Raw genomic sequence first — 144179 nt, 5'->3', positions numbered from 1 at the left:
AGAAATCTCAACATTAAAAAATGAAATAACTCGTTTAAATAACGAAATGCGGGGTCTTCTAGACCAGGGGTTCCCAAACTGTGGTACGCGTACCCCTGGTGGTACGCGAGACGTAGCCAGGGAGTACGTGAGCAGACCAGGCCAGTTTGGTATTATGTTCCGGCTGATGCGAGGGAAATTTCGGTTACGTGAAAAGCGAGGGAAGTTTTGTTTGTTTGCGCGAATGTGGCTACATCACTGACGCTCTCCACCTTCTAGTTTCTTTTTCAGTCTTTCTATCGTCTGCAAAGTGAGTGGTTTTTTTTTAAGCGTGTGTCATACTACCACATTATTCGTGTTATTTTATTAATTAATTTCATAGACAATGTTTGTTATAGCGATATGGATAAGTGGTTAAGCAAGTCTTCAAACGTTAAGAAAAAGCAAAGAGTTTCATCATCACTTGAAGAAGGTAATTTTTACTCCTATACCTAGTACGCCTTCATCAAAAGATCTAAGTTCTTCTGTGTGTTCTGTTCTTGCGAAGCCATTAGGTAAACAAACGTGCGTACAAAAAAGGCGTAAATATGATACCAGTTACATGTCTTCATGGATGTACTTTTAATGAGGTCCATGACAATGAAATTAGGCCACAATGTGTAATTTGTTTGGAAACATTTTCTAATCATGCAATGAAACCTTCTCTTTAATAATAAGCCCTCTAATTATAAAAGGCAGCAAGACAAATATTAATTCTATTACCAGTTTGAATATAAAAGCGTCTTAGAATTGCTCAAGAGGGCAAAAACACATACCATTGGGGAAACATTAATACTGCCAGCAACTAAAGACATTGTGTCAACCATGTTAGGCCAAAATGAGGCTAAACAGATTGATTCACTTTCGCTTTCTAATAATACAGTTTTCAAGAAGAATAAGTGACATGGCTGCTAATGTAAAGTAAACATTACTAATGAAAATAGAAAAGCAAATATTTTGCTACTAAAATTGATGAAACAACTGACGTAACTAACATGGCTCAGCTAGTATGTTTATGATAGGTACGAAGATGAAAATTACTGTCAGAGAACATGTTTAAGAAACTCATTGCTATTTTGCCAAAAAACTTGCCTTCACACACACCAATGCAGATGAAATATTTGGAAAATTAGACACATCTATTCGAGAAAACGAGTTTAACTGGAAAAAATATGTAGGCATTTGCACAGATGGGCAAATGCAATGGCTGGAGTTTCATATGGGATTTGTTACTCAAGTGCAGCAAGTAAGCTCAAAGGCTAAGTTTATTCATTGTAGTCTTCACCGAGAAGCCTTGGTTACAAAGAGATGTCCAGCAGAGCTGAAAAATGTAGGCCTACTGAATGAAGCAGTAAAGACAGTAAATTTTCATTAAAGCCAGAGCACAAGTGACAAATTTTCCATAATTTATGTGATGAAATGGATAGTATTCACAAACAATTACTTCTGTACAAGGAAGTAAGGTGGTTGTCGAGAGGAAGAGTGATATCTCGAGTGTTGCAGACTTTCAGTATCGTGACCGTTTTTCAGATGAATTATGGTTGAAACCGATTGGCTTAATTAGCAGACATATTCATTATGTTAAATTATGTTAACAGGAAACTACAAGGAAGCTATAACACTCCATTCCAAGTTATGGACAAAATTAATAGCGTGAAACTAAAACTAAGATTTGCAGAAGGGAATCAAAGAAAAGCCAATTGTCATTGTTCCCATCTCTTGAATCTTTTATTAAAAAAGAACGAACTTCTCCTGAGGCCAAAAAATTTTGAATGGCATATCAGATCATTGTAGCTCCCTTCAAGCTAGCTTCACAAAAATACTTTAAGAAGATCCGAGTTCATACTCCGGTGGATTGAAAACCCCTTTGCTGAAATTGAGAAGATTGTTCCAAACAGCTTTTCTCTGAAACTCCCAAGAGGAACTTTTGGAGTTAAACTGCGATTCGTATCTGAAAGAAGTATTTAACAAAACCACTCTTATTGATTTTTGGATCAAATGACGTTCAGAGTATGGTGAAATTGCTGACAAAGCAGTTTAGTTTCTACTCAACCATTCCAAAACTTCCTATCTATGTGAAACGGGATTCTCACATCTGCTGTACATAAAAAATAATACAGGAACCGAATGCAAACAGTGGAATGTGGATCTCAGACTCAAGTTAAGCCCAATTATGCCAGACATCAGCAGTTTAAGCCGTTCCACTCAAGGTCATCCCATTGAATAACTGATAATAACTATACGAACATTTTTCATTGCGCGACATCCACAATTCTGAATTTTGTATTTTGTAATTTGAATTATAATTAGATATATGTATTAATACAATTCCTTGCATTTTATTATTCCAACCTAACAAGTTTTAAATCACAGATAACTAAAAACTAAAATATATAACATTTGTATTTTAATGCATTACGGATCTTGTTATTCTTATTGCATTTTATCTTTGAAATTCAGATTTTATAACATACGAGTGATTATAATTGCATATAAAACGAAAATAAGAAAAGGCAAACTAATAATGCATGTACAATTTTAAAATATATGTGTTATGGCCAAGGGGTACGCCATAATACATAGTACAAACTTAGGGGTACTTCACCAAAAAAGATTGGGAACCGCTGTTCTAGACCACGCCATCGAGTCAGATATGCGCTTGCTAAAATTTACTGACCAAATCTTTGTATCAGACGCATCAATCTCCGATAATAAGGAAAATAGGCCAGCGACTCAAGACTGCAGTATACAGTGTGATCTTCCTGTGAACGAAAGCTCGTCTGAACCTATTGCAACACGTACATACACAGACGTGTCTGCGCAATGTGACCTAACAGACCAGTGAGCAGCGTGGATGGAATTGGAAGAGTCGGTGCGTAGTTTAAGAGGAGCAGTGGAAGTTTTGGAAGCAGAAAACCATTGTTTAAAGCTCCAACTAAAGTCCTGCAAGTGTGCTGAACAGTCTCGTCAACCATGGACTGTGATTCTCAGCAAAGCAGATACATCTCCTCCAGTAACAACTCAAAATAAATCTGAATTATTGCAAACAAAAAATACAAAAACACCGACTACAACTTGACATCAAACAGCAGACAAAATAAAAAGTATAAAGCTCAAAAGCAAAGGCTGCCGCTCGCAAAACATATTCTCAACCTGCAATCTATTTTAATAAGAGGCGATAGTTACACTCGGCACATCGCAGGTCTTACAAGAGGACTGGTCGACTCCTCTACTTCGGTCACCGGTGTTTGCAAACCCGGCGCCCGCCTACTAGACATTGTCAGCCTGCCTCTGCTCACACCTCCACCTGCGAGCACTGTCGGCCTGGACCAGCCCGCGTCTCCACCTGGACCTAGGCTTCATTGCGAGGTGCCGATTGCCGGAACAAACGACCTGGCTACCGGCGCCCAGCACACGATCTACCAGCATCTGGAGCAGTACATCACCAACAGACCGGCCGACACTCAACTAGTAGTCGCCACTATGCCACATCGCCACGACCTGCAAGATCCTGACAATCCCATCCATGACGAGACCATGCTCGTGAATGCTTTCATTGAAGAATTGGCTGCCAGACACGACATTCAAGTGCTTCGTCTTGACACCATGAGCCGGAAGTATTTCACGAGACATGGTCTACACATGTCGATGCGTGGCAAAAGACTGCTGGCCGAGATGTTGGTGAGGTGCTTGACTACGCCCAAAACTCGCCCCGTTTGCATAGATAGCAGACTGTCAGCTATCGCTCCTACGCCTCAACCGTGCACCAGCAGAGCGGTTCCTCCGGTAGCGCCACCACCGGTACCGACGTCCCCTCCATTACCCTCATCTCCAACGCCTTCTCTGACACTTTTAGAGCCAGCGTCTTCACCGTCGTCTCCATCAACGTCCGCTCCTCTCACTCTGCCGCATATCACCTTTGCTGAAGTTGTCGCTGGGACATATAAGTCCAATTCAATTTCAGAAACAACCAGCACTCAGTATTTTTTAGTAGAAGCTCCACCTCTGATCCCCATAAAAATTTTACTGACAAAAAAAAATAAAAAATTCCAATTTAAAGAAACACATTTCTAAAACAGTGTCATTTGTGCATCAAAATAAACAAATGGCTACGATTAAGGTGGATGAGCTTACTCTCATGTAGCGAGGAGCTCAATCCAGACTAGTTAGTTGTGAACGAACACGGTTTTAACAACAACAATATCGAACACTTTAAAATTCCAAATTACCAATTGGCAAATTTTTACTGCCGCAACTCCTTCAAAGGAGGAGTTGTAGCAATATTTCTGAAAAATGAGCTCTCCTTTACCCCTCTCACTCTTTTCAAACCTACATACAAACACTGTGAACATACAGGGGTAAAACTCAAAACCAAACACTCTCTTATTGATGTGATTGGTCTATATAGGTCTCCCAACGGAAACGAGGAATTGTTTTTTTCAAAATCGATCAAATCTTGACTGACGTTGCAAATAAAACTCGCGGTTTCATAGTCATGGGAGACTTCAACATTGACGTCTTAGATGTCGATAGTCCCATGACAAGGAGATTAGCTGACTTGCTGGGGTCGTTTGGCCTGAACTGGTCGGTTAACTCTCCAACAAGAGTGACGGCCAACTCAGCGACCGCGATTGACAATGTCATCACAGATTTGACAGACGTTGAGGTCTTGGTGGTCGACACAGCCATTTCAGACCACTATGGCCAACGGGCCATCATCAATGGTCACGAGGCACCAAGGGGTTCCATCTCAGAGAAAACATTCAGAGATACAAGGCCCACAAACATAGCATTGCTCAACTTTCAGCTGGCAAAAGAAAGTTGGAACTTTCTGAATTCTAGGGATCCTCTTGAGTTGCAATTTCAAAAATTTGAACAAGCATTCAATTTCCATCTAGACGTGAGCTGTCCTCTAAGGAAAACCAAACAAAGACCTAAGAAACGAAAGTGCACATGGATTACCAAAGGTATCCTGGTTTCTAGAGAAAAATTTTTATTTTTCTCGGAAATAAACAAGCACACAGTTAACGAAGAGTTCAAAAGATTTTTTCAAAAGTACAAACAAATTTATAGAAAAGTCATCAAAGCTGCGAAAGCCTATGATGTAAACAAAGCGTTGCTCACGTCCAAAAACGTATCAAAAACTGCATGGGCCTTCATCAACAATAACAATTTATTAATTGATAAACCGATAAACCGATTGAACTACAGATCAAAGATAAACTCGTCAATGATCCTTTGAGGGTAGCTGAGGAGTTCAATAAATTCTTTTCCTCGGTTGGATCTGAACTAGGAAATCGTCCTCCATATAGCCAGCCGGTTCACATGTCAGTGCCGAGTCCAATAGCTTCATTGGCTCTGGTCCCGGTATCAGAGGAGGAAATTGCTAGAGTGATACGAGGCTTCCCATCAAAACGGTCTAATGACTCAAATTATGTGTCTACGTGGCTCCTAAAGCAATGCTCTAAGCATTTATTGGGCCCGCTCGAACACCTTATCAACCTCTCTTTTCACTCGGGAGCGTTTCCTTCCTCTCTCAAAATCGCTAAAGTTACTCCAATTTTTAAGAAGGGTGACCCTCTTTCAACTCAAAATTACCGCCCCATATCGATATTGCCGGTCTTCAGCAAAATCTTTGAGAAGCTCTTTCTTTCCCGTTGTGTGAATTTTCTGGACAAACACCATCTGCTGTCTGTAAACCAGTTCGGATTCCGAAGTGGTAGTTCGACGGTAGACGCAGTCGTGCGTCTAGTCGATGCGATAGTAGAGGGAATTGAAGGTCGAGGAGATACTTTGAGAATTTTCCTTGACTTATCAAAAGCGTTTGACTGTGTCGACCATCAAATCCTCGTTCGCAAACTGGAGTATTACGGGATGCGAGGAGTGTCGCTCAAGTGGCTCAAATTGTATCTCAGTGATCGAACACAATTTGTAGGCATTTCAGGCGTCAAATCGGGAGAGAAGGGTCTGAGCTATGGTGTTCCTCAGGGCTCCATACTTAGCCCTTTACTCTTCTTGATCTACGTAAATGATGTTGGTTCATCGGTACAACAAGGGCGACTCGTCCAGTACGCAGATGACACGACTCTCTGTCTCAACTCAAAATCACAAGAACTTGAAAAAATTACATTCATTGAGCTCAACAGTGCAGTTCAACATTTCAATGAGCTCAATCTCAAAATTCGTAAGCGTAATATATATTACTATTTTCTTTTTACATTCTTTTTATATTAGACTTACCTGCAGTACAAACTGCAATATTTAAACATGACCTTGGTTTGAAACTACCTGACTAACTAAGAGACTACATTCTATTCCCAGTTCCCAAAAATTGCTATCATAGTAAGACCAAGTAGATTGGTTGTAATGGTTAAATAATTTATAAAACTGTAGGTTAGTAAAATAAAAAAATGTAACCATAATAATATTTTAGAGATAAACAAATATTTTTGCTTTTCTAAAAGTAAGTGCAATAATAACGTAGTAACAGTTGTGTTAGCAACGTCATTACCAACAATAATAGCGCACGCCGACAACATTAATTAAACAAAATGTCGTTTATAACAGGGCAGCCAACACAACAAATGTAACTCCCGTCTCTCCTGAGTTATTTGATAGTGCGGGGATTAATAGATTCCTGTCTGTAGTAGAGTTAGAGTTGTGTCACGACTCCTATTTCCACTGTATGGTACATAAAACTAGCTAAAATACACACGAGCTTTAAGAGATGTCTTTGAATTTTTGAAAGTCTGAAACTGAAGCTAAAACGGACTGTCAGTAATTACTGTCAAAATATTTTGTTATAACATTAAATATTTTGTTATAAATGCATGGAAAGTACTGAAATGTGAATTTTAATGCTAAGGAGAAGGCCAAAATGATAGAACATAAACTATTTGGCTTGATTGTAGACTTACTGAGAAATAATTTTTTGAGAAATTAAGCTTAGAATCTATATGCATTTAATGGACGAGAGGATACTGATTCGTTTACTTTGAATCTCATGTTGAATTATGTTTACTTTAAGCACGTTCAGATCATTCTAAAGGAATAAAGCTTCTAGATGACACGTGCATATAAACAGCGAGTGTTTATATAGTTGGTAAAGTCCTTTAAGCATATAAATTAAAAAAAAGTGTCTATGAACTTTCTCTACCACTGATGTTAAACACTGTGTCACCAAATATATTTACAAGTGCTGCAGCTGTTAGAAATGAACAAAAGTGTATTAAGTAGCATGCATATGTTATAATTAAAATACTATTTATTTTACTTTTTGTATAGTTTTATCTTATATTAATATAAATTTTTTGCATTAATGAAAAGAAGTTTAATTTTATCTTTGGATAATTTAAAATGTTCTTTTAGGCTTTCAGATGAAACCAAATATACTACTGACCTTATTTTTATTTACTTTGTTATATACTTACTTTTTACTATACAAAAATAGATCTGTAGTCAAATTAAATTTGCTTGTCATAATTCATTGAATAAGGTGACTGTTTTACCAGAATAATCTACGGAAAATTCAGTCAGTTTCTTGGATTTGATGCACGGATGAACATTAATAAAATTTTCTTGGAAGATGTTTGTTTCATTCCAAACTAAGGAACTTAAGATTATATAACTCTCAAAATCAAAACCTATATATATATATACATTCTTATGAGGCTAATCATTTTATTTTGGTGTGTGTTTATGCATAATCGTGAAAAATACAGGTTGATGGTTTTACAGAGGCCTCAATATTACATTGCTCCATGAGTATAATCAAAATAAAGTAACAAAGACCAAGAGTTCAATTTGGTACACTTGACGAAGTAAAATGTGCGTCTACAATAATTAATGCATCACATTTGTTTATTTTAAAACGCCAGTTGGGATTTTATATAAATAAATATAATATATATATATATATATATATATATATATATATATAAATAAAAAATAAATATGTGTATATTCACCCCATAGGCTCAAATATTGCAAGGTATCTGTTACTGATATTTTACCGGTTGACATTAAAGTATGGTCAAGGTAATAATACAATAATAATAATTAATTGGTTGCTGTTACAGTAATTAATTACAGCACTAAAAGTTTCTTCATTGTGTTGCAAAGCTGATGTAAACAATACCGGCTGGTCAACCGAGATTAGCGTTTTAATTAACCGTTTAAAACAATAACTTCATTGTAGACTGGAACTGCATTCGAGGGCGAGCTATTTTTTATGAAAATTTTGTTCATAGTAATAGTTGAAATTTTTTATAGTAGTTGTATAATTGCATTGCACGGTTGAATTATGGGCTACTGCGAAGTAGAATAGCAATTTGAGATATGACAAAAATGTATTAATGCTATTTTTAATAATGTGAGAAAGTCACAATTTTAATAACTTTCAAGTAAACAAATAGAATTCCTTTAATAATAAACACGCTGTTACGCGTAACTACGCATGCATTTTTTTATATCAAAGTATTTTGCCTACATTAATAAAGTCTTATGATATTGTATGATGGTGCCTTATAATATTTTTAAACGTAAGTAAGCACACATGAGGTAAGTATTATTTCAGTGCTCAAGGTTAAGATGATCAGATGCTAAAGGACTGACCCTTAAATCAGGCTTTGGGCGTATAGGAGCATTTCCGGTTCAGCTTTATTGTATTACCACAGCTTCATTTGTCTTCTCCCGATCAAGACAATATCATCATAGGTCTCATAAACCCTACATGGTAAAAAGAAACATTTATTTCTAACCCTTGTAATCGTCTATTTCTCTAAGATATTGTAACAACTATACTAGAGTTTGCTTTTTAACTCTAAAATATCTTGAGACAATATTTGTAAATAGTTAGAACTAAGAAGCCAACTTTGGTCAAAAAGTGTCAACTTGAAGCAGTTTTAATTCACTTCTAGTCAATGTTAATACATTTTAAAATTTGAGTTTGCGCTATTGTGCCGATCAAGGCAATACATTCATATGTAAATCTCATATGTAAACCTACTTTCGGCTCTTGTCTAGGATAATCTTTCGGTCAGATATATTTCCAATGAGATAGTTGAGTTTGATAGTTGTGCTGATGAAGAAAATATACATACATAATTAGGACTTAGAAGCCTTTTATGGTTATAAACATCTCTTCCAGATGTAAAGGGAAAATCCTTACTAAGTTGATAAAGAATTTCATAATAATCGTACAGTATATATAATAGGTTTTGAGGTATAGAAGTATTACTGTTTTTCAGACACACAGTTCTGGGGAAGAATGGACTGTGGAAGCATGGGCATGTTAGCCTAGTATTCATTCCGATGTTTTTTGTTAAGCCACTCTAAAATGGCATATCACAATGTCAAGGAAGCCAAGAATTTTTGATTACCGTATATGCAAAGATTCACACCTATGTTAATTAAGGTGGGTTAATAGTATTTCCAAAAATAAACTACAAGCAAATTGTTTCATAAGCACTAGATGTTTTTTGAACGTCATTGGTGCAATTTTGAAAAACATGTAGAGGATAATTTTCTATTATATGCATTCCACTCCTGATCAAGCACTGTGTACGTACTTAGTAATTTATTCAATTTTAATGTTATAAAGTGTTTTTAGCATGTGTGATGAACTTCTGTTGAAATATATAAGAAGGCTAAAAATTGTTAACATCTGTATCTCGGGTAAATTTGTATTGCGAAATATAAATACATTATTCTACCATATTTTCATGTGTTCCGAATAATTTTTCGAACCTTACATAAACATTACGTGTACTTCAATGAATATTAAAAAATATTTTGCCAAATTGGTCCAGCCGTTCTCGAGATTACACCTTATTAACACTTTTAGCGATTCATTTTTATTTATAAGATTAACATTGACTTCGAAAAAAAAACATTAGATTCATTTAAGTAATATCACTTGAAAATTGCTTACATGTTTTATGTTGTGAAAGGAACTGAGTAAATCTTTTTGTAGCATATCACTGGCCAAAGTCCAGAAAATTTAATTATTCTGCATTACTACGATTATTATTTGACATCAAAACATTACCCTTATTATCAAAATGAAGTGCAAATTTGAAATTTATTGATAGTAAAAAGAATTATCCACACGTTCAAAATAAAATTAAACTTTATATTTATTTTTACTCACCCTTTAATTTTAAATTTCTACAATTTTTCGTTGTAGGTTTCAGTTTTCATCGCATATTTTGTATGTTCAAACCTTTTTATGTATTTCTATGGAAACCTGAATATTTTCAATATTTTGAAATTGTAAAAAGAAATTATGTTGTAGGAATACTCAACCGGATAAGTTAAATATAATAAAAGTTCATTAATTTCAAAGATAAATAATGGATATAAGAAACAGGTAGTTTAGCTTCAATATAACATTTCTAAGTATATTAGGGTTTTTGAAATTTGCCATCGTTATATGTTACAAAATTTATATAGCAAAACACTTCGAGGATTTAATATGTCATTTACCACAGGTGAGGATATAATTGTTATCCATACCATACCATACCATTGATAAATACAATCATACACAATCAATACAATTGATGATATAATTATATTGTAACCTTACCAAGAGGATAGATTTCAATCCTCGAAACATTATATACATTTTGTAATAGATAACGATGTTAAATGTCTGAATCCAGTTATCCTTTCAAAATTTCCATCATCAACTACAAAATTTAAACAAACAATATTCTACATGTCGTTCTTTTAGTCACCACCTCTTAAAAATACAAATAATATTTGGTATTTGTTATATTGCCCGATTCTAAAATTGTTTATTACCTTTAATATAAATTGCATTTTCTTCAATTTGGTGTTTTACAATAAATGTACCCACATCTGAATGTTAATAATTAATTCTAACATAAATTAGTGACAACTATATTTACTACTTATCTTCTGCTACTAGATTTCTACATGCCAAGTTTTTAATTGAGTGCAATGGTGTGGTTACTCTAGCAAAACGATGCTGGTTTTACTAATAAATGGGTTATATAAAACTTATTAAAAGTATAAATATGCAAGTAACTGTATATATTTGTTTAAACATTATTTGATATACATATTTATATATGCTTATGATGCACATTATTTTTATGAGTAAGTAGAAAAACCTTCATTGTGGTCGTTTCGGAACCTGACTTCCACTAAATAATAAAAAAAACCATATATTCTTCCTTTAAATTGTCAAAAGGAATCAACAATAATAATTAATAATTGATGATGAAATCTGAATTGATGATAATATTTTAACTCTTCATCAATCTGAGTGTCATGATATTATTCACGAGACTGGATAGTTTGATTTAAGTCTTTCTGTCCGTAATATATCTCAAAACGAACTGACCTGCAGACTTCTTCATAAATCTTCACATATATTTCTACTGCGTTCGATGTCGATACATAAAAGAATATTTTTTTCAACAGGATGACAAATTTCATTTCCGTCTTCTCGCGAACCCTAAAAATGTATTTCCTTCCTAACTTAATGCCTATAGCACATCTCAAGAATGAAATGAGTTATTTACTTTAAATTTTACATACAAACTCAGTAGGCTCAGCGTAGAGTAATAACTTTAAAACGCTGGGATTTAATGACATCATTTTTTAGTATTACAGACGCGTCGTACTTAATTTATAGATACATCTTGAACTATAGCAAAGTTCACAAATAAAAATATAACAACCAAACATAATGGGAATATTTATATTAAATTAGTTCCTTTGGAATGTAAGCTATAGAATAGACCAATTTGCAAAAGTCTATGAGTTTATTTATTTATTTATTCACGGTAAGCCCATTACGTACAAAAATTGTACAAATTGGTAGAAAAATCTGAATAGAATAATGAAAATAAGAAGTTCAAAATAATTGTGATTATAGTACAATAATAATAATACCATAGTAAAAATAATTAAATGCAGACAACGTAATAATATTAGTATATCAACAACGTATTAAAAATAAATAATATAAAGCAACAATATATAACAATAAATAATATACAACAACAATATAATAATAAATAATATAATAACAAGGATATAAAATAAATAATGTAAATAGCAATAACAGCAGTAAATAATTATAACATTTTTAACTTAATAATAAATAATTTGATTACAATAACGTAACAATAGTTTAAAAATGAAGCAATACCATAAAAATATTAAAAAAATTAATATCTATAATAATAAATGTTTTACAAAATAAATTAATAAATAACAGCATGCTGTGTTACGAAAATGCTCGCAACACAGCATATATTATGTAAGTTAATAAAATTGAAAGTTAATAATATATATGGAAAACTTTACCACATTTTTCACCTTAAGCTCTCTTTCTATTGGTCGTAGTATTAGGTCGTAGTACTGCAAAAACTTTAAATTATTAAGATAATAATATGTAGAAACTGTTTAAATTCTTTAATATTTTGAAATCATTAACCAATATTTTTTACAAACGCTTTAATTTCTGAATATTGCCGTATATGGATGGATCTCTTCGGGTTATACAAAAGTGATCTATACGTTTGATTTGAATATAAGAAAATGTTAAATTGGCTTGTTATAATATTTTATTTATAAATTATTTGTTTGGAATATTGCGTATTTCTGAGAACTAAATAAACAGGAGCAAACGTTCATGAAAACAAAACAAAACTGCGTATACATCCGAGTAGAGACTTGATAATAAACATATGCATTGTGGCTGGTCCCTGACGTGTACAAAACAATTGGAAACAATATTGAGGATTAGCATTTAAATTGAAAATTGTTATCTCTGGAGTATCGCTCTTTGTTCCTTCTAAAAGAATCATAATTAAATTCTGTTATCTAATTATATACCTTAGTATCAAAAACATTACGCCTTCATTAAACTTTTTACAAGTTAAAATTTTTGAATGGAACTTCTCTATCCAGTAACATCTCATAACATTTATATTATGTTATATTGAAAATTAAAAATCTTTTACTTAAAAATGATTTCTTGTTTGCATACAGAAATAAAAATATGAATACGTTAAAATATTCATTTGGAAAGGTTTAATTTAGGATATCAGATTAAAAGAAAAATTGAAACCGTGATCGTTTAGCAGCGTATCAAATACAGTCTTGAGACAGACGGCTTATTCGTCTTAAGAATAAGGAAATTGCTGTGATAAAAATATCATAATATATAGTATTACGGGCCCAGAAAACTAATCCCTAGTAGTTTTAGGTCATTTATGTCTGGATGTTATCCTGTCATTATGAACTGCTCTATACTACAGTTGTCCAAGCCACTGGATTGTCATAAGTCTAGAACTAAAACATAAAAACATAACCTCAAAATAATTTAAATTGTCTTATGGACTATTTTACAGAATCAAATGAGAAAGTCAGTGATAATAGTGCACTTAAACGCATTATTTGTCTCGTTTGAAATATATTACAATCTCATTGCTATAATCTGAGTTCATTTTCCAGTGTCCTCTTTCACAGTTCTCATGAAAAAGTTTTCGAGGAGCAATAAGGTACGGTAATATACATACGTCGTGGATGTACGACTTTCTAAGTTTACGTTATATATATTGTAATATAAAAGCTCATTAAACACATTTTTGTATTAAATAGTAAATTAAACTTAAAATGTTCTGTTAATGTGTAAAAATTTCAGCGAGAGATAACGAGGGTAAAAACACTCGGGGTGAGAATAGTATTGAGTGTTACAGCTATGTTTTGTACTGTAATTTAAACAATATACAAACGCTATTTATGTTTTATTCCAATAACAAGTAATGTACGATCCGTCGAACTGGAATGTACATGTGGAGCATTTTACTTTAACACGTTTTGTATTTTCATAACTGAATAAACTGTACAATATATTTTCCTTTAATGTTTAACTTTGATTCAATGTGTTTTATCTCGTAGTTTTAAACAGGTATGAAACTTTTCCAAATTAGTGTGGTCAAATATTTCTATCCATATATAGACAGAAATTAATATCAACACTGTCTTTATTATTGCATTTTTATAAATAAATGATTGTGCATTTATATGTACAAAAGTCCATTCAATGCTGATCATATTTCGATATGGTGCTTCCAAATTTTCAAAACAATTGTGTGTTATTTAAAAATGTTAATGCTAAATATTTAAATTATGAATCGCGATAAACATTTAGATGAGATATGGCAATGATATTTGAAAGTTTTGAAGAATGCATCATTTTTGGAACGCTTCCTTTCTAACCCTCCACGACTTCCTCCACCACCCTCAAAGACTTTCTGTAATACAAATTGCATATAGTTTATATGATTGTGATTCAATTTGCTACTTTCACAGGGCATTGAGTCCATTTTTTCTAAAACTTTTACCACAGAACGAATGATTCGTTGAAGCATGTTAGTCCTTAAGCTGCTGCTGTAAATATTCCCCCCAAAACGCCCAAAAAACCAATTTCTTATACGTTGCATGTCAGATTCTCAATTTTCTAGATTAATTGGTCAAAATAATTGGCTGTCTGAGTTCTGTGAATCATTTACTCATTACTTAAAGTGTGATTCCCTTATATGTATCTGACTCCCTGGAGAAAGGTTCACTACAATTTGGTTTATACCTTCCAATGCAGTTAAACTTGCCACATATACGAGGTCAACCTTAAGGATGTCTAGGAGCAGCACTTCACTACCCGAACATGCTGATATATTGGTGTTATAGGATGAATCCAGCTCTAGAGCCTATTAGGGAAGATGAGTGTAGGAGTGGCTGGAGCTATCTTAGTGTCAAATTGTATAGATAGTCTGCATGAGTGGATGTGCTGTCCCCTGTCCACTTTAAGTGGAGACTTTGGAACAGAGCTGCCATCCCCTTCTTTTAAGGTGACATGACTGGTATAGTGTGCCTGCCATTTCTCCTTATAGGATCTCGGCTGAAGGAAGCAGCTATCTCCAGACCTTACCAATCCAGGATCTAACACAAATTATAAGTTCTAGTACATTCACTGCTGACAACGTCATTTGACGTCGCCGACTTTTACAGTAATAAAAATGCTTTTAAACGTATTTAAAGTTCGGCATTCATAGTCATTTGCTATTTCTATGTTTTTATTTTCTGTTTTCTTCTCTTTATTGTCAGCTCTTATGGTTAGGCCCCCAAACTACAAACATATTTAAACATAAGTGGATTTTAGCTTTGTAGTAATATAAAAATACTGAATATAGCAAATAATAATGAGAAATATATTGATGTTATAGACTAGTACAAGGTAATGGTAATGGTTTTTTGTCAAATATTTATTTTTTACAGAAAAACTCTTTCAGACTTTTTGTTTGAAAATATTTATGCATGCGCATTTGTGAAGAAAGAGAAAGAACTCAGCTTTACAATAAATGCAATACCCATGGGTTTTCTTATAATTGGTTACGAATTTATTTATTTAACACTCTTTAAAACGGACGGCAGAGGAAGAAAGTTGTGAAAATTAGGAGGTGGCTGTGAAGTGCTCTCCGCAAATCCTTCATTAATTGTTTATGAGAATATATAATATATATTAATGAGAAACTTCAACTCGAGTTAAAAAGTTGGAATAATTCCCACTAAGGCTCTTACATTGGTGGTGATACTCGAATACTTAATACGAATTATAGTATATTAGTGCCGCTATTGTTGAACGAAGATAAATCTACTGTACAATGCATTTCAGTGGCATGATGTCAAAAAATGTAAATTTCCTATATCAGTCAAGATAAGTTTAACAATACCAGAACATTGTCATATATCAGGCTTGCCATCGTCACGCAAACAAATAACTCATCCCGCCCCGAGGTGTGGAATGTATTAGAGAGTTGGCTGCCTGATATTAACATTTGTTTCTCTCAGTTGGGTCTAAATAACATGATTTATTGTTATTGCCTTGGATGAATATTGGCGTAATCAGTTTGGCCCTCGAGTGTGCTTTAGGTAATTTATCTGCTATTGCCTGGTAGGTAGTGTATTTTAAAGTTTTCAATTTATAATATTCCTTTAGACAAAGGTTAAGATAAACATGTTCCTCGAACGTTTTGAATAGATGTAGGTATTCTTATACGTACGTATTTAAAAATTTTCACTTAAATATCAGTCTTAAAAAGAAAATGAAACTACACATTGTACTTAATAGTATACCAGCTAAATAAGCTGTTGGGCTATAGAAAATCTTACTATATTTTACTATATATATATATTTATATTCATTTGTTAGATATTTCGACGTAATTACAATACTGGAAAATGGCTGCATGTACCTACAATATACTACGACTCAATCTTGCGTAATAACAAATTACATTTATGGAAAAGTTTTGGGTCATTAATTTTGGAACATAGCTGTGATAAATAACAATGGGATGAAATAAGTAATGTTCCGATGAGCTAGGGAGGATACTGTAAGGTAAGAGAACGCTGAAATTACATCCTGTTACTTAATGCAACTTTCAATGTTTATTTATATTCTAAATAAAATTCTTCCCACAAAACCATCCAAAGGGTGTTGATGATCTATATAGTAAAATATCATAGTACTGTGCTCTGTAAATTTGCAAATTTACTTATTCTGCTATTTTCTCGTTGCCATCGAGATCATTCAAAAGGATTTATTCGTAGAAATATTCGCTAACGCTCAGCCAAATCCCATGAAGTGGTACGTACCCTTAGTGTTGCTTATATAGAAATGAAGCTCCTTGGTAAATTATAAATTTCTGGTAAACATCTAAAGGTCAGTTCTTTTTCAAGATAACAGGCGGACAGTCAGACCGACAGAAACGAATTTTTCCAGACTCTCGAATTATAAAATTTGCTAACACTCAACAAAATATAGGCAGTTGTCGGTAAACCGATTTTAATTTCAGAAATAATGTTGTTTATTTAATGTTTTGTTAGTAAATATAAAAACACCATGGCGAGATGTTATGTCCCGAGTATTCTACCCTTGGATATACAAAATCAAAAGCTAATACACACATACTTCACAAGTTTTCCTCACACGAAGGATGAGCATAAATGAATACTTCTGCCAACCGCAACTTGTGTTGATTGAAGTGGGAACATTAGTCGTCAGATTACAGTCGCCGGAGTTTACACAGCTCTCTTGATGTTTCATTTCCTTATTTACTCACAAAATGTTACTTTTTCTCGTTTAAAACCAACTTTTAGTGCTGGATTTCAATAAAGTTTCATATTGAAAACTTAAAGAAAAAAACTGTATTTTCTGGGCGATGTACACTTATCACAGTTAATTTTAACACCAAATGTCAATATTTTAATATTTTAAAAGCCGTGACGACGTATTTACCTTACTATAGAATGCTGAATAAAAACCTTTGATGCTATTCTGCAGATTAATGTGCTATATCATATCCTTATATTTTTGTTACATATTATAACTTGGGAATATGTACAAAATTATATATATATATATATAAATATATATGTTTATAATATTGTCAAAATTAATATTTCTAACTCATTATTGAAAGAATTACATACACGTGTATAAGCCTATGTAGATTTCAGGCATACTGAACGTGGCAAAAACAGCCAATAATGATTAGGATTAAACATTTAATTGACTTATTGTATCTTAATATTTTAAACATCAATATGATATAGAAATACAACTCCTCTTGGGCACTGCTCTGTATTATTTTGTATTGACAATGGTCCAGAAACAGGATAATTTCATGGAACGTCTTTTGATTTTCCGGTTTGTTTAAATAAGACTTTGGGTCTGTGGATGGGTTTGGTTTAAGATCTTTGCTAAATGTGTGTTGTTAAAGTACACGAGTTGCGCTTTATTTTTATCTATAATTTAAAAATTAAAAGAAAAGGGAATTACATCAAAGAAGGTATAATATGGGGCGTCCAAAATGTATCTAACCATTTCCGCCAAAGAATAATTTTTTATATGAAACCATTTAAAAATTAGCAGGGGGGACATCTTAAAACTACGCAGTATACCATAATCAAGGACTTAAGTGAGTAAAGTAATTGAGTTTTACAATAAACAAGTTTGTGCCTATATTAACACACCTCATTCTTACAATTATTTTTGCACTGGCTGAGAACTAGCGAAGCTCTTGTTCGATGTCATTTTGGTCCGACTGTCTGTCTGCCTATCAGCACGATATCTCGAGAATAAACTGAGGTAATGTCGAGTTCGAGGAAGGTGCTTGTCACTTTATGGGATGAGGCTGAAAATTAGCAAAAGTTTTGCAATTTGTCTTGTGGATAATCATAATAACAACGAGGATATCGCAGTATAAATTTGTAATGAGCACTTATTTAATTACTTGGTATTTTTCAATTACAAGACATCTTAACATGCGACACAGTAAGAAAAATATTGCCAAGACATTTCGGAAAAGATATAATATATAGAATTTAAATATTACATTTGACAACTTTAAAGGTAGGTATAGATCTATTTGAGCACTGTAATTTTTAACAAACATTTTTTAAGTAAATTAAATTAAATGTTACGTTATGTGTGGAAAACTCGGTTGCTCCACAGTGTCTTAGGATTGTGACAAATTCTCTAGTTTTTTCAGTTGTGCGAGTGGTAAGACAATGAAAACATTTCTTGATCTATACTGCACTGGACATCTTCTGGGTAACCAGATTGAGCCCCTGTGTAGCCTTTGTGTCTCTGATGTCAAATTATGCAAAGAGATAGTTTTGAATGTCTTCGTCACCGAGATGTAATGGAACTCTTCAATCAGTATAAGACTTGAGAACATGAACTAAGCAGCAGTCGTAATTGATACTAACTGAATATTCTCATTGGATTATATTCTAATTTACTAAAAAATGTGATACATTCCGTAATGAATCGCTGTTAGGAATTAAATTCAATGTGATTTTTATCATATAAATTATCCGCTCGTTTGCTACTATTATGTAATTAAAATTAGCTTATAATTCAATAAAAATAATATGTAAACTTTTAACTAATTACATTTACTAATATTTTTCTCATTTTCTCAGTTTCAGAAATAAATATTGTGGACAGTTATAAATGGCTTAAAAATAAATAGAAATAGTTTTAAATGCATTTCATATTCTAAAAAAGTCAATGTTTGAAAATTGTTAAACGCTGTAAAATATGTACTTATAATTTGGAGACGAAAAAAATATACAAATATTTATTGAAAAATTATTTTACATTTTAATTTGTGCTAAGATTTACCACTTTGGTAAACTCGATTCGACAGGGGCGGATTGTTGACAGACGAAGTCATATAAAACTTCATTTAGTTAATGGACGCCCTCGTTGTATAATGGTGTGGATAACTTTCTCTAAAGCCAATTTCATTCATAACAGTTCTTGAACTTCAAAAACAGATTCTAATTAACAATATTATTTTGATTTTTAAAGAATTCAGAAGCGAATCCATAGCAATTTTTTATATATACAGTTCTGCAAATAGGAATAAATATAAACATTCTTACGAATAACTAAGGTATTGCATGCTGTTATTGATAACGAAAAACAACGGGTGTAGTAATATTTCATCTTTATCATAACCATGTAGTCGGAATTAAACTTAAAACCCAAAATTCAAAATTAATTGTCATTGGCATCTACAGGTCTCCCAGTGGAAACAAAAACATGTTTTTTACAAAATTAGAATCCTTACTAACGGACCTGACGAATCATCACCTTGACTACATCCTGATGGGCGATTTTAATATAAACGTCTTGGACAATAACCAGCAAACCACAAAACGATTAGCAGATTTATTAAGGTCATTTGACCTCGAGTTGCTCGTCAAGACCCCAACAAGAGTGACAGCAACGACAAAATCGGCTATTGACAATGTTATCTCCAACCTTCCTAAGGTCGCAGTGTCTGTGGTGAATACAGCGATTTCTGACCACTATGGCCAAGAGGCCGTAATTAGTGGAACAAAATTCATAAGGGAGCCCAAAATTTCCAAAACCGTAAGAGACAAAAGGCCAGAAAATCTCGTTCTCCTCAACTCTTTCCTTTCGAAAGAAAAGTGGGACTTTCTAAATTTATCCAAACCAGTTGAGCAACAGTTTGAAACTTTTAACAGTTATTTAAACTTGTATTTAGATCTATGTTGTCCAAAAAGAACCATCAAAATTGGTCAAAAAATGACAAAAAATAAGTGGATCACTAAAGTAATTCTGATCTCGAGAGAAAAACTTAAGTTTTACTCCGAAATTTATAAACAAACACAAGATGACAATTTTAAAACATTTTTCCGGAAATATAAAACGATTTATATAAAGGTGATCCATGCAGCAAAAGCATATGATGTCTCAAAATCGATTATATCTTCAAAAAACATTTCTAAAACTATTTGGGGCATCATTAACAATAAATAAAAAAAAATCCTTCCAAAAATAGCCCATATCAAAATTGGGGATCGGCTTTTGGATGATGAAACTGAGGTGGCTAACGAGTTTAACAAGTTTTTTGCAACTGTGGCTTGTGACCAAGGCCCTCGGCCATCGGCTCCTCTAGCAAACTCCACGAGAAGACAAATTCCATCAGCCTCTATGGGCTTGGCACCGGTCGACGAGAAAGAGCTCGTCAGTATTATTCAGCAGCTCCCAGCCAAAAAATCGAATGATCTTAATTCAAACTCAATGTGGCTCATTAAAAAAATACTCGAAGCATATTGTGAGGCCTCTGACCGCCTTGATAAATTCCTCATTTCAATTGGGAGTTTTTCCCTCACTCCTGAAGATGTCAAAAGTAACCCCTATCTTTAAAAAAGACGACCCTACACTCATGAATAACTATCGGCCTGTCTCTATTTTGCCTATTTTAAGCAAAATATTTGAAAAGTCGTTTTTAGTTCGAATGCTTCAATTTCTGAATAAACACAATCAGCTCTCAAATGACCAATTTGGCTTCAGAAAGGGCAAATCGACAATAGATGCAATTGTGGGTCTTGTCGATATGATTGTAGAGGGATTGGAAAGTCGAAATCAGACTTTAAGTGTGTTTCTCGATTTATCTAAAGCTTTCGATTGTGTTGACCATATTACACTGCTTGACAGACTGGAATCGCATGGCATTCGAGGCGTGCCTCTCACATGGTTTAGTTCATTCCTAAGTCATAGAACTCAAGTTGTCCAAATTTCTAATCATATTTCAAATTCTGTGAATATGAGTTATGGAGTTCCTCAAGGATCCATTCTCAGTCCAATTCTCTTCCTGCTTTATGTTAATGACATAAAATCATCACTGCCACACGGGGAAATCGTGCAGTATGCTGATGATACGACTCTTTGTTTCAACGAATCTTCGAAATCAGATTTGGAACAAAACGCATTTGTTGGAATAAACAATTGTGTCCAAAATTTTCATAGCCTCAATCTAAATACAAATTCATCTAAATCTAACGTTTTAAGTTTCACTTTAAACCCAGTAGACTTTGAGTATGGACCTAGCTTTATGTTAGCGGATACAATACTAGAAGATACAATACGGATACAATACTGCAATACTCAAAATTCCTTGAAATTTACCTTGATCAAGGTTTGACATGAAATGTTCACATCGATCACGTTTGCTCAAAATTAGCCTCAGGCATTTATGTGCTGAGGTCTCTAGCCAAATACTTCCCAAGTCAAGTTCTGATAACGGCGTATTATGGCTTGATTTATCCACACCTCACTTACGGATTGGTACTGTGGGGTGCCTGTGCAAGTAACCAATTTTCAAGAGTGTTTAAGTTACAGAAGCGAGCGATCCGCACCATTGCAAAATTGAAGTTTAGAGAGTCGTGCAGGTCAACTTTCAAAAGGTTGCAACTGTTAACTCTGCCTAACCTCTAAATTTTAGAAACAACGTTATATTGTATATCTAAATGTGCCTTGATTACGGGCCGAGACATTCATTCGTACGGGACTAGAGGCAGAGACAACTACCGAACTGGGAGACACAGTACGGGGTTTATGAACGCTTGCCTTCACAGGCAGGGGTTCATTTTATTAACAGATTGCCTAATGAATTAAGAAAAGCCTCTACGCTCAAGGCGTTAAAAACTCGTTTAAAACGCTGTTTAGCGTCAAATGCATTTTACAATGTAAAAGAGTTTCTGGAATATGACTGGGAGACCACACAGTAACAAGACTGACTCTCGAACGAAGTGGGAATTATTGATGATGGATGAACGTGGAATGAGTGATCAAATGTATGTCTGAATGAGAGCTCGATGTGGTATGTATGTCCAAATTTTAACATATTTTACGTTTGCTATACAAATGTATTTTGTCTCCGCAATAAAAAATTGACTATTGACTATTGACTTTATACCTAATTATTGAAATCACTCGAATTTACTGTTACAATTACCTCATATTGGTTGTAATAACCTTAAAGTTTATAAAACGTTAATAGATTATATAGCATTTTGTGGTTTTTATCCAATTATCAGTATAAACATTGTTTTTGTAATGATGAAAAATAAAATCATTTTTGTATTGGGAAACCATTAAAATTTTAATTAGACTTAGATCGCAGAACGTATTTTTCTCAGATCAAATGCAACTTTTTTAATGTACTATAAAATGTATGTAAAGTTTAATTTATATTACACATCAAAATATTTGATGAAATTATGAACGCTATTAAAATGTTACAGCAGTTTGTACAGTGAACGAATTCGATACGTGTAGTAATAAATTAGTAGGCTTTTACATGACGTCTAAAGTTTCAATTAAATCTAAGCTAACATTACCTGAAATCTGTATTTTCAATTTTGTGGTGGGTATTTCAATGCTAGGTTTGGTACATATAGATCAGTTGTACTATTAGATTGAATTGAACATTTAAAATTTAATGAATGAATGAATTATTTATTTAAATTATATTTTGAGCATTAACAAATATTTTGATTACGTATAATGTATTTAAGGTTAATTGTAATAGAAAAAAACTATGAAGTCCTAACCTCTCCTTGTAAAATATACAGTTCTTTATGTCCATCGTGATTACTTTAAACATGACATTTCTAGTATAATATTTTTATTTCTAAAAGAAGCAGCTGCAATAAACATGTAGTAACAATCGTGTTAGCAACGTCACCGCCAACAACAATAACACACGCAGAGCACATTAATTAAACAAACTGCCGTTTATAACAGGGCAGCCAACATAACAAATGTATCCTCCCGGCTATCCTGAAATGTTTGTTTGTGCGAGAATTAACAGACCCGTGTTAATTATGGTCTGTAGTGAAGTTTTGTCATGACTCTTAGTTTGACTTTATGATACACCAGCTGTTACCCGCGGCTTCGCACACAATCTTTAGAAAAGTCCTTATATTACTTAGTAAAAGCAATTATGCGCGATTAGCCGCTAGTTCGTCAATACATTTGTAGTATTTTATAACGAAAACTCTTGATTTTCAATAAAATACCAATTACAAACCAGATACCCAGTTACCCACGCTATTTCCTGCAGAAAAATTGGGACATAGGAGGCATATTTCTTTTGAACGTCCTTATTACCCTTCTGAGAAAAATAGTAACTGAAAGATACTCCAAGCTCATGAACTATTTAAGATTTAAATTTTAAAACAGTCTCAATATGCACTTGTGAAATAACTGGAATTTTTCTCTAATATTCTATGATTTTTGTATACAATTGAACTATATTAGCCCAGCGTGGACAGGAGTCAAAAGTCGAATTCATTTGCACACACACAATGTAATAAATGATGGCGCTCAATGTAATTTTAAAACGAAAATAGGCATATATTAGGTACATATTATTACAGTCTAATGATTATGAGCTCCAGATGTTAAACGAAATTGCGTATGGTTTTTATTTTAGGCTTTGCACGTGTATCACTTCTGGATCGAATTATTTATACTCATATATCCGATGCCATTATTGAGCTTGCTTTGTTGTCTCGATCGAGAGAATATGTATGCACGGAATTCTGAGAACCATACTTCTGTAAACAAAACAAAACAAAAAAAAAAACTAAGGTAGGTTTTATAACATTCTTTATATTTGTAGCCAACGTAAGATAGTAATTTTGATATCTGCATTGCTCTCTGATCAAGCATGAGCATGGTTTATATTAGAAAAATATTGCAGTTAAAGGTGAATTTTTACGTAAGATTTGAATTGTATTATCTGGATAGTAAAGTCTATGCTTAACATTGATTGCAGAAACAGTTGAAACAAAATTTGCTAATTCTCTTAAGCTTACTTTATGCTTTCAAACTATAAATGTAAAGAAATTTAAAATCGTAATTAAATTATATAAACATATTGATGTTTATAAAGAACAGCTGATTAAATTTGAACAGGCTCTTTCACTTAACATATGTTTGCTGCAATGCATTTCTTACAGGTATTTCCGTAACTTTTAGAGAGCAGTGGGGCGGAATCCTGAATCGGTAACGGGATAAATAGTATCCTATGTCCTTCTCCCAGTCCTTAGCTACCTCCCTACCAATTTTCAGCCAAATCGGTTCAGCCGTTCTTGAGTTATAAATAGTGTAACTAACACGACTTTCTTTTATATATATAGATAAAGCAAAAGAACTTAGTTTGTTATTCTATAGTAACAGTAATATATTAAAGAATAAGCTTGAGTAATTTATCTTATTATGTAATAAAATTTGAGTAGTTTATCGAAATATCTCAGATATTACATAAGGTTTAATAAGGTGGTAATTTAAATTATTTAAGCAGCGGGGTTTTAATTCAGTATAGTGATTTTAAGATATCAATGGTAAATATATTACGTGAAGGAAGGGTATTAAACATCTTAGAAATATTACAACAATCATTTTAGATTACACAATTCTTATAAACCCTTCGCTAACATATTATTTTGTTCTGTTTACTTGAATTTAAATTAGATTTTTTAAAACTATTTTTCATTATAATACTGTTTGAGGACGAACTATACTTCAATTCCAGACAGAAATAATAGCTTTTTAAATTTTATAACTTTATTCTAACCTAGTACTTAAGTGAAAACTTATGCAATTGTATTATTTTTTATCCTTCTTAATTATTATTAAATGAATTACGTGGATACACTGACTGACGTAAAATATAATATTTGTTTTCTGTCACGTTTTTCGCATGTACAAGACATTCATCATAAAAGTTATTAAACATGATTTCTAGGATAAAAATAACCTCTAGCAAATAACTCTAAGGAGAAAACTATATTGTGCAGTTCATAATACATCTTACCTAAATATCACCCTAAATATATCTTAACCAACTGAGAGTCATCCAAAAGTCTGTAGCTACCCCTCTCATTTCTAGACGGCTTTATCAATTAAACAAATTGGTGATTGTTAGGATAATGAGAATACGTTTGGTGTCTCTAAGCGTGTTAAGGGGCGCATCTAATTTAAAATTAAAGCATTAAACAAACTGAAAGTATCTGCTAACGAAAATTTCTAAATAATCATAAGTTTCTGGATGTAACATGATCATTAACAAAAGACGGTATTTCACCTCAATAAGCTGTGCCAACGAGACATGCTTGTAGAAAAAAATATGCTGCCCAGGGGAACCATCCCCGAATATGTTTTTATGCGCCAAAAAGTAGATCTCATTAACCTACAAAGGTCCCTAAATTTTTGTTTAAATTCATCAAACCGTCAAGGAATTACAAGTTTAGCTACTGACTTTTGGATGACTGTCCAGAGAACTTTTATACTCGCAATTAACTAAACACACTGCTTGTATTAATACCATTATTAACCATCTTTCACATAGAAACAGTGTATTTAAATCAAACAATCCATTAAGCTGTAAATTACGGTAATGGCTGGTGTAAATCAAATACGTGTAGTAATGTTTCCACTAATAAATCGGTTATATTTGATGTTAGATTTGTAGATGAAACGCAAAGAGATTTATTATCAAGAGTTGGGCCCTTAAAGGCGGTAGAGTATTGGATGTTCATGTTTCTTTATCAGTGTATTTTTATTTTTTGATTTAGATTATACTTGATTTAAATTATTTAAAAGATGCTTAAGTTTTTAAAACATTTACTGTCTTTTGGTTGGGTTCCAAACCTTCCCTAATAGAAATATAAACATTCTGTACTTCTATCAAATATATGAATATCATTTCTGCATTGCAATTTATTTGATTGTAAATAATGTGAGAGTAAAATGTAGGATATTTATAATTGAATGTCAGTGCTCGTGCGTATACAAATTATTTTAAACCTTGAGAGGTAAAATAAGTGACTTTAATTTCAAAATTAATGTAGTCAGTTTTTATCAGTATCCTATAAATTCCTTATTTTTGTGTTGACATCTGTTTATGGATTGTTGTGGAAGGCATTACCTTTTTGTCCTGCTGAAGGCATTACTTGTACAATCTCCTGCTGTGTATGGTTGTATGTATGGCAAATGTATAATCAATAAACTCTAGTTCCTCCAGAAGAAAGGTCAATTCTGACTGGTTTGTACCATCCAGTTAAAACTACACAGGTTGCAGCGAAGTCCGATGTGTCACTTAAAATCTGGGCGAAACCCCTGAATATTCAGAAGTGGCACATAATTAACCACAAATGTCGAAATTTCGTGGTTAAAGTGAGAAGCTTCCATAGATAAATGCTCCTGCTGACCTGTATTTGAGGGGATGCTGTCTCCCTGCTCTCTTTGGCGGCAGAGGTTTGAACATAGTAGGCTTTCCTCCTAGGAGTGGTTCCTTTCAAGGTGTAGTGACTGAGGCGTAGTGTTTACCATCTCTCGTCAAGGGATGTCGTCCCCCAAACTTACCTATCCTGAATTCCTATCGCTCCTAAAGTGAGTACAACGGTGCTTATAGGAGTAAAGTGTTATGCTTACTGTTCTAGGTGATAAAATCATCACATATCTCGAAAAACTTCACACATTATATACGAAATTACAGTACAATTGTTTTAAAGATCAGTGGTTATTGCGTTAATGTCCATGTGATAGTGATTTACGCACCTAGCCATTAAATTCACGTAGGAGCGGAAATAAAGAGGAGCATAAAAGGCGTTTTTGCCCTGATGTAATTATGGGGTGGTGAGAGTCTTTCCATTAAGGAGATAACTTCTTTATTGACCTGTACTTACCGTGTCACCGTTACTTGTTTCTTAGATAGTTCTTCGTAATATATATATACAATTAAATTATATTTATATATTTATTAACTTTGTATAAACATCAATAGCAGAATTTACTTTCAACAAAAATTCAATTTGTGTGCCAAGCAACTATTAATAACTAACCTACTTCTAATACTTTTACCCTTTTCTCCTATTTAGGTATGGGTAATGGATTTCATCCTTATGGATCACCTTAAGTCATTTTTTTGGAGAGTGATGAAGAGGGGAGACGTGAGCTGTTATGGGTAGTTTTCTAGCGTTTCTAACCAGAACACTAGGATTAGGATGATAGATGACGTTTTAAAATGTTTTAAGGCTCAAAAATAACATTACACACATATTTCAATATTAGCCTACATTTACGTAACTTATTTTAACCAAGACAACATTATGAATAGTTACACAAATAGCAAGTGATTTGAAAACAGATTTAAGGGATTATTAAACTATCATAGTTACTAACACCTCTCCTAATCGTCGAGGTACAGAGGTACACTAGTGCAACAGTGTTAGCTTCTTTGGGCTAATATTAAACATGATTACCTTCACTCATTGTGCAGAAGATACAATGTTTTAAGTGAGTCATTGTTTGATTTTATAACCTAAATTCTAAGATATTGGTATTGATTTAAATTCTTTAAAGATAGTCATAGCCAATATATTATTCTTAACGATGAACAGTTTCTTTCTAATTTCACCAAGTTCTCCGAAATTTCAAAATGAACACACTTCCCTTTAGAGGATTGGTTTCAGTCGTTCCCATAGATGACTGGGTTTCGTATGGTGTGCCTCGTCCTACACAAGAATAAACCAAATGTGAGAAATGTTTCCACGAAATATTGATAACACATTTATAACTATACCAAACTAATTAGCATTAAGCAAAGGCATTAATACATTAAAAAATGTGGTCATCTAGAATGCTCTTGAATTTGTAGTTTAGTTTATATAATGTAGGGATGATGCAAAGAGTTCTTTTTGAGCTACTTTGACGTCAACGGTGTTCTTTTATCCTGTGGTCAAGTGTGTGACAACGTCAGGTTTCAGACGTTGAAATAAGTGAAATAACTTCCCAATAGTTACCTATGTGGGGAAAACTTGGTTGCTCCGCCGTGCTTTGGGATCTGGTCTTAAAAACGTAGGGCGCTCATTTGTACACTTGATGTAACAATGATCACAGAACGATGCTAATAGTTCGTTTGGAGCTTTTTCATCGTACGATTTTTGCACCTCTTCATATGATCGTGGATTATATCCAGGAATAGTCTGATATCGTCAGACCTCCGTTACTGTACTAAGCTATGAGTTGTACTTGAAGTACGAAATTCCCCTCATCAGAATCAACTCCCGTCATAATATTTGAACACCTTAATTTATTAGTCCTTGTAACTCTTATCAGGTATCTTGATCTGAAATGAAGGCAGAAAGTCCAGTGGACTGAAAAATTTTAATATAATTTGTACATAGGCGTGATAAATAAATAATTACCTTACGAATTTAAAGTTAAACTTTCAAAAATTTCTTTCCGCATTCCTTCCTTAATTCTAAAATTAAATTATTTCAATATATAATTTATATCTCCGTAATAAATATGTGAAACTGTAATTTAAAGGTTACTTCAATGTGGTTTATTTCAGTTTTCAGTTATTTCGTTAAGGTTCTCAACGTATTGCCATCCTTATCATCTATATTACATTATGATATTAAAAAATATATAATAGCCTAGTAAATGAGAATGACAATGATTATATTTTTTATTGTCACCAAACCTCCGCTCGTGCTCTTGAGGTACCGCATAAATTGTGCAATAGGTTATGTTACATTGACCCAACAAAACAGAATATTCTTGTTGATTAAATGTTTTGATCTGATATTGAAATACGATGTTATATGATGCTTGCTTTAAATTAAATCTGTAATTGATAATGTATCTAGCAATAGTATGGTGAAGTTAAATACAGAAACCCCATCCTGAATATCTAAGGCCCGTAGTTTCATGTTTATATGTAATGACAAAACTAAAAAATAATAATTACAGAGTTTATCTTCCATGTGAAATAAATTAGAAAATATCATAAAGTCATTACATTCAAGTAAGTAGCAATTTAATTAATTGAAAATATTCATGAAGAGTTTAGGTTCAGGAAGCAATTTAAGCGGGAATTTGCAGATATTTATACAATGAACTAAGGGAATGTTAACGCATTGATGCGATGATTTGCGGCCTATTCATACATGCGGACTAATCCTCTTGTATGCGAAGGATTTAACCCTACTCAGCAATTTGCAGCTGTATCTCACATGTGAAATACGTTAATTTGGTGTTTATCTCTTTACATAAAAGGCAAAGCCCTCACTCACACACTTATCATTAATTCTCGAATTTCTCGACATTACGTACAGATGAAAATCGGCACACACATGCCTCATCGTTTAAGTGTAACAAATCAACCATTTTCATAAAGATAAGACTCCCCAATGGGGTTGGAATAGGGTAAAATCCCTAGAGGAAATTTATTTTATTCTTAAACTTCTTGATTTTCTAGAACGATAAAATTTGGCACACTCACCCTTTATACGCTCAACAGACAAATAAAATAATTTTCATGAAGATCAAAGACACATCAGGTTTAATATACATTTAGATCCCTAAAAATAACTATATTTTAATTTTCCAACTCTCCATGTCCTGAGAGATTAAAGTATAAACATACGTACCTCATGATTTACAAACAAATAAAAAGGTTTTTATAATAATAAACTACTCTTATGGTCTCAAAAATAGTTGGAAACCCTAAATAACCATATTTTTGTGTTAAGGTACTCGATGATCTAAAATTATCACTGGCCCTAAACTCTACATAGACAAGATCAACTCTCAAAGGAGCTGAAATAGGGTTTAAACCCTTAGAAGATTTATTTTGTTTCTAATGTTCCTGCAGTCCTAGAATGGATAAATATAATACATTGTGTTTATAGCGCAGTTAGTTGGTGATTATAACAAGGTAATAATAAATGAATACAGGAGACACTAAATGCAATTTTGATGACAAAAAATGATCGAGGGGACATTTCACCCATTTCACACTGATGAGGTATACGATATTAATTAGATATATAAATATAGGAAAAGCATGATTAGGAAATGGTATGATATAGCAAACCTTGATTGGTAAGAAAGAACTTTACTGCATCTTTGTATCATATTTTCGTATGGATTATATATTGAATTGAGTAAATATTATTTTTATTTAGTTTTTAATTATTAACAACAATATATCGATAAAATAAAAAAAATCTGTAATTTTTAGAATCCATCTAACCTCATTACAAAATGAAAATAAAATCTATATATATATATATATATATATATATATATATATATATATATATATCGTTTCTTATGGAAAAATAGTGAATTAAAATTTTCGTTACAGATATAATTAATTAGAATTAGAAGTTTAAAATTTTATAGGAACCTATCGTATTACATCACAAGTGCTTTCATTTAGAAATCAATGAACTTAGATATTAGAGTTCCTCTTGATACGTCCAAAATGGTTCATGTGTTACTGAAATCGTGGGATCTATTCAATTAAATACATGGAATGTTGCATAGAAATTGAGGGGAAGCCGTGGGTGTATGCTAGTACAATATAAATCTCAACTGGCGTCACAAATATTCCAAGAACACTAATTGGTTTTGATAGGTTTGAAATGAATTTATCAATTTTAGCTACCAGGTACATACACAGGATTATTGTTTTCAAACGCTTTAATTGAAACGTCAGTTGCTGAAGCTCTGAAATTCTGCTGGTTTGTCAGCAGCAATAACGTTTTATCAGTTTTAAAGTATTAAACAAGATTATTTTAACAATAAAAACAAATTGACTTCATGTTGTGATATTAAACGTGACAGTTAAAATCTACTTTAAAGACATCTTTTTTTATAAAGTGTTCTTCCAATAACATAATATATTGTAAGTTATAAATATTTGTTCTAAAATATTCGCAGTCAAAAGTATAATTAAAAAAATCATGACCGTATAAGTGTGTGTGCGCGCGCGCGCGCGCGCGTGTGTGTGTGTATGCTCTTGTGTCAGTTTGAACATTAGCATTAACATTAAAGAATAGTATGACATTCAAATGTATGTTACAAACTCAAAATGTTTAGCTTTTTATTGGAAAATACATTTTTTAAAGTTTTTATGACATAATTTTTAAACCGTGATAGAATCTAGTGAAAGTGTAGCTAGCAGATAGAACCCGTTCACAGAACTAACGTTATTAGTAATTCTCTCTACAGATTTACAATGTATACCGGTTTTTCACTCCCTGGGTACTTCCCCTATGAAGTTGTTTTCCTAGAATTCAAACATACGTTATTACTTTGAGATCATGAAAAGAAATTTAAGACCAAATGTGGCTGAGTGTAATTACTGTAGGAGCTAGTCAGCGCGAAACGTAGATAACGCACGGGCATAAGCAAATGTTTTCCCACCATCACTCCATGCGAGTTTTTTCACCGTCTACCCAACCTTTGCATCAAGTCCCCATTATGCTTCACATGACAGACCGTGCTGCCAAAAAAGCCCAAATTGAATTTTTCTCAGTCTTTCGTAGTTTTGGATGGTTTGCGTGTTGTCCTGCGTGATTGTCAACTGTAGTGATGTAGTTGGTACCTGCTCTGTTACCTTATTAGCCATGACTTCGGCTAGTTCATTGCCAAGACTTACTTAATCAGTTTTTATGCATGATTTATACCGTAAGGTTTTATTGTTGCTGATGAAGGAAGTAGATCACAGTCCTTGAAACAAAGTATTCAACTTTTGTAATATTAACGATGACAATGAAAGGAATAACATACTTATATTCTTATTAACATTAAAATATTTAGCAAATATAATTTATATATATATATATATATATATATATATACATACACATTAAATTTGTATAAATGGCAATAGCCTTATTTAATTTCAATAAACATTGAATCGCAAAAAGTACTTTTTCCGGTGGGACTCGAACCCGGATCTCTCACTTTCCGGGTGAATGTGCTACCTTAATGGCGGAGCAAGGACTTTTTGCTATTCAATGCTTATTGAAATTAAATAAGGCTATTGCTATTTATACAAATTTAATGTAAATAAAAGTCATTTGACAGGTATTTGGTCTTCCGATCATATGTTAGTTTGGTTATTTAAACGCATACAGGATACAAAGTAATTGAATCCTAAAAAGTAAGCGCTCTGTGGTGTAATGGTAGCTCATTCACCCGGCAAGTGAGAGATCCGTGTTCGAGTCTCGGCGGAGCAAGTACTTTTTGCGATTCAATGTTTATTGAAATTATATATATATATATATATATATATATATATATATATATATATATATATATATATATATATATAACTTCATATGTACAAACAGCCATAGGTTGAATAGATTTCACCCTAAAGGGATTCGAAAGAGGAATTGTGGTACTCATTTCCCACACACTGAAGTTACAGAGAAAATATAAGGGGAGATAAAAGCGATAGTTCTCAGGCGGAGTTGTATTTCCTACCTAACAGATGTCCGCTTTAAATCTAACCCTCCGGACGTGGTCTTACAAACAGTTTCTTGAATTTTAAGAATAAAACTTCCTCAACTCCAGTTTTATATTCAAACAAAGAAGAGAACTTTTCTGCTAAATAATATTATTTCTTATTCCCTATTTACATAATTATTTTTTAAATATAATGAATCGTATTTCAAGTTTCATAGCTTAAAAGACTTGCAGGCAAAAATGTAAGTATACTATTTTTTACATAACCATAACTGTAATACAATTTTAACTATTCAATTTAGTTAAACCATAAAATAATACTCATCATTTGGTTTTCACTTAAAAAGACAAATAAAAAAGTTATAGTTTGTTCCGTTATTCGATTGAGATATTAAAAAATTATATTAATAAATTATTTATAAATCTAGCTCCTTTCTAAGTTTAAAACTGAAAATAATTTAATTGTATATTAACAAATTTGGACCTGTACTCGTAATTTATTCTCACCTGTTAGCTTACAATTAAAAATGGTTCATGTATGACCTTCAGGGTTTTTCCTAGTTACTATAATGTTACGCTATATATACGATATTTAGTAGTTAATAATTTAGATAGCAATAAAAAGTAATTTTCACCTACTTGCATGTATTTAATGTAATTTGAGATACCATTCCTCACCTCATTCCCCAAACTATTCTAATCTACTTTTTGTAATTATAAATATATTATAAAATCTCATCAAGATAGAGTAAAAAAATAATGGTGTAGTGTATATTTTGTTAAAAAATTAGCACTTTTCAGCAAAGTAAAGAACTTTAAAACTAGAAAGTATTGTAACATATATACAGTAATCCTCTGACTAAATATTTATAGTTGTATAATAACACATTGGAAGCAAGTAAAAATTTTTGAAAAGCATGTAGTTTATTAATATTATGAATGATTTTGTTGAAATGGTTCCACAAGATTTAAGTTTTAGTGTAGTCTATAGTTAGTTGTTTGTCTAAGGTGAGCTATATTTGTGATTTTCAAAAAAGTTTTTATATTCCTAGAATTATAAATTTTTTACCATTTTTGTTATTTAGATAATTTATTACACATTTATACCTTTTAATCCTAAAGTAGGGTTTCTAAAATTTGCTTTTAATGATAATTTGTTAAAAGTGGTTTATATTTTGAAGAGCTGTAATTCGGGCACAGGTTTTTATCTATAAAACCTTACAGTGCAGTATGTGGCCAGGCAATATATCAAAGAACAAACAAAGCTGAGCCAGATCAGAGCTGCCAACCCAGCAAACAAATTTGTTCACGGCTCGACTCATCTGTTTGCGTACGGTTGGCCACGATCATGTAGCGGCGTGGCGTGTTCATTTTGTTATGTGTTTAGTCTGTTTTTATGGAAGTTATTCACAGAAATATATAAAGGGTTATTAATGTATCATATTAGAGTATAATTAATCTTGTGCCTATACACAAAGATACCGCGACAATTGGTTTTTAAGTTAAATGATAGTCTCTGACTTCTAACGCAACGATAATAATTAAACAAAAAAAAAAAAAAAAAAAAAAAAAAATAGTGAAATCCAATACTTTTTCTATTTTTTTAAATTGGCTTGGTTCACATTTTCGAACATCTTTAAAGTGAAATAAAACTATTACCTCATTATTAGAATAAACTTTGGACTTACTGACGTACGATTAGGTAATATATTTAAGAAAAACAATATGAATCTGCTTTCCTTAAAATAATATAAAATAATCTATCTAATAGTAGTACTTGTCTTTTAAGTACAGTCACTTCTGCTGTGCATTACCCATTTATAGGGAACACTAATTCTTTCTGCTCATAGGGATTTTTGAAACATTCTGGAAGTTAACGTGCTATGAGAGTTTTAGACCTAAAAGTTTGTCCTGAATTTAGGAATCTCTGGCCCATAGAAGAGTCCAGCCATCAAAACCTCCTGAAATGTCATAGTCATGAACTTATTATTTAATCAAATTTTAGCTTCTTATAGAGACAGAAAGACTCTAATCCTTAAACGTTCCCAAGTTGTAGGATGGTACAACCTTCAATACCTTTCGATCATTCAAAGTTTCTCTCTGTCTTTGGTGAACCTGACTTTTGGATGGTTCATTTTCAACTATCATTTCAAACCCTTAAATTTTTTGGGCTCTGTGAGTTTTTAACTCTGCTATTTTATAACCTCTGTAATATCACTGCTTCAATTTTCTGATTTTCGGAGTTCCCTGGCGTCTTTAAGTTTACCAATCTCTGGCATGTACGATTGTAGTCATTAAAAAGTTTACGCTTCAAAGGTCACTCATCTAGAACCACACATCTCAGGAGTTTTGGCATCTTTAAGTCTACTTGAGATCTCGTTCTAAGGAATATTTCTTTCGATTTTTGAGTGATTTTTCATTGGGAATTCTCAGATATTTGGAGTATATATCCCAACAACATTTACAACATCAATATCAAAAGTATAACAATAAATATTAACAAGAAAATAATTTTTACTCCATTTAGTTTTTAGTGCTTCTGTGCTAAGTTCTTTGTGGACTAAATACAATGAGGGTTTCCTCAGCATCTTTCCTAAATAAATAAAGGACCGGAGTGATCATTATAAATATGCCGTACCTAAAAATCTATCTACTAATTGGTTAATCGTTTTGTTGATTGTTGACTGATGACAGATACAGTGAATGTTTTTCTAGTGAATGTTAATAATGTACCCAAGTCAAGTAGACTAAAAGCTATTGCTTAGCTCTTTGCATAGTTTGTATATCATACGGAACTGTCTGCATAACCGACAATAACCATTATTTAAGAGCATTCCTGGACTAACCTAATTACTTAACTGCAGCACAAAAATGGTATTTTCATTTCGTTGCATTTATGAAATTTAAAGTTTATATAGGATTAGCGAGATTTTCTAAAGACGGACCTGCAATAACTTCAAATACGATATATATATATATATATATATATATATATATATATAAAGCTTTAATTTATTTGGAGTTACATCTTCTTATGAGAAAAAAAATCATATCAAGTTTAATTTCGTTACCTGCTAATCCATTTTCATTAGTTATTAGTAGGCTTCTTGCTCTTACAAAAGCAATTCAATAAAGCCTTGCAAGAAACTCTTCTCTTTCTCAATAATAATTTCGGTAGCAACTCCGTACAGTCTGCCCTAGTATTTACCTTTGAAGAAACCTCAAATTTTGGACAAACAATTATAGGTTATATAATAAAATACATTTTAGAGTAATAATAAAATATGAAACAAATAAATATCCATATAAACAAAAATGTGTCTGAAAAGCTATGTATTGAAGTAAGGCTAATCTTTGGGGAAAATAATCTTCATTTGAACCAAATGACCTATTAATTATCATTTTATAATTACGAAGACTATTAAAATTGCCTACTTGAAAACTGGACATTCCTATATTCTCATCAGAATTTCCTGTTCATTACAAAAATACTCAAAATACATGTTACGTACCAATTTTGAATGGCCTGTATTCAATACAAATAACAACAGTTTTTACTGTTTTAAATGCAGTTTTAATTTAAGTGACTACTTCTTTTGACGACCTATGGATGTATGTTTTGCTCGAGGGAAAACTTTCCTTCATGGGACATAATGTTTTCCATGCTTTCAAAGTAGAATGACAGCTTTACCGAAACGTAAAAAACCGTTATATAAACATCTGATCTGATCCAAAAAAAGTTTACGTTAGTAAATTTTCACGTTATTTTCATTGGATTTTTCTAAAGATGACTTAAAGAATAATAATTTCTACTTGTTACAAATATTAATGCATACGCGTAATTCTTATTGACAGGCATACAGTAAGCATTGCACTTTATATTACTTCTGAACATCGTGTTTTTATTTTATTCCGTAGATGTTTGGTTCTATTATCTTAAACCACATAAAGTTAACCGTACTTCCAAAACCATTTAGTATATTTCTTCTTTTAATTTAATCATTTTTGAGACATTTTAACATCTACGTCACGGTATTGCAACAGATTAACACGTATCAGCTGAGGTAAAGAAGTGAGAGTAACATATTTACGTTTACATTTTTACATCTACGACACGGTATTGCAACAGATTAACACGTATCTGCTGAGGTAATGAAGTTAGAGTCACACATTTACGTGTAAATGTTGTGCATACTACTTTGGCCATACGATTACACTGGGGTTGTAATAGGTTAAAATGTTTTTGTCTGTCCATAGCTTAAAGAATAATTTTCTAATTTGATTAGAACACTGCTAACTGTAAATAGAAACTGTGTCTTTGTAAAATCCGAAATGAGGTTTTGGAAAAACATTTATTGTGGATAGCCATAAAAAAGAAAACCGGTCATAAAATCCATGTCGTATTATATTTGAATTTTTGTGTCCATAAGCTGATTCTAAATCACATAATTTGTTTATTGGGTTACAATTGCTTTAAAATAAAACTTTTAAATCTTTAATAAATCGAAAATGCTGTAAAGATGTAATATAATGATACAATATAATAATTAATGTAATTAATTGTATGTAATGTAATTTTATAAAAGATAAGTATATTCCCAAAATTTGAGGTTAAAGTATTACACCATACACTGGAATATTTTTTTATTATATCTCTTAAAATAACTTTACAATGTGAGATTAATTAATCCTACTGTGTTGATAGACATTCTCAATTTCACAGCTTGTTAGTTTAGTATGTCTTTACTATTGAGGATACTGTATAATTAACGGCTTAATGTTTCAAACCATACATTCAAAAAATTATAATTAGTTAATTCAGATAAATTAGCATGTAGGCAGTTGAAGAACTGCCTCTACTGAATATGCAACGTGGGTAATACGCACATCAATGTCACGTGACAGGCTTCACTGTAGTTGCTTGTAATCAGAGTTCCAAATCTATAGTCTTGTAGAAATGTTTACATAAACCCCCCCTCCCTCCGCTAGACAAAAGAGACATTGTGCCAACATGTTGCGTAATAGGCTTCCAGGACGCTCATGCGAATTGGAAATGCAGCATCAGAGAACAAATTGTTTTAAATGTATAAATAAAGTTTGTTTGCTAAATTTTAAGCCTAGATATGAAATATTTCTTGAAATGCTTTGCAAATTTATAAACTTTTTTGTTCATTAAAAGAGGTTTTATAGACTGTAAAAACAACTAAGGTTTTAGTGAGTTAAGGAGGATACTATAACTCAAGAGTGCTCTGTAATTGAGTCTCGTCTCCGACTTTGAACTTATATTTCCGCTGTATAATTTTTTTTCTTAGTATATAAATATAAATTTAACATGTTAATATCTCAGTTGTTTGTAACAGTTTCTTTACAGAAATATTCAGTCTGCTGTTTTCACGTTCCAATAATGGTCACCCAAAATAGGTACCAATATAAAACTATTACCTAACGCTCAGCCAATTCCCTTAGGTGACTTATACCACAATCCAGTAAACTATTATTTTTATAAAAATACAGCTTTATGCTAACTTTTAAGTCTATAAAGTAAGTTCAGACTAAAAAAACATACATACTAAAATCAAACTTTTCCAGCCTCATGAGTGATAAGCTTCGCTGACGCTCAGCGAATTATGTAGTGTGTTTGTGTCTTTCTATTATTAAAAATTAGTTTTAAATGCTTACAATTTACACCGAGATTAAATTATGTTTTAGAAAGAAGAGAATAAAATTTGATGGTGGAAAATTAATTTTTTTAAAGTATAAAATATTTTCAATTTTTCTTCTAAGTTTATATTCAGAGTTGAATTCTTTCTTCAAACTACAAAATTGGTAAACAAAGACACTTGGGAAAAAAGACAAGCAATTATCTAGTAAACCCCCGTAATATTCCCATTACATTATAACATTGGTCTAATATATGGCTTTGGTCAGTGTTAGTTCCTCAAGTTGGTAATTGGTAAAGTTAGTACTAAACTTGACACGTATTACACCTGCATAATTAGTGCCACCGCCCTCACCCTACCCTCGTAGGGTAGGTAAACAGACTTTAATCTACTAAACAATGCTGAAAATCGGAAACTATGCTCTATGAACAAGTTAGAAACATTTCAATAAAGGAAGAAATTTTCTTCTTTGAAAAAATTAAATTTATTTTACAATGGTGTATTTTCTTTCTGCAGCAACAAGGCAAACAAGTTAAGAATTAAGGTCAAATTTTACGACACAATTCTTATAAATAACAAAACAATTTTATTCAGTACTTTGCAGGAAGTTATAATCGAATTCGCATGAGAATTTGACTGATAATATGGTTTTTAATATTAAAAAAAGAACGAAATGGCATATGCTTATTATATACTATCAATACTTACAGATGAAACAAATAAGGTGGAAGTTCATTATGTAAAGAATATTTCATATATCAAAAGCGATACATTTACGAAATCGAATTATTAGCTTCTTTAAACTTAGTAAACAATTTAGATAGAAAAAGTTGTAGCAAAACTTTTAAATTATAGAGTACGTTTATAGATACGTTTATAATATGTACCTTAAAATAAATTTAAAAGATTTTTCTGATGTTTAGAATTATATTGTAAGAGTAAATATAGTTATATTTATAAGCATATTCCGTTAATAAAATAGTAATTTAAGACTAGTTATATTTTTATACTGAGTAAAAACCTAAAGTTTTAATTTTATTAACATCCTCGTTTCATATCATTAATCTGATATTTTGTATTTTTCAGGTGTAAGTTAAATGTAAAACATACATCAATTAAATAATATTAAATAGAATTAGTTAACAAAATGGTAATAACGTTCCACTTATGCTTCTTTGACACAGTAAAAGAAAATAAAAATAATAGCCGGAATTTATGGAAGTATTTACATGATTTGTAGTGGAAATGTGCACAGTGCATTGTCCAGTGTTGCCATGGCGCAGTGTATCGGCAACGCTGAGCGTGGCTGCTGCTTGGATGGGTGAGCACTAACAGACTGCCTGCTCGGCCATTGTTGGTAGTTTGGAAGCCCCGCCTAAGACTTTGTTCCAAGGTTAAGTGTTAGACAGAGCCTCTTATCGGTGAATCCGCCTGGTTAATAAATCATTCTTTGACTTTTTTACTTTAAACATTTTACAAAATTATATTTGTTTTATTATTTTGGTTTAATCTAATATATTATGAAATATTGGATTTCCACATAAATATCAAATGAGTCAGTAACCAGATCTACAAATCAATGTCATGTTTAAGATTCAAATTAGTGTATTACACATAATTAATCTTACACTAGATCGTCAAAGATGAGTCGAAAACCAGATATCTATATCAGTGTCATTTTGTAGATTCAAATTAGTGCATTACACATAATTAATCTTACACTAGATCGTCAAAGATGAGTCGAAAACCAGATATCTATATCAGTGTCATTTTGTAGATTCAAATTAGTGCATTACACATATGAATCTTACACTAAATTGTCAAATATGAGTCGAAAACCAGATATCAAGATCAATGACATCTTTGAGATTCAAATTAGTGTATTGTACTCTTACACTAAGATCATCAAAGATGTAGCAAAAACCAGGTAGCCGGATCAATTATCTATTTTGTATTCAAAATGAGTGTATTAAACTGATGAATCTTACACTAGACCGTCAAAGATAAGTCAAAAACAAGATATCCAGATCAATGACTTGTTTGAGATTCAAAATCGTGCATTGCACAGGGGAACTTTACACTATGGTCAACAGATGTTTATTTGATCTTATATTTATATATGCATTTTGCAGTGATGTTAACTACTTCTGTACTAAGTACATTTTAAAGTCGTGTATAATACGGATTTAGAACATCAAGTAACTCTAAGTAGATAGGAATATCAGCACACAAAAAGTTGGCTGTATCAATAGTTTTATTACGTAGTTACAGTCTCTGTATTGTGGTAAATATGTACGATCAGATCAATTACATACTGTTAATCAGTTAAATATTTGTTTGATCAGACAACTTTCATTGCCAGTATGCAGTTAATGTAGGTAATCCAAAATATTATAATCAATAATAATAGTGCCTAAGGATAAATTGATAAAGCCTATCAAAATGTAGTAATGAAATCCGTCAATGTAACCTAATGCTAGGCAGTATTTATTCAGTATCAACAAAGGAAAACGTTTCAAAAAATAAAAAAAAATAGTGAAACATATAATTGTAAAAAGTAAAAATAGTATGGTATTACTCAAGATATAATTGCTAATTGCACCTTAGTATAAAACACCTACATGTGACTTATTAAAAATCCTAAATGTTAATGTCCACAAAATATTTGAATAGTGAAGCAAATGGAACTACATTTACGACCAATACTAACATGATAACATTCACTTCAAAGACACATAACCAATAAAAACAAAAATAACATTCTAAATCATAATGAATAAATTAAACAAATAACAAAAAACAAAGTAAACTAATTGCAACTTTCATGATATTAACTACAACCATATACATCATATGAAAGTTAATTACCTAGAAGGCTTAGTCGGGTAAATCAAAATACAACACTTTGCAAACCGCATAACACAATAAGACACTAGTAATAAAAAAATACAATGACAACACGAAAATTAATATTAATACATAATAATTACAGACCTGTTAAAATTAACTACAGCGAGAAAAAAGGCAACCAACGTTGTCTTAGTGCTGGTTCATAAACATGGAAGAAATATAAATTAAAATACTTCTACACAGTATTAACCGCTTTGATGAACTAAATTCTTGCCAGAAGGAAGAATAGACCCTTATAACTAATGGTCCAACTACAGCTTTATCTAATATTATAGTATAAGGACCTTTAATAAGAGTTTTAGTTAGTAATTTAGTAAAATTAGGAATTATAAGTGCATTTAAAATTTATATTTGTTAACGTTAGGAGAATGTGAATATTAATTTCAACTGCTGGATTACCACTTTATCTGATTTGCTGAATTTTTTCCGTCTTTCATTATTACAAGATATGAGTAGAAGTATATAACTAAATGTTGTGCTATTCTATATGTTTGTAATTGAATTGTTTAAAAATTACTTGCTTCTGCTATTATCTCGTTAAATTACTTTCACCGCGATACCAATATGAAAAGTGTCGCCGACACTCAGCTAAACCTCATTGATGAACAGTCACCATTATCAACCACGATGTTGCTTACATAGAAATGGAGCTTCATACTAATCTACAGGTCAGTTCATGTACGATAAAACAATATTATTAAGACTGGTAATGTTCCAGATTGTGTGAAGAACAAGGCCAAGAAGAATTATATCCTCAATAACTTACAGTAAAGCTCGCCTTACAACTAGTGCCTGTAATTCTTTTGTCCGCCTTGGAAATCCAAGTGTACCTTACATAAGTCTTCCGCTCTACTTTATATCAGTTTATTAAGAAATAGGAAAGTTGTTTACAAGGAAATTCATCCAATTGAATTTAATTAGTTACTGGTATAAATCTTTACCGTTACCGCTTTATAATAAAGATGTGTATTGGTTCATTAAATGTGAAACAATCGTACATATGGATGGTAACGTTATCTGGTGTAAACGTTTTCCAACCGAATTATCTTTAATATGCGCGCAAATAATAAAACTAAAAATATGAGGTACAATATCATCTTTGAGGTTTTCATAATGTTCTTGTTAAATCGTTATTTTTCAAGTTAAGCATAACGATCTTTAAAATACCGCATTAGGAGTATAAGATACCAAATTAAGTTAATAGGCCCCGTTTTATACTTATTATAAGTCAATTATTACCTTCAGCAACACTATTACGGTTGGATTGAAGCCGATTCCATGTACATCATTGTAAGTCAAATAAGGGTGTATTGCATTACATCATTTAATATTCGATAATTGAATTTTTTACATATCCATATCGATTACAACATGGAAAGTTCTGTTGGTTAAAATAGGGTAGTTAAAGGGTTATATGGGTCACGATGCTGTATATTTTTTTTAATAATACCTAAGTTTGGATCTTCCTTAGTATATTAGTATTAAGAACACTAAAGATGATTATTAAGCTGGGTTTTAATAATCTGTTTAAGCCCACATTTGGACGTATCAACCACAGTAGTCGCAAAAAATATGATATGGCCTTGAAAAAACTGTAGGGAGGAAAATATGGGATATTTTTTCAGTAACTAATTTTTTTGGGATAACTTCAGTATACTCAATGTTTAAACACATTCACTACTACCTGTAAAAAACATTTTATATCATAACCGTGCTGAAAAGTTTTTATAGTTGGGTGCCGCCAGCAGTAAATGTGTTAAGGAACAATAAAATGGGATCAATAATGCCACTACATTGCATTAAATTCAAGCAATAAATATTAAAAAAGAAATAAGAGAAGGAAAATCTTGAAAACTAATGGTAAATTTGGAATACAGTTGTAGTGTATTTAGTGTGAGAAGTACTAAGTTGGTAGGTATCCATAGTGATATTTAATGTCTGCACCAGTGATGTTGGCAGTATGTATTGTCAGGCGATGTAACATACGATGTGGTCTAAAAGAATAAAGAATGCTCATAGGCTGCTCTCCTGTGACGTCACATCACGCCACTACCCTACAACCAACGGTCCAAGCTGGCCAGCCAGCAGTCCACCTGGAGTCCACCACCAGACACCGTCATGTAACCTCCGCGTCCCGTCCGTTCCTTTACGAGCGGTCCTAGAGCAATGTTACTCTAAATGTGTAGTTTAATTATTCTTCCCGACCCATAGAGAGTACAGTGTCGACCCGCATACATTACAGTGGCGACGAGGAAAACAACTGCAACAGTGAATTACAGTGATTTAGTGCGGAAGGGCAACAAGCGTAATGAACACGTGCAAATAACCGCGAATGTGCAAGGACATTCCGGACATTCCAACGGTCGGGAGTAGTAAGGTACGCCGATCGATATAAACTATTCTTGGTGTAAGCAGCGCACAAGCTGATTTTAATCGTTGCAATTAATGCCGTTAGACGATTATTTTTACCGGGGACATTTTAAACAGTTATTACGGAGTGTACAAGAAAACAAAATGGCAACTATCGGGTCTATGGGTTATTTTGATAGTGCGGAAGAATCGTGGCAGTCTTATATAGAGAGATTTGAGTTTTTTATTGATTGTAATGATATCGATAATTCAAAGAAACTAAGCACTTTGTTGACAGTTATGGGTGTAAGGACCTATACGTTACTGAAAGACTTAATTACACCAGACAAACCGTCTGACAAGTCGTACAAGGAAATTGTGGACACTATAGCGAATCATCTGCATCCCAAGCCTTCTTTTATCACGGAAAGATTTAAATTTAGTAGGCGGAATCAATTGGATCATGAAACGGTTAGCGATTATATTGTGCATTTAAAACAGTTATCTAAGTATTGTGAATTTGGTGATAAATTGCCAGACTACTTAAGGGACAGATTAGTCGCGGGTCTGCGAGACCAACAGATACAGAAAAGACTTCTCGGGGAGGAGAACCTCACTTATGAAAAAGCCGTGCAACTAGCTACTGCAATGGAATTTGCTGAGAAGGGGGCGGCCCAGATGACAACTGCAGGAGGACGTATTCACCGGATGCAGAGCAGCGGGTCGATACCGAAAAGGACACAGGCGGCGAGCATCGCAGCGAGACGGTCATCGGACGGCGGGAAGGCGCTGGGAGACATCACCTGCTATTGTTGCGGCAAGCGAGGATCACACACAGCATCGCAATGTCGGTTTCGTGAGTACACGTGTAATCATTGTAAAAAGAAGGGACACCTTGAAAGAGTTTGTAGATCGAAAAATTATGTTAACAAACCTAATGAGAACAAACCAAATGTTTTTACAAATAGGTCTAAGGAGCTTTCAGCTAAAGGGAAACAGTTTTACAGCAATAAAAAGCAATATGTTTATAAAGGTAGGCAGCACTATGTAGAGGAAAGTAAAGAATCAGCAGAGTCCGGTTCAGATAATCACTGGAAACATAAAGACAATGACGATGTGTATGACATTTCCAATCTATTTACGGTTAAAGAAATAGAAACTAAGATTAATAAAATTGAGCCAATAACGGTACAGTTATTAGTGGAAAGTAAGGAAATTGTATTTGAAGTCGATAGTGGAGCTTGTGTTTCAGTTATGTCAGAAAAAGATTGTAAGACTAAGTTAGGAAATATAAACATGTATCCAACTAGCTTAGTATTAAGTTCATATACACATGAAAAGATCAGGCCTTTAGGTAAAGTTATGGTCAATGTACAACATAAAGGTAAAGAGAAACAATTAGCTTTATACATCGTAGCTAATGGGGCTAATCCCTTGTTAGGGCGTGATTGGATGCAAGCATTAGATTTAACAGTTAGAGTGCCTAGTAATGTAAACAATGTACAGTCAGCTGATCGCACGAGCATGGTGGGGGTTGTGCCAACTGCAGGCGGCAGCGCGGCAGACGCATGCACGCCTGTCAGTGGAAGCCACAACACACCTGTAGAGGTAAACAAACAAACATCTGTCAATCCGTCTGTTGTCAACAACAACAAACAAGTAGAATTACTGTACAATGAGTTTCCAAATGTATTTACGGATAAGTTGGGATGTTTCAAGGGTGCACCAGTTAAATTAAAGTTAAAAGAAAATGTAGTACCAAAATACTTTAAACCTAGGACGTTACCTTTTACACTTAAAGAAAAAGTAGAAGCCGAGCTGACTAGACTAGAACAAGAGAACGTTATTTCACCAGTAGATACCAGTGAATGGGGGACTCCCATTGTACCAATTATTAAGGCTAATGGGAAAATAAGAATTTGTGGGGATTATAAAATAACGGTAAATCCTTTCTTGGAGGTAGACCGACACCCGTTACCGAAAATTGAAGAAATATTTGCCAGCCTACAAAACGGAGAAAAATTCTCTAAAATAGATTTATCTGCAGCTTATCAGCAGCTTAAACTAGATGTAGATAGTCAAACGTATTGTACAATTAGCACACACAAAGGATTGTATGCTTACAATCGCCTATGTTTTGGTATCAGTTCAGCACCGGGAATATTCCAGAGAATAATAGAACGAACATTACAAGGTATCCCGGGGGTAACTGTATTTTTAGATGACATTCTAGTAACAGGTAAAAAACAATGAGGAACACATGCATAGACTTAGACTAGTGTGTCAAAGACTTGAAGACAATGGGTTCACAGTGAGCAAGAACAAATGTAAATTTTTCTGTGACAGTTTAGAATATTTAGGTTTTGTTATCAGTAAACAAGGGTTGCATACCGCACCTAGTAAGGTTGAAGCAATTGTCAAGGCACCTGAACCTCAAAATGTGACACAGCTTAAAGCCTTCCTTGGTCTTGTTAATTACTATTCACGTTTCATTCCTAGGATATCCACTATTTTAACCCCAATGTATCAGTTGTTAAGAAAGGATACCGATTTTGTATTTAATTTAGCATGTAAGAAGGCACTACAAGAGATTAAGCAAAAGTTAATCTCTGCTGAAGTTTTAGCGCATTATGATCCTGCATTACCACTAGTGGTAGCCAGTGATGCTAGTCCATATGGCATTGCATCAGTTTTGAGTCAGATTCAATACGACGGTACAGAAAGACCTATATCATTCGCAAGTAGAGTGTTAAATAGCGCTGAGAAAAACTATTCACAAATAGATAAGGAAGCATTAAGCATTGTATTTGGTGTTAAGAAATTTAGTCAATATTTATATGGTACACAGTTTTTGTTAAAGACTGATCATAAGCCTTTAGTGGCTATTTTTGGACCAAAGAAAGGGTTACCTGCTTTCGCAGCCAGTAGGTTACAACGATACGCTTTGTTTTTAAGTGGTTTCCAATATGAGATTGTGTATGTTAAGTCCCAAAACCATGGCAATGCCGATGGTTTATCTAGATTACCTGTAAATAGTGAGATTAAAGATGAAATCTCGGATGATGACCTTAATATTAATGTCATAGGTACCTATTTGCAGTGTTTAGCTGAAAATGACATACCATTAAGCTATGTAGACATAAAAAGAGAATCAATGGTAGATAGTGAAATTAAAAAGGTAATATCCTATGTAGAATTAGGTTGGCCTATTGTAACTGAACCAGATCTAAAGCCATTTGAAATTAGACAGTCGGAATTAACCTTGGAGCAAGGAATCCTAATGTGGGGGTACAGGGTGGTAATACCTAAAAGGTTCAGAATAAACATTCTGAACGAATTGCATACTTCACACATAGGTATTGTTCGCATGAAGGCATTAGCCCGTGCATATGTATGGTGGCCTAATATCGACCGGGACATAGAACAACTAGCTAACAGCTGTGCAGCCTGTTTGGAGGAACGAGCAAAACCGCCCAAGGCTTTCCTGCATCATTGGAATGTTCCGGAACGAGTTTGGTCTCGAATTCATATTGATTTTTTTTGGACCTTTTCAGTCCAAGTTATTTTTGGTGGTAAAAGATGCGTACTCTAAGTGGCCAGAGGTGTTGCCCGTTGCTTCAACGGCAGCTGTTCACACGATTGTGAAATTAAGGGAATTATTTAGTAGGTATGGTATTGTAGACCACATAGTGTCCGACAACGGACCACCTTTTACCAGTCAAGAGTTTAAAGAATTTTTGATGTCAAATGGTATCAAACACACGTTTTCACCACCATACCACCCAGAAACCAATGGTTTGGCAGAACGGTCAGTCAGAACTATTAAAAATAAATTGAAAACAGCTCTTCATAATTCCAAGGATTTAGAATTAGCTTTGAGTAACTTCCTGTTCACTTATAGAAATACAGTGCATTCTACTACCAATCTATCGCCAGCTCAATTAATGTTGGGCAGATCGCTAAAGTCTAGGTTAGATTTAATTCGCCCAAATGTTAAAGCAATAATGTCAGATAATCAAGAAAAACAACGATTGTACTATAGGGGTAGTAAAACTAGACAGTTAGCTATTGGACAACCAATCATAGCCAGAGATTACAGAGGTAGAAATAAGTGGATACCAGGTGTGGTAGTTTCACGATTAGGACCAGTCACGTATTTAGTTGAACTGAATACGGGCATGAGGTGGAAACGACATATCGACCAGTTGGTAGGTTTACAGTGTAGTCCGGAAATGTCTGAGTTGACAACAATGCCTAGACTCCCAGACGCAAGCGTGGCAACAGAGCACACGCAGGAAACGATCGATATACAGTCGCGGGACAGAGCGAGCGCAAGGTCGCCAGTACTTTTAGCAACGACCTTGCCCCCCTCTCCGCAAAACCATAACAATAACAGAAACGCTCAGGGGCAAAGCCCCAGCCCACGTACAAATGTAAACAATAACAGTTCCAGCGTTTCACCCAAACAAATGACACCTGTTAGACGATACCCACTAAGGGATCGTAAACCTTTAGTCAAAATGGACTTGTAAATACAACCCAATTGTGACTTGTATATAATTAATATTGTTTAAGCATTATTATTATCGATTTGTTAATTGTGTTCATTCAATGTGTTATTAATTGCTATATTCTGATTTATTGGTTTTGATTGAAGTGTTTGTGATTTGTGTTAAATGATTATATTGAGTTTGTATTTTGTTCTCTATAATCTATACTTACAAAAATAAAAGAGTATAATGTCAATTTTCTTATTCATTGTAATTGATTTAAAATTGGAGAATTGTAAAACAATTTGTAATTGATAAATTTCTAAAATTGTAGGGGACTTATGTATTTAAGGGGGAGGATTGTAGTGTATTTAGTGTGAGAAGTACTAAGTTGGTAGGTATCCATAGTGATATTTAATGTCTGCACCAGTGATGTTGGCAGTATGTATTGTCAGGCGATGTAACATACGATGTGGTCTAAAAGAATAAAGAATGCTCATAGGCTGCTCTCCTGTGACGTCACATCACGCCACTACCCTACAACCAACGGTCCAAGCTGGCCAGCCAGCAGTCCACCTGGAGTCCACCACCAGACACCGTCATGTAACCTCCGCGTCCCGTCCGTTCCTTTACGAGCGGTCCTAGAGCAATGTTACTCTAAATGTGTAGTTTAATTATTCTTCCCGACCCATAGAGAGTACAGTGTCGACCCGCATACATTACAACAGTCCTGGAGAATTTTTGAGTAAGAAATCTACATTGCTCTAGCATTTTAAATCTTCCTCAGTTTTCATTAAAACATGATCTCCGAGTGAAGGTTGAGGTTAGATTTAACATCGTTTTAGTTGGATGATTGGAATATACCGCTGCCTCGGAGTTGACTCCTGGAATCTGGAGTCATGTTTTTCTGAAGAGATAAAAGAAGTCAGCAAATAAGGAGCACAAAACTAACTCCATGCATTGTTTTGACATTAAAGACACCTAGACTACAAAATATGAAAATCTTGTGTAATTTAGGCGAAGAGGTATTCAATAACCTCATTAGGTGGACAGTTGAAGGTGAACAGGAGGGATACTCAACATTCAAATTGAGTCAACCTTTCCCATTATTGATACGTTATGGTTTTCTAGATCTGGAAACCTAAAGGTCCTATTTTTTGCGTCGAGTTGGACTTTCAACCCGTTGTAAAGTTACACACTTAATCAACTAACCTCGTATGGTTAAAGTTCTGTTTTTTCCAGACAGGTTGAACTGCTTCCGCCTTTGATGGAAATTTACCTACTAAAGATATGAGTTCCTACATTCATACAAATTCTACAACCCATCATAAAATATTATAATTGAAAAGGCAAAATCCCCCACACAGGATAAACTATCACAGTGATTTGTATTAGACACAGCATACATATTGGCGTAAATCATGCTGATGTCTTATAGATACTGCAGAGACGTCTTTCGCTTTAATAAGCTCCATTTTCATATAGAAGCCAAGCACTATAATGATCTTAAACCTTTAAAATTTCGAGAGCTTCATTTAGCTGGCAAGTTTTAAAATTAAAGAAAACAACCAGTTTCCTGCAATTTAGGAATATTAGGTATCGGATACATATATTGATTAAAGCTTATAAGGGACGAAAGTTCTTACAGATTTTTTCACAGTTCCGTCAGGGATTTTTTAGATTTATTTATGGTATTTTCGAGAGGGTTTTAAAGGTACGCATACTTTTAGATCGCTTCCAGTATGTTTTATATAATTCTAATTTAATATTTATTATTGTTATTTTTACAGTAAAAGAATATGAGTTTCTTATTGTTTTCATAGATTCATATATAGAGATTTGGCAGACATTCCACTATATAGATTTCCTGTTGTCCCCAAAATGATCTAGGACAATCCATATCTTGATCTACTAATAACAGTACCACTAGTAGATTTCCAGGTTATGTGAGAAAGAAGCCCAAGAAGAATGAGACCCTCTATAACTTACAGTAAAGCCCGCCTCCACATCTAGTCCCTGTAACTCTTTTGTCTGCCTTGGAATACAAAGTGTCCTTTACATCTGTCTTCCGCTCTGATCTATAGCGAACTATTAAGACGTAGGAACGTTGTTTTAAACAAAATCATCAGATGCGATTTAATTTTTATTAGAGGCATAATTCAATGCCGTTACCTAATTGTAGTAAAGATGTGTTTCTTTAAAAAATAGCACAAATCGATTTACATTATCTATTCCCAAAGTAATCAATTCAATTATGTTTTAGTTTTGTATGTACGTACTTGTTACACAGTGAATAGTACTAAGTATAAGTATTAAACTGTAGAAAAACGTGTTGTGATACCACATATTTCATTAGTATTCGGAATTAATACTATTTTATATGTTGACCAAAATGAATTGTACCTGTTTTTTTAGTATTATTAATCGCCATAATTTTTAAAGTCAAACAAGATGTTCTTTCATAACCATTAAATTTACAGTCTAACATACCAAATTAAGTTAAGAAATCCCTTATTATTCTCAATAGACGTATATTCGGTTTCAAAAAACTCTGTTTGAGCAGTATTTATCCGATTCCACTATCAAAATTTTAACCCAAATAAAAATATCTTATCTTTTACCATTCCATTTTATCTTTAGCGATTCCAAAATCAATGTTCTGTTTTGTACAACACAAAGTAGGAATTTATTTTGCCTCAACTCATATAATGTTGGTCAACCTGGAAAAGCTGCTTGCTCACTGATACATATGGTCTGCTATTCGTTTACATTGAGAAAATTCATTCATGAGCAGACACAACATTGTGATGAGTCATTAAATAATTGTGTATAGCCTCGAATAGCTAATATTTTATTGAAGGACGGAAAACATGGGAGATTAGTTCTCAACTAAATGTTAATGTGCGTTATCTGGGTAACCTTAAAGTAGTCATAGAACTAGGGCTAACAGACTCTGGGGTAAATACTGTCACAAAATTACGTGAAATGGACGAAAAGGGTTCAGGTTGAGCGTTGAGGTAATCAGAAATTAAAGCGTAAGAAATGAAAAAAGAAGTGAGAATGGAATGGAAGAAAATGTTGCAACCTGAAGAAGGAGATTTGGACTCAAATCGTTCAGGATTTTAGTGAAAGAAACACATTAGATTCGTATTTTAAACTTTGAAGTTTTCTCTGATTTCCATAAAACATGTTCTCCGAGGATAAGTACATTTTATCTCAGTAACTATCAAAAATTTTCACCTGATTTTGTAAGAATATATTTGCTTATGTAATAAACATGTCTGTACCAATACTATTCTATTGTAAGTATTTGTGTATCTAAAGCCTTTTAACCAGTTTTGTAGCTCAAAAAACTTTAAAAACCTCAAAAACCAATGTGAGTCGATTTTGACATCATAATTACGTTATTTTGATGGAGTAACAACAAAACATAGTAAAGATAATTGTGTAAATATATGTATACCTTGCGCGTATTAAATGTTCAAATATATTTTTTCAAGTTATGACAATTTTATATTGGTGGTATGACATCTTTCAACCCTCGATTTAATATACTACAGGTTCTTTTAATACCGTCCCAGCGTTATAGCTAGATATAAAATGTAAAGGAACTTTAGTATAATAAAAACATCAAAGTTGAGTGGTGACTCGCCGATACTCTGTCATTCAAAACAATAAAAACTTTTTCAATATCAGTGGAAACCCTCTATGTGACCGGTTATTGGTTTTATTCAATATCGGAGGATATATTGGTATGATAAACTGACAGGGGTACACCTGAAATTTACTTTACGTGCATTTCACTGGTATCGTTCTTTAGAATCAATATCTCTTTGATTTTATTCACATTTCCTTCTCAGAATAATCCAAAATAAACCCCTTTAGTTCAGAAATTACAAAAAAATTATGAATGTGTACTTTTGTTACTTCAAAGATAATATCGCTTAGTTCAAGCCACACTTAACTATATTTATTACCACCAAGCAAATACAAATATACAAAGATTCTTCTTCATGCTCATATTTACATGCTAAATATTTTACATTCAAACTCTGATATCTATAGCAAACCGGGGACATTGTCAGATATAAACTCATCTCATTGAGTGTTAAAACTGTAAACTTTATCCACCTCTTTAATAGAAAACTAAATTAAAATGTAATTAGCTTTGTTTAGCTTAATAGTAACCTGTATAACATAAAGTGAGATACCAAAAAGCTATCAGAAATTTCTTCTGTCTAATCTTTCATTTTAAGTAGAATGTTTGGAAAGACAACTGGAAAGTTAATAAAATTACTATTTCATCTTTAAAGTGCAAAAGTTCACTAAATGGATGGCTCTTAATGTTGGCAGGCAGCTTCTCTCTTGTTTAGTTAAATAAGTCGTAAAATATATAATGATGTGCTGAATCATTGACTAAAGAGTCATTCATTTTAACAATAATCGCGCAAAGCCTAACAATACAAATGAGTTCAAAGACTGACCTTGAATAAATTTGCGGAAAATTCAAATGTCAAACAAAATGCCATATGCTGATGAAAAATCCATCATTTTCAAAGACACATTTTACTACATTGACTGAATATGTTGAGTGTCTTGAGCCGAATGCGTGAGCATGACCTGACTCAGTCTGAGATAAGTCTTGATGCCAGGTCGGGGGAGACATACACTAAGCTTTTAGCAACATGAAAAGTCTGTCTACTCAGAAAAATTATCACATGGTTTAATATTATTTAATTATGAAGAATGTTCTATTTTCTACAAATAAGTTATTAAAGTTTACTTTTATAGTCATTTACTTGTTTTGCAGTCATTCATGCTCTGTCCAGATATATCTAACAACAAAAGTGTGTACTATATAGCTAAGTATTTATTTGTGACATGGCTAATAATGCTTTGGAAACATCCACTATACAAGTCAACTTTGTGTGTACACCACACCGAGTTAAATATTCGTTGTTTCTGCGGTAGTTGTTTGTACAAGATACATTGGAATATTATTGGTTTTAGTTACTAACACTTATTCCCCAATGCACTACACTGTGTTCATTAATGGCATAGAAACTTATTTTCTTCCTGAATCGTACTGTATCAATCGACATGATTCGGTAATGAGGAATATTTTATTTATAGAGTTGATGTTGTGATTTAAGCATTCCTAAGTAGGTAGGTAGAGTTTGATGATCTACTTAAAACTCTATATTGCTTATTTAGTCTATAGGTCAGTTCGTTCTCAAATTAATATGTGAACTGAAAAAGAGAAATTAAAATTTTCCAGCAAGAGTGATAGGCTTCACTAACGCTAAGCCAATAAGACACACTAAGATTTAAATATTGCAAGAACGTATATAATTTACTTAAATTATATAAGTTTAATACGTACTTTAATATGTGTAAAGTAAAGTAAACTAAAGTAAAGTAAACATGTCTTATTAAATCGGGCAAAGTTAGGGCTAAGAAGCCTTCTCTAACACTTAATCTGGGGACCAACGGCTTAAAGGTGACTTCTAAACCACCACCAATGGCCGGGCAGGTGGGCGCCCGGACAGGTTCGCAGGTTCGCTCAGCGGTCACCCATTCAAGCAGCAGCCACGCTCGACGTTGCTTGATCTGGTTATCTTGCGATAACCGTCGTACCCGCTACACCACACTATTGGCAACAAAGTGTATACAAAGTGTGTAGTGTAAAGTTATACAAAGTTATGTTGATAAAACAATGGCAACATAACCGTGAGTTTTCTCACATTAAAAACGAACCACTCTTTTTAGGAGCAGATTTTGCGTATTCTAGACGATTGGCTAGAATCTACGCTTTTTTGGCCATATTTAAATAATTATTTAATAAGCGGTGGTTGTTTATTTCCTCTCGCTCACTACGTGTTCGTAAAGAGATGAGATATTGGTGAACGCAGTCTGATAGGATTACTTTACGAACAATACAATGGAAGAAGAAGGGTACTTTGGAAGAGCTGGTGGCAAAGTAGTATTAAGCATCGGACTTTGGATGTGATTTAGAGTTAGTGAATATTTAAATCCTATATATGATCATGCACTTTTAATCAGTATTTTATAATTTGTTCTTTGCAGTTTATGTACAATTATTATCTACTTCAAGAAGAAACGATACCACGTTACTTGTGATATTAAGCATTTACTGATTTTCCTGAATTCGTAGTATAAACAGATTTGTCAATATATTTGACACTTTGGCACTAAATTGGTGATATCCAAATAGACAAGACACTTTTAAGAATGTAAGAAAGAGGAATCTGTAATTTTCAAAACTCCGTTTCTTTACTGATCGTTTTTGACGAAGTAAGCAACAGGATTTTATAGACTTTCGCCATTGCTCTATCATAAAAAAGCACTAACACTACCTTTCAACATCTGGCAACCACCAGAGGTAGATTAGGTTGCTAATTTCGTAACGCAGTGTTACTAATTGTGGCTACACCGAACAATGCAAATATTTATTTATTTATTTCCTTCCAACGGTCAAATACCAATTTACATTTATTAACTTATAATAGATGATTAAATCATACTTAAACAAAAGGGCCAAACCAAACATGCAACTGGAATCTAAATCAGATCTAGGCATAATTAACGTATAAATACTGTAATAAGAAAGTATAAATTAAATATTCGTAAAATCTTGTTTCCTTGACATTTACCTACATCGCAGGAGAATTTTCAAACCTAATAGTAAAATTTTCAATTTTCGAGATCCTTCCATGTGTTTATGTTTGATTTGATACCAACCACTCTTTATTCTTTTCAAAAGAGGAAAGAAGGAGATAGTGATTGATGTAAACATTGGACAACTTTCAATTTTATTTATATGCACGTAAAACCTACATTTCCCAAAAATTGAGACAATTTAATTTGTCTAGTACGCTTTTGGCCCTTTTCCTACAGCATTTAGATTTTAAAAGCTTGCATGATAAAAAACCAGCATCCCACCATTGTGGACTATTACTTACCAGAAGCATCTTTGGATTAAAGCTTCCAAAGGTCGATAGTTCTTATAAGTTGCTAGTGAGTTACAAAGTGTTGAGTATGAATAAACAATTGTGTGGTAAAGATTAGGAGTGAAACTGGATAGAAAGAATTTAAAAAATTATTTACAGTCCAGCCCCTTTGCCAAGGTGTTCCATATCGGTGATGATAGAGTTAATAGTGCAGATAATCAGGTAGTCAAAGTCTTTAATAATTAGCCTACTTCCTTCATGGGAAAAAGAGTAATATGCTGCATGTAACTATAATTTTATATGTTGTGCGGTAATTGATTCTGCTTTCATGCTTTGTGAAGAAGATTTCTAAGATTATGCTCTTGATTTTGAATTTGGAAAATATATTTAATGTTCAGTTCATAGCTCTTAAAAATAATTTTCAAAGAAAACGAATAAGTAGATGAAGATTTATTATCAATCGATGTTAAATTACTGTTATTTATGGCAGGCGATTTAGGCCATTTTGTACAATTTTAGAGTTTAATTTGGTTACTATGAAATACTTAAAAACACGTCATATCCATAAATTACATTTAATTGAAAATATATATTTGATTTTAGTCATAAGTGAATAAAAATACCAATCATACCATGGAGCTGTAAATCATTTACATAATTTAAGTTTCAAATTTGAATTTTTGCTGTTTTCAAACATTCAAAGCCTCTAATTTTACATGGAGTGTTTTGAATTGTATTGTAATTTTTATTATTTAAGATTATTGTAATGGGCTGTAAATGCAATTCAAGATTTCCAATCCTTAATTGATTGCACCACCTTACTCTTATTATGAGTTGTCTTTTGATTTACACCATATTGTAAATGGTGGTTGAGATTAAAGTATGTTACAAGTGGCGAGTATTCAAACACTTAGTAGTATATTTTATTCCTTGTGATGGTACAAATATTAATTATATTAGTTTGATTCATCATTCGTAAGGGCGGTAATTAAGTAATATTAATCTTTATTCATGTCTAACAGTACTCTTAATGAAATATCTACTAGGAAATATAAAACGATTTACTTAAAATTATGATTGTACTGTGAAATAAAAACAGTAGATACGAATATGAGGCTCCTATTCCAATTTAATGTTGCTTTAAAATTTCTGTATTAGAAGTTGGATAATGTACTTTTTCTTTCAACATTTTATTTAGAAAATATTTTTATTAACGACTTTTTATATTTGACAATTCACGAGTGATTTTAAGAAAACTTGTATAAATCTATGTGTATTTCAATTAAAAGTGATGAAATCTCAACCAAAATAAGTTGAAATTACAAATGATATAAAACAAAACTTTTCAAAACCAGAGTTTTGTTTAGATCTTTACACTATGCTGGTCTGTATGAGACAAATTTTAACAGAATTTTAAATTCATTATTCAAAACAGATTTCACATTCATTGTTTCAGATCATATTATTGTAACGGAATATTTTTTTTAATATTTGTGATTAGTAATAAAGAAGTAAAAGAGGTTTAGTGTAGGTTTTTTTTGTACAGTAAAGGGTTTAGAGTTTCTGTTCCCTTTTATGGAAAGTATCATAGACAGAGTGTTTTATAAAATTTAGGTTGCCTCCTATATGTTGTGGGTAATTAACGTTTCATATTTATTTCTGATGCTTTAACAGTAAAAAACATGTTCTTCTGTTAGTTTCCACAGATTCATTTATGAAGATTAAACAGATTTTACATCGAATTTCTGCTGTCCAAAAATTTGGTCAAGGACACTTACATTATTACCTACTAATAACAACAGTACTAGTATGTTTTTCAAGTTATATGAGAAGAAAGACCCAAAAGAATGAGACCCACTATAACTTACAGTAGAGCCCGCCTCTACATAACCGCTGTAATTCTTTTGTCCGCCCTGGAATATAAAGTGTTCCTTCCATCCGTCTCCCGCTCTACATTATACCAGTTTATTAAGACACAACTCACTATTCATCTTAGGAAGCTAGTCGAATTCAGATTCTTCAAATGTGATTGGAATTTTTAACTGGTCAAAACGAATGCCAGGTCTGCATTTTACTGCTAAAATGGCGGTCAATGAAAAATATTTATTTATGCTATATAACGCGACTTTTACAAACCATAACTAACCAAAAAAAAGCCTTTCCAAAATTTTTATTTTAGATATCTTGAATAAGTTCATTGCCCAACTTGGTCTAACAATCACATCTTCGTTATTTATGGACATAGAGATTACAATTCAAGATTTTATTGGAATGCATAGAATATATCATAAATCTTCCTACAAAAAATGTTCCTGTCTTAAACTGTATTCCAAATATCTAATCCACTTAAATTATGTAAAAAAATGTTTCGATCACCAAGAACTGGGGAAATAAATGCGGAAAAAGTAAATAAAAAATTACTTTTATAAATATCTCAGTTAGTTTAATTAGGCAATCAAGGATCCTGATTTCCTTCTAAGCATATACTATGCTTACATTCAAAGCCATCTTAGCTACGGTATCTCCTTATGGGGTAATTCGGGATGGTGTAAAAAAGTTTTTACGTTACAGAACAGGGCAGTCAGGCTAATATGTGGCGCTCCGGATCAAACCCATTGTAAACCTTTATTCATATGCCTAGGAGTAATTTCATTGCCATCACTGTACGTCTTCTCAACCTTGTTGTATATTAAAGAAAGTATTAATAAATTTAATAACTCAACCAGTATTCACAGCTTTAACACAAGATATAAAAATAATTTGAACACGAAAGGATGTATATATATATATACTAGTACAAAAACAGTTTTGAATATATGGGTATAAAAATGCCCAATGTTTTACCAAATAATATCAAGAAATTGCCATACAATAAATTTAAATCAGCAGTTAAGAACTTCCTAGTCGAAAACTGTTTATATGAGGTCTGTGAGTATTTTGACGTAGTTAAATCTAACTTTAATTGGAAAATATTCTAGCCTTAGTGATCCTTGACCATTGTTATGCTGTACAGTCTTCAACAATAAAAATCTTGAATCTTGAATCAAGATACGTCATCTAATTCCAATTTTGTGCCTGTTAAATTTAAACAAATGCATAACCTCGTTATGTAAAGGCTTAGAGGAAATCGTTTGATACAGATGTAGATGAAATATTTTATAATTATAAAATAAACCATGTTAATCTTTTAGATTTAATAATCTCGATCCATTTTTACCGACTTAACTGGAAGAAATATTATCAATAATCTCGTAACACATATGTTTCTATGATTGTTTTATATTATTCTATATTATTACAGTATTAATTAAATATAATCAGGTTAGTAAGTGAGCCACTATTCCTTTTTCAAGCACACTACCGTTACTAATTGAATTACCCTAATCCGCACTATTGTAAAAGACGAATAGCAAATAGCTATTTAACGCAATTCATAAACAATTTCAATATTATGTTTTCAAGTTATTTATTACAGCAATCAATATTGTTTCGCTTTAAATTAAAGTATTCTTCAGGTCTCAATTTATATGATTGATTGCTGCATCTATTAGCGTCATATTCTTCTTAAACTAATATTCTCTAAATATTCGGCTAATATTGTGTTTCGTGGTTGGCATAAATTTTTTATATCTAAAGTATAATATTTAGGTTTGCTGGCAGTTAATGCAATATTACTCTGTAAATATTAACCAAAAGGAAACTTCAGTAAAATATCAGCATCAAAGTTGCGTCGTGGTTCACCGATACTCTGCCATTCAAAACAATCGAAACTTTTTCAATATCGGAGAGAACACTCTATGTGGTCGGTTATTGGTTTTATTCAATATCGGAGGATATATTGGCATGATAAAGTGACATCTGACCCTCGCTTGACTTTCCTCTTGTTGTAATTGTTCTTGGAAAGCAATATTGTTTATACTTCGTCCACCGGCTCCTCTTTATTCCTCAATATAAAGTGAAAATTGTACCTTTTGTACTGCCTAGAAACAGTTTGAAAATATAAGGTTAAAATTTTTTTAATGTATTTGTATTTTTATACTTAAAGAAACTTTAAGGTGATTGTTTATCCTAGATGTCTATAACTTATTTACTACAAAAAATCCAATCTATCTATAAATGCGTCAATCTAAATTTATATACCATCTGCCAATTTTTAGTTATTCTATTAAAAAGGGCTGCGTAAAAGTAATTTTCAAACGTCTACTAGAATAATGAGAATAATAGGGATGATAGTGTAAGTTTAGTAAAAGTATAGCTTGAATATCTTCTAATATTATGATATATTTTGAACTTGCAATTTAATTTCTTAAGTCCCCTATTAAGGCAATAAGAATATTAGGGCTGATCAGAAAAAATGAATTATACTTTGAAACCTTCTAATATTATGATATATTTTGAACTTGCAATTTAGTTTCTAAAGTCCCCTATTAGGGCAATAAGAATATTAGGGCTGATCAGAAAAATGAATTATACTTTGAATACCTTCTAATATTATGATATATTTAGAACTTGCAATTTAATTTCTAAACTCCCCTATTAGGGCAATGAGAATATTAGGGATGATCAGAAAAATGAATTATACTTTGAATACCTTCTAATATTATGATATATTTTGAACTTGCAATTTAATTTCTAAACTCCCCTATTAGGGCAATGAGAATATTAGGGATGATCAGAAAAATGAATTATACTTTGAATACCTTCTAATATTATGATATATTTTGAACTTGCAATTTAGTTTATAAAGTCCCCTATTAGGGCAATAAGAATATTAGGGCTGATCAGAAAAATGAATTATACTTTGAATACCTTCTAATATTATGATATATTTTGAACTTGCAATTTAATTTTCTAAACTCCCCTATTAGGGCAATGAGAATATTAGGGATGATCAGAAAAATGAATTATACTTTGAATACCTTCTAATATTATGATATATTTTGAACTTGCAATTTAATTTCTAAACTCCCCTATTAGGGCAATGAGAATATTAGGGATGATCAGAAAAATGAATTATACTTTGAATACCCTCTAATATTATGATATATTTTGAACTTGCAATTAAATTCATTATGTTTTTACACAGGTATGCATTTGTCTCGCCACTAATTTATTCTTCATACTTAAAAATCTGTAAAAGTTTACAACAGCAAATAATAATAATAAATTCTAAGTTTAAAAATGAAGATAATTATTTTAAAATTGATATTCAGGCTTTATAGCATAAGAAAATGTTTTAAAAATACACTTTGAAATTTTGGAAATAAAAGCAATCTACTAACAGTTAAAGGTAAAAGATTGTATGTTTTTATAGTTTTAATAAACTATAAAAGAAAAAATATGCAAGATAAGCGTAAATTTAGAACTATGGGTAAGGATATACTCACTTTTATAGGTTAAGTATTCTAAAATGTAACGATAAAAGCACTCTAATGTTCATCAACAAATTAGAGCAGGTAAATGATATGTCAAAGAAAAGAAGTACATAAGATTAGGAAAAAAATAAAATCGGAGTACATTACACTGTCCATAATATGTACTTTGTGACGTCTTTTCTTGATCGTGGCGTCAAGGCAAAATCATAATTGGTGAGTTGCCTTGAAACCTAATGATTTCAAGTTAAGTAATAATCTCTCGATTTTAAGAGAATATTTGGTTGTTAAGAGAAGGGAGTACAGACACAATTTTGACCCCTTGTAATTGCAATAAACAGTCCCATAGTAAGATCGGAAAAAACCGAGATCCAGTAGTCCCATGTAACTTTTAATTATTATTAGTTGATCTATCTAGACAGTTTGGTTGTTCTGGATGTACAATGAGTGGACAAATAAGGATTTCCTTAACTCATTCTGCTGCACCGTTGTAGTGAGTTTGTTCAGTTAGAGCGATATACGGGTAACAATCAGCAACTTGTGTTCGGATCCCAACATGTTTGTTTGGATTAGTATCATAGTAGAGCTGAATGAATGTGCTTGTTCAGCTTTGTCGACAAGTTCCGTTCTAAACAAGCTTTCATTCAAAGTGAATTGGTTTGTTAGTAAGTAATTTTTGTGATATATTATGGAAGTGAGTTTAATTATAAGATACAAAATATAACCTGGTCACATTTATAAATGCAAAAATTAATAATTTTTTTTAATCAATTCATATTTTTCCTCATTGCTTTTCTTCTTTCATACCAAAAATGATTTTTTCTTATCTAAGTCAATAATGATTTTCTATAATTGAAAATATACGAAGATAATATCATCTTTTCACAATGGTTGATTCAATAACAGTATGAATTATCTAATGGGAATCTATTAGTCTAACAGATTCAATAGTCCACGGACGCGACCAACGGCCCAATTCATGAGGATGTGTGTTAAGGGATATCAACTTAAGCTTCGTATATAAAACTGACTTGGTTTATTTACTTGGACATTACGTTTCAATTGCTTTAATTTGCTTTAAAGCTACTTTTACTTCCTATTCTTCATTAAAAGATGCACAATATGAGTTGCTGAAATAGAAAATGTTCAAGCAATGACCTTCACAAGTCTAAAACATTTATATTCTATTACAACAGAGTAAGATGATGTTTAATTTTAATAGTTTAAATGATATATTGAAAGCATTAAAGATACGGATTATCTAATTGTACTAAATAATTAACTTTATAGTCATTAGGTACTGTATAAACTGTGAACCAAGAACCAATTTGCAATTTATTAAAGTCCACAACTGGGTTTGTCTTGATATCGTTACAGCAATTTTAATTAGGAAAAGATCAAATAGCCATACACTATATTTGGTAGGGATAGAAATGACAAGGTACGACGAAGTTCTAACAATATGAAACGTAACCGGAGCATCAACTTTTGAAAACAATTACAAATTATATTTTTCCTGGTTTGAGACATTCAAACTGACACATGAGACATATGTAATAGTTATTTCACCGTTAGACAAGAAGATACAGAGACTGAAATAGGACCGTCCGCTGTTTGATAAAGAAACAAATTAAAGTAAAATAAGATTATAAATAACGTTTGACAGAGCAGGAGTTTATCTTTTACTCACAACTTATTGTCTGCTGCGACAAGATTATATGTAACATTTGTATCAAGAGAATTCATTCTACTGAAGAAATACTCGTTTATAACTATATAAATCGTTTATATGCAACTAGAAAAATGATAAATGATACGTAGTGAAATATAATCATTCAGCAGAGACATTCCTGGATTGAGTTCCTCTTGTCACTTTAAAGAAGTCAATGGAGACTAAAAACTCCTGGCAGTCGATAAGTCTGTTAAGAAATTCGTAGAGGAAAAAATAATAAATAAATAATCTACGCTAACCAAGAGTTTCATGTTTAAAGAAGAATTGAAGTTCATTAACTGTTATTTTATAGTAACGAAGGCCCATTAACGTGTCCAAACCAGTCGCACTAATCTCAACTGACTAATATTTAAAGGATTAGTGTGCATCCTCATGTAGGGGCACCAGGCAACACATAAGTACTCCAAGTATGGTATTTTACAGAGTAGACGGCATCAGAGTAGAAGGTGATGTAAAATCAAGGGACGATCTGAAGATGAACGCAAGCTGTTGGCATGCTTCTTTGAAGACATAATGTATGTGCCCCGCAGGATTCCAAAATGAAGACACCACAATACCAAGGTCCATGATACTATCAACCTTGCCAAGTTAGAATCGTATAGGAAATAATCCTGCATGAATAAGTGTGAGCCCCGTGAGAATGTGAGGATAGCAAATTTCCCAACATAGAGTCCCAGACAGATTTAAGCACTCTACAAATCCACGGCAGCACGAAAATGTTGCAACTGAATACAATAATTTGTAGTGACGATTCTACTGAATATCTTGAGATTGTCAGTGAGTAGAAGGTATTTAGAGGATATTTATGTGCCAAAATCGTTGATAAAGTACGCGAACATGAACGGTGCTTGATGGAAGACCGTGCCCTGCGGAACACCCGATAGAACATGAGTGGGTTATAATGGGGTACCCTCGGACTGTTAATGTGCTATCCGTGAAGTAACTCTCAATTCAGGACAATATAGATCCATGCACTCCATATCCCCGCAGTTTAACAAGCCACAAGGCATTATATGTCCGATCAAACGCTTTTTAGTAATCAAGGTATATGCAATCAACTTGCATTCTCATACTGAAAGCAGTAAGTGTTGGTCCTCGATAACAACTAAATTTGTCACTGTTGATCTTTCACTACGGAATTCATGCTGTTCAACATTTTTAACCACAAAGGCTAATTCGTACAGAAAAAGTGCATGAAATACTTTGGCCGTGATTGGTAGCATAGTAATTGGTCTGTAGTTTGAAACATTACTCCGGTTTCCAGACTTGAAAATTAGTTCAAAGTAACTGTTCTTGAGATTGATAGGAAAAACTCAGATACATAAAAGGGCATTAAAATAGCTAGCTGAGGGGCCAATGCATGAGCAAAGTGCTTGAGAATACTTTGAGGTGTATTGTCTGGAAGAGCCCCCTTCTTGGGACCAAGTGATAGTAGTTTTCCCTCAACCTGAGTAGGAGTGACAAAGGAATGCATATACTGGAAATAAAGTCTCAATCGGGAATCCCTGAGTGTTGCTTCCGGAAGACTGTTAAAAAGAACTCCGCCCAAAAGTTTACATTGGCTAGTGGGATATTTTTCTGTCATTGTTGAACTCAAGAAGTGGTGTGTGATTTGATTTTTTTAAATGTTTAAACATTTTAAGCAATTCACGAATTCTATATTTTGTTGACTATTGAATTTTAAATATAATTATAATAGCTAAAAATTACATGAGCATGCTATGATAATTTTAGTGTTAAGTTTAAAAATATATTATTTTGAATTTATTGATAGGAAATAATATATTATTTGTAGTGTTTCAAATGCTTTACCACATCAAACTTCTGAAAGCTGTATGTAACCAAGCTTTTATTTATTTACTTAAGCAAATTCAAATTTTAGTAACGTAAGTTAGTTTTTTTATGATCATATTATGGGTTGCATAATTCATATCTGAAGAGACATCCATTATAAATCAACTAAACACTACACAACCATGATGCATGCTGTAAATAAAATGACTCAGTTTGGATAAAATTGGATATTTTGGTTTTACCTATTCTATGCTCCAAAAAATTCGCAAACTCCGATATTTCCTACTCACTTTTGTTTTATACTTTGTTAAAGTTAAAACATTAGTTTGATTTATTATAGTATTAAAATTTTTATTATTAAACTAATAATAATGCATGTAACCTTCTCCAAAAATTTTAATAAGGTTTCATTCTTAATCATAAACTTATATAAAACTTTGTTCGTTGACTGTAATATGTATTTTATACATTATACGTCCCAGCCTGTTAAAACAAAACTCAAAGGCCTCCTATTCTGGCACATATGTTTCTGGGACCATGTGGTTACATATTTTCAGTTCGTAATAACATTATCTTCGAAATATATGAAGCATCGATCTATTCTTAAAATCATACAGTCATTGTAATATTCTTGACTTAAAAAATCACCATAAATCATGACTTTTAAATCTTTATTCTTAAATTAGTCTTACTTTTTAAAATTTTAATATTTTGTCCATGTTTTAAAGGTTTCTTGACGGTAAATCACCAAAATTTAAATCTCATTAAAAATTTACAGTATCCTCTGAATTGGCCTTTGGAGATTTTATTTTCCACATAAATGTATTTCATTATTATACTGTTACCAATCTTTTCAAACAATATTATAAACCAAATACCTAGTGAAATGTCAAGCTGCTTGAAAACTTTCTAGACTTTCCTTCTGCCCTAATATTGTAGCTATCTGTATATTAGTTAAAGTTACACAGTACTAACATACCAAAGAATATATAATTGACTGTCAGTTGAGTTATGTTTTTAATCTTTTCTCGAGTAATTACAGCCGTGGACGTTTTATATCTCGTTTTTTTATTTTTTTTATTGCCAATGAAATGCTTACACCTCTTTCACTAAATAAATGTTTTTTCACTGCTATAACAATATTATACTTTAAAAATCCATTTCTTAAGCATGATTATATTACAATTTTTCATATACTAATATCACTTAATTTTTAAAGTAATCAAAGAAATGTATTACCATAAAACCCTTTAAATGTCTTTATTTCATATAAAATCTCACAAGTAAAATCTATTTGATTTTTTTCAGTCCAATTTCGACAATAAATTAACATTGAAAGAATCTAAGAGTTGTGTGTCGTGCCATCATTTATACAAATTTTTATAGTAAAAGGATAGTAAAGTAAAACAATACCACCACAAATACATTACACTTTAATGTTTTCTTCTACTTTACGAGTAAGGAAAAGTGGATAAATGTTCACTAAAAGAATTAACAATGCATTGGCAGAAAAGAGAGAGGTAATCCAAATGTAATGTTCAGATAAATAACACAGAGCAGTTTTATTACGAGAGGTCAAAGGTGACATCCCTCAACACACATCCTCATGAATCCTGCAGTTGTTGTGTCTAGAGACACTGTTTTAGTGTTTTCTCTCTGTATTTTGTCAACACTTCTCAGTTACATAGTATGCAAAAAAATAATACTTCTATCATAATTTTATTTGGAACGTTATTGTAATATGCGTCAAACTACTTTTGTAACGAAAGGTTTTTTCCAAATTATCTCCTTTTCCAGATATATATATATATATATATATATATATATATATATTCTATATTTTGTTGACATTGAATTTTAAATATAATTATAATAGCTAAAAATTACATGAGCATGCTATGATAATTTTAGTGTTAAGTTTAAAAATATATTATTTTTGAATTTATTGATAGGAAATAATATATTATTTGTAGTGTGTTTCAAATGCTTTACCACATCAAACTTCTGAAAGCTGTATGTAACCAAGCTTTTATTTATTTACTTAAGCAAATTCAAATTTTAGTAACGTAAGTTAGTTTTTTATGATCATATTATGGGTTGCATAATTCATATCTGAAGAGACATCCATTATAAATCAACTAAACACTACACAACCATGATGCATGCTGTAAATAAAATGACTCAGTTTGGATAAAATTGGATATTTTGGTTTTACCTATTCTATGCTCCAAAAAATTCGCAAACTCCGATATACTTTATACTTTGTTAAAGTTAAAACATTAGTTTGATTTATTATAGTATTAAAATTTTTATTATTAAACTAATAATAATGCATGTAACCTTCTCCAAAAATTTTAATAAGGTTTCATTCTTAATCATAAACTTATATAAAACTTTGTTCGTTGACTGTAATATGTATTTTATACATTATACGTCCCAGCCTGTTAAAACAAAACTCAAAGGCCTCCTATTCTGGCACATATGTTTCTGGGACCATGTGGTTACATATTTTCAGTTCGTAATAACATTATCTTCGAAATATATGAAGCATCGATCTATTCTTAAAATCATACAGTCATTGTAATATTCTTGACTTAAAAAATCACCATAAATCATGACTTTTAAATCTTTATTCTTAAATTAGTCTTACTTTTTAAAATTTTAATATTTTGTCCATGTTTTAAAGGTTTCTTGACGGTAAATCACCAAAATTTAAATCTCATTAAAAATTTACAGTATCCTCTGAATTGGCCTTTGGAGATTTTATTTTCCACATAAATGTATTTCATTATTATACTGTTACCAATTTTTTCAAACAATATAAACCAAATACCTAGTGAAATGTCAAGCTGCTTGAAACTTTCTAGACTTTCCTTCTGCCCTAATATTGTAGCTATCTGTATATTAGTTAAAGTTACACAGTACTAACATATCAAAGAATATATAATTGACTGTCAGTTGAGTTATGTTTTTAATCTTTTCTCGAGTAATTACAGCCGTGGACGTTTTATATCTCGTTTTTTTATTTTTTTTATTGCCAATGAAATGCTTACACCTCTTTCACTAAATAAATGTTTTTTCACTGCTATAACAATATTATACTTTAAAAATCCATTTCTTAAGCATGATTATATTACATTTTTTCATATACTAATATCACTTAATTTTTAAAGTAATCAAAGAAATGTATTACCATAAAACCCTTTAAATGTCTTTATTTCATATAAAATCTCACAAGTAAAATCTATTTGATTTTTTTCAGTCCAATTTCGACAATAAATTAACATTGAAAGAATCTGTGTGTCGTGCCATCATTTATACAAATTTTTATAGTAAAAGGATAGTAAAGTAAAACAATACCACCACAAATACATTACACTTTAATGTTTTCTTCTACTTTACGAGTAAGGAAAAGTGGATAAATGTTCACTAAAAGAATTAACAATGCATTGGCAGAAAAGAGAGAGGTAATCCAAATGTAATGTTCAGATAAATAACACAGAGCAGTTTTATTACGAGAGGTCAAAGGTGACATCCCTCAACACACATCCTCATGAATCCTGCAGTTGTTGTGTCTAGAGACACTGTTTAGTGTTTTCTCTCTGTATTTTGTCAACACTTCTCAGTTACATAGTATGCAAAAAAATAATACTTCTATCATAATTTTATTTGGAACGTTATTGTAATATGCGTCAAACTACTTTTGTAACGAAAGGTTTTTTCCAAATATCTCCTTTTCCAGATATATATATATATATATATATATTCTATATTTTGTTGACATTGAATTTTAAATATAATTATAATAGCTAAAAATTACATGAGCATGCTATGATAATTTTAGTGTTAAGTTTAAAAAATATATTATTATGAAAATATATATATATACTCGCCTTCGGCTCGCTGGGGGCTACGCCCCCAGGCCCCCATGATGTACGCTTGCGAATTCGGGGATAAGCGGAATTCGGGGACAGGAGGGATTCGGCTGTTGGTTAAATTCGGACTAGTTTTCAAGTTACGTGTCCCCTGCATTGTCCTTTCTCGTGGGAAAACGCATTATCAAACAATATTTAGTGCATAACGTGGTCTACAAAAGAGCTGAAATAGTATTTTGCTGTATCTCCCTTGGTTAGGCCGTTAAACGGGATTACGAGCGAAATTCTTGTAATTTTTACGCGAAAATTCAAATTTCGGGTCAGTTTATAGTTGTTAGTTTGTCAATGCCCCAGGCCCCCATGATGTACGCTTGCAAATTCGGGGATAAGCGGAATTCGGGGACAGGAGGGATTCGGTTGTTGGTTAAATTCGGACTTGAGGTTTTCAATTCCCCCATAATGATCTTGATTTTTTTAGTATAAGCATAATAAAAACCGACCTTAAGGCAGTATTTTAGGTTTAAACAGTTGGTTTAATATCATCAGGAGATTATTTAGTCATGCCAGGAAATTGTCGGGGGTTAATATTACCGGGGGTTAAGAAATCAGGGGTTTAAGTTACTCAAGAGATTATCTGGTCATAGCAGAAAATTCCGCGGGGGTTAATGTTACCGTGGTTTAGGACATCAGGGGTTTAATTTACTGATTAGTTTATCTATTCATGCCAGGAAATTCTCTGGGAGGGGGTTAATGTTACCGTAGGTTAAGACATCTCAGGGGGTTTCATTTACTCAGGATTTTATCTAGTAATGAATGGAAAAATTCCCTGGGAGGGGGTTTAATGTTACCGGGGGTTAAGACATCAGGAGGTTTAGTTTACTCTGGAGGTTATCTGGTCATACTAGAAAAATTCCGGGGGGGCTGATGTTACCGGGGGTTAATGACACATGGGCCTATTTTAGAAGGTGTTGTGTGTCTGTAAACATAATAATAATTCACTTTGTCCCTATCTACTATTGACGCTTAGCTAACGTTCAGCCAATATCTAATGTGGGGTGTATTCACTCGTTAACTGGATTAGCAGTATTCGGGGAAAGTTTATGTCTGAGCATCAGATTAGGGATCTTGGGGTTAAAAGAAGACCCATTTTATCGAATTTTCCAGATTTAACCAAAGTTTTGACTTTAAGGGCATTTTGCGGCCAAACCGTTAGAGATACGAGAAAAAGTGACTGCACATTTCTTGTCGAAAATTTAATTTTGTCTTTCGATTATTCCATCAGATTTAAGCTACGACCTATAATTTAGGCAGTACAGAGCTTAGGACAAAAGACTGCACTGGGCAGTTTAAAAATATCACGTAAAACATAAAAATCAATACTTTAAAACGCGTTATGCAGCCAAACCGTTGAGGATAGGGCAAATTGTTACTGAGCCTTTTTTGTAGATCACATTATTTGCTAAATCCTGTTGAAAATTTGTTTTGAGCAACGAGCAACCGTTTAGCCGCTATCAAGCCCTGAATGTAAATTTGTAGGCGAAAATTTCCAAATCTTTTCACTTAATCGCATTTTTGCGGCCAAACTAATGGAGATAGAGTAAAAAGTCACTTGACCTTTTATGTAGATCACTTCATTTCCTATATCTAACTTGTGTTTTATTTTGCCCTCCGACCAATGGTTTCGCCGCTATCGACCTAAAAAAGAAACTTTTCACGTAAATATTACAACAAAATTGCACATAATCACGTTTTTTTTTCGGCCAAAACCAATAGAGATAGGGCAAAAAGTCACTGGACCTTTTCTGTAGATCGCGCAATTTTCTAATTTGATTGGTCAATCAGATTTGAGCTACGACCAACGGTTCGGCCGCTATCGGGCTCGAAACATTATTTTTATCGAAAAAAAATCTGGAATGTCAAATGTTCGAGCGTTTTGTCGCTTAACCATGGAAGATAGAGCAAAAAGTCACTGGACCTTTTTTGTAGTTCACTCCATTCCTGACTATGAATTTTTCGTCAGATCCGAGCTAGCTCTAACGGTTCGCCCGCTATCGGGCTTACAAAAAAGGCCTGCAAGGGTGAAAAATGCATGAATTTTCTCGAATTTTTTTGAGGGGTTTAAAAGTAAAAAAAGTCCGGTTTTCAGACTTTTCCTCCGGGTCATATTGTGAAAGGTACCTGCGTGCCAAATTTCAAGTTTCCAGCACTTCTAGAACTATGTTAGAATTTGTATCTATATATCAGTGAGTGAGTCAGTCAGTCAGTTTTCACATGCGGCTGTATATATATTAGATATATATATTAGTCGTGAGCTTAAAAATAACGTCCTGTGTAGGGTTTGTATGCATACTTAAGTTTAAATTATGGTATTTTTAAGTGTTAAAATTATCACAAGGCCTTCTGCAATAACACTTCCGTGTCAGATGTACTTTTAGAAGCTTGTTTATTTCTGTAATGGCTCATGACAACTATGTCAACTGACAAATTACCCTGAAAGATGCACATACCAAAACTTTTTATATTAGTAATATTTAACATTTTCTGTTTACAAAAACAAACAACTGCTTGGTTTTTTGAAATTCTTTCGAGAAATAAAAATCATGTTTTGAATCATGCATTGAATAGCTACACTTCTTGATTACATATAATTGAATTAAGATTATAATACGTAACTTAAACATTTTGAGAAGAAGAAGTACTTTTTCCAATAATGAATAAAATGTTTTAAGTAATCAATGTTTAAAATAATATATATATATATATATATATATATATATATATATATATATATATATATATATATATATATATATAACGTTATTATTATAACTCGAGGTGCAGGGTAATGTCATTTCTGTCTGACTTCTACACGATATCTTCAAAAGAATTAATCTTTAGACTTTAAATGTTACTTGTACCTTAATTTTAGCACAAACAGCAGCGATTTTTATTGTTGTCCATGTCAGTCCATGGGAATCAGCTGAGCATTACAGCATTGAAGATTTTACATTACAATCTAACTCCATACTACCTAATCAGACTACCTTTTTTAGTTAGGGATCTACACTGAACTCATGGCGCTATTATGTATTCTACGGGATTATTAGAATTAAAAGTACATTTTTATTTTTAATCACGTAAAAATAATACACTAAAACGTTACAATTTTCTTTTTATTAGACCTCTATAACACATTTCTGATGAAAACATATCCTTATTTTTAAAATTGGTGATTGTCGATAGAAGTTGTCTCTAAATTTAGGAACAGTTTGAGATCAGTAGTTCTACTTTACAATACTGTTCAGCTTTAGTACTAATAATTTAAATGTTATACATAATTGAGCCCCGAGAGTACATACAGATTAATTTTCAGACATGATTAAATAGTCTCATGAAAAACTATCAAGTCTGATTCTGGCACTGGTTCAACAATCAACCTGAGAGGACAAGATGAAGATTCGTGGAGAAGAAAAGTTTATTACTGATTGCACTCAGTCACAGAAATACTCCAGAGATTAAAGGATTCCATTCGTAGATAGGTGAGGTATCTTTATGGTTATTGACCACTTAGAGTATTACATGCCATTTTTCCAGAGTACTAACATACAATTGTAAAAGTAATAATATGTTGACTTAATTTGATTGATTAACTACGGTGTTCATTATACAAGATACAAGGCATAATAAAAGTAGAAAATGGGAATACTTTCATGTGTGTTAGCAATTAAACGCATTGTAAAGAACTTTTTATTAGGTTTAGTAAACATCATGCTAATGAAAATATGACAATAATTAAATTAATTAAACCTATTGGCAATTAAATTTAACGCGTCTTTTTTAATTTTTGTATCTTATACATTTGTTATTACCATTCACGTAAAATAACAAGATTAATATTAGTGGTAATTTATTGAAAAGTTAATTTTAATAATTAAGTGAAAAACATAACTTTATTACCAAATATTTGTCTTACGTTACGTCACTTAATTTTATAATATGAAATGTTTTTTTTTAATTTCTGCATCTATGTCAGAATCAAATATGTTCAATAGGTATTAGAAAATAGAGGACATTTGTACTTTGAAATATTATTGTATTGGTACAGGAACTAACTTCACTGTATAATTTAGATTAATTTAACTCCGTTTAAAAATTTAGTTAAATACGTAATTATGAAATAAATATGTGGAATAATAAAACTGTTCTTGAATGATAAGCACACCACCTGGTTTTTCTTTAAATCCATGCAAGAAATTCTAATAGGAAGAAATCGATCGGCAATACGCTATTTTTAATGGATGTCCAAATAGTAATGTAACTAAGAATTAAAAATATTGGAACATTGTTTCAACCGTCAGATACATAGTTATATTATTTTCATAGAACTTCCTTTCGTATAAAAAATTCCACCATCAACTTAAAAAAACTCAGATTTTTTGCTTGGTTGTTTTTTGGTTGTTCTCGGATCCTGGACTTTTAATTCATTTTATATAAAATACACAGTTAGTTTCTATAAGTATATTGTGTATATAAAGATGTATTGGGAAGCCTCAAGACATTAATTTTAAGATTTTCCTTGTTTTTTAAATTTTTTTTAAATATTTTCGTTTTTACCCAGTGACATGAACTCATTAAATGTTCTTCCTGAACCTCAACCAGTAATTTTAGATGCTAAAGTGTCTCCAGTTATATTAGATGTATAACGTCACTTATTAAAAAAACTAGATCAATGATTAATTGAGGTTAATCCTATTTATTCAAAAATACATCCAGGAAGGGATTCTATGAGAATAATAAACGTAGCTTATTTTCAGCACAGTGGATAAATCCGATAATATGTAAGTTATCAGCTATACAACTGATAGTTATTAATAATATTCAGCTGTTATTTCAAATATAGTAAACAAAGATAATAAATTTCAATCAGTTTTAGTCCAAATTTTTTTCACTAAAAACGTTTTGTTTAAGGAAACTTGATATTTCGTTATATTTTATTACTGCCGAAAACACGTATACATCTATCGTTTCTAGTGCTGAATAAAAAAAACATGTTCGTACATACCGAAAATGCCTGGAAGTTACAACATTTGGTGTAATAATTAATATTTATATATAAAATATTACATTTCTTTAAATCTTAATTCTTTTAAAAGGAAGCTTACAGTATACTTTGGAAGAATTTTAAAAACAAGTGTTATGCTTTTAAAGAACTTAATATATAAGATAACTTACATAAAAGTATTTATATGTTTTAAAAATATAATATTGTATTTTACAAGTTAAATTTGTATTGTCTACCTTAAAAAGCAATTGCTTTATTTCCCACCTCCCACAAAACACATTGATAAGATGTAAAGTTTTAACACAGGTAAAGTCAGCTGGTAGTTGGTGTTAGCTAGTTCAGTAGCAGCTCTTATCTTACTCCATAAAACTCGATAAAATACGTGAGGAGATTACAAATACCCTCAGGTACGCCGAGGTAATGCAAAGACCGCCTGCAGCAATCATCTACTAAATTAGTTTCACTAGTTTCTTCCGTGAATTGCCTTTGTTATTTTTCATTTCTTACTCCATAAATTATGCAAATAAGCCACGTATCGCTATTAACGCTACCTCCTACACGTTACTATAATTTATTGAACAAAAATTGGTGAAAAGTTCTGAATTATAAATACAGCATACAAAAGAGATCAGTTTACGTAAATAATTTGTGTTTTAAAACGAAGTGGAATGTTTATTTCTATAAAGTTTGATTTACCCACGAGATATACTGTAGAGTTTAGTCTACTACAGTTGAATCATTAAAGGAAAAATCCCATATCACATGTACATAGGTAGAGTAGTTCTCGAGAAACAAAGAGGGAGTTATTAAGACAACGCGCGACTAGCCTGGTTACTTATTATTGAGTGGTAAATTACCATCGCAATAATAAGTTACAATCTTTTCCTTGGTGCAGTCAACTCCGGGACTGTTTTTGGAACAATGTGCAGTGGTTAGTGTTTAGCATTCTAACGTGGTGGGGTTTTCTCGTCGCATATGCATCAAGGATTACGTCAATTGCTACAATTTTGTCCCAGACGCACTATTTTTGGAACAGCCTGTGGTGGGTAGCGTTTAGCTAACCAACGAGTAATGTATAATTTCATCATCAATATAATTTCATTTTAGGTCATATGATAGTCTTTCACCAGAATTCTTGCATTTGCTATTACATTTATTGACACTAAGACTAGTGACAGAATCATAAATAATATCTTCCATATATATTATTAAAGGTATTAAATAATATCTATTTAATATATTTAATATAAATAATAGTCCATGCATGTATTAAAGTTTATTTATCCTAATTAAATTTTTTTATTTTATATACAAGTATTTTTGTTAATTATTGGATTTTTTATTTATGAGTACTCTATGTGACCTTTCACCTGGGCAACCAATATACCTTTGCAGTGACGTCACGGACTTATGTATCCATACAAACTACCTAGGCCATAGAAATTCGTTCTCTTACGATTTGAAATGGTGGATAAATTCACGAATTTGACTTTCAATGTTTATTCGTAAGTGCTCTATTGTTCGGAAGCTACCAAAAATATGTATTACGTTAATTCGTATTATTTAATCAATTAGTTTTAAAATATCCCACACTTGTAACGATACTAGTCTCTGACAAATAATATACAACCTTTCTATATGAAACTAGTAACTATTTTAATCAGATGGCTCATTAAAATGTTGATAAAGCAAACTAAAATGTTGTTTCACTTTTATCCACTCAACGTTCAAGTCTCAGTCACAAGTAGTTAAGTAATATCATCTATTCAGTCACATTCAATTAAATCTCGGGAGGACAGTAATTAACCTATCGACTTGTACTGTATAGGCTTAGAGAATAGGATACAGCGTTCAATCTAATTGGTAGAAACTTCAACCATTGTGTCGGAGTTTCCAGTTAGGTATTGAGTTTAACAGACTCGTAAGTTAGCGTCGAACATCAGACACAAGCTTTGGCTCATCGTATTGTTAGCTGTGCTTGAGAGTTAATTACGGATTGACAACGAGTGGTAATCAAAATAATAATAATTATATTACGTGAGATTAAATATTTAAAAATTATCAAAAAACTAACAATTCATTCAAAGAGATAGAGATTCCAAAGCTATTAAAAACTAGTTTAAACAAATTTTTTAATATGAAGTACGTCAGAAATATCTGCGAATATATTTGAAGTAACATGCGATAGTGAGTTTTATTTATGAAAAATGGAATAAAAATTACCAACTACGTTATTTTATAGTATTTTATATAATTTTTGAACAGATAATATAAATGTGAAATGTAAAAAATGTAAACTGAACGGTGAGAAATTAACAAAACCGGCAGTCGAGGAGTTCTAGTGTGCTTTACAGGCATGACATAATCTTCTCCGCAATTGTTATGATGCAGGAGGAAACTGTTTAGAAGATTTATGACCATTTGTAACGATTCGATAAGTAAATGTATTTTTCATAGAATATTTGCATTATTTTCATTGGAATGAGTTATTAGTATTTTAAGAGAAGTTTTCTAGTATAATTATTATTTAATTTTTGCCTATGAATATTGATTTAAGTCATTAATAAGCGATAACAATTCAAACGCTCATATGAAACAGTGAACAGGAACAGAAGTAGATATTTATAAATGGAAGTTGTAGACTTATACCAAAGACGTCTTTTCAGACTTAATTAGGTATATCTTTTCTTAATCATGGCATAATTTTAATCGCGTCTATACTTCGTCGAGAACTAATGGTAATTATGTTATTCCATTGATTGTTTTAACAATTAGCATTGGATTAATTTTTCCCTTAAACATGTGACTTTCGATATAAAATAATTATGATCTAGCTTCATCATATTATATTTGAGGTGCATACACTAACATTATGACAGACTTAATATTTCTCCACTCTGGCCTAAGATTTAGTGTTATTGCAATTTTTGGAACTATCCATTCAAATACTCTCCATCTTCAGGCAGTGATTGTTAAGCCATAGTATAGGATATACCTATGACTTATCAGTTATTTAATAGGATATCGGGTGCAAATACACATGTAAAAACCTATTACAGTTTAAATCAAATTATTGGTTCATTAAGGTAATTTTATGAGAATATTGAAGAGTGAAACTGAACCACTTGAAAATATATGTTCATCAATGTAGGTAAGAATTATTTTGTGGAGTAAGTTGAGCTAACAAAATGAGGGATGGAAGTCTTTTTCTAGTCAACGAGGAAGAGCCACTGAGCCTTATAGGGACTAAACAAAATAATCGATGTCTTGGTAGCTACGATCTAGAAGTGTTAAAGAAAACTTGTTTAAGTCTTTATTTCTTAATCCATTTGATCAAAGGATCTAGTCTTTACAAGCCACCTTCGACTTTTAGGAGTTCCCTGCTGCTTCAATACTAGGAATATAAACACATATAAGTTAAATTTTAAAACATATATTATATCAAATAAGAATACCAACATGAGAAAGTTGTTTGGAATATGGACAACTCTGCATTGCTTAGAAAATAACAAATTATTGTTCCGTTATGAAAATCTCAACTGATGATGGGGTACGTCGAAAACTTGAAACTAACTGACAGTCTAAACTTTTATTTTACCAATTAATCAAACTTACATCCTGAGTTGTGGCACTTATAGAATATTAATCCTGTATTTCCTACACGCGTCACAGATTAAACTCCAATATTAAACTCTAAAGTGATGATGATTTGCATCAACAACTTATCCGACATCAATCAACTTCTAGTTCACCAGTTAATCTTACTTACAACCTGGGTTGTGGTAGTTACAGATTATTAAGTCCATAGTACGTCAAAGCGTCACACATTGATACTTCATTATTATATCCTTAAAAGGATAAGTAGCATCAATAACTTGAAATGGTCCGACAGTCTCAACTTCTAGTTCACCAGGCAATCCTTCTTACAATCTGGGTTGTGGTAGTTATAAATTAATAATCCCGTAGCACGTAAAAAGCGTCACAGATTGATGCTCCAATATCATGTCCATAAAAGGATAAAGTAACGTCAAAAACTTGAAACAGTCTGACAGTCTCAATTTCTAGTTCCAAGTTAATGAAACTTACAACCTGAGTTGTGACTGTTCCAGATTATTAATCCCGTATTACCTCAACGCGTCATAGATGTTTGCTACGTTATCAACTTATTGATAGGTAATGTGTAACTAATTGATAGTCTGAACATCTGGTTCATCAGGTAATTAAAATTACAACCTAAGTTCTGGCAGTTCCAGTTTATTATCCCATATTACTTCAACGCGTCATATAATGTTGCTAATTTTTGAATTCCTCAAGAGGTGGTGAATATTTTACGACCACAACTTAAAACTGTTTGACAGTTAATGAAACTGAATATCTGAGCTGTAGCAGTTACAGATTATTAACCCTGTAGTACCACAACGCGTCACAGATTGTTGCTCCGTTACTAAACCCTCAAGAGGTAATGTGTTACGTCAACAACTTGAAACTATCTGACAGTCTCCACTTCTAGTTTGTTAGTTAATCAAACTTACAGCCTAACTTTCCGAAATTTCAGAATATTAAAAGTAAGATTTATTAAGTTGACTTATAACGAGTTTCAATTTATCCTAACATTAGACACTGAATTTTATTAAACAGCTGTTTTATGAAACATTATCAAATTTATAAGTACATGTGTAACTATTTTACGTGTAAAATTTTAATATTATTCTCTCTTATTTAGAAAGCTACTCATTCTGTAAATTTTTTCATTCCCACTACGGTTCATTCTCCATGGGTTGCCAAATTCGATGGAGTGACACGTACTGTACCGTTATGGAAAATATATGGGAATTGAAAGTTTCTAAAGACATTGAGCGGACAGACAATGAAACAAAAACGAATTTTTCTAGCCCTTTAAGTGAGAAATCTTTGGTAACGCTCTGCCAAGAAGTTTTATCTTAAAATGTGTAATGTTTAAATATTGTCGTGTTCAATGAGCGAAAACATTTGTTTATATTTTCCATAGCAACTTTTTGTTACTAAACCTGAAATGATAAGTGAGATTAATGGTATTATATATAAACAAAAGCGCTCTTAATCTATGATGAAGGATCTTACTCTGGATATCCTAACAAGGGTTTTGTATTAGCTGTCAGCCTGAATCTATTACAAAGGACCATTAACATGAGCTCATTTTGAAATATCCCTCTTAAATTAATTTCTTTAAAAGAAACACACAATTTTATAATGATTTGTAATTTCTTGTACAAAGACTTTCGAAATTGAAGATGCTATTGTGAGGTGTTATATTGCTATGTATACATATCTTGCAGTTATATTTTCATTAAGTTTGTGATATATCAAAGCACTTTTTTAAGTTTTTGCAATAAATTGTGAGGAATAATTGTTTTGACTGACAATAAGTATCTTTTGGTATTGTAAAATATTTATAATTTATATATATATATATATATATATATATATTATATATATAATATACAATATAATATATATATAAGTAAGTTTTTCTTAACAAGTGTGTCAAACCATTTGATTGTGATGTATGGAAAACACCAAAATGGCGTCTTAAAAAAAAAAACACAATAAAAGGAATTCATTTGCATAGTTTAAAGAAGCTGTGGCTGTAAAATACCAATCACATAAGGGTTTATTAAGTAATTGGATAGTTGTTAGTTTTTTTTAAGCAAGAACACGGAATTAAAACCGATTCCTAAATGTTGTGGAATATTTCCAAAACTTTAGTTTTGATTAGCCATATGCTTAAAAATAACACGTTACATCAGTTCTCTACTTGTTTCTTATGTTTGGAATACTGTCTAATAACATAAAAAATATTTGAAATATTTTGGGTAGAAAATATGTATCGAAATCGTTGTGACGTTTGTTTAAATAAAAAATAATAACTTTTAGAGAACGATTATCAGGAGAAATAATATTTATTTAAGAAATATATTGTGCGTATAAGAGTAATAATGGCACATAACATTCATAATGAATGTCAGTAATCTTGATTGATATTCAATTTTTCGAAATTACTAAATTGAATAAATACATTACCATTGCACCTTCATATTTGTACCTGTATCCCTTCGAATCGTATTAAATTTTGTATCTTAGATATAAGTAAAATAAATTATAATATTTGAGTTAGCCACGCACGCTTCATAATCTTTGTGGTAATGTAGTCCAAGTATATGTTTTGACCCGTAATGTACAACACCCATTTGTAAAAATATTAATAATCATCAGGCAAGGTGAATAACTTGGAATTTCAGCTTTTACGTAGTTATCTGAGTGAAATAATTAGGTGTTTAAATGTTCAAGATAATTTAATTAGTTTAAACGGTACATTAAATGACGTTTTACATGAAGCGTAACTTAACATTAGCTCTCGTCTAAATACACAACTGCTGTATAATACATTGCCATAGACATATCAATCTATAAAATGAAACTCATATTTGTGATAGTATTCAATCTCTATCCATATCGGTAGCAGGGCTGAGGATGACGATCTTAAAACAAACAAAATGTGTGTGTACACGCCCATCCGCGGAATATATATTCACAAATACATTGACCACTAACAAAATCAACAGGAAGAAGCCGCAAAGCAGTAGCTTAACGAAAGAGATAGCAAACTCACACTTCATCAACACTACTTTGAGTTATTAGATTGTTCGTAAATCTTAATTTTGTAGCCTTAAAATCTGTTTAATTTAGTTAAACACTTTAAATCAATATGGGTAAGAAGTGATTAGCAGACTAAGGTGACGAATGGAAGTTCTTTTTCTAGTGAATGAGGGAAGGGGCACTGAGCATGGCAAGAAGTAAGGAGAAATAAGTTATGTCCTGGTAGCTAAAATCTTGATAAATAATGAGATAAACAACTTGCTTTAGTGATTTTATTTGCTTTTATATTCTTGTAAGTCAGCCACAAACTAACACTATATATCGATTCAGTACTAAGAATAACCTAAAATACTTATTCAGGAAACTTTTTCGATATTTTAGTCGTAAAATTAATCGCACCATTTTTAATAGTTTTTCATTTATTTAGACGTAAAATTCTATTAAAATACTGATATGTACTGTTTATTTATGCAAGAAATCACTAAAACTACGTTTCATAATCTGTAATGTGACATCAACGTCATGTAGGTAACATATAAACCATACCCTCGTTTATTATAGGCAATATATACCTAAGCATTGTGACACACATACTTAAAGCATAAAAACATTACTTTGTAAGAGGGAGAGATAGAATTTCAAAATATAGCGTTATTATATTGTTGAAAAAGGTAAAGAGCGGTAAACGTAAATTCCAATAATATTATTTCTCATCTGTAAGCTATGGTTTATGTGATGATACATTATCTTCTCTCCATAACCGTACCAAATCTTTTAACCAATTACATGTCTATTAGATTTGGAAGAGTATTTGAACTTTGGTACAGTGGCAGGAGAATGAGCGACATAAGGCGTTCAATTTGAAAAGCTAACACCTAGGCTACCATCAAGCTATAACAGTATTATATAACGGTCAGCAATGCTATACATGCAACAGAGGGAATTAGAAATAAGTTGATATTACCAGTACCATACAGTTCATTAATTTCAAATGTAAATTGACTTCATCATTTAATAAAATGTAGGATCACCATATCATGCAATAGTTATACCATTCACCAAATGTTGCTAAAAGACTTCACTGAAGTTGCATGAACACAAGTCTATAGCCCATGACTAGCTGCATATGAATACGTAACATGTTAAAATCTCATATGAGTTTAATCAGTTTGTTTACTAATTTATCCATTTTACGATTTTCTCTTTCCCACCATTCCTACTCTAGGTAAAAAAAAGACCAATGAAAAAATATTCGCTGTCGCTCAGCCAAATCTCACAGTGTGATGTGCAATATCATCGAATTGCTTAATTTTAAATTGAGATGTATTAGTAATTTTGTTTTTAAATTATCTTAAACGTAAATATCGAGCAAAGAAGCAGAGAGAAATAACATATTCCTAGCCCTTCAAACCTTAAGGTTCCCTGACGCTCAGCCTAGTACATGCTGTTGTTCAGTTACTGATTAGTAGAATACACACATTACAAACAGTTGACACTTAAAATCATAAAATAAGAAACAAGACGTGTACTGGATATAAAACGTAATATCATAGCAAACAGTTATATTAACATAGCTTAAAAACTAACATTAAACAGAGACAACTGTTGTAGTGGTAAAAACAAACCAAAAACTGTTGCTGACGAAGAGACAGTTTGTTTTACATCTTTTCCCCAAGTTACTGCTTTCTGGCATTCGTCTGTTGATTTTGTTGTTCGTGACTTTATTCGTGAATGTATTTTATGAAAATTCGTGTATACATTTCACGTTGTTTGTTTGGTAACTTATCTACCTCTGCTCAGGTGTGAATCATTTTAGATATTGGCCCAGTGAGAACTGTAGCCTCAAAATATTTGAGTATAGAATACAATGTTTTATATACAAATCTGCTATTGACTGGCATTTTTGAAGCTGATAATGCTCACGGACTAACTACAAAAAACAGTTATAATTATATAAAGGGAGATTGAAAAGTAAGTTGAACCCCCTCTTAACTTTATTGATATTGTAGATATAAAAAATCTGTTTGCGGCTAGCTACAAAGGGGTACATTAATAATGCTAGCTTTCACAGTTTTACCCTCAGTGGACACGGTGGTGGGGGAAAACTCAAAATTTTCAAATAGCACTTATTGTCTTGTACATATAATTCTAAAGATCTTAGTTAGTCAATAAAAAATACACTTAAAGAATTGCAATTGGACCACTCTACAAGAAATAGCAGCCCAAACGAATATAATGTTGAAGAGTCCAGTTGCACGCTCCATGTCTTGCTCATTATTTTAGTTATGTGAAATCGAAAAGCTTCCATTACCTGACAGGTTAATTTCAGCCGGCCTCTACAATCTCTCTACCCCACCAACTGAAACTAATATATTCAATGTAATAAGAATGATCCGGAATATTACTGAATTCCTTAGTGAACTTTAGCGAAGATGATTTCAAAAATCACCGTATACTAAACATATTATTATTATTATTATCAATTTGTTTTATTAGTTTAAGTTTCTAATTAGAGAAACCATATAAAACTTTATTTGATACAAGGAAATTCACTGACATAACTAATTATAGCAGTTATATATTGTAATGGCATGTTCAAAACAATTTTCTAAGAATTTTTATGGTCTTAACCAATCCTCTCACATACCAAGAATGTCTTTCATGCGTCCCTTAGTAAAATATTAGCTTTAGGGTACAGGCCTTTTAAACCCGACACTCAATAATAAAATTCCTAAAAAAAATGTTCTTCCACGAAAAATGTTTAATTTCACAACATCCTAAATTAACCTCAACATCTTTATCATTAGGAATTATTATATCATTAGTCATATTTAAGAAATTATGCCATTATTGGCTGTGATTTAGCGAAAGGTATCACTTAAGGATTGCAAAAAGTTGAAGTATATCTGTATTTATAATCTTGTGTCTGTTAGCACGATATCTTGATAATTGAACTGACGTACATAATTGAGATTGTGAATATTCGTCTCTAAATATTCATCACCGATTTTGTCCATATCAGTCTGTATAGTTTAGTTGAATAACAGGCACATCTTGTACATTGGTATCATAAGTAACTGTGAAAATTGTGGAAGGGATGTTTTTAAACAATACTAGTACAATCGTATGAAAGTATAAGATAACAGCGGAACTTGTTTGTAGGCGTTTACTATATAAACCCTATCATGAAACCAACTTAATGGACGAAATTTATAATATACCATGAGGAAGATTTCACCTCTTAACTTAAATTGAATTTCTTCATGGAAAATAATGAGTTCTGTGTTGGTGCATGTCCATCCATGGAATATGGTTGATCATCAATTTTCAAGCAGACACAGTGTCGGGTATTGACCCATATCATCTGGACTCCTAGTTAACCTTAACCCGATGGTTGTTTCGTATTTACTTATTTTAAATGAACAGGCAATGCATCATGTAAGGTATATACATTCCCATAGATATACCTTATGATTAAGAAATATATTGCGTTTCTCAGATTAATAATAATGTAGTAAAAAGTTTATTAAATAAATAGTCCATATTTTTATATTAGTGAATAGTATATATCGTTATGCATATTTAAGAATACCACAATACAACTTTACAACATGTTCCCTTCTTCATGTTAATAAATAAGTATTTTTGTAAAATATCACGTTTACTCAATGCGTGTTTAGATTGCTAAAAAATGTAATAATTTTTTATGTGTTAAGGATAACAATCATAATTTCCTTTCTGTTTGAACTTTCGTTAACTGATACTAACATTTCTATTTTTACTCTTTGACATTTCTCAAGAAACATCAGCTATTACGATTGGCTTACTGCTCTTGTTACGATACGTCAAATGTTATTTACCTGATGTCATTTACTGTAGAGTGTAAACAAAGAGCAGTTTTTCATTTCTTAAAAACACGGATAAAACAACGTTTTCTTAAAATGAAACCTAGCTACATCGATTTATCGCCCCCAAAAATCCCCTGCACAATAAACTTCAAGAAAATCGTTGGATCCGTTTCCGATATTCGGATTAAATATATATTAGAACGACTCGTTAAAGTTATTAAATATATTACTGAACTTATTTCGTATTAATGTTAAAATACATGATATTTTCTTTTTTTTACCTTCTTACAGACAAATATAAAAATTAACATAAGTAGTATTATTTTTCATTAAAATAATAACTTTTTAAAACTCCTACTCTATAAAACACACATTAAAAGGCTCTCTCTTTGTTTAGTAAAAATGTGTGACCGTTTCAGTGCTTTAAACTAAAGATGTTGTGAGCATAAGTTGGTTTTGTTTTAAAGAAACTTTACTTTTATTATCACTCACAGTTTTAAGCATCAGTTTAACGTCGTTATCTGTAACGATAGAGCTTTCAAGCCGCGTCAAAGGATCTCTTTGGCTTGACTGGCGTGCCGTTACTTTACTGATCGTGGTGCCGTGTTTGGGTAATTTTACACTTTATTAGAGAAGCTTTTAGCATAACAAGTTAAACTTTCGCAAATAAATTATATATACCTTTACTTTTTAACTATAACGAAAAAATGGTGTCCAATTAGGTTAGTCAAAAAAGAAAAGAACAAATATATGAAGATTAAACAGTAATACTCGAGAAACATCGCCTACTATCTGGTTCTGAGATTGGAATCCATTCAACCGTTTTCTGTTTTCCGCTTAGAAATAATGATAGTCCATATTGTTAAAAATATTTGCTCTCTTCTGTCGCACATATTATTTATTTAAAAATGATTGCAAAGGTTAGACAAAGTACCAAAATAAATAATGTACTCAACTTGAAACGACTTTTGAATAACTAGAATAGTGATCGATCATATGAAATTACTTAAAATAAAATATCATTTTGACAAATAAACTTAATTTTGACCTAACACAATCATGGTTTCAGCCAATTCTGATAAGTAATAACAGCGTTATGTGATATATCAGGCCTACCACCCGCAACAAACAAATAACTCATCCTCGTTCAGGTACGGAATGTATTAGAGAGCTGGCATCCCTGATATTAGTAAATATTTCTCTCCCTCGTTATGAGCAAGCAATGTATTATTATTACTGTAATTTTGGATTATTTCCAGAGATACTTTCCTGTTAATAATTGTGGTGGTTACCACCTGCTGTCATTACGCTAATTCTTCAAGTTTATTTATTTTATTTAATTGCAGATAGAATTAAAACCTACAACATTTTTAGTACAAAAATAAACACTTTTAATTTATTTGACTATACATTGAATCAGGTATACGGAAATGATGGAGGAATTTGTTATGTTTCCTTGTTTATAGGTTATTTTTGACGATGGAAGGATTGTGAAGGAAACAAGAGTTTCAACAAATTTGCTAAGGCTCAGTGGTAAAAATTAGTAACGCAGCGTTTCGAGATCTGCAATCTCATCTCTATCTCAGGTACATAACTAACCTAACATATATATATTAATGTTAGTATATATATATATATATATATATTATATATATATATATATATATATATATATATTGTTTATTTAAACTAGATTGTGCATATATATATGTATATATATATATATATATATATATGCACAATCTAGTTTAAAGAAACAAACAAACCAGAACGTTGTGACACGTATAAGCGAGGAATCAGGTAAGACAAGGCGTCATAATTTAAATTAGCGGACCAACAAATCATTTATATATCGGTCGAAATTATGACGTTTTTGTTGCCAATTCTGAAAACATTACTATTGTATTTACTGAGCTAATCGTACGTATTTTTTTATGTTCGAAATTATATTATTACCAAAAATGACTTTGTATCACCAAAACTGAAAAATGATTATTACTTTATTCCAAAATAGTTTTTGTAGATTTTCTTTTTTAAATAAGTTGAAAAATCTGTAAGGCACCCTTTAATTTCATTTATATAAAAAAAAAAAACTGTGCCCGATCAAAAATATTTATTAGATACGGAAATAGGTATAATGTAAAAACATATTGTATTGGTTTTGGTACTAGGAATAATTCTAATCATTATATTTCATCTTCATCTTTAAGATCTTTCAGTCACTATATTTTAATAATGCACAAATTACCCGAACCAGTATAATAAATCCGGAAAAAATAAGTAACCCCAAATAGGGGTGATTTGACGCATCTCACCCGTTTTGCAGGATGTAAACTATGATACTTAGGATGAATCGGGTCTCCCTGAAACAAACCACGTCAGGACCGGATGCTTTAGATCTGTAACAGTGATATAATTTGGAAATTTTAGCTGAGAAACTTTTCCGTTTCTGTGTCTGAGGCTCTTGAGGTTCTTGTAATCGCCATTATGATGGCAGACTAACTTACACCAAGAGAAACTATACTTATAAAACTATGTTTACTTACACTTAAATTTACATAGAGATAAACTAGGAAATCTATTTCATACTATCTATTTATCAAATAAGTCCACGCTGCTTAGTTATTTCTAAATGTTCAACATTATCATAATTAGTTATGTACATTTTATTGCCATTGCAAATTATTAAGAAATAGTAATGTGCAATATTTGCTACACCTAAAGGGATAATGTGCAAAGACTAGCCCCCTAATCAAATATGCACTGCACATACGAGGGAATGCCGAAGGGTTTACAGATTGAAGGTCAAAGTACGACTCAACCATAAAAGGGACACTTTAGCGCGTGGTTTATCTTCCATTCTTGGCCCTTAGTAAACTCGCTTTGTACTAAGTTTTTTATTACTACAGCATGTCAGCAATGTTTTTAATTTCCGTTCTTAATTTTTTAACAAGTTTAGGAAAATTAATAGTTATTAATTACTGTACAATAAAAATTATTTAGTTTATGTTTCTAGACAGTCGGTATAACAAGTTTGAATTCATATAATGAATGGTATTATATGTCACTTATTTGAATACAATACGATGCTAACACATTATACAACAGCATACAATACTCTTACACAACATGGTAGGAAATAATTTTAAATAATTGTTGACTTGATAAGTATTAATTCATATAATACAATCAATCTTTATAAAACTGTCAGTAATATTCTCTAGGATTTACCGTTGAAAATATAATCCATAGTTGGAAGAATAAATATTGTTTGGACTAAATATAATTTTTAATTCAATTTTAACTGCTGCTGCTCCTTAATATCGAACGTAAAGATTTATACAGATTTAAAGTAACGAAAATCGCTAAAAACATTTTCACAAGTAATACATTATAATTCGTTTAAAGCTGATTGATATAATACATATTCACTTCGTTGCTAAGTATTAAAGCTGCTTATAATTAATTTAATATCGTTTTGATTGGTAACATAGTTTTGAATTTCAATAAAGATACTTAATTAAAATAAAACCTGAAGCTGTTTCTACTGTAAATTTCAACCAGAATTAAATTTTTAACTTCCTCATAAGTTCCAGGAGTTTACCAAGAGTCTTTTATTTTTATGTTTTGGATCAGGAAGTGATCAATATACTTTAAGTCTTCTATTAGTAAAGTTGTTACAGGAAACATCCAAACTTGTTATTAAACAAGTTTCAAGTAACATTTTCCAAAAGTTTATAACTAACTTTTTCATAAACTAATTTAGTTAAACTTCCTTTACGTATGAATCGATTTCCTTAAAAATTATGCTTAAATTATTAAATATTACTAATACATTCAATGTTGTACAAAGTGAAATTAGGTATCTCTCCTCCGTAAACGTTTAAAAGAAGGTAAATAATATTGAATTCTTCATCAAATTATTAGAATAAAAAATTCAGATTTTAATTATTTAAAATTTTGATCCATTTTTGGTATGGGAAATGCAATAATATGTTTCAATTCATCTATAAAGGAACTTTTTTACCTCTTTGACATCATAGAGAGAATTACTCTGACATATACTCGCCAACTTCAAAGAGAAAAAAAATATTGTCATGATCGAACACCCATATTCCATATGGGTTTAAATGTGGTGTAACTTACCGAAAAAAATAAAACTATATATTTTTTAAAAAATATCCAGATTTCATAGAAACGTCAAATTTGACACAATAGTGTGTTGTGTCTTCGACAGACCACTGGTCCCTGAATACCTTTAAACCGGAAGTAGTTGCTTTGTTCCCGATCAAATTATATATATACATTTGTTTGATCAGGGAATCAGTGAAAACCCTATAACGGTACCAGGAGTGTATTCTACTGACCGTAATTACTAAGTTTTTGATGAAGCAGACTTTTCAGACCAACTTCTTTTCACCTGTAAACGCCATTATAGCAAATGTTAAATTTTGAACGAAAGAGGAATATTTGTAATTAAAGTATACACTTTTTTACCGAAGCAAACTTTTTAGACTTTTGTATTTATATTTTTTTATCGAACGTGCCAAAAATGCTAGCGCTAATACGCAACAAAAACACCTTAAACCGGAAGCAGGTTACATTGATCGGAAGTAGACAGTTTTTAACCGAAGAAGACTTTTTAGACTCATATATGCATATATTTCTTGTCGGGGTAAGAATTTAAATGCTACTACGTACCACATGTACCTTAGACCGTAAATAAAAATAACCAGAAATAGTAAATTCTTTTTGCCAGACGAGACGTCTTCAGTTTAAACGTATACACAATACAAACGCTTACAAAATAGATTACAACATCCTGATGCGAAAGCTTTTTAAAGAAGTACACTTTTCACACACACACACACACACACACACACACACACACACACACACACACACACACACACACACACACACACACACACACACACACACACACACACACACACACACACACACACACACACACACACACACACACACACACACACACACACACACACACACACACACACACACACCACACACACACACACACACACACACACACACACACACACACATGATTAAGGTATATATGATGCGTAGTAGCATTTACATTCTTACCCTGATATATTATATCATTTGGATCAGGGCAACAACGAAAACGAACAACTTAGGCCGGGAGAAGATTACAAGGATCAGAAGTAGGTACATTTGAACTAAAGTAGGCTTCTCAGACCAAGGAGGTATATATTTATTGACCACGGAACAAAACTGTACTATGGCGTTTGTAATATCATCGATCCGAATCAGAAATGATTCTTTTCCATTCTCTTTCTTTAATATGGTCTGGTGTAACATTTGTTTATCTTCTGAACCTCATAGTAATGGATAATGAAAATATTACGTATCATAATCATGAATACTTCCGTTACAAAATTATAAATGGGTCACCATCGTACTAAATCATACGTGCTTCCAACTGATATTACTACTGACTTAGTGTTTTCTTCCCCCTAGGCTTAAGTATGGAACGTGTTTTACTGAAACTATTAGAGTTATTCTTCAAGTATTATAAAATGGTAAGAAGAAATGAAAATGCACAACAATAGTATTGTTAAGAAAGTATTACGTTATCCATCATCCAAAACCTCTATACATTGTTCTTTAAATTAATTTAATCTAATCCGAAATTAACCAAAAGTTTGGAATAGCACCCATTGACAATCGATCTTTTTCAGGAGTGTTTATTATGCAGTTAAAAAGGATGTGCCTTTGATCCACTGTTATCAAATATGGAATCGCGTGGCAAAGCAGCGGGAATCGGTCAGTATTAAAATATTATGCTTCCAAACAATCCTTAAAAGCTGGGGCATTTTCCACGCTTTAGTAGTGTATATCGGCAGAACCAAACGAATTTAGCATTCTATTTGTGGAGAATGTTTCCATAGGGGTCACCGTTGATGGAATGTAAACTGAAATATTTTGCAAGACATTCTATCATACTCTTCACCCCCTCAAATATTGGCAGAGCCAATGACAGCAAAGCATTGGCTATAACTCTTCTGTGGCAGTTGATAAACTGTCCCTGTATTATTGGGAAGACATTTTTGACACTGTAAGCTTTCTATCAGCAGATTACAGAATCAAATGTTGTAGTATTTTCAAATATGTATGTTTGTTTCACAATGGTTCGTTGTAAACACGTTTACTATTACTTGTATTACTATAGTTATATAATTTAATTCAGATAGGTATCTGACAATGAGTATAACAAAAGATTCGTTATACTCAATGTGAAATTACTATAGTCTCTAATATCAGGATAAATTTCGATTGGCCATAAATATTTTAAGAGAATCTTGTAAAATCTCAAGAGATATTCACTAAATGTAACCGCATTTTGCATGGTTTTTAAAAAGTTACATTTTAAAAAATCTTCAAGTTTAACAAAATATGTCAATACAACATGTATAGGCAATGGCAATGAAAGTAAATTACGTATATAGTTTTATCGTAAAGTTAAGGTTAATTGAGATAAACAAATTTGCTAAATAGTTGTGTTCCCCAATTATTAAGAAAACATCATTGAAGTAGTGCATTAGTGCAATAACCTCAGGAAGCCCAAATTCTACATATTCTGAAAATATAACCATTCATTTTTTCAATTACAAAACTTACACAGGAAACAATGTGTATAAGTACATTTTGCTTTTAAAAGCTGATAATTGTTATATATAAATGGTACTTTATGCACATTATTCAGTGCTTATGTCAAATAAATACGCTCTACCTACGATATATAAATTTACCTAATGTAAGGGGTAAACCGGGGTAACCAAGATAATTCCTAAGGAACATGTAGTGTGTGGTCGCTCAGTATCTTGCCCCTAAGACTGAGTAAAAACTACAAGCATAGAGAACAAGATCGTACCGAATAGACGAAAAAAACATAACACATGTGGCAAATATAAAAGCACCGCTTCTAGACGTTAAAAATAAAATAATGTATTACCACGTTACTGCCAAATAGAGTGATAACGAACAAAATGATATTATGGGTATGGGCCTAATGGTTCCAATGTTCTAAGAGAATTTTGCATTCGAACTTAATAATTATTAAAACTTTAAAATTGATTTCCCTTCACTTGATGACTCATAAGAGCGGCGTCAGGATCTTGGCACGACATTACAGACGTAGCCGGAAAAAGTTAAGATTACTGACTAGTATAAATATTGCTTTATTTGTCGTGAAAATTATTTTACTAGCAAAGACAAGGCACAGTTGAACGTATTGTTTTGTTTCCCTTGGTTTACTGGTAACGGTAAAGAATTTTTGTAACAGTAAAAATGTACTGCTTCAACATATAGGAATGTATGTCTCACCTATTTATCTCTTAGGATTTAACGACTTGATTAATGTGTGAATTTATCATCTTCCGTCATTCAGACAATCCTCGTAGAAAGGCGTTTACTAGATGGGTGGCCCAACAATAATCTCACAATATGAATGTACAACTATTAAGCTGTACTTATCCTCAATATTTCGCTAAGACAGATTGTAAAGCGATAGGTGTTATTGATCGAAATCATAGGTAGTAGAAATGTTATTCAAAACTTTTTACCTCCATGTAAAAGTTTTAACAAACGTATACTTTCCAATCTTTTAAAGGCTTTCGTCAACATATTCTGTTATTATTATTATTAAAATTGATAGATACATATGAATTAAATCCCTTTATTATTAAAAAATATTTCAGGAAGCAATCCCAGGTTTACTGTTCTGCACAGAAATGTACGGGACAGAGTTACAGGGTGTGTAAAAGGCACACTACACCTCAGGCTAGATGTCTGTACGACCGTCACAGTTTGCCTTATTACAACATTACCTCGGGCTACAAGTAATTAGATACAAACATTCGGGAAAGCAATCCCAGGTTTAGTATTCTCTCCAGAAATATAAGGGACACAGTTACAGGGTGTGTAATAGACACACAACACCTCAGGCTAGATGTCTGTCCGGCCGTCGGAGCTTGCCTTAGTATAACATTACCTCGGACTACAAGTAATTAGATACAAACATTCGGGAAAGCAATCCCAGGTTTATTATTCTCCCCAGAAATGTAAGGGACACAGTTACAGGGTGTGTAATAGGCACACAACACCTCAGGCTAGATGTCTGTCCGGCCGTCGGAGCTTGCCTTAGTATAACATTACCTCGGACTACAAGTAATTAGATACAAACATTCGGAAAGCAATCCCAGGTTTATTATTCTCCCCAGAAATGTAAGGGACACAGTTACAGGGTGTGTAATAGGCACACAACACCTCAGGCTAGATGTCTGTCCGGCCGTCGGAGTTTTTTGCCTTAGTTACAACATTACCTCGGACTACAAGTAATTAGATACAAACATTCGGGAAAGCAATCCCAGGTTTATTATTCTCCCCAGAAATGTAAGGGACACAGTTGCAGGGTGTGTAATAGGCACACAACACCTCAGGCTAGATGTCTGTCCGGCCGTCGGAGCTTGCCTTAGTATAACATTACCTCGGACTACAAGTAATTAGATACAAACATTCGGGAAAGCAATCCCAGGTTTATTATTCTCCCCAGAAATGTAAGGGACACAGTTACAGCGTGTGTAATAGGCACACAACACCTCAGGCTAGATGTCTGTCCGGCCGTCGGAGCTTGCCTTAGTATAAAAATTACCTCGGACTACAAGTAATTAGATACAAACATTCGGGAAAGCAATCCCAGGTTTAGTATTCTCTCCAGAAATGTAAGGGACACAGATACAGGGTGTGTAATAGGCAGACAACACCTCAGGCTAGATGTCTGTCCGGACGTCACAGTTTGCCTTATTACAACATTGCCTTGGGCTACAAGTAATTGGATGTACTCCTGTGATGACTAATAATTAAGTCTGAGCTTCTTGAAATACCAAGGTATTTGTTACGTTTTCCCCAAAGAAGTATTCTTATGTTAACATATATTTCTAAACATTATATAACATACTAAGGATACAGTATTTGACTTAAATTGTTTTTCTTTATCGCTAATATAGAATTTATTTTATTATAACGCCATATTAGATGTATTTTTTATGTAAATATTGAATGAAAGTAGTGACTTATAGAGTGAACAAATTATGATATTAAACAATAAAATAGTTGGTTGTTATAATTAGCATAAAATCCTATAATTTGTTTTCCTCATTCTCGATGCTACTAGCTGAATACTGTTTGTTTTCTAAAGGGTCAAAAGTTGTTTAACTTAGTTTATCATGTGTCGACTGTTACTGTGTATAAATGAACATTTTTCAATTTATCCTTTTAAAACTTTTCTTAACATGAAATTTTCTGCGTGATCCTCACGTCACAGACTCACCAGAATGTCAGCACAGCTTATTCATGAACAAGCGACACCCGGATGCTCGTAGGAAAAACACGGGCTCTTATATCCACTCTAGCAATATCTATCGATAGCCCTTCAGCTTTATTCACTGCCTTAGAAAACAGAGTTGGGCCGGAATCTGCAGTATTTTATATGAAACTGAATGAATCTTAGGCATATGGGGCGTGAAGACTGTTACAACTGTTTTGTAAATATGGCAGCCCCTAAGATATTTTGGTGCAGAGTTTTAACTTGCTGTCTTGTGCTGCTGCATAGTTCAGTAGGAATGAGGTTCCTTAGAAACGTTTTTATTGATCAGCTTTCAAAAGCAGATTTTTAGGATAAATGACTGCTGGTTTAAAATATTTTAGAAACTTAACAGTGCAGTGAATTAGTCTTCTGTTTCTACTTCTGGATCGATAGAATAGTACTTATAACTTCAGTGAGAAGCTTCTCTAATAAAAGAATATAATTTAATGAACATTGCAAAGTAGCTATTAAGAGTAAGGATACATTTATCCCTGAACCTAGATGTTTAGATATATTTTAAATTGTTGTTATAGAGGAACCTATCGAAATATTGTAACGTTTTCCAGTTATCGTCGTTTTATAGAATGCTGCTGTGCATTGTAACTGTACTTCCAACAAAGTTTTCTATCCAATGGTTGTAACTTCAAAACGCTTGGGCAGCCCTTACGCCTAATCATTTTTTAAATTCGACCTTCAAAGTTTAATGTTGGAAACATAGTAGTTCTATTAGTTACACAAGAGATAACTCATCAGCTTCTTTAAATTGAGGCACAGATAAGCGAGCGGACTGCCATCTGTGAAGTGAGAGGATCAAGTATCTCAGGTAGTGTATTTTGTATTTGAACAATAACAACCAATGTAACGTAGTGCATACCTGGCGTTGAACCCCAAAACTAACTGAAATATACCCGAATCTCTTACTGCACGTCTTTATTTATTATTTTTCTTCCGTTTCATTCAATAAAATGTAGGAGGCGATTTCTTATGTCGATTAACGATTATAAATGTTGTGCTGACCAATAAACTAACATAAAGGAGAATCGAAGCACCTTACAGGACGTAAAGGATTAATTATTTCACATTCGGAGAAGCGATATAACGGGGTGCCCTTTCATATCTTGACCCAATAATCATTACAGTTCTTCCACCGACAGAGATAATGTGTAAATTTTCAAGTCTCTAAGACATTTCTATCAAGATTTATGTCACAGGTAGATTGACAAAAGTACGTACAGTGATATGATTTTAAGAAGCTACAGTAAATTTTTATTAATATTGTTTAATGCTAGTTCACAAACATTTCTATCATCGAGACCTTAACGTTGAGACCCAATCGAGAACAAATATTTCTAATCTACTAATATCATTAATCCATATTATATCTCACATTCAGGGTTATGTTAGCAATGCCGTGGATAACAAATATTCTTGTATCATGTGACCTGCCGCGATACCACAGGAAATGCCGATGTACGGATGTGACGTATTAGTGCTCTTGGTTCCTGTGCAGTGGCTTCGCTTCGGGTCAGTCTTTCCAGTCTGGACTCCATACAGTACAATGCCGCAATTTTTAGGTTTAATGTATTTGCTGTGATTGCTAACACCTGATGGATATGATATGTTTCAATCCTCAAAACGTAGTGTTATAAAAGTTAGTAACGATGGTAAATGTTAGAAATCCCACAATCCCTTCACATTATTGTCAGTATTTGTTCACCATTAAAATAATAGTTCCGTACAGGCTATTTAGATTTAACAGTCTTATGTATCATGAATTGCCGCAATGAGGACTACGGCAGCAATGCACGACTTCCTGCACAAGTGGAAAAGTTTGTTACGAGTTTGAACTGTTAGTGTTTTTTGCTTTGTCGCAGTTCCACATTCAAAACAAGGTTGTTAGTTTAATGGGGCATGAAAGGAAACTGACGTCTACATGCGGCTGGTTGTTGCTTCCTGTATTCTGTTTATAGAGTTCCTTCATGGTTATGGGTCCGATCCTTTTTTTAAATCACACTACTTTCAACCGTTAGGGATATAGTCACTTTGTAATGCATTTCTCAGATTAATATAATGTAGTAAATAAATTAATAATGTAGTTTAATAAATAAATAGTCCATATTTTTATATTAGTGAATGGTATATATCGTTATGTATATTTAAGAATACCACAATACAACTTTACTACATGTTACCTTCTTCGTGTTAATAAATAAGTAATGTTCTAAAATACCAAGTTTACTCAAAATGTATTAATATTATATGTGTTAAGGATAAAAATTGAAATATAAGTTACGTATTATTTTTTTTATTCTACACCAATTGATAGATATAATGCTGTCTTGGAACATTGGAAATATCTAGTATTATTAGGGTCTATGAAATTAACAGAACTCATCACATTTTGAAATACGTATTTATGGGTTAATAATGATTCTTCATGTTATGATATTATTTTTAAGAATAGGAATATTTATTTTACAAACATTCAACAGCATGTCAAGAATACACGTTATTACTCTAAATTTTCACTACTTGGTTACATTTCCAGTAAATTACAAACAGATAAGCGTCATGTAAAAGAAAAATAATGGTTTTGCACTCACGTTAGTCTCCTTGTAATTTTTCTTACCATGGTATTTGTCAGATGTAATAATAATATAAATAAATAAATATAATCTATAGTGGACTCTTGAGGAGCATTATACAGGATTCAAGAAACAGTCCTTAATAAGGCATATATGGTAATTACGACAAACACATAATTCTATAACCTTCACCAAAATTGCATCCAGATTTCACCTTTACTACTTGAAGAAACATATAGCATTGTAGTTATTTGCAAAAAAACACATCCAGGATATTGTTTCTTTGGCCATTTCATTTTTTGAATAATTAGATTTTTTTAAAAAGGATGAATTTTGAATTTTGATTTTTTTGAAAGGATGCGTTGTATACTGTTATCACTATAATGAATCTTAAACACAAAAAATTCATTCCAGAGTAAAGCCACCGTGGTGAGATTCCTCATTTCATACTAAAATTACATAAATTCGGCAGACAATAGAGAAATTGTGTCATTCCACTTTAGGAACACTGCTAATGGTGGCCATATATAGTCATAGAACTCATTCTTATCGGTATAAAAATGAAGTTTTATGTCAAAGTTTACAGATGAAATAGTTCTCAAGATATCTTGTAATTATGACACACACATGTTTGTGTGTTTAAATAATAAAGATTCTGGTAAGCTACGTAGTGTAAAACAACCCAAAACTGGGTTGAAAAAAATTGTTCACCGCACCGACTTTCACTGTTATATTTTTAGTCTGTGAATCAAGGTCACGTGTTGAAATCTCATACGTGTGATTGGAGTGATCTCAATTGAAGATTTATTTATTCTGCCATCACGGTTATCCATGACAGTAACTTGTAAATATGTAGTTTATTATACTTTTGTATATTTTAAGTATGTTTGTACAGTAAATAATCTACTCTGGTAGAAAGAGCTGTGTAAATAAGGGTAACACTAATCTCCGAACAGCCGAGTTCAATCTGGCTTCACGAGTCACGGCCCACTGCAGTATTCATGACGGTGTGAGTTGCGGGATTTCGTCTCTCGTCTGGTGCAATAAAACTGCCGAGGTTTGTGTTTCTGTGTCTCCGTAACAACTTTCTCTCCTCGTCACTTTGTTTATGATGCAGAGGATTATTTCCACTTTGAAGATTGAATTATATTTGGAGGCTTTACTTAAAATCACTATAGTTTATTAATCATTATTATACAAAATGTAAACTTTAAAACTCAAACCGAGTACTTAATTATTAAAACATGTTTTTATATTTAATATGTATAAAAATAGCTTTAAAAGAGTATAGCAACACAAATTCCAGTCAAAAGTCTGGAAGTTTTGATATCCAGATCCGGTAATTACTTGAAGCCTATTGGTCAAGCTGTTATAAGCCTTACCATCATAGAAGTTCTAATAGTGTTTCTAGTTTCATAAAAACCGTTCCACACTACGAGAAAATTGTTTTCAGGCGTTTAATCGTATTTCAGATCTAAACTTCCCCTTGTTTGGAAAGTAAAATTGCGCTTTTAAAATAGCTCACATTCTCTCTCTCTCTCTCTCTCTTTCCGCACTACATCTATAAAACGAATTGTAAACAAACTGAGTATATGAATATGATATTATTGAAAACGAAACAGTTTACTTTATCCAGTAAAACAAAAACATGTTAGAGTGGAAACTTAATACTAATATTTGGTGGACAAATTCTATTTCAGCTCATCCTTGCTTTGGAGTAATATACCCAGCTCACCAGCACTTTAGTTATTTAAATACTTCTTTGAAATGTAACTGAGTAATAATATAAATGTATCATATAGCGGACATCTCAGAGAAGATATCAGACGTAGGCTTTAAATTTAGGACGAAACGTCATTTTTACATAGACAAGAATGTGCCCACGATGGTTCCTGTCCAACCAAGGAATTTGGTAGTTTTTGTGATAATGCTTCTCTGTATGATTGCAAAAGGGTTGATTGGAAATCAAGGTGCTGTGGCATCTCATTTCAGAACGGGTGTGGGCAGTGCTATTGCGATCTGAGTGGCGCTGTGTAGCTAAGTTCGTTAAGCGTGTGGCAGTGTCACAGTTAATGTCGCTAAGCAATTATAGGCGCTATAAACTGGTGTTCAAAATGACCAGATCATTAGATTTGGGGGAAAAAATGCAACTGATGGAAAATTATCATGTCTTCTGAGTATTGAGAAAACACTGTACGCTACGAGAGTTTGTTCGTAAAGAAATAACAATGATCATGACTAAAGGCGAAATGGCCGACCGCCTGCCTTTAACAATGAACTCGTCGAAACAAACCAATTATAACTGTAAGGAAAATGTAAGGTTCACAATCACATATCTAATATATGAAACTGTGACTGGAAAAACTTGTATATCAAAGGTTTTGTCCACAAATGGTACCAAGACGTTCGACTGATAAACCCAATACAAAGAATGCAACCAGCTCTAAGGTATGAATAAAATGCTAATTTCTTTAAAACCACATAGCTCTGGTAGAAACAGGTTTAATTTTTTGAGGTCACATAAATAAAAAAATCATTGAAGTGGAGACACACCTCTTGGAGACAAAATACACTGCAACTGGTACAGAAAATGTTATCGTACATATAGAAGATATGTGCCTAAATAAAATAAAATACACGTTATAAAATAGTTTGAATTGCTCTTTAAAATATATGTTATAAAAACTATAACAGTTACGTGTAATTCTTATCTTTAAAAGATACCCCTGGATTCCAGGAAAATAAAATTAGGTATTGACCCGAATCTATGCAAAAAGACAAGTAGTTATTTATTAAGCTTGTGTAGTTATCTATAATTTTGTAATATTTCACTAGTGATGTTTATTTTTCTACAGAACCATATTTTTGTTTACTATAAGAAGTGTATAACAATAATACAATAACAAATTATTTGCTTTATTTCTTTTCATACAATGTTTATAACAGTTAGTAATTTTATAGTGTTATATTCGAAGATTATTAGACCAAAATTACTGAACATTTCAGATACAGCAACGATAAATAAATTACAACAATAAATTATTTAATACCTTGTTCCGTAATGGCTTTAGGGATGTTAGTACACAATGGTTATATGCTGTATTTATTTCAACATTCAAACATAATTCTGTAAGTAATGTATGTCATATAACTGTTATAAAGTGATAACATTTAAGCGTGCACGTACTCTGCCACAACTGTGTGCAAGTTAATCCGTCAACATTCAATACCTCTTAACTTAATACCTACTGAACAGCTAGTTAAAGTGAAGTGTTATTAACGTAATGAGTGGAAAATTTATTGGTTATCTGTCTTTTTTCGGCATGTAGAGTGTATGTTGTGAAATACTCATTACTATAACAGCTGGAAAGTAATGTACCTAGGACCTACTAAGTTAACAAATGACCACTTAGTTTTAAAATTCACATAAATGTATGCGTCAATGAGTAACTAAATAGTATCAAACTTTTGACTTTTTCTTGTTTTATATTGTGGTTTATCATTGTAGTACTAGAAAATTAAGTAATAAAAACTCAACAATTCTTTTATTAATATGCATGAATGCCAACAACTGATTATAATAACTAACTACGGACGTCAAGAAACCCAACAAATTGATCCTATATTCCATCACGGCAGAGAGTATATTCAATTCAATTCAATCAAACCCATGCGAGAGAAACCAAGTTTTTATATCAGGGCAGCCGACTCCCTTATTCACACATACCATGAGTGAGAGTTATTTGTTTGCGTGTTGGTGGTAAGCCTGATATACGACCCACCATAATTAGCTAGAACAGGGGTTCCATTATTTCTACTTTGATATCGTCGTTTAAAAAGATGCATTCTTTCATAATTTTCATGGTGTGTTTTACGTGAAATATTTTACTTGTTACTCTCAGTTACCCACGCCTTCACGCAAAGTTTCTTACTGAAGACGAGGTATATCAAGGGAAAATTTCTTAGGAATGATATTTTTATCTCTCCTGAAATAGTTATATTTATTGAATCATATTCAAACCTTCTGATCCACCTATGAAAATTTAAAGAGCAGGTTTTGGACTCAGAGAGTTTTTAAACGTATCTGTATAATGACGCGAATTTCTCTCCAGTATGTTATTAATTTTTTATTGAGTAGCTCCAAAATATTTAGCAACAATGAACAATTTCACCCTCATGTGGAAGAATCCTAAAGTCGAACTCCTTAGTAACCAAAAATCGTAAATTATTTATTAAAAATCTTTGAGAAATGTATAACGTCAATTTATAATACTTTCATGTCTGTGATATTTACAATAATAATGTTTGCATAAGAGTACATATAATTGTTTATAAAGTTAAAGTGTAAGGTTTCTGTTTCTTAAATATTTACAGTGCAGGTATTCTTCCAGTGTGTAGAAGGGTCTTGAGGTCAGTCATTCATTCAGCGATTTCTTTAGTTTCTTTCCTGTGAGAAGCTCCATTTCTACCGGTAGTAGTTTGAACAGCTTTTGGTCTGCGTATGGAGGTAGTATTTCATGAACGCAATTATAATTCGGGGCTCTATGTAATTAAAAAAAAGTAGGCATATTTTAAATACATAAAATTACAGTGTTCATTGTTAATTAATTAGATTCATATGTTAAGGGACATTCCGTTTGTATTTTATTTCAGGTTTTGCTCCTGCATGATCACTTCTGGTTCGAATAAATGTAAAATTAAATATATATATATATATATATATATATATATATAGTTATATTACATAATTTAATTTAATAATATTAATATTATTAATAATAATGAGCCGGGGCTCAGTTTGGACATTTTTTGTATTTTACCTTTTCCACCTCGGCCACTTTTGTCAGTCGGTGGGGGAGTCACTCCGTCAAAGTATTGATTATTTTCTGCCTGGTTGGACTGATTGGTCGAGGTCAGGTGGTTGACCTTGACTGATTACGGATCAGCTGTTTACCGGCAGCGGCTACTGTTCGGAGCGGTCGGACACGTTCGGCAGAAGCGACTTGATTCTCTGGCTGTTCACTGCTCGTCCTGATACCCATGGCTGGCTAATTCTTCTACTTTCGGCAGGGTCCCCGTGAGTGCCGTCAACGGGACTGGTGCGGCGAATCTACCCAAACAGCATTGAAACAAAAATTGAATGCCCGCGCCCTGCCAGCGCTGCTGTATATTATGTTATTTGTTTGTCAAATTTATATTTATTATGTTATTGTCCATATTGGAATTTTATCTATTGTTGTTATTTAGTTTGTAAGTTACGCGGTGCAACGTAGTGCTGCAGTTAATTGTATTTTGCATGCAAATGTTTGCCACCTAATAATTATATCATGTACTCGAAATCTTATCTCTCTTTGTCTCTCTTCCCACTAGTGGCATGTGATGATTTTTTTATACTTTGCACCGAGTTTGGGAGGGGCGCGCTTCCGATACCTCCTGTCTATTTTTGCTAACTCGGAACAAAATGGTAGCAGAGCGTGGTTACGTGTTTTTACCCTCTGTGGGCCCGGGGTTTTTGTTTTGCCACTGGTGGTGAGAGGAATGAGTTGGAGTTGGTAGATTGTGACATCCTGCGCCTGTGCCGTCTCGCTGTGCTATTTTTCGCCGATCTACAGGAAGTGTGTGTACTTGTTTATTATTTTCTGATTTTTGTTACTTGTGTGTTTTTGTTATACTTTGTCTTCGTGTTTTTTTTCCTGGTTTTGTTCTGGTATGGCGTAGTGTTTTGTTGTGGTATTTTTGATTCGCTGCCGTGTTTCGTGGACGGCAGGAATTCTGGGGACCCTGCTGAGAGTGTTGTTCTCTGCGTTATTCTCTTTTCGCCTTAGTTATATTGCTTTGTTAGTCGTTGACTTCGAGTTAGTCTGTTGCTTGTTAGTCTGTGTCCTTTATTTTGTTATCATGCCTGTCTCCTTGGTACCTGAGTACTTATTGAAGGAGGATCTCCATTTTGAGTTGTTGGCTCGTGGGCTTACTCCGGGTTCCGACTGCGAGTCCATGCGGAAGCAACTGCGGGATAATATGGACCTGGACACGACCTGGCCTAGAGATTTGACGTTCCAGAAGCAGAGGCCTATTTTGGAGGCTAAGTTGGAGACTTTTGAGAATAGTCAGGAGGACTGGTTGGAGTCGCCGCCCACTGGCCGAGAGAGGGCTAGGTATTTGTCCCGGCTTACCCATCTACACATGAGGCTGTCGCTACTTAGAGCCAAGCTTTCTAGTTCTGGTGATAAGGAGTGGTTGGAGGAACGCATCACCTTGGTTGACGGCCTGCTGACTTTACTCGAGAGGGACGACAGGGCAAAGGCTCCTGAAAAAACTTTGTCTGCGGTTGACTCTGCTGCGGCTGTTAAGGGTGAATGCCGGATCCCTGGGTCAGTTGTTGCAGACTTTGATGTCGGCGTGGCGTCGGGGGTGTCTGGTGTGGACGGGGCCCGGGGGCCTGTGACCTAAATGCCTGCTGGATCTGGAGGACTGTGATGACGGGATCCTTTGTTCAGTATCACAAGCTTCCAAACCCACTTACCCCGTTGCTGCAGCGACTACCAACGGTGGATGGTCTAGATACTGAAGCTTTGCTGCGGTTTCTATCTGAGATCCTGCGACTGCATGACTTGCCTGGCCTTCAGGGAGCGAGCTTCCTGCATGTCATCTCTCCGTTTTGTAGGCCACCTTTAGGTGACTGTCTGGTTCGAGTTCTCCAGAGGGGTGATACCCTGGATGACTTTCATAGGGAGGCATTGGATTTCTTTGTTCCTGGTCCGTTGAGGGAACGTCTCCGTGTGGAGAAATTCTTTAGGCCTCAGGGCAACCAAGAGAGTTTGGCAAAGTTTGTGGCCGAGGTGAGGGACACTGATAGGGTGTTAAGGCTAGATATCCCCGAAAGTACTGTGGTCACCACCATTCTTGAAGGTCTCATTCCTGAAGAGAGGTCCCGTCTAGTTTTTGCTGGTCGCCCTTCCACCTTTCTGAACTGGACCGTTTGTGCATTGCTTCGCGCAGCGTGCAGTTTGCTGACCGGCAGAGGGCGGAGAGGAACATTCATCGTTCCATCCAGCCCTCCAGGGCTGTCACGGCCGTACAGAATCCCGCGGCTGGGCCACATCTCTCAGGTATGCTTCATCCACCCATCTGCTATGCCTGTGGTGAACGAGGTCATACTCGTCGGGAGTGTCCTAGGAGATATCGCACTGGTCCAAAAACTAGATCAAAGGGGGGTTTTATCTCAAGTTCCCCCGAGGTCTAAGAAAAAATTTCAAAAAAATAGTACCTGTGCGAAAAATTTGATTAATAGTTTGGACACTATGAGCCTAGCAGAAAAGGGAAACCTACGGCTTAGGACAGCATCTTCGGTGTGCCCTTATATCAATATCTTAGTGGGAGACTCAGTGCATAAGGCCCTAGTTGATTCCGGGTCAGCCTGTAGCCTCATCTCTTCCCGTCTTTTTGAAGCCATTTCAAGGTTAGGTTTGGTGAAGCACACCGAGGAGTCTTCTTTAACTTGCTGGACTGCTTCTAATTCCCCTCTTCCAATTTCGAGGAAGGCTTCAATCAAGTTTAAGGTTGAATGTTTTTCATGTGTGTGGAGCTTCCTTGTGACCCAGGACCTGAGTATGGATTGTATTTTGGGGGCGGATTTTATTCAAAAGACTGGTTTGGTGCTGGATCTTCAGGCGGGCCAGTCTTATTTCAAATTCAATCGGCGAGTGTCAGTCCCCTTTTCTGATAATTTCAAATCGACACCGCAGGTTGGTGAGGTGGAATGTGAGGAAGGTTCTGCTCCTGGAGACCCGTTCGGTCACTTGGATGAGGAGCAAGCTGGGGTTCTCCGTGAGCTTTGCTCAAGATTTCCGGAGGTCCTCACACCCAAGCTCGGTTCTACCCATCTTATTGAATATGAAATTCGTCTGACTGACACTCAGCCAGTACGCTCCCACCCATACAAGTTGGCTCCTCCTAAGATGGAGGTTATGCGTGTTATCATCAAGGATCTCTTGGATCAAGGAGTTATTGAGCCCTCAAACTCATCGTATGCCAGTCCAGCGTTCTTGGTTCCAAAGCTGAATGGAAAAAATCGTATGGTGATCGACTTAAGAAACATAATGCCAAGATTGAAATAGACTCAGTGCCTCTCCCCGATCTCCATTCTGCTTTTGATTAGTTCGGTAAGGCCACATTTTTCACTATATTTGATTTGAACCAAGCCTATCATCAGATTCCGTTGAAGAAGGAATCACGTCCTCTCACGGCCTTCTGTGTTCCGTCGAATTTGTATCAGTACCGATCTGAGCCTATGGGGCTAGCTATGGGGGCCCAAACGTTAACTAGGTTGCTTGACTCCATCTTCCACGATGCGAAGTTCAGGTATGTCTTTAATTATCTTGATGACCTTCTGGTCTACAGTGAGTCTTTCACGGAACACGTTAAACATCTTTAGGAGGTCTTGGTTAGGTTGGGTAGGGCTGGCCTTACAGTCAATCCGGAGAAGGTGTCTTACGCCAAGTCTGAAATATCGTTTCTCGGTCACCTCGTGTCGTCTAGGGGTGTATCTATAGACCCTGCCAGGACCCAAGGCATTCGGGATTTTCCTCCTCCGAAGGATGCCAAGGGTGTTGCCAGATTCATCGGCATGGTTAATTTCTACCGTAGGTTTATTCCGGACTTTGCCGAGGTGGCCGCCCCTCTGAACGCTTTAAGAAGGAAAGACGCAAAGTTTGTTTGGGGTGAAGATCAGGAACGAGCTTTTCAACTGCTTAGGGAGGCAATTATCCAACCTCCTGTGCTGCGAATACCGGACTTTAGTAGGCCCTTCATCTTGCAGACTGACTCCTCATCCTGTGCTGTAGGAGCTGTGCTTTCTCAAGAGTTCGATGGCGCTCGGCAACCAATAACTTTTGCATCTAGGACTTTGATTCTTCAGGAAAAGAAATCTTCTATTTATGAGCTGGAGTGTCTGGCGGTCGTTTTCGGTATGGATAAGTTTCGGAGCTTCCTAGAGCATTACGAATTTCTGCTGGAAACTGACAATCAGGCTCTTTCCTGGCTATTGGCCCATCCTCGACAACTCGGGAAGATTGGTCGCTGGGTTGTCAAAATTGCGGCCTTTAAATTCAGGGTGCAGCACATTTGCGGCACCCAAAATGTCGTCGCCGATGCTCTTTCTAGAATGTATCATCTACCCAGCGATCCTGTTGATTCTCAAGCACCGTTGTGTGGGACCGTGCTGTTGGATTTTCCTGCTGCCTTTAATGGGTTTTGGCTCTCACCAACTTCAAGACCCCAAATTGTCCAACATCATTGGTGAGCTCCAGGAGGGAGAAGCCCACTCCTTACTTCTTGTCCAAGGGTGTCCTCTGCTGTCGTGCCCGACGCGGAGGTGGCCCCAAGATTGTTCTGCCGAGTGCCCTCATACCGATGGTCTTTTCCTATTTTCATTTTTCTCCCGTGGGCGGTCATTTAGGGATTCACAAGACCATCGCTAAAATCAGAGATAAGTTCATATGGAAGAGTATGGACAGAGACATTGCTGGTAGAGTACGAGCTTGTCATCTTTACTCGGTCAGTAAACCAGCACAAAATACCAAATTACGGCTTCTTTCTTTCGAGGTGGCGGAGCGGCCTTTCGAAAAAGTGTTCATTGACTATGTGGAACCCTTGCCCCGTAGCAAGTCAGGGAACACCTCCCTGCTTGTCGCTGTGGATGCTTTCTCTAAGTTTTGCTGGTTGATTCCTCTTAGGAGTGCCACGGCGTCGCTCACCGTCAAGGCACTCAAGTCCCGCCTTCTACAGAATTTTGGAGTGCCCGCCTCCTTTGTCTCAGACAACGGCACACAATTCGTGTCGAGGGAGTTTCATCGCTTCTGTTTTGGGCATGGAATCAAACATGTTACGACATCTACTTACTACCCCCAGCCTTCTCATGCTGAGCGGTTCAACCGCAATCTCAGAGCCGTCCTCATCGCTTATCACGCTGAGAAACAAACTACCTGGGATGAAAACCTGAGCTGGCTTCAGTTAGCCTTCAATTCTGCTCTTCACGAGAATCATGATTCCACGCCTTTTCAGGTCATGTTTAGTCGTCCTCCTTCTGATCCCTTGTCTTCTCTGGAGTCTGGATAGTCTTCTACCAGTACCTGGTACTCCCAATGTGAGTGACACTTGGGAGGCAGTCAGGGTTAAGCTCCTACAGTCTAGGGAAAGGGTGAGGACAAAATTCAATAAGGGACGTATTGCTAACCCCTTCCAGGTGGGGGACCTTGTCTTTTGTAAGGCCCATCCGGCCAGTTCGGCCGTAGATAAACGGGCAGCCAAACTTTGCTATCGGTGGACAGGTCCTCACTGGATTCTTCGTTTCTCTCCCCAGTTACTGCTGAGTTGGTTGATCCCGTATCGGGGAGGTTGTGGCGGAAGGCCCACGTTTCTCAACTGAAGGCCTTCGGTGGTGACACCTCTGGTCATGCTCTGGATACTGGTGCGGCTGCGGGGGTGTCCGGGGACTGATCACCCCTGGTTTTCTCTGTGGTGTCGTTTTACTCTCTTTCTGTTTTCTTCTATCTCCAAGAGAGGCGCCTCTAAAAATTTTCAGGAGGATCGTGTTTTGTCTGCCTCCTGCTCAGGACTTCGTTTCCTGTTAGGGTTCTCGACTTCCCGTGTCCTGTGCCAAAGCTTGTTGGTTCTTCTTTCAGTGGGGGAGAGGTTTTGTTTGGGGTTGCACCCTTTTTAGTGGGGGAGGTTGAGCCGGGGCTCAGTTTGGACATTTTTTGTCTTTTACCTTTCCCACCTCGGCCACCTTCGGCAGTCGGTGGGGGAGTCACTCCGTCAAAGTATTGATTATTTTCTGGCTGGTTGGACTGATTGGTCGAGGTCAGGTGGTTGACCTTGACTGATTACGGATCAGCTGTTTACCGGCAGCGGCTACTGTTCGGAGCGGTCGGACACGTTCGGCAGAAACGACTTGATTCTCTGGCTGTTCACTGCTCGTCCTGATACCCATGGCTGGCTAATTCTTCTACTTTCGGCAGGGTCCCCGTGAGTGCCGTCAACGGGACTGGTGCGGCGAATCTACCCAAACAGCATTGAAACAAAAATTGAATGTCCGCGCCCTGGCCTAGAAATTCTACAACCTTTTCCCTCCCCTCAGTTCATAAAAAAAATTACCTGTTAAACATTTTATATTTACTACTGCCGTACCTGATATTATGTTATTTATATACCAAATTGCTATTTATTATGTTATTTGTTTGTCAAATTTATATTTATTATGTTATTGGCCATATTGGAATTTTATCTATTGTTGTCATTTAGTTTGTAAGTTACGCGGTGCACCGTGGTGCTGCAGTTAATTGTATTTTGCATGAAAATGTTTGCCACCTAATAATTATATCATGTACTCGAAATCTTATCTCTCTTTGTCTCTATTCCCACTAGTGGCATGTGATGATTTTTTTTAATACTTTGCACCGAGTTTGGGAGGGGCGCGCTTTCCGATACCTCCTGTCTATTTTTGCTAACTCGGAACAATAATATAAATTAATATTAATAATACTATTGTATATAATAATTTAATAATATTTTGTATTATATAATTAATATAATATAAATGTATATAATATATATATATATATATATATATATATATATATAATAAATATATATTTATATATGAAATAAAACAATTGTTTACTATTTTGATCATTAGAGTAATTGAGACAGCAAATGGCACACTGTATACAAATACAAATTTTTGAATTATATATATCTAATATATAGCTTGGGTTGATAGGAACATGATTGTATTTAATTAATCCACACCGCGAGATTACAATCTAAGGTAAGATCGAAATCGAAGCGTGAGAATCTTTTTATGATAGATTCATCATGCAGCAAATCATCTGCTACTGTGTCTGTTCCTTTATGGCGTGATGTTTTGTTTAATACCTGCGTAAGAATTGTCACTGTTTTGATCCATCTATAGCAAAACTTTCAACTGAGTTTATCTAAAAATTAAATGTTGGTTAGGAAAGTATTAAATGTACTTTTAATTTACATGCAGCTAATATAATCAGTATTTTGGAGTCACAGCTAAATTACAACTTTAAAACGTACTATATACATGATGTATCCTATCAGTAACTTAAACTTAATATGAGAGCATGGAATATTCAAGAGTAGTGAATGAATTAAACAGTTCCCCTACACGACAAAACTGTGAGAACAGCATAATGATACGTTAACGATTTTTTGTACAGAGTGTGCCGAAATCCATTTGGTCTTTATTTGATTGACACATTAGTTTATTAAATGTGAGTATATTCTTATAAATCAGTTGTATGAAAATCACTTAGTGTAAACAACTATTTGAGCTTCGCTAACGCGCCCAGCCTCGCCCACCAGTTGCTGATCAATGAAATTCGAATTCTGTTGTCTGTACGCTCGATGAGTGTGGAACGGGTTGAGCGATAGGATAAAATTTCGCTTAAACCTCTGTATCTACAACTGGTTTAACAATGGTTAACGCCGCTTCAATTGTAATCTAGATTTCTCTTTTTCAAAATGTTACTCTGGTTACATTGGACACACTTGGGTTACTATCCAAACAACAGGAAAATACTGAACGAACAAATTAGTAATCAGCGTATAGTCTACGGTGCAGGTTAATCATATATCATTTATCATTGCTTGACTCAGGATAAAGTTGCTTTGTTGGATTGGTTGGTTTCATATACATTTTTAACGTTTTAACCTCTGGATAGTAATAAAGTCAGTGATTTATATAATATCTTTATTAGTAACTATTTTTTTTATCAGTTCCACAGGAAAACCTGTGAGCTCACTTTATTCACTAAGAATGTTTCAGTATCGTACGGAAGTCTGCTTGCTTAGCAATAACACAGAATTTACAGCGAACATGTTTTTTAATACTTATTATTATAAAAAAGCTCTCAATTTAAGTTCTGTATTAAAAAAAAAAAAAATTTTTAATAGCATTATAAAAGATTTAATCTACTTAATAAAACACGTAGTAAAAGCACTACCAATAACAGTTTTTAATCAATCTTAACCAGCTATAATCTTAACCTTAATCAGACTAATATAAATTAATACAATAAATTTACTAAAATAATAAAGTTAACATTAAATTATTATTAGTTAGCATCATTAAAATAAAGAATAACATTTTATTCTTGAACTAAATCTATAAAATAAAATAAAAAAATAATTTATTGTAACTTACAAATGACATAGACTAATGATTTGATTGCAAAATAAATAATAAACTTTCACAAACGTATTAAATAACAGATAAGAATTAAATTCACCGTTTATATCTACCAGTTATTTATTTCTGGAAATTTCAAACTCCAAATAACGGAAACAGAATGGTTGGCAAAAGTCACTGGACAAAGTTAAGGAAGTCTACATTTAACAACTTTCAATTGTTGAATACTTCCTTACCTGTATAGTTTAGAAACATCGATTTATTTGAGGACAAAGAGCGATCACACAAGAGGTAGATTTACTCTCTGATGGCATTACATTGAAACTAAGGCAGAGAGAACTAGCTGTACAGGAGACACGTCCTTGTGTAAGAATGTTTGCCTTCTCAATCAGGAGTTCATGTGTCAATTGTTTCTCGGAAACGATCAAAAGTCCCACAGTGACTAAAGCGTTTGAAGATGTTTAGAAGCCGATTTGGTAACAGAGGCGTTTTACAGTATATACGAGTTTGAGGTACACATCTGGGAAACCACATGAATGGCTAACTGGCCCTGAAGCTGGAGGTGAGAAATTATGGCATGAATGAGAACCGGGTGAATGAAATATTTTGTATGTAGGTACTAGAAAAAATGAATCAAAACTGTATAGTTGTATTCAACATTGAATTTTACGATATTATTTTTAAATAGTAATTTTTGAAAAAAAGATATTTATTATTATTTAATAATTGTTCAAAATAACCTCTAAACACAATTATTTTAATTAGAACCCGTTTTTAGTTCCCGAAAATACTATAATTACAAAGCGAGCAATTATATTTATCAATGTTGTACAGTTTGTAACAAATCCACTTCACTCATTTATTTACTATTCATCGCATACTATCAGTGCCACTTTTACAGCAGTTCTTACTAGGAATTTAATAGTTATAGTACTTCTTAAACTCTTGAGTTTATTTTTAAGAGGTTAATATAAACCATTCAGCCAATTGACAGCAAAACTATTAGTACAGTTTAGCTGCCAAAGGAACATAGCTTTAGTGTTATACTACAAGTTAGTTTAATCTTATGAATATAATACTCTTGTTAAATTATGTTGTGATATGCATGAGTAATTATCTTAATTAGGAAGACGCTTTACGTCGTGTAACAGATTTAAATAAACCCTTACACTTTGCTCACGTCTTCTAAATTATTTACGTTTATAAGTGTCATGTAAAAGTAATTGCTGGAATTAACTTCATAATTAAGATAATTAGTATCTTCTGAATAATTGCAGTACCTTTGAATGTCATGAATGTATTTATGAATTAATTTAATAATAATTAATGGAGAACTTATATTTGCCTTGGCATGAAGTCGCACTCGCTTCTTTATATCACTTTGTGAATTTAGCCAATGTTATGTTGGTTTTTTTAATTTTATTGACGTAATACTGTAGTATTGACGTTTTTGGCTGAACTTTAGCGAAACTTATCACTCATTGGGGAGGAAAGTTTTCAATTGTGCCTGTCTGTCCGCACGATATCTCAAAAACAAAAATCTCGAAAATGAAATGAACTACAGATTTGAAATTTAGCATGCAACCTAATAAAATCTACACTTGGTGTGGCAAACTTCTATTTTGAAATTCGTGCCATCGATAAATTTCGATGGCAAATCTCAACAATTTAAAATTGGATCAGAATTGTATACAAATGTTATTTTGGAGCAAGTATGTAGGAAAATAGGAGCTCTTTCCCCTTAATATAGCGATATTTTTTTACTCACAATCTGTTCATTTGTTGGTGGCAGGGAAAATTAAGGATGTTAATAATGTTATACTCTCTGTTTTACTCAGTTTAATGTGGTGGTTATAGAACAGTACTATCTACTATTACAATACTCTAAAAGTACTATAAATCCTTGTACTATTACCAATACATGATCCACCCGTCATCCAAATAGTAAAGCATTGCGCTTATGTTTTATCCTCTTGATTGCTCATGATTCAATGATCTAGATTTATTGGTTATGACTATTAATCCTATCACTTGAGCGGATAAATAAATGTTATGTCTGTCCATTTTTATCTTTGTCTATCCACACGATATCTCGAAAATTAACTGATTTATGGACCAGTCCTATATATATCTTGCTCGAAGCTTCATTTCTACACACGCGATTCTGATTTCAATAATGGTGCATGACATTCGATGGGATTTGGTTGAGTGGTAGCGATAATGTTTATATCGATCGTATGAGTACCCATGATTGCAACAAGATAATAACAGAATAAGTGAACTTGTAAACAAACTGATGTAAGAATATGGCATTTTAAAATGTGACATATTACCACATAATATGACAAAATACCACAATCGAAAGAACATAATCATTGTGTAGTAAAAATAAAAGTGTGTAGTCTTCTATTAATTAAACACTGCTGTGGAAACCAACTTTATAAACGAAAATGGTTAACCGCTGCTTTGTACTCAATTCGTGCCATATAATAGAGGGTGATATAATCATTATTTTGAGTCAATTTCATGAGTCAACGAACAGCGAGAGGGTAGTAAGAGTCACCCAAACAATAAATTCTGCACTATGTTTATAAGCTTTCATTCAGTATATGTGAGACACTTAAAAAATCCATGCTCAGGTTCTAACATGTCTGTATGGATGATTATTGTAGTTGGTGGAGCTGAATGAATGTGCTTGTTCCGTTCTAAACAGCAGCCATTCTGGTTGAATTGGTTAGTTTGTTAGTGAAGTGGAACCAACGATAACAGATTATGAATTTCCACGTGACCTCAATAGTAGCTCTGAAATTGGAATTATTCAATAAAATGAATTATAATACACCTGGTGTCCTACGAAAGGTTTAAATGGTTGACTTTATATTACGTGCCCATTTATGCATCGAACATTTTCAAACACTACACAATTCATTAAGTAGGGTTTAAAAATATTGTGTGCAAATTTCAAGTCTGTAACAATATTTGAAACAAAATGGTGGCATTTTGAAAAACTATATGTTAAAAACCGTAAGAAATTATTTTTGGATTTGTACAATTATTTATTGTCATATTATAGACTAATGAAGCATTCAATCAGAAAATTAGAACGTAGACTACAGATTGAAAAAGATCTGTTTATATGTATAGTGATTCAAAGCCTTTTTTGACAAGGTTTATAGTTTACTTCCAGTACAATGTTTTAAATGTTTGGTAGGGATATGATGTTTTTCTTCTGCATGTTTTATCTTAGCAATAGTTTCGTTTTATTTGTTCTTGATAAATACAGAGGACGCCCTGGATTGTTCTTAGCTTGAAGATGATGACTAAGGTCTGGATCCCTCATGTATAAAAATTGATACCAATTACTAACAATGTAGATAAGTATAATGTAATGTAAATAGTTCATTAGTCACTGGTTGATTATAATAAAATTTTGATAATATTGTTTTCGCTTTATTATTCACTTGGGTCTATCAGAATAGGCAGCTTCAACTCTATCTTTGTATACAACACTCTATCTTTCATCCAAAAAAATGTATAAAAATTAATACATTTTTAAGTAACGTTTTTACGCGGATTACTCAGCTGGAACAACTGCTGCTGCTGTTTTATTTTTAAGTAAATATGAGAGCTCAAGGAATCATAGAAATAATTTCCACAACTCAGCACACACACACACACACACACACACACACACACACACACACACACACACACACACACACACACACACACACACACACACACACACACACACACACACACACACACACACACACACACACACACACACACACACACACACACACACACACACACACACACACACACCAAATATCTGTGTTATGTACGGATGTAGGCTAGTCATTATAACATATTGCTCTCCCTGTCATAGAACAACCATATGTTTCCGATCAGGAGTATCACATAAGCCACTTAATTATACGAATTGTGTAAGATTAAATATACAAACTATAGGTTTAAGGATGTTGAATGACAGTCAACACGTTGACTTCGTAACATGATAAAAATAATAAAAATCAACATTTACTCTTATCTTAGTTTAATTGTAAATAATAAAGTATGGTACTCATAATTTAGTGGTGAAGTTCTTTGAATTACTGGGTTTGAGACAAAGGCACACTTATGTGATGAAGCTATTACCCACGGGTATCCTGTAACGGATACTGTTCTGGATTAATGTACTTTCCCGCATTTCCCAAAGGGACTTCTCAGAAAACTGCGCTGATGTTTGTTTCCGCGTCAATAATTCATTAGTGAGTTTACCATCCCTTTCCACTGAGGAGTATTTACGTTTTCTCACTAAGTAACATCTTGAGTTAACACTTTGTAATCTGTTACTTCTTATTTACATGCCTACTTGTATATATATTTTATTGTATATATGTACAGCGCAGTATAAAAATAAGTCTAGACATAAAGTTGGTATTTTAGAATAGATTAATTCATTGTGGATGTTGGAATGAACAGTAAAAAGCTATGAGTGTTGTGATAGGAATATACATCAAAATTAAACACTTAATATAAATGTGTTTAGTGGAAGATAAAATCGGCCCAGCATTCGCATTTGATAGCAATAATAAATATTATGCTTAAAATTATTGTAAGTTAAAACATAAATTAAAACACCTCTCCATGACTTACTCTAACATCTTTGCCATTTTAGAATGCATGAAATATTTGCAATGCCTATTATATATATATATAGATATTAAATTGAATTTTCCAATTTTATCGTGTCAAACAAAATTTTTTGTTTTCTAATATATATAATGAAACTCTATAGATATTTATAGTCTTGAAATCTACAGTAAACATTTTAGTACGTTTTACTCAAATGTGCTTTGTATTAATTTACACTGTTTTATCCTAAAATTTAAAATGCTTTCAGTTGCTAAATGAAACGCCTTTTTAGAAATTAGTTCAAGTACTTGTTTATCCCATTAATTCAATCCATGTGATAACAAATTGACAATGTTATTTCAATTCACTTAATAATTTTAAGTGCTGTGCGTTGAACATGTAAACTACGTGTGTTTACATTGACAACACAAATGTGCCCTGATGCGTTGATATTACGGTTCTTGTATTTGTTCTGTTTACATTATCTAAACAAATTCTAATTGCTCATTTCATGAAATCAACAGTCAGAGGTAAACAACTGACGGTTGATAACTCCATTAACATAAATGCCTAACGCATAATAGCGATATCACGGTGGAAAAAACACTTCTGTAAACCAAAATATGAGCCAATCGATTAAAAAAAATAATAATTTCTTCTTGGAAATCGCACTTAAAAGAATAAATATTTGAATTATAAAATTATTTTAAATTTTGTTTTATTTATTCTAATGTTTATCTTCCTCGATAATCACCAAAATATCAAAACCAAATGTTACCAAATACCTATATTTACATACATTTATTTTTTAAGGCTTCATTAAGTATATATTCGTGCTTTTAGGTCGAAGCCTTGCTACTGCAAGCCCGATTTATAAAATGTTTCGTGATGGGATAGGAAGCTATTGTTATCCATACTGGCGTTTTAGTTTCGTAAAGTTCTTTATGAATCATCTTGATGAAATGAGGGATCTAATCAAAAATGCTGGAAAAAACTTTGGTTTATTATGTGGTGGATGATTTGGTAGATAACACAAACCAACCTGGATATCGATTTTATTTCTGTATCATTCTATTTCTTACAGAGCGAATTAGTTCTTGAATACTTATTATCTGAGAAAAGGTAATCGTAGATATAAGTCTTGTACGAGGTGGCATCCTGCAGAATATACAATTTTAGTATCATTCTTGTAGTCACTTTCAAAAGGTTCTATTTAGTCGTAACTTAAGTGGGTGTTCTTTTTTGTATACTTTTTTCTTTTTTTTCATAAAAAGGAAGAAGCCTGTCCCATTTGAAGCCTTTTCCTCCCCGTAAAGTTGGACTACTGCCCTTTGGGAGGATCTTATCAGACAGAAAAAGTGGGAGAGTTGATAAAGTACAAGGTCGATGGTACTGATAAAAATTGCAACGATGGCAAACAGTACTTTAACCTGCCATATTTGTAAATAAGTTTTAAAATCAAAGGTCTTAGACCTTTTAGCCATCATCACTGTTGTTTATGTTACATTATTTAACATAAAAATTCATTGGATTTATTAAAAAAATTGCCAGTCTTAGGCACCCCTAGTGGGCATAAATTAGATATTAAACTCATTTTATACAATTAAATTAAACTGTTAATAGTTCATAAAATTGTTTATGTTCATAATTTGAAGTGTCCCTAACTAAAAATACTCATTATATTTAATCAGATTAGTTAAAAAAGTTAGTTCATTCCTATGTGATTACTAAGTGAATAAATTTTGTAAATTTGTAATTATTTTGTTCTTTGATATTACTATTTTTCGATTTATAAATGTTGTTAATCACTTTATTTCGAATACATGAAACACATGAAGTTAGAGATCTCTAAATTCAAAGTAATAATTACTTGGTATTGAAAAGTTTACTTACAAGGTTAATTACATTAGGTAATAAAACCTATAAGCGCCTATTTTAGATGTCCAAATAAAATTATGACCCGCCACGTTGCTCCCAAAATAGAGTAATTAACTGAAATAATATCCCGGGGCTGCCCTAGGGGTTTTAATGTTCTTTGGAGTTTTGAATACAAACTTCATTATTTACTAAAACAATAACGTCTATTTACTATGATGTCGACTCACATACATTGGCGTCAGCGTATTGGCTTGACATTGCAGCTGTTGTGACGGAAAGGAAGATTGAATTATAGTAGTCCTCAAAGAAGAATCATTCTAGGACTGAAGAACTTAATGAACTCAAAGTTCCACTCAAACTCGCAACGGGATTAGCCATTTATACGAGACGACGTGGTCTCGTCAGAGAGACATCACCACAACTATATATGTATTAATCTATCAAATAAAACATCATCAGTTTGTAAGTTACTTTCATATTTACAAATTTACTATATATCACATTCAAAATAGATATCTTCCATTTAAGTACATGTTACTTACGGACAAGGCGCGCGAGGTGGTAATCGGTGGGCTGTCGAACGGCTACAAAGTTCAAGAGAGAAACATTACTACGCGTGCCATTAGATTATTATTCCGTCAAGAATTTAGTTCCAATAACATCGAAAAAAATATCCCTAACCAGTAACAAGTAATATGCTTGCAAATATATATAAACAAAATAACAGTACAAGTTGTACAACAGTGATTCTCACAGGTCTATCGTTAGAATCTGTATCGTTAGTTTTGTAATAATACTTTTATCTTTTGTAATTTTGTAAAAATTAATACCACTCTCTCTCCTTTAAACGGTTATATGGCATCTTAATGACTGCACACTTTGTGCATGTTGGGTACTAAGAGTAATTTTTTATTCCTCGTCAAAATTGTCAACAAAAACGCAACGAGAAAATTTATTACAAATTGCTTCAATTCCTAATGTTAAGAGTAGTATAGTTTAAAGAAGAATAGACCCATAACCATAAAGGAACACCATAAACACAATACAAAAAGCAACAACCAGCCTCATCTCGAAGTCAGTTTCCTTTCATGCCCCATTAAACTAACAACCTTGTTTTGAATGTGGAAGCGGCGGCAAAAGAAGAAGACTAACCGTTCAAACTCGGATAAAACTTCTCCACTTGTGCAGAAGACGTGCATTGCTGTTAGAATACTTACTGCAGCAATTACATAATACTACATACTAGTAACATTGAGAGGTCCGTATCAAGACATTTTGAGACTCGTTGTTGTCCAAGGCTTAGCTAATATTATCCTGTATGTTAATTATGGTGTGCTTCATTACATTAGATATTCATTAACGATTAGGTCTCAATGTAAGGGTGTTGATTACAAAGATATTGGGTAAAGTAGCATCAACTAATTTTATTAAAAATCCGACAGGACCTTCTTAACATGTTATCGTTATCCAGTCCGTCTGTCCGTTAATCCGTACATGTGACAACTCTTGATAGAAATGTCATAGAGACTTTAAACTTAATACCTAGGTCCTTTTGCAGACTTGAAGAACTGTATTATTTTTGGGGTCAAAAGATGAAAGGGGAAGTTGGTCCTATAGAATCCTTCGATACTGCAGGGTCGGTTCATTGATAAATCAATGTTAATCGTTATTAGAAGTATGAATTATTACATCCTTACCTTTGATTGATTTAAATAACCAGAAGAAAATTCACCCATACAGAAGAGGTGTGTTGAGGTCCGCGTGATTATGTCAGTTAGTTCAGAGGTCCGCCGCTTGATATCGTTGCAATAGTTACTCCCTGAGCCTATCACTCACAGAGCACAGTCCAAGTGCTAAATTTTTCCGTACCTCAGTTTATCTCACTGGATGCGTTATTTATTGTGTAACTATTACAATAAAAGGTCCTACTTTGTTTCACAACATCGAACTTTGAAGGTTGACTTGTAGTAAAGATTTACTGACGGGCTACTCAAAAATTTTCAAAATCAGTTATAACAATTGGAAGGGAACTATTGTCAGAGGAGTAGCCACAATACACATCAGTCTTCTCTAACTCGGAGATAATTGGGAAATCTTACATAGAGTTCGATAGGTTTCTGACTAATTGCACTTATAGTAGACTTAGCCGGTTGACCTTGTAACGTATCTTTGTTATAAGGCGGTGGATCAGTTTACAGTCGGACTAATTTTCTTGAAACATAGAAGTTAATTTCTTCCTTTTAAATTCCTTTTATGAAGACAAAAATATAAAACATTCTGTTATTATTCCTCAAGAAAGTTCTGGTTCTAAATCACGGGAGTATGTCTGACGATAAGGATATTCAGTTTTACTCTATGTATATAAATTATTGAAGGAAGGGATACCAGGTTTTTACACGAAGAAGTTTTAGTTTCCTTAACTTACAATTATCAAAAACCTGTAATTATGTTCATTTATACGTCACTAAAACGTGCAGTTCCATTTAAATATAAAGCTCTAATTCAAACTTTAAAATCAATATATATCAGTTTAATTCGAAACAGTTTTTCATCAGCCTGGATACAAAACAACCCAGACTCTAGATGAAATCCTTTAAGGATTGTATATTATAAACTAAAAAAATAAATGTTTAATGTAAGAATAGAAATGTTGGTACAAAAATGTAACAAGAACGCACCATTTAAAATATTATCATTCGAAGAATTTTAGCCAAAGTTGTTTTGGCCATGGCAGGAATTCATCCAATTACTTGTAGCCCGAGGCAATGTTGTAATAAGACAAACTGTGACGGTCGGACAGACATCTAGCCTGAGGTGTTGTGTGTCTATTACACACCCTGTAACTGTGTCCCTTACATTTCTGGGGAGAATACTAAACCTGGGATTGGTATCCCGAATGTTTGTATCTAATTACTTGTAGCCCGAGGTAATGTTGTAATAAGGCAAACTGTGACGGTCGGACATATATCTAGCCTGAGGTGTTGTGTGTCTATTACACACCCTGTAACTGTGTCCCTTACATTTCTGGAGAGAATACTAAACCTGGGATTGGTATCCCGAATGTTTGTATCTAATTACTTGTAGCCCGAGGTAATGTTGTAATAAGACAAACTGTGACGGTCGGACAGACATCTAGCCTGAGGTGTTGTGTGTCTATTACACACCCTGTAACTGTGTCCCTTACATTTCTGGGGAGAATACTAAACCTGGGATTGGTATCCCGAATGTTTGTATCTAATTACTTGTAGCCCGAGGTAATGTTGTAATAAGGCAAACTGTGACGGCCGGACAGACATCTAGCCTGAGGTGTTGTGTGTCTATTACACACCCTGTAACTGTGTCCCTTACATTTCTGGAGAGAATAATAAACCTGGCATAGGTATCCCGAATGTTTGTATCTAATTACTTGTAGCCCGAGGTAATGTTGTAATAAGGCAAACTGTGACGGCCGGACAGACATCTAGCCTGAGGTGTTGTGTGTCTATTACACACCCTGTAACTGTGTCCCTTACATTTCTGGAGAGAATACTAAACCTGGGATTGGTATCCCGAATGTTTGCATCTAATTACTTGTAGCCCGAGGTAATGTTGTAATAAGACAAACTGTGACGGTCGGACAGACATCTAGCCTGAGGTGTTGTGTGTCTATTACACACTCTGTAACTGTGTCCCTTACATTTCTGGAGAGAATACTAAACCTGGGATTGGTATCCCGAATGTTTGTATCTAATTACTTGTAGCCCGAAGTAATGTTGTAATAAGGCAAACTGTGACGGCCGGACAGACATCTAGCCTGAGGTGTTGTGTGTCTATTACACACTCTGTAACTGTGTCCCTTACATTTCTGGAGAGAATACTAAACCTGGGATTGGTATCCCGAATGTTTGTATCTAATTACTTGTAGCCCGAGGTAATGTTGTAAACAAGGCAAACTGTGACGGTCGGACAGACATCTAGCCTGAGGTGTTGTGTGTCTATTACACACTCTGTAACTGTGTCCCTTACATTTCTGGAGAGAATACTAAACCTGGGATAGGTATCCCGAATGTTTGTATCTAATTACTTGTAGCCCGAGGTAATGTTGTAATAAGGCAAACTGTGACGGCCGGACAGACATCTAGCCTGAGGTGTTGTGTGTCTATTACACACTCTGTAACTGTGTCCCTTACATTTCTGGAGAGAATACTAAACCTGGGATTGGTATCCCGAATGTTTGTATCTAATTACTTGTAGCCCGAGGTAATGTTGTAATAAGGCAAACTGTGACGGCCGGACAGACATCTAGCCTGAGGTGTTGTGTGTCTATTACACACTCTGTAACTGTGTCCCTTACATTTCTGGAGAGAATACTAAACCTGGGATTGGTATCCCGAATGTTTGTATCTAATTACTTGTAGCCCGAGGTAATGTTGTAATAAGGCAAACTGTGACGGTCGGACAGACATCTAGCCTGAGGTGTTGTGTGTCTATTACACACTCTGTAACTGTGTCCCTTACATTTCTGGAGAGAATACTAAACCTGGGATAGGTATCCCGAATGTTTGTATCTAATTACTTGTAGCCCGAGGTAATGTTGTAATAAGGCAAACTGTGACGGCCGGACAGACATCTAGCCTGAGGTGTTGTGTGTCTATTACACACCCTGTAACTGTGTCCCTTACATTTCTGGGGAGAATACTAAACCTGGGATTGGTATCCCGAATGTTTGTATCTAATTACCTGTAGCCCGAGGCAATGTTGTAATAAGACAAACTGTGACGGTCGGACAGACATCTAGCCTGAGGTGTTGTGTGTCTATTACACACCCTGTAACTGTGTCCCTTACATTTCTGGGGAGAATACTAAACCTGGGATTGGTATCCCGAATGTTTGCATCTAATTACTTGTAGCCCGAGGTAATGTTGTAACAAGGCAAACTGTGACGGTCGGACAGACATCTAGCCTGAGGTGTTGTGTGTCTATTACACACTCTGTAAACTGTGTCCCTTACATTTCTGGAGAGAATACTAAACCTGGGATAGGTATCCCGAATGTTTGTATCTAATTACTTGTAGCCCGAGGTAATGTTGTAATAAGGCAAACTGTGACGGCCGGACAGACATCTAGCCTGAGGTGTTGTGTGTCTATTACACACTCTGTAACTGTGTCCCTTACATTTCTGGAGAGAATACTAAACCTGGGATTGGTATCCCGAATGTTTGTATCTAATTACTTGTAGCCCGAGGTAATGTTGTAATAAGGCAAACTGTGACGGCCGGACAGACATCTAGCCTGAGGTGTTGTGTGTCTATTACACACTCTGTAACTGTGTCCCTTACATTTCTGGAGAGAATACTAAACCTGGGATTGGTATCCCGAATGTTTGTATCTAATTACTTGTAGCCCGAGGTAATGTTGTAATAAGGCAAACTGTGACGGTCGGACAGACATCTAGCCTGAGGTGTTGTGTGTCTATTACACACTCTGTAACTGTGTCCCTTACATTTCTGGAGAGAATACTAAACCTGGGATAGGTATCCCGAATGTTTGTATCTAATTACTTGTAGCCCGAGGTAATGTTGTAATAAGGCAAACTGTGACGGCCGGACAGACATCTAGCCTGAGGTGTTGTGTGTCTATTACACACCCTGTAACTGTGTCCCTTACATTTCTGGGGAGAATACTAAACCTGGGATTGGTATCCCGAATGTTTGTATCTAATTACCTGTAGCCCGAGGCAATGTTGTAATAAGACAAACTGTGACGGTCGGACAGACATCTAGCCTGAGGTGTTGTGTGTCTATTACACACCCTGTAACTGTGTCCCTTACATTTCTGGGGAGAATACTAAACCTGGGATTGGTATTCCGAATGTTTGTATCTAATTACTTGTAGCCCGAGGCAATGTTGTAATAAGACAAACTGTGACGGTCGGACAGACATCTAGCCTGAGGTGTTGTGTGTCTATTACACACTCTGTAACTGTGTCCCTTACATTTCTGGGGTGAATAATAAACCTGGGATTGGTATCCCGAATGTTTGCATCTAATTACTTGTAGCCCGAGGTAATGTTGTAATAAGGCAAACTGTGACGGCCGGACAGACATCTAGCCTGAGGTGTTGTGTGTCTATTACACACCCTGTAACTGTTTCCCTTACATTTTCTTGGAGAATACTAAAACCTGGGATTGCTTCTTGAAATAAACGCCATTCTACGAGGATTGTCCGAATGTTGAAAAAATATAAATTCACACATAATCAATTTGTTATTTATTTTAAGAGAAAAATAGGTGAGACAAATATTCAAACAAATTAAAAATATTAAATTTATTAATGTAGTAAAACTGTGCATCGTTACCAGTAAACCAAGGGAAACAGAACGCTCAACTGTGCTTTGTATTTGCTTTGGAAAATACTTTTAAAGACACAGAAAGGAACTGGAAAATTAAATATAAAAACAAAACCCCAAAAACAAAAAAACTGAACAAAATACTTTAAACAATTCTTACAAATTACTCTCCATGCTTATAATTTTATGTCACCCTGATAGAGCAAGATACTGAGCCATCACATACTACAATGTTTCTTGGTAATTATCTCAGTTTCTTGAGATTACTAATTACATTAGACAAATCTACATATGATAGGTTAAGTGATGGTGAAGATTACAATTTAAGAAGCTGGAACATTTATTTTACATCTCTAAATGAACATGCCATTGAAATTTCATAAGAATTCCATTTCAAAATATTTTCCCTACCATACTTCAAAATTTAGTTGACATAAAGGATGAAAAATTTATATAAAGGCCTATTTATATGTAGGAAACATTGAGTTCAGTAAAGTGTTTGTCAATCTATTGGATTAGGCCATTGGATGTTTTTACATTGGTCTTTCGAATAACCTTATAGGGGTTGAATAGTTAAACATCAATTTCTCTTGACTTGTAATTAGATAGTCGGAAGCTAATCAAGGGCGTTGGTGTTGAGATAGTTTGGTTAGGGTATAAAAATTCCGATTCACGAAGCCAGCATATTTTTTGAGGTTTCAACGTGTTATCTTAGTGAAGCACTTCTTTCTATTTACATACCGATTTTACAAGGGATTTTGTTTAAGTAGAAATGGTGTAGTCGAATTACGATTTTCATAATGGAATTTGCTGTCAACAAATTTTGTTGTTAACAAATGTTGTTAGCAAGTTTGTTAGGTCAATTTTGTAATCAGTTACCATTTAAACCCATAATTAGAGAATACTCAACCGACAAAATTCGTACACACATCAAGACACTGAGGCCTACAACCAAAACCTAGGACCGGAAGCGGCCCTTTCACACTCCTGACAATTGCCTTCATGTCCTTAACTGCACCATTCAAGCGCACTGAACAACATGTCCACACCAATCAGAGAATAGATCCATTCGTCAAAACTTTATGATGTAGTTTTGCGAAGCCGTTATAAAATTATATTAGTATTTCCATCAATAAATTATTCCTGTCGTATAGGAATTCAGGAAATGAATATATCGAATGCTACAGTAATTCTTACTAATTAATTAAAAAACTCAGAGCCTCGTATTTGACTTGTCAATTTAATTATTTTATCAGTTATATGCAGTTGGATATATAATTACGAATTATACCACGCGACATTATTGGCAGATCCACACCTGACTTGCATAGCTAAACAGGTTTAGACTTTGAATACTAATGACTTAAGAAACTTGAGTCTGAGTCCCAGTCAGCAAGGAGAGGCTGGTACATACGAATCAGAATCTCAAGGTTTATAAACAGATATTTAATTGAGCTGAGTAGAGAAAATAAAAGAGAATTTACATTTAATTTTAATATTATTTTTTATTCTGTCCATTTAAAAAGTTTCGAGTTATGTGATATTTATTATTTGTTAAGTTAAAGCATTTAAAAACTGTCAAACGCAATCGGAAGTCCGCCTAATATCACTCAGTTCCGGAAGAACTGCTTCATTAATAAGCTTAGAAAATATTTTGGAAATCTCCCATACCATAGTAAGAATAAAAAAATTAGATTTAAAAGTTTTGTCCATATCCTTTGGTATACTATAATTTGTTTTCAAAAAATATTTACGAGATGATACTATTTAAATAATACAACACAGCGACTTTTAACGTTCAAAAATTTCCCTACAAATCAGCCTCTCCATTCCAATTGTGGTATTTTGGATTTTTTAAATTGCAAATAATTTTATTGGGTTCCGTGGAATTAAACCAAGGAGTATAAAAGGAGAAAAAAAATAAAAATTTTGGGTATTATCACTATAGATATGGTAATATGCCTTATCTTGTACATCGCTGAAAAATATGAGGTCATTACAAACCAAATATAGTATTAAGAATTAAGCTTATGTAGATTGCAATTTTTGAAGGACCCACTGGAGAATTATGACAGACCAGATATTTATAGATAGTCAACTACACCATAATCCATCTACAAACCTTTGTGCAAATCAGTTTTTATTGAGTTTTAGCCTTTTAAATTATTATTTTGTTTCATTTTTAGATTATAATTTCTGTTTATTACCTCAATTGATAATAATGCAATGTTAAGACAAGATCCTTGTATTTATATGATTAAATCCAAATTGTTTGAGTCATTTTGTATCTAAAAATGGTATGTTTGTTTTTAAAATAATAAATTTAATAGAATATCTTCTGATAAATGTGTGTGTCTGGTATGGGAAACTTTCAAAACTGGATATGCGGCTTTATAGCCTGATATCCTCGTATCAAATAAAAGTTTTAAATGTTCAATCATATTTTAAATAAATTAATAGCAACTGCAATTTTTTTTACTACTATACCGTACATAAAGTAAGTTAAATCATGTTTAATGCAATAAGTGCAGATAAGGTTAACGTTAATCGTTAGTTATTCCGGTCGCGACCCTTATCTGCTAAAATTACAGGTCGGTAATATACGTGGAGTGTTTGCAGATAGCTTCAGGCAAGAGATAATTTCTATCACGCCCTGCACAAGTTACACAATGATACGAGGTACGAGTACAATACACCTCGTGGCTAGCTGTGGTTGACGCCCTGTACAAGTTACACAATAATACGAGGTACGAGTACAATACACCTCGTGGCTAGCTGTGGTTGACGCCCTGTACAAGTTACACAATAATACGAGGTACGAGTACAATACACCTCGTGGCTAGCTGTGGTTGCTTGCTATTTCATGTTACAGATTATTTCATTCTACACATGTCCTGTAAACGAATAGACAGAAAGAATATTTTACCTTTTCAGGTACAAAATATAAATGTTGCCATTCTACTGAGATAAGCTTTTACGGCAGCAAAATAAACTGGATGGACATGCAAAATATTATAACTCATTATTGCGTACAATGAAATTTCATCCAAAATTAAATGTTTACACGGAAATATTTCTCAAAATATTTCTTCACACGTTTTACATATTTTGTGTACTGGGAAATACATTGTAATTTTTTTATTAAGTTTAGTTTAATAGTAGTCTTGAAATAATAAAATATAACGAGATTACTTCAACGCAATATTGTGCTAAGATAAGACCTTTTCACTAACGTTTTACATTGAAAATGTTGTTGCAGTTTAAAAATTTAAAGTTACCTTCCGTAACTCCCTTTGAAAAGGGGAAAACATTTTTTTACTATTTAAAAAAAAAATCCAAAAATAGAACTTTAATAAATATGGCGAAGATTTTACATCGATGTTTTAATCCATTCGGAATATATCTAGGCGTATCCGGACTTATTTTCACCCTGTATAACTAAAACATTTGTTTACGTATGTAAAACAATAATTGCAGTTCAAATGTTGAAAATAACTGCAATATTTTTTATTATAATAGATTATTAGTATTTGAGAAAATCTATAACCCATGAGTAATATCAAATTCCCATTGTATAAACGATTATAAATTACTAGAATTCAAATCAATCGCCGCTGAATAGTTTGGTTCATAGTAATTTATAATAGAAACAACTGATGGAACTTTGCTCATTATATCAGAGTTTCCACTTGAATATTGAGTTTGATAATAAGTTGTGTGGAAGTGCTAAGCACCTGGTACAAGCTTTAGATCATGGTGATAATTGATTCTTTTAAACTACTTTCAAAAATTAAGTAGGGTGTGCAAGTATATAATACTGTATTCATGTGTGTATACTGCCACCTCTTTTAGGTCGTTAGTTAGTTATTCACCCAAAATTTTTATAACGAAATATCTGTTAAGGTACAATAATATTGTTGGTAACATTAGGCTGTTGTGAGATTGGTTTCATTTTAAAAGTATGATAAACAGACATCCATAAGTCTTATGGATTTTCCTGTAAAGTCTGTAGTGTTTTAAATATTTAAACAACAAAATAAAAAATGTATTTAAAAATTATTTTCTAAATAGCCTTATTGGTATCGAAGAAAAAAAAACTTTTGTATGCGTATTAATTAGATTTATAAACAGGGCATCTCACATGATTCTGTGTTATTTTATTGATTATTTAGTAAGTTATCATACATAATAGTTTATGGAATTGTAAGGAATTTGAAAAGTGTCGCTTTATGTGATTGACATATTTTTTTTAATCCTTGATTTTCTTACTAGTCATTTTAATTTAAATCAAATATTTATCATTGCACATTAATTGATAGGTGAAACGTGCGAATTGCCATTGGTAGTATGGTTATATATTACTTGGGTTTTCACGTGACGCAGAGGGTAGATTTCAATCCTCGAAACGCAGTGTTATACATTTTGAGAATATAACGATCGCTAATTTCCAAAATCCTACTATACTTTCAAACCGAACACCGCCAATAACATCTTCAAATAAGACTTAAGACAGAGACTTTAGTTGTGAACTACATAACATTTTCTGAACTATTACTAAACTCCAAAAGAGTGAGCATATCTGAATTCCAATAGATATTTATTCACCTATAGTCTATTCAATAAATTTTAAGTGCTATATGTAATAATGCATATGATGAATATTTCTACTGAACTAAGGACTTTGAAGTCAACCTCAGCACCAATCCCAGTTTGCTGAGGTGGCGGTCTGAAGGTGTTTGCATATATTAACCTCCAAACTTGATAACCAAATTGGATTCCCAAGTCCATAAAATCTTACACATTTTGATGTGTCAGAGAATTATTTATCAGACTTCCTTCCTTCAATAGAATATTATTTGTATTTAAGGTTATACAATATTACACCAATTTTACATGAAAAAGAATTTGGGAAGGAACATATTGAGTGTGATTAAGATGCTTATTTTATTCTAGCTTATATTACACTAATTATTTATATTTATAGACATGTATATATATATATATCATATAATATAACATATAATAATTATATAATATCAAAAACAGAGTAAACAAATATTTTGGAAGTATTTATTTACTAGTGAAATATTATATATACCTGTGTATATTATATATATATATATACATGAACGTTTTGAGATAAATTAAAAAAATTTGGGCGAAACATTATCATATTGAGTAACACAAATGCTAAGCTTCCCTTAAAAATATTGTGTATACAATTTTGATTATTTACAATTTTAACCTTATTGGTGCCTTAATGTTTAAAATGGTAAATATTGTAGGGTTTATTTAATTTTTTATATAATAAAGTTAGGGATAACTTAAGAAAATATTTGTTCTATCACTTGTGTTTCCCTGATTGTTACAAAAAATTCATGATATGACTGAATTAGTGAAAATTACAGATATTTATTGTGGAAATGTAAAACTAGCTAAAGTGTGTTTATGAATAAACAGTACATTACATAAAATGATAAATACATTCTTATGTATGATAATGGTAAGTTACTAATTTGAGCACCCAAAATATACAAAAAAAAAGAATTGAAAGTTATTATAATAGTTTATTATAATTACTAAGTATATCATGCTTAAAAATAACTTAATGTTTTTAACTTTGGTTTTAATAGTCAACAATTTTAAATTCCTGGGCTGAAATTAATTTCTTTCATATTTACTATGAAAATTATTACAAGGAAACAGTTAGTAGAGAATAACAGCTTTTAGAAACAAAGAGCTATATGAACGACAATTATCACCTTTTAAAAGCAAACCGTGTACTCTTACATTATTATTCTGTGTAAGTTTCACCATTTTTTAAATATGCATTGTTTTCCATTTGCAGAATATTTAGAAATTCATTTTACGTATGGGAATTCAGAAGTTTTTGCTCTAATGCACCACTTTAGTGAGTTTTTTCATAATAATCGGGGAACAAAAAAGTTTTCTCTGATATGAACTTAACTTTTGCCAGCTCTCTATTGCATTCCCACACCTAAGCGAGGATGAGTTATTTGTTTGTTGCCGGTGGTAGGCCTGATATATCACATAACGCTGTTATTACTTATCAGAATTGGCTGAGACCATGATTCTGTCAGGTCAAATTAAGATTATTTATCAAATCTTAAGTTTATCTTAAATAATAAATAATGATCGATCACTATTCTAGTAATTCAAAAGTCGTTTCAAGTTGAGTACATTATTTATTTTGGTACTTTGTCTAAACCTTTGCAATCGATTTGAAATAAATAATATGTGAGACAGAAGAGAGCAAATATTTTATAACAATATGGACTATCGTTATTTCTAAGCGGAAAACAGAAAATGGTTGAATGGATTCCAATCTCAGAACCAGATAGTAGGCGATATTTCTCGAGTATTACTGCTTAGTCTTGATATATTTGTTCTTTTTCTTTTTTGAATAACTTAATTTGACACAATGTTTTCGTTATAGTTAAAAAAATATGTGTATATGTAAACATTGCGAAAATTTCATTTGTTATGCTAAAAGCTTTGATACTTAATTTATTCTCAAAAGAATACAACTTTTCTCGTTTTCAATACCATTATGAAGCAAATATTTATCTCACATAAAGGACACAATGTCTTACTGGAGCACATTTTACAGCGCAAGCTACGGCCAGTTATCGAAACAGCTATTTACTGGAAATAAAGCAACACTAGTGAATCTCTTTGTTGGTCCATCTACTGCCATAAGTAAGGTAAGTAGGTAATTATTGTCTTTGCTGGTCCTACTACTGTAATAAGTAAGTTAGCTATGTTAGGATTGATTGCCTTTGCTGGTAATACTAGTGACATAAGGAAGGTACTGGGTTAGGATTACCTTTGCTGGTAATACTAGTGACATAAGGAGGGTACTAGGTTAGGATTGCCTTTGCTGGTAATACTAGTGACATAAGGAAGGTACTGGGTTAGGATTGCCTTTGCTGGTAATACTAGTGACATAAGGAAGGTACTGGGTTAGGATTGCCTTTGCTGGTAATACTAGTGACATAAGGAAGGTACTGGGTTAGGATTACCTTTGCTGGTAATACTAGTGACATAAGGAAAGTAATAGGTTAGGATTGCCTTTGCTGGTAATACTAGTGACATAAGGAAGGTACTAGGTTAGGATTGCCTTTGCTGGTAATACTAGTGACATAAGGAAGGTACTGGGTTAGGATTGCCTTTGCTGGTAATACTAGTGACATAAGGAAGGTACTGGGTTAGAATTGCCTTTGCTGGTAATACTAGTGACATAAGGAAGGTACTGGGTTAGGATTGCCTTTGCTGGTTAATACTAGTGACATAAGGAAGGTACTGGGTTAGGATTGCCTTTGCTGGTAAGACTAGTGACATAAGGAAGGTACTGGGTTAGGATTGCCTTTGCTGGTAATACTAGTGACATAAGGAAGGTACTGGGTTAGGATTGCCTTTGCTGGTAATACTAGTGACATAAGGAAGGTACTGGGTTAGGATTGCCTTTGCTGGTAATACTAGTGACATAAGGAAGGTACTGGGTTAGGATTGCCTTTGCTGGTAATACTAGTGACATAAGGAAAGTAATAGGTTAGGATTGCCTTTGCTGGTAATACTAGTGACATAAGGAAGTATTAGGTTAGGATTGAAAATTTCCACTTTACTTTTCACAGCTAAAGTGACGTACTTTAATTTCATATGTGTTACGAGTTACATATTTGGAATATTAACGGAATGTAATAAAAGACATAATATAGCAATGTAAACCACGAATTGATGGTGTTTATTATTTTTTGTTTTACTAATTTATTGTTGTTTTTTTAGAGAACACAAGTTAATGCCGTGCGCACATCTGAGGCTCCTTTTTTGACATTTACGCCACGTTTTACAACCACGATATTGATTGACATTTGTCTCAAATGTTTAAGTTTCATCAACGTAGTGTCTCAAAACTAATGAATTGTCATGATATGATTATACATTAGTAGGTAACTAAAAGTTTATAATTATATTTCGTTTATATGTTTCCAAAAGAAACTGCTTATTAAAAATGACTACAAATTTATAAATAGAAAGTAAAAGTTTTTTTTTAAATTACATTATTCCTTAGTGTCATATTAAAATGCACACCTGAATGTATATGGTTCCAACCGTCAGTTATATTCTTCTCTGTTTGTTATAAAAATATATTTTTCCTTGCTTATAGGTTTATTTTTTTTTCAATTGGTGAATATTGCAGTGGGTATTTACATAATAGACTATGTTAATAGTTTTGATCACAGTCTCCGAATAATAAAGCGTATTAGAACCTATTCTAAATCTGAAATTTCTTATCGACACCATTGAACATGTCATTGTTCTGTATACGTAAATTAAAAAACACAAAGAAAATAAATACATATATAATAAATAACGAAATGTGTATATCTTAACTTAAGACTATTATATTCCGGTAAGTCTTTACTAAGAGTGATCACACTGTAGCCTGCTCTCAGGTTTTTTCAAGGGGCGCTTGATGGCTGAAGAATGCTTTTAATTATGGCTTTTGAGACGATGCTTTTTATTTATAAAGTGTTTGTGTATAAAAAAAGTATATTGGTACTTTTTAATTTTTTTTTATTATATAAGCAAGTTATTAAAAATAAAGATTATTGTATCTCAGCCCTGAGTCAGAAATTCTACGTAGACTAAAGTTTTATATTTTTGTGACCATTAAAATCTTAACCTTATTTAAATATTAGACAAAGAATTGACGATGGTAACGTAACTTAGTGTACTGTTTTAACTGAATAAATAACATTTTGGTTGAAAGTAACGAGGCTTCGTTAATATCTGGAATTAAAGAAATTTGTAACCAGCGCCTTTAAAGGGAATATGGGGGATTTTTTGTTCTGTTCATAAAATTAATTAAAAAATATGCAGATGTACAATTTTCAACACCCAAAAATTAAGCTATGGCTACGCCCAAAAATATACGTATAAAATTGTCAATAACCTGTTATTACATAAAAAATTTGTACGGTAAAATGTTTTATAATTTTAACTTCTATTTAACTCCAGCAATTTTTAATATTTCAATAAACGCAAATAAAAAGTTTTTTATCTGCTATATTTAAAAGTTGATGCTTACTTTCCTGCATTTTACGGTAGTAAGAGTATTACACTAAAAGCTTTTTGGCCGATTACTATAACCTGATTATGGAATTTTAAAAGTCGTTTATTAAGAAACAATATAGTTAACCAGTTTCTTTAAAAAATGAAATTTAAAGAATTCAGATAATTGGGGATATGGTTAATATTCAACCTCAGAAGTAAAAAACATTTATTTAGTAAGGCTTGTTATAACATATAATAAATATTATATAATGATTCACATAAGGAGCACTAAAGGTAAAAAGCATCCATCAAAAATATTTCCTGATTTGATTTAATATATCCTTACAGCATATATTAAAATAAAATATTATTAAAACTGTAAAATTGTGAAATGTATAATAAGTTCAACGAAATTTATTTTAAATAAAACAAGTCTTTAACTCCAAAAAGAATCAATTACTTAATAAATGTTTTCAGATGTCTAAAAATTCTCATATATTATTTGTGGAGTTGCCTGAAGACGAAACCTTTGGTTTCGAAAGGCCTCGTCCAAAAGATAAAAAATTTGGAAAAGTAATGTTTTCATTAATATTTAGTAATATTCTCATTTAAGTTTAGGCCAAAATAATTCAAGGTAGGAATGTACAACACCACGTATCACGTTATGTAGAGTAATAGGATTCGCTAAGTTCCCGTAGAAAATGTTCAGTGCTATAGCCAATTCCATTCTCAAGGTATCCAGCTCTCAGATTATACAGACAGAAATCGTACCAATATAAATTTTACGTCACCGGCAGAAAACAAAATAATGTAGTGATAAGCTGTAATTGCGCTCAGCCAAATTTCATGGTTGGAAATTCACCGTCAAAGAGCTCATTCTTTTATATGTCATGATGGAGATTCTAGCAAACTTTAAAATTTGGAAGATTTTGTTTATCGAGATATCTCGCCACTTGATACGTCCATGTTTAGTTTCTTAGCAGTGTTTCTATAATAAAAATTACAATGATGTAATAAAGGTATTGTCACAAACTCGTAACATTGAGTTTCTATTTTTTTCTCTCTAAATGTGTTTACTCTAATAACCTATTCATCTTGTTTAGACATGTATTGATTTGCTATTTTCTCGCTTATAAATGTAAAAATGTACCATACTGCTAAACCCATTAATACGTTTTTATGAACCATATTTGAAAAAATGTGTTTAGTATTAAATTAAGCTTCATGCAATATTTCAAAGGTATATAGGTCAGTTCGTTCTTTAAATATATTGTAAAAGTATGTTTTATAAAGTTAGCTTAAAGTTCTCTTGGATAATGACAGTTGTGAGAGCATACATCACAGGTTCACAACAAACCGTATCTCCAAATGAGTCTCTTGCAACCGGAAAGCTTTAAAATGATCTTCATAAATCAACTGAATACGGTCATTCTTTACACCTTACTCAGTGTGCTGCAATAAAAAAACTCCATAGTTTTCACATATATTTTAAACTTACAATAAAGGAAGCAAGGTTCTTAAAATCAAAGGTTTCTATAGCTACAGTAGGTATGGCCTTATTTTATTATTTATAAAAACAAACCTCTTACATTATAAGGAATATAATCGTTTGCTCATTCTCAGTATAGCCCATTTGTAAGTGATACACCACTTTTATTATATTATTTTTTTACTATTCTATATATTACGTGGGTGAATATTGTTACTGATATAATATGTAAAAGTTTGAAAGTGAGAATGTCTTTCATGTCCCAAACATCATTCTGGTAGTGATTAATTTTAGATTTTTTTATCAAATTTATATAAGAAATATAATAGAATATATTGCTTTTTAAAATTAAAAATTACTTTCTTATCCAATTCCGTGAGCTCATAACCCCGGTTGTAAGCTTTAAAAACAGTTTTGTAATGATATATGTGTGGTAAATTGGATTTTGTTATTGGACTGTCAGTAAAGGAATGGATGCGGATGGTAGGGTGTGATCAAGTTTTCAGTGAGTAAATATGTCATGAGACAAATCTTTAGAGTTCCAAGAACTACCAGCCCTGGAACGGTGAGATTTGTTATTGGGACTTTCGGTAAAGGAATGGATGCGGATGGTAGGGTGCGATCAAGTTTTCAGTAAGTAAATATGTCATGAGACAAACCTTTAGAATTCCAAGAATTTCTAGCCCTGGAACGGTGAGATTTGTTATTGAAACAATTTATCGAGAATTGTTTGAATATTTAAAGGCTAGTTTCCGTTGTGATAAGAGTCTCCTTTGTCGCTTAAAGCCTAGAGTGACATTTCAGTGCAGCCCTCCGTACAAAAGAATCCAATCCTACCAGAAGAAAAATATCACTATATTTAAAAAAAATATTAAATACAACTATTAAAGGGCTGTTTGATCTGATGTCACATGTACGCTTCATCAAAACAGTTATCGTATATTAACACTCTGATCAGTTTTATAACTCGTTGTATATTATTTCAATCATTAATTTAATTCAGTTCGTCTCATCATAAATATTATTTTATTGCACTTGTCACTAACATTCTTAGAAAAAGGTTAATTCTATTCAAGATTATGAAGGAAGATACTGGAAAAGTTTGAACTATTGAGATAAAGCGAGGATTAAGGTTTAATGGCCGTGTTTAGTAATTTAAAATACCCCCACTCCTTAAATTAAATCAACACAAGATATTAAAGTTTGAATATAACTCCATTTTAATACCTCTGTTATATCAATAAAAAATTATATCGGAATTCAATAATACTGTGACTTTACGAATAAGTGTGATTATGTAGTCTTTGCATACAAAGTCAGCCAATTGCAATTGACCTCGTAGTAGTAAAGTTGGATGATTTCATATAAGTTAGAAATTTTTAATGGTTAAAACGCTATTTTCTGTGTTTTTTTACTGGGTTAATGATGAAGAATGGACGAACTATGCACACGATATTTGGTAAGTAAAACTGTTCTTTTATATGAGCCACTATGCTAACTCAGTGAATCGGTTTTATTACGTTCGGGGTTTTTTAATCTGCTCCGACCCATACAATTATCCCAGTTATAATAGGCTGCGAGGTCCAACACAATTCCCTCTTGCGATAAGTTGTGGTGGCCTTGAGAGTTTTATCATACTATTAACTCGCTTTCTCGTCTACCTATCAAGTTCAAGTGTTTCTTGACCAAACTGACTTTGCAAATCCAAACTGTCTTAAATTTGGAATATATCTCAGAACTAGAAACCATTGGTATAATACATAATAAACACTCCTACATGATTGCTTGCTTATGCCTAGGGTTGTACTCTTAAAAAATCTTGAAAACCAAGAATACAGTTTCAAAACTATAAAACAGAATTCGACAAAACAATATTACAGAACTTGAACAAATTCAATTATATTACCGAAAGAAAATGAAAGAAAAAATCGGATATCTGCTTAACTAAGACAGTATGTAAATTTGGGAAAGCTGGTATTACGTAAAGTAGTTCTTTGGTGATGCGTTCAATATAATCAGGATAAAGTTATTTCTTTTGAACCGAAAAACTTAGAGGAGTGCTTAAATTAGCAGTTTGGTTTACCATCTGTTGATTGAAGATGACTGTACACAACAAAGCTAAAACAATTCAAGGATGCAATTGTGTAAGCAATGTTTCGACTTGATGTCAATACTTCAATGTTAGTCATGGAATCGGCCATGTGAACTTAATAATAATATTAGATGCTCCTCGGTGAGCTAATGTATCCAAGGTGTTAAAGGTGTTGCTTAGTTTCGAGGAGTTACATGTGTTTTAACCGTAAGCGATGCCTTGGCAAATTGTCCGGATGCTGGATTTGCTGGTGCAGATTGCCAAGAAGGGCAAGAAACTTAATAAAAACATAAATTTTATGGTATTTCCCGGTACAGTTGTTATATTTTACACTTATAAAACTACTATTTATTTTTTAAACAGTATTTATTATTTAAGATTATTATAATACTTAAATTTAATACTTGAGACTATGAGGGTATTTGCTCCATTCACTGGCTAATAAAGTGTAAAATTACCCAAACACGTACCACGATCAGTAAAGTAACAGAGCGCCAGTCAAGCCAAAGAGGTTCTTTGACGCGGCTTGAAAGCTCCATCGTTACAGATAATGATATTAAGCTCATGTTCTATGCGGTGAGTGATGAGTACAGGAGAGCTCATTTAAATAAAAATCAGCGATTATGTCACATAAAAATGTGGTTTGATACTTAAGGTTATTTATTTCAAAATACCTCATAATTTTCAACTCACTACTCTTCTAATGTATTTGCTTATAAAATGTTATACTTTGATTGCTAATCAGATTTTACCTATTGCAGGCGTTTAAATGTAACAAATAAACAATATAATTGTCTGCGGGAAAAATATTGTAATATTTTAAAAAAAATTGAAAAAATATTAACATCAAACAGTTATTCCCGACCTTAATGTTGTTACAAAACCGTTAAGTTTAATTATTTACTGTTAATACCAGTTTTAGTATCCCACGATTATAGCCAAGACCAACTTTCCTAATTCTACAGGCGTTAGTAAAGAATATTATTCGAGGAGCTAGATCTGTTTCACTTCTTTATGTCTCTCTTTCCGATCGATATCTCGGAAACGGATATATGATACATTTTTACATGAGACATAGTAAAACACTATTGGTAAAATATGTCGAGAAATATTTCTACTGTAGGTAGGCTTTGTGAATCTTCATTTGTATAAAGACAAGAATAGGTTTCTACGATGGTGCACGTCCATGTTGGGCTGAGGGGCGTTAGTGTTTGAGCAATATGTGGTATTTAAGTAGTAACTATTAAATAAAAAGTCATATATACAGCATTTGTTGGAAATGTGTATTAATTGATAACTAGTTATAGCATGGTAAGATTATGTCATTTTGTTATGGTTATAACTTTAGTTTTAAAATCAAAGCTTTATTGATCATTTCATTGATCTACATTTTGTAATATATCAAAATGTAAAATTTAATATTTTATACTCAGTAAAAAAACATATTTATTATGTGATTTTTCCTTCCTTACATAAAAAACTAATGCGAAAATGCTAGCTAACGATCAGCCAATTACTATAGTGTAAACACATAAAGGCTGATGATGCTTTTCTAGAAATGATGCTTCACGCAAAATTTGAAGTCTATAAAGTAAGTTTGATTTCAAGATATAGGGCTTACAAACACACTGACATGAAATATTTCCAGCTGTTCGAATTCGCTACCAGTCAGCCAATAACAAATAGTCATGATATCGATACAATAAAGTCAATACTAAGTTTCAGAACTGCAAATATTGTGGATAGATCGTAAAGTAAGTTAAATAAATAATTGAAGAGCTGTTATGGTACAATCTAAAATTGCTCTAATTGTGCTGCAAATTTCCATACCTAATACGTAACTGTGACTGGAATTATATTTAAACATTTGTAAACAATAACCGTGTTGTAGGCTGGAACAGCTTATGGGGTAAAGCCATTTAATTAACGATTTCACAGTTACTGCAATCGTTACTTTGGTGATACTAAGTGGATTGGATGGATTACTGTAAACCGATAAAAGCCTTCAATAAATGAAAATAAAACTAGTAATTATAAAACCATAATTAAATCAATGTAATCTGACATATGTATACTACTACCATGGCACTCTCCGTAAATCGATCATGTAAAGGAGGATTAAGAAACTATTATTATTTATAATTATTTCAAATTAATATATTATTATTATAAAATCAATACAGGATGTTATTTTTATGTGTTGGGACGTTTTTTCTAGAACTATGTACTTTATCTAACTGGTAAGAAACTGGTAACCTCGTTAAACTATATGCACCATCTAGCTGGTAAGTATACATATTTTAGCTGGATTTACATTGGGGCTGTAAAAATAGTAAACATTTGCTAGGCACAAAATACTCCATTGTGTTTACAAAGTGTCTAATAATATTTTTAGTACTGGAGATATATAATATTTGATCTTTCAAGTTCTCATGTTGTGTTGTGGCTTACAAATTGTATATTGTAATTTTCAACCGTTCTCAATTTAGTATAAATACGATTAAACAATTGATATATTGTTATTTTGCCCACAAAGTCCACAAAATCACAGAGTTATATCATAACCGCAGTTTGTGACTGTTGAATATTTCAGTACAGACACATACGTGGAGAGAGACACTGAACAATACATAAAGCATGTATTATTGCAGGAATAGTTTGTTTATTTTAACCCGTTTATCGATTTTCTAAAGTTCATACTTGAATTCGAACACACATTTGGTATTCATAGGCAGATTTTTGTTTGTTTAATATAGATATGAATTTTTATGCAATTGCCTCTTCTTTAGAAATAAAAAACTGTTAATAAATAAAAAAAAACTAACTAATAATGCCGAAGGCAGCTGAATTTACCTCCTTCAAAATGAATCAAGATCCTGTTTCCTTTTTTTTTACATGACTTACCGCGTCGCCACAGGATGCGTTAATTTAGATTTTCTTTCTCAGTCTTTCACCACCTCTGGTAGGAGCGGATGTGTTGTTTGGTACACTTGATCTCGTGCTATAAGATATACAATATTTAGAAAAAGTTTTAATCATTTTAGCTTTTGTCAGTTGATACAAGTTCTTACATTGTAAAATTAAATGAAAAGAAAGTGTAAAAAAATCCGTTTCAAGATTTCTGGAATTTAACAATGATTAGTAATTGACATCTGCATTTCTTATAGATAACTGGATGATTTGTTCAATTTGTGTACCAAACGTAACTCTAACAATCTATGTTTAATAATGTCTAATTTTCAGCTAAATCAAATTCCCAAGTACACCACCTCTAAGACTACGTTCAACAACTAATATCCTTTGATATTGGTTAACTTTCGCCCCAGCCCAGCTTGCTGAGGTGGCAGAGTAATGGCATTTGCATAAATTGACTTCCTAACCTAGTACAGAAATTGGATTTCACATCAACTTTCAAGAATCCATAACAAACCATTTATATATAAATAAGTATAGGGTGAAAGAAAATAATATTTTGAGTAATTAGGTTTCAGATAAAAAGATCTTTTAACTGCGTTTCCTTCTTTATGTATCTGCTTGTATTTTCTAGGTTATTTGTTAATGAATTGACGAAGTTAGGTAACCAGATTTTAGCTTTAGTTATTTTAGCTTACGCTTTAACGTACATTTTATACTTAAGGACTTATGCTTTGTCCAACAGTTGATGTTAGGTTACCTGACCTTACGTTTCATAATTAAAGTACAGGACAGATTGTGTAAATTCATCTCCATATATAGGCATATATATGTAGTAATCAATGTTTAAATGTATAAGAAAAGGAAAGAAAACTATGCTGCACTTCTATATTTCCAATGGCGCAGTGTACAGGAAACAACGTCTATCGCAAGATAACCAGATCAAGCAACGTCAAAGGTGGCTGCTGTTTGGATGGGTGACCGCTGAGCGATCCTGACCTGGTGGTGGTTCGGAAGTCACCTTTCAGCCGGCGGTCCCCAGGTTAAGTCCTAGACAGGGCTTCTTAGCACTAACATTACCAGGTAAAATAAAAACATGTTTAATTTTATATTTGGATTATAAAATACCCCGATTTTAATTAATAAATTCATTTGAAGTAAATAAAATAAAAAAAACAATTTTTCGTCATTATTGGTTAGGTTGGTCAACATTTAAAATATATATTAAGGAATTAAAATCAAATATCACATTAGAACGTAGTAAGAGTTTTCTGCATACGAATGAAATACATTTCATTATTGGTTAGGTTGGTCCCAAATTTTAAAATATATATTAAGGAATTAAAATCAAATATCACATTAGAACGTAGTAAGAGTTTTCTGCATACGAATGAAATACATTTCATTATTGGTTAGGTTGGTCCAAATTTAAAATATATATATTAAGGAATTAAAATCAAATATCACATTAGAACGTAGTAAGAGTTTTCTGCATACGAATGAAATACATTTCATTATTGGTTAGGTTGGTCCAAATTTAAAATATATATTAAGGAATTAAAATCAAATATCACATTAGAACGTAGTAAGAGTTTTCTGCATACGAATGAAATACATTTCATTATTGGTTAGGTTGGTCCAAATTTAAAATATATATTAAGGAATTATAATCAAATATCATTAGAAACGTAGTAAGAGTTTTCTGCATACGAATGAAATACATTTCATTATTGGTTTAGGTTGGTCCAAATTTAAAATATATATTAAGGAATTAAAATCAAATATCACATTAGAACGTAGTAAGAGTTTTCTGCATACGAATGAAATACATTTCATTATTGGTTAGGTTGGTCCAAATTTAAAATATATATTAAGGAATTAAAATCAAATATCATATTAGAACGTAGTAAGAGTTTTCTGCATACGAATGAAATACATTTCATTATTGGTTAGGTTGGTCCAAATTTAAAATATATATTAAGGAATTAAAATCAAATATCACATTAGAACGTAGTAAGAGTTTTCTGCATACGAATGAAATACATTTCATTATTGGTTAGGTTGGTCCAAATTTAAAATATATATTAAGGAATTAAAATCAAATATCATATTAGAAAAACGTAGTAAGAGTTTTTCTGCATACGAATGAAATACATTTCATTATTGGTTAGGTTGGTCCAAATTTAAAATATATATTAAGGAATTAAAATCAAATATCATATTAGAACGTAGTAAAGAGTTTTTCTGCATACGAATGAAATACATTTCATTATTGGTTAGGTTGGTCCAAATTTAAAATATATATTAAGGAATTAAAATCAAATATCATATTAGAACGTAGTAAGAGTTTTCTGCATACGAATGAAATACATTTCATTATTGGTTAGGTTGGTCCAAATTTAAAATATATATTAAGGAATTTAAAATCAAATATCACATTAGAACGTAGTAAGAGTTTTTCTGCATACGAATGAAATACATTTCATTATTGGTTAGGTTGGTCCAAATTTAAAATATATATTAAGGAATCAAAATCAAATATCATATTAGAACGTAGTAAGAGTTTTCTGCATACGAATGAAATACATTTCATTATTGGTTAGGTTGGTCCAAATTTAAAATATATATTAAGGAATTAAAATCAAATTATCATATTAGAACGTAGTAAGAGTTTTCTGCATACGAATGAAATACATTTCATTATTGGTTAGGTTGGTCCAAATTTAAAATATATATTAAGGAATTAAAATCAAATATCACATTAGAACGTAGTAAGAGTTTTCTGCATACGAATGAAATACATTTCATTATTAGTTAGGTTGGTCCTAATTTTAAATTATATATTAAGGAATTAAAATCAAATATCATATTAGAACGTAGTAAGAGTTTTCAGCATATAAATTAAATACATTTCGTGGATTGGAAATTTGCCCTCTTTTTCAAGTGTTAATATTCTTAAGGTAGGAAAGTAAGCATACATAAAATTAAGAAAACTAATTAAGCTGTGTTAGTGTATTCACCGATGTGATTTGTAAAAACAGAACAAAATTTGTATGTCAAAATTCGAACCCACCGATCATCATTGGGAGATGAATAGGAGACATTCAGATATGAAAACCCCATCTAACTCAGGAAGGATATAAAAGGTTTTGGCTGTTCCACGAGGAACGTAAAAGCAAACTCAGAAGAGAGTTGATGAAGTTGGGTTTGTTTAACTTTACATCTCATTCACTGGTCCCTGTTTACAGGCGTCTGACTGTTTTACAGAGTAGAGTGAGGTCTGATAGAACTTGAGTAGTTTGGAATATCCACGATTTGTGTGTACATTTGTAACGCAGTCTAGACAAAATTTTTCATCAATCATAAATGTCTGTAGAATGCATTTTTCTAATACAGTGTTTAACTTATGTTATATTTTTTTGAAATTAACGTTAAACGTTACATTGGTGTCTTTTACGTTACCGCCTTTGCCTATGTAAATAATATCTGTTTTTCATTTATTATAAGATATAGGCCACAAACTATGTATAGTTGAACATTGAAAAAATATACAGATATATTCCATGTTGGCCTGGGGGGGGGGTGGGGGGGGGGGGGGGTGGGGGGGGGGGGGGGTGGGGGGGGGGGGGGGTGGGGGGGGGGGGGGGTGGGGGGGGGGGGGGGTGGGGGGGGGGTATGCAATTTTGTCTCACCACTTAAGTTTATTTCTTCATACGCTTAAAACTCTTTGTAAAAAGTTTACAACAGCAAATAAGATAAATAACATATCTAAGTTTAAAAATGAAAGATAAATTATTTTAAAAGTTGATAATTCAGGCTTTGAATAGCATAAAAAATGTTTTTAAAAAATAACACTTTGAAATTTTGTAAATAAAAGCTTTCTCCGAAATAGTGAATAGGTAAAATAGTGGTTTGTTTTTAATAGTTTTATTTTTTTAAGTAAAGGCAAACCCCCGATATTAAAGGATAAGCGTAAATTTAGAACTATGGGTAAAAGGGTTTTAAACTCCACTTTAGTAGACCTTGCGCCCCTTGCGGGACAGGGCTCTGATTGGTCGAGAGGGGGGGTCACGTTGATCCAATGATGGCGGCCTAGCTCTCGCCCCTGCGGCTGAGAAATTCCACACATGCGCGGGGGAAGATATTCCTCATGCGCGGGAGAGAAAGAAATTCCCTCCTCACACTCCCTCTTCTCCTAATGTTTTGGGGTGATTTTTTGGGTGTCAAAATCGTTTGTTTTTCGGTAAAATCGGATGAATTTTGGGTGTCCAAAATCGTCTTGTGTTTTTCGGTAAAATCGTGGGTTTGTTGGGATCCGGTGAGGGAGGAAACGAGGGGAACGGAGGGAAATTCCAAACATGGCTGCGCCCATCGGTTATCACGTGATCTAACAAAAAAAAACCATTTATGGCCGCGCCCACGGTAAACATAACCTCACTTTTCTTAGATGGCGGGGGATTTCCAAATAAAACGACTCAGTAAATGATAAGCTAATTTATTGCTAACATAATCAGTGGTTCACCTGTGAGGTCACGCCTCCGGGTGTCACCTTGCGGTTTACCATGTAAAAAAAAAAAACTCAGACATGTAACGGACTGCAACACGCTAAACTTTCCTATTGGCCGGAATAAAACGCGTCTTCTGTTTAGTGGTCTAAAATAAGCCGCCAAGCAACTCTGATTGGTCCGGTTGTTTCCTACACAGTCCGGCAGAGATTTCCCTGTCTCGCCAGTCCTGGAGGTGGACGGTCAAAGAGGTAAGATCCTATGTCGCTGCTCCTGTTCCTTGATTATTGCACACAAACATTGTGTAAAAAATTTATCAAGACAAGTATAACACCTCAGTCTAAGTTACTAATATAAAATAAATAAGACAGTGCTTACCTACCTAGTTACCCAGATAATTATTTTTTAATTTTATTTACTGTTGCAATGGAAATCCTCAACCTATTGAAGTGGGTTCAGATGTCTCGTATGGAACTGGATCCTGTAAAAGTACTAGGAAAATATTACGTAGACGTATGTAAAAAGATACAGGAAGTTTATACGGTTACCAAGACCACCATTCAAATTTAATACAGTACCCAGATAACGTAACGTTGAAAATAGACCTGGAATAAAAACACGGCAATTTTCAAAAATTAAGTCGATTGAAATTGAAATCAAAAACTGTTCAGATTTCAGGAACTACCTGGGATATTACACCTTCACAAGTTTTAAAATTTTGAAAACCAAAGAGCCAGGTGTATGTTAGGCGTTTCGGGCCGGGCCTCATCAAGTCCAAATGTGATGTTTTATATCATTCGGAAATTTTATTTTGAGTGGCAATAATTTCAAAGTAAATGCCGATTCCGTAAAGTCAGCTGATTTTACGTTTTTAGAAGTAGAGTATGTACCTAGAATTCAATCCTTCCTGTATGTATGTGCTAGAGTTAAGCACCAGGTTTTTTAATAATAACTTTAAAGAAGAATGTAAAGCACGTAGAGGTAATCGTAGTTCATTAAAGAATAGCGATTGGGAATAGTCCTGTTGTCTGCCCCGAGCTATAGTGGGTTAGCAAAGGCCAATGGACGCTATAAAAAGATCCCGAAGAAGCATTCGCATACAAAAAAAGACAAAAGATGGTCAGAGGCACAAAACATGCAAAGGCGAAAAAATTGATGGCGAAAAGCCGGGGTACCCAAATACCGAAAGAGGAGCGCGGGGGGTGGGTCACACGAACTTAATAAATTCCAAGACCACACCACCTCTACAACAAATATTAATATTACAGTTTATAATCTTACAACTAGTAAAAGGCCGAGAGAGAAGTGTATTTTAATGGTATATAATGACAAAGTGGCTTTGTAACAAAAGTTAACTTTGTTGTTATCACGAAAACCATTATAATGTATATAACTAGCCTACAACTGCAGCTTTTGCGTGCCATTTATTTTCTTCTGGTGAAAGCCAATCGCCATGTCCCTTACGACCACACAAGGTGTACATAGGTGTTTTCAAATAATCTTGTCGCTGCATGTCAATTTATCCGTTTCTCGCCTCCGCCTTGTAAAGAGGAGCAATGGGGGAATTTTGGTGCCCTCCTGACTGTAAACAATTGAACCATTGAAAAATCAGATTTTTTTTCGCGGCGCCCACAAAGAAGTGAACGTTGTAAGTTCGCCGTAAAAAAAATGCTTACAGTGCCAAAGACTTGTGGTTTTTAGAAACATATCGTAACGTCAAAACCAACGTGTGCAGGGGAAGTGTTTTTGTGAAAATCTGTAACGAGTTTCATGGCCCCCAAACCACCAGTGCTACAATTGCGGGTCGACACAGGAAAACCCAAAAAACCAAGACTTTCTTGTTCATTTTCTTTGATTTTAGAGTACCCGTCAAGATGAAATTTTAACGGAAAGAATCTAGAAGTTCATAAATGTTAAAACCTTTGTGTTTCTCAAACAATTTTGTTTGGAAATAATGCATTGGTGGGGAAAATTGCCAAAATTGTAAACCTCCCGACACCTTCCGTGTGGTTTAGTTTAGACAAGGCAACCCAGGTAGTAAGATTCATGGATTAACGTAATGGAGGAGAGAAAATAATTCAAAAACGTATTTGTGTAATGGCTCATATACGGTCAGGGTTTTTCGACTTTCAATTTTCTGTTAAAGTACGTTTCCTCGAACAATCAAAATTCAACTCCAGAGCTAATTATGGCGTGGCAAATAAAGTCATTCTTAACGGAATTAGATAATTGTCAGATTTATTCGATTCGCTAAATTATTTTCCCCACTGGCCCTCCTCCTGCACTAGCCCAAAAGCCTTTGATCTCCCCCACGGATAAGAAGAATGTACTAAATCATTTTGGTGGTTTTAGGGTTAGTTTTTTTCGAGATGTTTAGTGAGAAGAAGAAGGGTTACTTTCCCTCATTCTTTTCAAACACTTATGGCAAACTCAAAATTATGTAGGCCCCAATACCACTCCAAGGAAGTACTATTTTAGACCCTGAATCAAATGTTTTGAAAAGTACTTTACAAAGATTTAGAAAATTGGCACCAACGACTTCAACTTTAAACAAAATGTAGTTTTTTGGACTTTCAAAAAAGAGTTTGGTCGGAGTTAACTGTCATCATCCCGAT

Source organism: Homalodisca vitripennis, chromosome 7 (assembly GCF_021130785.1).
Source record: "Homalodisca vitripennis isolate AUS2020 chromosome 7, UT_GWSS_2.1, whole genome shotgun sequence".
Classification (NCBI taxonomy): domain Eukaryota; kingdom Metazoa; phylum Arthropoda; class Insecta; order Hemiptera; family Cicadellidae; genus Homalodisca; species Homalodisca vitripennis.
Note: the sequence above shows the minus strand (reverse complement) of the source record.